The sequence below is a fragment of the Capra hircus genome, chromosome 5 (genome assembly GCF_001704415.2).
Source record: "Capra hircus breed San Clemente chromosome 5, ASM170441v1, whole genome shotgun sequence".
NCBI lineage: Eukaryota > Metazoa > Chordata > Mammalia > Artiodactyla > Bovidae > Capra > Capra hircus.
The window spans coordinates 114,467,917-114,589,812 of NC_030812.1; the positions used below are offsets into that span (position 1 = coordinate 114,467,917).

The 121,896-nt window shown below is 50.0% G+C and overlaps 2 protein-coding genes, 1 long non-coding RNA gene and 1 other non-coding gene across 7 annotated transcripts; 1 reads left to right on the forward strand and 3 right to left on the reverse strand.

The window, feature by feature from the left end:
- NUP50 (nucleoporin 50) lies at positions 43,966–63,527 on the forward strand. Its single transcript, XM_018048894.1, has 8 exons — positions 43,966–44,410; positions 48,108–48,186; positions 50,149–50,232; positions 53,029–53,215; positions 54,224–54,877; positions 57,606–57,687; positions 59,107–59,225; positions 60,076–63,527. Exons 2-8 carry the CDS (start codon positions 48,118–48,120, stop codon positions 60,276–60,278), a joined length of 1,398 nt encoding a protein of 465 aa, XP_017904383.1. The 5' UTR covers positions 43,966–44,410; positions 48,108–48,117; the 3' UTR covers positions 60,279–63,527.
- KIAA0930 (KIAA0930 ortholog) lies at positions 65,151–109,378 on the reverse strand. 3 transcript variants are annotated; one of them, XM_018048896.1, is made up of 10 exons: positions 109,250–109,378; positions 80,667–80,818; positions 77,979–78,104; positions 77,798–77,875; positions 77,467–77,568; positions 75,970–76,110; positions 75,316–75,510; positions 72,524–72,686; positions 71,353–71,511; positions 65,151–70,927 (listed from the first exon to the last, which is right to left on the reverse strand). In XM_018048896.1, exons 1-10 carry the CDS (start codon positions 109,311–109,313, stop codon positions 70,887–70,889), a joined length of 1,221 nt encoding a protein of 406 aa, XP_017904385.1. In that variant the 5' UTR covers positions 109,314–109,378; the 3' UTR covers positions 65,151–70,886. The 3 variants fall into 3 exon arrangements, with proteins under 3 accessions (XP_017904385.1, XP_017904386.1, XP_017904384.1); XM_018048897.1 differs by lacking the exon at positions 109,250–109,378 and adding an exon at positions 84,913–85,163; XM_018048895.1 differs by lacking the exon at positions 109,250–109,378 and adding an exon at positions 80,980–81,125.
- Positions 73,400–73,513, reverse strand: MIR1249 (microRNA 1249). The gene has a single exon (NR_129564.1). It is a non-coding gene; the product is annotated as a microRNA 1249 (primary transcript).
- Positions 100,609–109,238, reverse strand: LOC106502157. Of its 2 annotated transcripts, XR_001918136.1 has the most exons (4): positions 108,521–109,238; positions 106,443–108,298; positions 102,599–106,070; positions 100,609–101,870 (listed from the first exon to the last, which is right to left on the reverse strand). It is a non-coding gene; the product is annotated as an uncharacterized LOC106502157 (long non-coding RNA). The 2 variants fall into 2 exon arrangements; XR_001918135.1 differs by lacking the exon at positions 100,609–101,870 and having other exon boundaries at positions 102,351–106,070.

The following is a 121,896-nucleotide window of genomic DNA, read 5'->3' on the forward strand; positions in this document are numbered from 1 at the left end:
AGGTCTTCAGTCATTCTCAGGAACTGATTTTATGAGCCCAGTTCTTATATCCCTTCATATCTAGAAAAGCACTAACATCCTTCCTGGTGATGACTGTTTCTAGTGCCTCGCAGAAGCTTCATGACACTAGCAGAAACTTTCTGCAAAAAATGCGTGCTCGATTGCACGTACCCTCCTTCACCAAAATCACATATATACTGTCTTTCCTCCTGCCTCTTTGGAGCAGTCTCTTGGAGCTATCTGAGGTGTTGCCATCTGGGCTGCAATCCTCATTTTTCCCCAGATAAAACTTAACTCTCATGCAGTGCATTATTTTGAAGGCGACACATCCAAGGTCTTTAACCCTTAACTATCAACTTGAATGTTAACTGTGGCCACACGTACAGCGGGAAGTTCACAGACACTGACACAGTGAGGTCCTGGTACGGAAGCTGGTTCACCACGCGCCAAAGGCAGCGCCCTGCGAGGCTTTGCTGGCACGCGAGCTGTTTCTGCCACCCTGGTGGTAGTTTAGATGCTCAGTCATGTCTGGTTTTTGTGACCTTGTGTACTGTTGCCTGCTTTAATCCCTTCATTTCAGATTAAAAGAGTCCATGCCCTGAATCGGGAGCTGCAAAGTGAATACTCAGCCTGTTGCTGTTCAGTCATTCAGTCATGCCTGACTCTGTCACCCCGTGGACTGCAGCACACCAGTCTTCCCTGTCCTTCACTGTCTCCTGGAGTTTGCTCAAATTCATGTTCATCATGTCAGTGATGCCATCGAACAATCCACTCATCCTCTGTCATCCCCTTCTCCTCCTGCCTTCAGTCTTTCCCAGCATCAGGGTCTTTTCCAATGAGTCAGTTCTTCACATCAGGAGGCCAGAGTATTGGCATTTCAGCTTCAGCATCAGTCCTTCCAATGAACACTCAGGACTGATCTCCTTTAGGACTGACAGGTTTGATCTCCTTGCTGTCCAAAGGACTCTCAACAGTCTTCTCCAACACCATGGTTTGAAAGCATCAATTCTTTGGTGCCCAGCCTTCTTTCCGGTCTAGCTCTCACATCCATACATAAGTACTGGAAAAACTATTGCTTTGACTAGACAGATCGTTGTTGGCAAAGTGATGTCTCATCCCACCATCTCCCCTATTTTATCCTTTGTGCAAATGTGCAGTCAGTAAATGGCCTGGACACACCTCATTTCAAAGACTGCCAACCACTCTGCTAAAGAATCAAATCCTCCTCTTAGCCCTTACACGTACAAACCCCAAGGTGCTGGAGTTGTGATGTAACTTGCTCCCTTCAGAAGTGATTAGAGCAAACTTACTCACCAGGGGAAGGCAATAAAGGAGGAGAAAAGATCATCTAAATATCTTGGGCCTGTCCCTTGAGATGTAATTAGTGTCTCTTGGCAATCTTTCATTTTTAGCTCCGTCAGAATTTCTGGCAGCACGTTAAGCTGCTGAGAATGAAGTAACAGCTACTAATTAGCACACAGATTCATCAGGTAATGCTAAGAAATAGAAAGCAATTGGTCTGGGAAATCAAAAGTATAAATCACTCTGGACATTGATTCCCACCATAACCACATCAGTCCAGCTGTTAAGCTTAAGGGACCTCAGCCTCTGACCAGTGGCCTGATTGCTGTGCTGAGAGTCTGGCACGCTGCTACCGCTGGTGACAGGGCGGCACAGGGTCACATCCTCTTGGAACTTCCCTGGTGGTCCATTAGTTAAGATTCCACACCTGTGCCGGGGGCACAGGTTCGAACCATGGTCAGGAAACAAAGATCCAGCATGCTGAACGGTGTGACCAAAAGTTTTTTTAAAATTGTCCTCTTCTGGGTGAAGCTTCCCCAGACAAGCTCAGCCCAAAGTCACTTCCTTGTTCTCTGAACTGTGACCTGCCATTGATGAGTTCATCACGTGCTGTCCTGCGGCCCAGCTAGTGTTGTTACCTTCTATCGTTGTTCAGCGGAGATTGGTGTTTAACTTCCACTGTCGCTTTTACATATTCCCAGCCTTCTTGCCTGGAGAGTCCCCGGGACGGGGGAGCCTGATGGGCTGCCGTCTATGGGGTCTCACAGAGTCGGACACGACTGAAGCGCCTTAGCAGCAGCAGCAGTAGTGAGGATATAAACTTGAGGAGAGAAGCCACAGTCACTCCCTACAGATCCACAACTGAGTCTTGATTACCAATAGGGCTACCTGAGAAATCGTGACAGGGCCTCCCTGGTGGCTCGGTGGTAAAGAATCCACCTGCCAAGGCGGGAGACACGGGTTCAATCTCTGGCCCAGGAAGATCCCACATGCTGCAGGGCAACTATGCCCATATATCACAACCCCCGAGCCTGGGTTCTAGATCCCGGAAGCTGCAGCTTCTGAAGCCCCATGCACCCTAGAACCTGGGCTCCGCAACAAGAGAAGCCACCACAAGGAGAAGCCTGCGCACCACAACTAGAGAAACGTTCTCGCAGCAACAAAGGCCCGGCACAGCCAAACATAAATGAAACTCGACATTTAATAGTGGCTGGACCACTTTATCAAGGCAGAAATCATGACAACTCGGCAGAATGTACTACCTTTCTGCAGAAAAGACACTCGTCGAGTGGGAATTTGTGTATTCTGAGCTTCAGGTCATTCAGAACTGAGGCTCTGGGTCAGCAACCCCTGTCCCAAGGCTGGGACAACTGAAATGATGGAGAGGGCTCCACGGGGGCTCCTTGCCTCTCTTCTCTCTCTGTCCATCTGTCTGTCTCTCCTTCTATCCCTGTGTAGCCTCAGGGCTTCTCCCTCTCAGTGTGACCTCTTCATGGCTTCTCTCCAAGTAGCTGGACTTTTAACATGGCAACTCAGGGTTCCCCAAAGTGCAAAAACACCTTTAAGGAAGGCTTAGCCCCAGAATTGGGGCAGCATCCCTTGCGTGCTGCTGTATTGGTTGAAGTGAGTCACGTGGCCAGAGTGGGAGGGGCCCAGACAGAGGATGAATTCCAGGGGCGGGTCCATTGTGATCAGCCCCAACACTAGCCTCAATGTCAGGACCCCAATTCCAACCACACCTCTTTTTGCCACTTCTGAAAGTGAAACTGTTGGTCACTGTCATTTCCAACTCTGTGATCCCATGGACTATAGTCCGCCAGGCTCCTCTGTCCATGGGATTCTCCAGGCAAGGATACTGGAGTGGGTTGCCATTTCCTCCTCCAGGGGATCTTTCTGACCCAGGGATTGAACCCAAGTATCCTGCATTGCATGTGAATTCTTTACCATCTGAGCCACCAGAGAAGCCACTTAACCATCTTAATCAAAAGTGAACATCCCCCTATCAGGAAGCATGTTTCACCTTCAAACAAATGGCCATGAGCCTTGTGGTCAGTACAATAGCTACCAAGCTGAGACCCTTGAACCTGAGTTACTGTGGTTCCACTCCTGGGTCACTTTGGCCAGCATCACCATTCTTGGGACCTCAGTTCTGCAGCTGCGAGAAGAGAGAGAGATGACGTAGTTTGCACACCACATCCCCTCACAGTGTTGTTATAAGAATTTCAATAAAAGAACACAGATGAAGAATCTTTGGAAAAGCTTAAAGGACTGCACAGGTAGATATTATTTTAAAAGAAAGTATATGAATATTTACTGTGAAGAGCAGACTCATTAGAAAAGACCCTGATGCTGGGAAGGACTGAAGGAAGGAGGAGAAGGGGCGACCGAGGATGAGCTGGTTGGATGGCATCACCGACTCGATGGACAGGAGTTTGAGCAAGCTCTGGGAGACAGTGAAGGACAGGGAACCCTGGTGTGCTGCAGTCCATGGGGTCGCAAAGAGTCGGACAGGACTGAGCGACTGAGGAACAACAACAAATATGAATATTTAAGCTCTGCGTCTTCATTTTTTTAAAGTCTGTTTTTTGGAGGCTTTCTAGGAGGATCCTGAGTTATACACCATCGTGTTACAGTAAATGTGAAAAGCTACCAGCTCCCATCAGCTGATTTAATGAGGTTCTTCTGTGCTGATGGCTGTTTATTTTTCTCAGCTCTCTTTGCTGCTGTGAACTCACCCTGAGTAAATATTGAATAAGTATTCAACCTCACTCTTAGGTTTGGTCTCCATGACTTAGTGGGAAGCATGGACAGACTCTGTCTCACAAGGGAAATTTTTTGGATCAACCACAACCACCTGCAGTTACTGAGATAATTACTCAAGGAAGATGCTATTTACAAGGCAATCAGAACTGTACTTTAGGCTACACTCTGAGGCAAAACAAAGCAAAACAAAAACTTACTTGCTCACGGTACAGTCATTATAGGGCTTAACAGGGGAAAATCTCAGGTTATAGGAAATAGACTTTGGATGTATATCAATAACAGCAATCACCTGAGATGCTTGCATATAAATAAATGTAAAACCATGAATTCTTCTCATCAACCATCGAGCTGTCGTTCCATGACCACGGACTTTCTATCCTCTGGATAGAAAGGTTGACGTGACTTAGTTTTGGCATAACAGACCTGAGGGTCTGTTTCTAAGACTGTCTCCTGGGATTCAAGGCCCCCTGCCAAACCTTGACTAATCGGAAGACAGGTGTAGAAAGAGAAGTGTGCAGTGGACTGAAGTGTAGTGGCATTCTGAGAGTCCTCGAGACTCATCAGTAATTCTGGGAGAACGTTTCCCCAGGTGGTGGAATGAGGTGGCTCTCAAATGAAATGGCAGTCTGGGTGGTGGACGAGTGTGCACCCATGCAGGCCTCCGTCACCAGTCAGTGGACAGTACAGCAGCGTCCAAGCTCATTTCTCCTTGTCACTTGTCTTGGGCTGCTCTTCAAGGCTCTTCACAGTCTGGCCTTCTGCTGGTTCTTGTCGTTGCTTAGTCGCTAAGTCATGTCTAACTCTTTGCAACCCTATGGACTGTAGCCCACCAGGCTTCTCTGCCCATGGTATTTCCCAGGCAAGAATACTGCGAGGGGGTTGCCATTTCCTTCTCTAGTATTTGGGGCCAAAGTAAAATGTTCCCTTCTGGAATCTAGAGATAAGAGAAATGAGGCTGCTTTCAGAGACTGGAGAAGGAAATGGCAGCCCACTCCAGTATTCTTGCCTGGAAAACTCCATGGATGGAGGAGCCTGATACGCTATAGTCCATGGGATCGCAAACAGTCAGACACGACTGAGCAGCTTCACTGGTTCACTGGTTCAGAGATGTACTTGAACTCTTGGATGATGACAATGTGAATGATTTGCAGGAGTAATCAGAGAATTTCTAGAAATGTGAGACCCAAGGGTTTGGAATACCCCCCAGACTCGGATGAAGAGGTCTGGGCAGCGGTGTGCTGCTCCGTGTTTAGCAATGGGCTCTCTGGGAAGAAGTCCTGACGCGTAGGATTTATAGCTTCCACGGTGGAACTGCTCCACCACAGCCAGTTCGAGCTACTGACTCAACGTAACTGGCTACAGAGTTGGGAAAAGACATGCATAGTCAGTCCTTCCAAGCCAGTGGGAGCTGGCTCCAGCACACCCCAGGACTGGAATGTGAGTGTAAGCCAGTGAACAGAAACCAAATTAATCATATTCCACCCTGACTGAAGGAATTCTGTGCAAACTAAAAGAACGGTGATCACAGGGAAGAAAGAAAAAGGAAGACCAAAGAGTCAAATCGACGGAGCCTACATGGGGGCTTCCCTAGCGGCCCAGTGGCTAGGACTCAGAGCTCCCAGTGCAGGGGCCTGGCTTCAGTCTCTGCTCAGGAAGCATGCTGCAGTGAAGATCGAAGATCCCGTGTGCCACAGCTAAGACCAGTGCAGCCAAATACCGAACTAAAAATAAATATTAAAAATAAACTGTGTCTCCCTCTTGTTGCATGTTGTGTCTATAATAATAGACTTTGTACCTGCTCTTACGGTTAAAAAAAAAAAACACACAGTGCCTGTCTGGCACTGTCCAGGGACACGATGCCTAATCCAGAGTTTAAGGTGCTCATCACAAGTCGACCAGCCCTCATGTTAGGCTGACTGCCTCCGACCAGAAACATGCAACTCCATCCCCCTGAGAATGATTTCACGCTCACCAAGAACTTTCTGATGAAGAGCAGGTTTGTCTGTTGAAGGAGGGGAAGGCAGGATCTGCTGAGCAAGCACTTCATAAAACAGCTTCATTTCTCATTTATTGTGAATTAAGTGATAAACTGGGGCTTCCCTCGTAGCTCAGTTGGTAAAGAATCTGCCTACAATGCAGGAGACCTGGGTTCAATTCCTGAGTCGGGAAGATCCCCTGGAGAAGGAAATGGCAACCCACTCCAGTATACTTGCTGGAGAATCCCATGGACTATCCAAGGACTCACAAGAGTCAGACACGACTTACCGACCAAACCACCAGCAGGTGATAAACTGGGATTGTAAAGCGTGTCTCCACTCACAGTGTTTCATCAGTGTGCTCACTGCTTAATGGCAGTGGACTTCAGTGTGCCCCCAACACCTCGAGACTGCCAGGAGCCCTGGGCACTTCTACTCTGCTACTGGGCTCCACGCCTTGGAGCATCAGTGCCCCAAAAGCAGAAGTGGCCACATCCTGGTTGCCTTGGTTACTCACTAATGCCTTCAAACAGGTGTCTTTGGTAATTTATCTGGCTCTTAAATGATTGCTCATGATAGGAAAGTTGGTCTGTTTCAACAACTCTTCGTAGCCAGAAGTGAAACCCCCTGAAAATACCCCTTTCTGTATTTGATTATATTTACTCTTATTTCAGGATCCTGTTCAAATGATTCATCCTCTTATTTCTGCCCAGGAGGAACGGCTGCCTTGGGAGCTGCCGACAATAGCTGCTCTCACCCATTGTCCAGGGAAGTGAAAGGAAGCTGCCCTGGTGTGGGAAGACTTCTTCCAGCTGCGGGCTGTTTCCCTTCGACTCCGTGGGAGCCGGTGAAGGGGATAAGGAGCCTAGCAACGAGACCTGCCTTCAAAGTCCAGGTCCAAAAACGGGGTGGCCTCTGCTCTCCTGACATTTAGCGGCTCAAAATTAGACTGCGATCCATATGAATGTTACCACATGCCACGGGACACTGTGCTTCCTGACAGACATGGGCGCGTTAATTAAGACCGCAAGCACTGTGCAGTGAAAAGGCAGCTCCAGGGTGCTTTCACCATTCAGACGCACGGGGGTGGGGAGGGAGGAAGAAATGACAACTTGGGACCAGAGGCACACAAAGGAGCTGCTTGATGAAAGACCCTCGCTTGGACTAGTGGAAAGTAACAAACAGCCTAAGCGTGGTCTAACTACCGGCTCCACTGATGAACTTGTTATTGTAAAGACAGCCATGCTTGCAAGGAGGGCTAAGGGGTCTCGGATTTTATGAAATAACACAAAGATCATAATTCTGTTCAACATTTTTTTGAACTCAAAGCGTAGCCTCCAATTTTAGAAATTCTTAACACAACTGACAACTGGACATCTTTTCCTTGGAATCTTTGACGCTGACCAGGGCAATATACAGCCTTAAAGGATTCCAGAGATGAAAACGATTGTTCTCTCTGTGATTACTCCCCCTCAGTCTGATCTCAGCCTTCAGTATCTTATACTTTCTCATTCTGAAGCTCTCCAACGGTCTTTTGTAGGTATGGGAGAGAGATTTGCAAAGTTTTGGAAAACATTTACTTCATCACCAGTCCTTATTTCCTAAATAATTCTGGGTTCCGTTGTCCATGGGACCCCTTGGTTCCCCCATCTCTCCACGGCACAACGAAGGCAGGCATGGGGGGCGGGGCGGAACACGCCCTTGCTCACTTTAGATGAGTATCCCTGCTCTGGGTGATAGGAGCAAGCTAAATACTGGTAGTGCTTTCCAAAAAGATGATGCAGAGAAGTGTCCAAAGCTGCTGGATCACCTTCTGCTCTGGGAGCATTCCCTTACTGCTGAAAGGGACCAGGGGAGGTAACTATTCCCAGAAATAACAGGGGTGATGAGTAGCTGTTCTCCTAGGTACTGAAGCATGTCAACCACTCTGTCATCCTTCTGCTAGACCAGACTTCAGCAAAACCATCTTCCTGCCTGGCCAGTGAGCCTGACGTGCTTATCAGCCCATTTGAGCTGAAAGGCAGCAGGCAAAGGCAACTTCTCAGAGGCCAGGAAATATGGCTTTACCTGCCGCTTTGTTTGGGTGATGGACGTTTGCTGACTGTTAAATATATAAATTGGGGCTTCCCTGGTGGCTCAGACAGTAGAAATCTGCCTGCAATGTGGGAGATCTGGGTTGGGAAGATCTCCTGGAGAGGGTAACACCTACCCACTCCAGTATTCTGGCCTGGAGAAGTCCATGGACCATATAGTCCATGGGGTCACAAAGAGTTGGACAAGACTGAGTGACTTTCACACACGCAAATATATAATTGTAAAAGAGTCATTGCTTTGCCCACTAAGATAATACCAGAGGCTTCCCCTAGTTACCTTGTGCTGGTTAAATCTACACATAGCTGCACAATGCCAAAAGTATCCCACTTTAAGCAAAATTTCTTATGCCATTCAACCAAAGCATGTCTTTTAATATACAAAGAGTCAATCAGGGATGACTTTAAATAGCCAGCTCAGTTCCAAACCCATCATGTTGTTGTTCAGTTGCTAAGTCATGTCTGACTCTTTGCATCACCATGGACCGCAGCATAACAGGCTTCCCTGCCCTTCATTGTCTCCCAGAGTTTGCTGAAACTTATGTCCATTGAATTAATGATGCCATCCAACCATCTCATTCTCTGTCATCCCCTTCTCCTCCTGCCTTCAGTCTTTCTCAGCATCAGGGTCTTTTTCAATAAGTCTGCTTTTCACATCAGATGGCCAAAGTATTGGAGTTGCAGCTTCAGCATCAGTCCTTCCAATGAATATTCAGGACTGATTTCCTTTAGGATTGACTGGTTTGATCTTCTTGCAGTCCAAGGGACTCTCGAGAGTCTTCTCCAACACCACAGTTTGAAAGCATCAGTTCTTCAGCACTCAGCCATCTAAAGCCGATCTAAAGGTAGTAACTAGCCCGTTCATCATATAAATCTGTGGGAACACGTGCGAGGTCATGATTAAGAGCAATTACTCAGGGACTTTCCTGGTGGCCAGTGGCTAAACTCCACTCTCCCAATGCAGGAGGCCCAGGTTTGATTCCTGATCAAAGAACTAGATTCTGCGTGCTTTGAATTCCCAGCACAGCTAAAAAAATTTTTTTTTTTAAAGAGTAGCTACTTACCATACAAAGCATTTCTAAGGAAGTGTCCACTCTTGGCGTGTTTATATTCTAAGTTGGCCAAGGAGAAGACAGAACCTCATTCCTTTTTTTCCCCCTCTGCTTCCTCAATGTGAAGTTGTATGAAAGCGAACAGCTGTTGTTGGAGTGAGAGGTATGGTCGTAATGTGTCTGCCCAGTCGCTAAATCATGTCTGACTCTTTGTGACCCCAGGGACTGTAGCCCGCCAGGCTCCTCTGTCCATAGAATTTTCCAGACAATAATACTGGAGTGGGTTGCCATGCCCTCCTGCAGGGGAGCTTCCTGACCCAGGGATCAAACCTGTGTCCATTGCGTCTCCTGCACTGACAGGCAGATTCTTTACCGCTTGGGCCACCATGGTCATAAAAGAAGGCTCAAGTATGAGGAAAGGAAAGCGCGTGCCCCGATGCAGCCAAGAGGATGGAGGAGCTCTGCAAGAGGCTTCTAGTTCAGCAAAAAGTCATCCTGATGCTCCCCCACAAAAAATCCTAACGTTCTAGATTAAATGTAAACAATGTCCTCTTAAATGCATGACCGGGCTTGTGAAAAGGAAAAGGAAATTCTCAATGCCAAAAGCAGAGCAGGTGCAGGGATGCTGGAAGGAGAATCAGCCTTGAGGCACCCTCTGTCAACCATGGAGAACAAGAGCTTCAGTTGTAGAAGACAAGTCTCAGGGGCACGCAGGTGGGTGTTTGCATTGGAAACCACTGCAAGGGGGAGCTAGGACGAGCCTGCCCTGAAAGGGGGTCAGTGAGGAAATGAGTCTGTCTCCGTTTCAACTCTGGGTGCAGGGAGAAACGGGTGCCCTGGAAACTTATAGCTGCAAACTAGTCTTCACGCACGAACATGTCTTCAGTTAACACCACCTTCCCAGGTGGCACTAGGGGTAAAGAACCCACCTGCCAATGCAAGAATGTGGGTTGGGAAGATCCCCTGGAGGAGGAAATAGCAACCCACTCCAGTATTCTTGCCCGGAGAATCCCACAGACAGAGGAGCCCAGCGGGCTACGACTAAAGCGACTTGGCATGCACTCGGGTCCAGAAAAACCTGAAACTAAGAATTTGATCCAAAGCGGTCCCAGGAGCCTGACAGAATCAAACTAAAATCTTCACCCTCAAGCATGTCCTCAAATAATTCCCAGGGACAATGTTTCAGGGATCTTAACCTTTGGTCAGCGTGCGCGCACACGCACACTAAGACGTAAGTCTCCACGAGTGAGTGAGCAGGTGCAATGTAAAGCAGACTAGCAAAGGCTCCAGACCTTGAAAATCATCGGATACACAACAGAAGGTAAATCTATGCAACATATTTAAAGAGAAAATGGAGCATCGGAATACAAAATGAGAAACTCTACGGAGAAAGACCAGGCAGATTTGAAAAAGAGGCAATTAAAGCTCACAGAAACGAAAAGCATGAAACTCGGCATTAAAACCATCAGCATGCTGAACAGCTGGCTAGACATAGGCAGAGAAATGATTGATGAACTGGATGCTAGACCTAGAGAAATTACACGGGATACAGTATACACAGAAATAAAGATGGCAAATAGAGGAAGCTGAGAAGCAAGGAACAGGTTCCAGAGATGATGCAATAGGGAAGAGGTGGCAGCTAATTTCCCCAATTTAATTAAAAAAACTAATTTTCACACTCAGGATTCTCAGTGAATTCTAATCTGGATTTTGTTTGGAAGTCCATGCTTTGGAATATCAGTGCCGAACTGTGGAATACAAAAGACCAAAAGGCCTTAAAAGCACCAAGTGCTTTTGAAAATCGAAGTTAACAAACCTGAGCTAAAGGACATATATAGAACAGTATACTTCAGAATATACTTCCAGATACCCAAGCAGGAAACAGCTTCTGCTATTTAAATATTATATTTAAGATAAGGCAATAACAACACATATTAATATAAACAGATAATTCTCTTTTTTCGTAAGGTTGAAAGCCCATCAACACAATCCATGTGTTACTCTCCACTTTTTCATACTTAAACATTCAATACAATTCATTTTGATGCCCCATTTGTTCAAAACTATTAAGAAATTATTTTAAAGAACTATGCTAAGGTGTTTGTAAATTGTTACAATATGGAGATATGTTTGACTCTAGGGCTTGGGCAGAGAAAATACAAGGTAAGCCTGGAACATCTTGTAGTGTGAGAAAGAAAGGAGGTGCTAGGGGAAAAAATGGGACAAGTAGAACAGACCAAAGGTGTGGTGTTGGATTATTATTCATCGGAAGGACTGATGCTGAAGCTGAAGCTCCAATACTCTGGCCACCTGATGGGAAGAACCAACTCATTAGAAAAACCCTGATGCTGGGAAAGACTGAAGGCAGGAGGAGAAGGGGACGACAGAGGATGAGATGGTTGGATGGCATCGCCGACTCCATGGGGATGAGCAGACTCTGGGAGTTGGTGAAGGACAGAGAGGCCTGGCGTGCTCCAGTCCATGGGGTCGCAAAGAGTTGGACACAACTGAGTGACTGAACTGGATTATAACAAAAGAATAAAATCCACGAAAGCGCACACAGATGTGAATAAATGATTGAACACGCAAAGGGACAAGAGACAAATTTTCCTTTCAGAAGAATTCCAAACAACATATTAGATACTCTCCCCACAAAGAAGTGGCGCTTCATTGCCTGCCCTGCCCCCTGAGGATGAACTTGACTCTGTCCCAAAGAACAGCGTTGGAAGAGGGAAACAGTAAGTTCACAGTGGAAATGTGAAGCTACCACCTTAACCAAGTGATCAAAGTTAACATCCCAGGATTAAGTCATGTTGAAATCAGGTACCGGGAATTCCCTGGTGGTCCAGTGGATAAGACTCCATGCTCCCAATGCAGCGGGCACAGGTTCAATCCCTGGTCTGGGAACTAAGATCTCGCGTACCACACGGCATGATCAAAATATACGTATACATATAAATAAAAACTAAATACTCTGTAAAATAAAATCTATTTAAAAAGAAACAAATACCATACGATATCACTTATATATATGGGATCTAAAATACAACACGAAGGAACCTATCTATGAAAGAGAAACAGGCTCACAGACGTAGAGAACTGACCTGGTGTCACCAAAGGAGGAGGGGTGCAGGGGAGGGCAGAACAGGGAGTTTGGGATTAGCAGATGCAAAGTCCTGCATATAGGATGGATGAACAACCAGCTTCTCCTGCACGGCCCAGGGAACCGCGCTTAATAGCCTGTGAAAAGCCATAATGGAAGAGAATAGATGTATGTCTAACTGAGTCACCTTGCTGTACAGCAGAAACTGACGCAAGCTTGTAAGTCAACGATCCTTCAATACAACTTCTAAAAAGTAAAAAATACATTGAGGAGGAGAGCTCCCCCTCCCCCCGAGGACCTAGAGGTACGGAGACGGCATTAGCTGAGTGTTAATGATGGGGAGGCTGCAGGGGGCAGCAGATGAGGTCGCGGTGTCAGAGGAGGAGGTCAGACTTTGAAGGCTCAGGCTTTGAAAGGTGATATCCAGAGATGCTGGGCAAGCCACTGGGTACATGGAGCCAGAGTTCAGGGCAGAGGTTTGGGCTGCAGATTAGAGTCTCATATCGTCTCTGTGAGCCTTTTTTTTTTTAATGACTTTTTATTTAGTAATTTGAGCTGTGCTGGGTCTTTGTTGCTTTGCGCGTGCTTCTCACTGTGGTGGCCTCTCCTGTTGCAGAGCACAGTCTCTAGGGCACATGGACTTCAGTCGTTACAGCGCGTGGGCTCTGTATTCATGTCTAGAGCACGAGCTCAGAAGTTGTGGCACATGCGCTTAATTGCCCTGTGGCATGTGGGATCTTCCTGGACCCGGGATCGAACCCGTGTCTCCAGCATTGGCAGGTGGATTCTGTACCACTGAGCCACCAGAGAAGCCCTACCCGCCCCCCCACCCATGTGAGCCTTTTGTAAGATTCCCACACAGATTCCTAAATTAAAATAAGTCCTGTGTGCCCCAGTTTGGGATGTAGAAAAGAGCTATAATTTTTAGAAAACCAAGAAGGATTAATACTTAGAGAGACCAGCTTTGCAGAAGCAGCAGTGGGTTAACAGGCTGGATTATGATCGCTGAGTACGAACATGCCATCTGAAGAGATGCCAGAAGGAAAGTTAACGAATTGCCTTCGCGGAAAAGATGAGGATGACATTAAACCAGGATTGCCCTGGAAAACCAGAGATAGCTGGGCGCCCGGCATCTTGGCCAGTTGCTCTCCTGCGACGTGGTTTAGGGACTAGAGTGAGCATGTGATGTTGTCACGAGGAGGGTTTTCATTTCAGTCCCACAGTTTCTTTTAACTGAGAATGAGTCATTTAATTTCTCTGGGCTTCCGAGTCTTCATCTGTTAGGACAGAGTCACACCGCTGTTCGCTCCCTGAACTGTTGTGAGATCTCAGTGCTGTGATCTCAGTTAACAAACCTGGTACCTGCTCCCTGACGCCACCTCTGATCGTGATCACCTGTCTCCCCCTCTTCTCGCTGACTCCACGAGAGCCTTCGATTCACTCTCACATCACTGGCCAAGTCAGCCATCAGGGAGTATTTGTGGACTTGAACTGAACAGAAAAGGGGCACCTCCGTGGCCTTAGGGAGGGGACTGTGACCACTCGGACCCTCCCATGCCTGCGACCATCCTCCGCTCCCTCCCTCCTGCTCACCTTTTGCCCTGGGTTTGGCCTCTCCCACCTTCTCAAGAACCGCATTCTAACATTATCACTCTCTCCTCTTTTTCAGCCTCTTCTTAGATCCTTCCACTTTGTGTTTTAACATGCTGGGAGCCCCTCTACTTTTATAGATAACATTTGAAAACCCACCCCTCCGCCCCATTACCCGGTTCAGTTCTCTCCTGATCTCTGACTTCCTTTCTCAGCCCAGCCTCCGTCAAGTGGTCCACAGTGTGTCTGTCCCTCATTTCTCAGACCATCCAGGGCTTCTACTCAACCTCCCCTTCTCCAACACGGCTGACTGCAGGGTCACCAACGACCAGCAATTTTGCTAGATCCAATGGACGTTGTATTAGTACCGTCTTCCTCTTACTTAACCTTTCAGCACAGTCAGCACCCCTAACCATCGCCTTTCTCTTGAAACACTGACGTCTTCCCCTAGTTTCCTCCCTGTATTTCTGGCTGAGTGTCCTCAGTCTCCAGTCTCTAGCAGAGACTCCATACAATGGAACTCCTTAAGAACGTGCCTTCCCACTCTAAATTCCTCTGCCAGGCAATTTCATCCACTCACAAGGTTTTGATAATTCTTTGAACACCTGTGATTCCCAGTTCCAACCTCTTCTGTGAACTTCAGACCCACATGGGCTTATCACAGTCACCTCATACCAGTATGTTCAAAACCGAACTTACTGTCTCCGTCCTTCCCTGTCCTTCCCCAGACTCAGACCCATTCCAACATGCCCTCTCTTGTAAGCAGGAAACTGGGGGTCATCCTTGACTTTCCTATCATCTGACCCCTAAAATTTGATCAATGCTCACCTTTTGCCAGTTCTTATAGGGCTGCCCAGGTGGCGCTAGTGGTAAAGAATCCACCTGCCAACGTAGGAGCTTCAGGAGAAGCGGGTTAAGTCCCTGAACGGGAGGATCCCCTGGAGGAGGGCATGGCAACCCACTCCAGGATTCTCGCCTGGAGAATCCCCATGGACAGAGGAGCCTGGCGGGCTGTGGTCCATAGGGTCTCAAAGAGTCAGACACAACTAAAGCAACTTAACACGCACACATCCTCAAATCAGATTAAATATACATCAAATTCACCCTCTTCTCTCCATCTTCACTCCTGGGAGAACGGAGCTCTGTCCACACGACTCCACGGGAGAGGGCAGCTGGGAGCCCCACACCAGACTCTGCCCTCTAACCTCTTAACATCTGCTGATTCTGATCTGTGTCTTTTCATGGTAATTAATGTGACCATGAGGATAAAAGCTTTCTGAATTTGCAAATCCTTCTTGAGAATTTTGAACCTGAAAGTAGTCTCCTACAGGTCAACAAATCGTTAAATGCTAACAATCATTGTCGCCCTAGATATGAAAGAAATGAAGATGGGAGAAACGACTTGTGCCTTGTAAGACTAGATTCATCTCCCCAAACCCTGGGCTGTGCTGACAGCTGTCTTTGGGGTGGGGGATGGAAAGAGTTGTTGATGAAGCTATTAGGATGTGAATGTCACACATGTTGAAGACGAGAACTTTGGAGTTAAAGTCACCTTGAGGACAGCATCCAGTTCAAGGTCCCTATTTGGCAGAAAAGATGATGGAAGGAAGCCCAGGGATATAAAATAATGAGTTGACCCAGGTCATAGAGCTGGTTCAAATACATCCAATGCTCATCGAACATTAGGTTCCAGGCGCTCAGCAGTTGCTGAGGAAACGAACACCACTGGTTCAAGTTAATAGATGTAAGAGGCTTGGGTAGGGACAAGGAGACGCGTGCATGCTCAGTCACTCACTTGTCCCTGACCCTTTGTGACTCAGTGGACTGTAGCTCGCCAGGCTCCTTGGTCCACAAGATTTCCCAAGCAAGAATGCTGGAGTGGGTTGCTATTTCCTCCTCCAAGGGATCTTCTCAACCCAGGGATCAAACTCACATCTCCTGCATGTCCTGCATTGGCAGAGGGATTCTATACCACTAAGCCACCTGGGAAGCCCTCAGGGCAGGGAGTGGGAGATGCCTAAGTCAGCTCCAGAAGGAGCTGAATGAGCAAAAGCAGTCCCACACCGAGCCTTTCAGGCCTTTGCTGCTGCCAGTCTTCCGCATCCAGGTGGCAGCCACACTCAGGCCACTTGCAAAGCCCAAGAGGAGGGAGCCCCACTCCCCAGTGGGCGAGGGGCTGCAAGAAGGAGGCTTCAGGTGAGAAGCTGCCCCTGGGCCCCGCCTCCCCAAGCCAGGGCTAACCGTGCCCATGTTGGAGAAGCTCAGTGGACATTCCTGTAGCAGAGAGAACAATACAAGGTTAGCATGTGCAACGGCCTCATCACCTGAATGAATGGAACAGAGACTTCTAAAGAGAGAACCACTGAGCCTGCAAACCAGACAAAAACCAACTTCATTTAAAACCCAAGGGTGAGACTTCCCTGGTGGTCCAGTGTCTAGGACTCCGTGCTCCCAATTCAGGAGGCACAGGTTCGATCCCTGGCCAGGGAACTAGATCCCACATGTTGCAATTAAGAGTTCCCTGGCCCCAAAGAAGACAGAAGATCTCGTGGGCCGCACCTAAGACCCACTGCAGCCAAAGAAAAAACTTACAGTATTATAACTTCAGGAACTTTAAATGTGATTTTCATAAGATCTTTTTAAGATCTTTCTTCTTTGTAATAGAGATTTCTTTTCTAAGATTGCATTTGCTGTTTTTCTGAAGTTCTGGTATATTGTGGCTTCATTTTCATTCAGCTCATAAGTATTTTCCAATTTCATGTGCAATTATCTTTGTCTATTCATTATTTATGAGTATGATGTTTAAATTTCATATTTTTTAATTCCCCAAATTTCCATCTGTTATTGATTTTTTATTTCATTCCACTGTGGTTGGAGAACATACTTCGTGTGATTTCAGTCCTTTCAACTTTGTGTGGCTTATTTTATGGCCTAACATATGTGCTGGGAATGCTCCATGTGCGATTGAATAGAACGTGCCCTCTGTTTTGGTTGAGTGGAGTGATCTACAGATGTCTGTTAGCTTCAGTTGGTGTAAAGGGTTGTTTACGTCATCTATTTTCTTGGTGATCATCTGCCTACTTATCCACCATTGAAAGTGGGATATCTAAGTCTTCAAGCTGTATTGTTGAATTGTCTTTTTCTGCCTTCAATCCTGTTGTTTTTTGCTTCATGTCCTTTGGTCTAGCTGCTTTTATAAAAGAGCTGATTTCTGAGGATTTCCCTAGTGGTCCAGTGGTTAAGAGTCCACCTTGTAATACGGGAGACATGGGTTCGATCCCTGGTCGATGAACTAAGATCCCACATTCCACGGAGTAACTAAGCTCATGTACCCCAACTAGAGAGCCCGTGTGCCACAGCTAAGATGTGATGCAGCGAGATAACTATTTCTTTAAAATTTAAAAAATAGTTGATTTTTGGAGGCCCTCAGTCCGCCGTTCTAGAAGTGTGTCCACCTATGATATCTTATTTGGAGCTTAGAGAATAGGTGAGATTTTCCCCTGGGTATCAACACTGTTCTATAAGCGGCCTCTAGGGTGCAGTATAAGAGTTCATATTTTTAATGTACAATGAGTATATTCATTTTCTCCAGCCAGAATGACCCTTGAACAGACTTCATCACCCAGTACTGTATGGGAGGGCTAAGACAAAGTTGTAGATAAAAACTGTCCCATCGACCTCTGACCCCCCCGCTTCAGTTTTCTCTTGTGAAAATCGTATACACCGTGTCTCCAGTACACTTGCATTGTATTTCACCCAGATATTTGCGTGTGTGTGTGCTCAGTTGCACAGCTGTGTCCCACTGTTTGTGACATCATGGACTACAACCCACCAGGCTCCCCTGCCCATGGGATTTCCCAGGCAAGAGTACTGGAGTGGGTTGCCATTTCCTCCTCCAGGGCATCTTCCTGACCCAGGGATGCAGCCACCTGGGAAGCCATACCCGGATATATATTTCATCTGAAAATCATAATCATCAAACTATACAGCTGTCAGGACTTCATCTTCACGTGGAATTTGTGCAGAATCTGCGTAGACTGCAACCTAGTTTGTCTCACTATTAAGTTCTTGCAATTCTCAGTACAAGGCTTTATGTGTCGTATTTAGTTTCTTTAACTGCTCATCTCTCCATGATCCCTCTCTCGCAATGTTGCTTTTTTATTGTAAAAGAACTCAAAAGTGGGACTTGCCTGGTGGTCCACTGGTTAAGACTCCGCCTTACAATGCGGAGGTGCCGGTTTGATCCCTAGTTGGGGAGCTAAGATGCCACACGCCCACCACACAAAGTGATCAAAAAAATAAATAAAAGTATTCTGATTATTCTTCATTTAAAAAAAAAACTCAAAAGTGACTTGATAATCAGAATATCACCATTCTCTATAACATGGGACTTCACCTAGTACCTTATCCACTTTTGTGCCAAATCGCTTCAGTCATGTCCAACTCTTTGTGACCACATGGTCTGTAGCCTGCCAGGCTCCTCTGTCTATGGGATGCTCCAGGCAAGAATACTGGAGTGGGGTGCCATTTCCTCCTCCAGGGGATCTTCCCGACCCAGGGACTGAACCCGTATCTCTTACATCCGCTGCATCGGCAGGCGGGTTCTTTACCACTAGCGTCACCTGGGAAGCCCTATCCACCTTTAGGTTCTGTCTCCAGAACTTGCTCTGAGACGCTCTTTTCCTATGAAGTTTTTCCAATCATAAATGTTAAAAATTTATTTTGCATTTGGAAGTCTATGCCAAATGTAAGTTTTGATGGCAAGAAAAGAACCCAAAGTACAAAGCAATGATAGAAATAATTCAGCGAAATCATAGGTTGGGTGGCTTATTGCTATTACAGATATTTGAAACGCAACATGTTCTTCTGGGAAAGGTTCCAAGGACTGTGGTATCTTTGCCTAACACAGCACAGTGCAAGTATTCTGCACAACATAATGTAGACACACAACCTCAGATTATCTTGTTCCACTTATATTTGCTGTTCAGTAGCCTATATCCAGTTTTTATTCTAAATATATTCTTTTTATTAAAATAGAACTGTCTATAGTTCATATCTAGACAGAGACTTGTGTTCATGAACCATCTTCTGAGCCTTTTGTTCTCAAATTACTTTAAGCCTGGATGGGCCACAGGTTGTGGACTGAATTGTGCCCCCAAGTCCCAAATCCGCATGTCCTGTTGAAGCCCTAAATCCCAATGTGACTAGACTTAGAGACAGGGCTTATACAGAAGTGACAGTGAAGTTGCTCAGTCGTGTCCAACTCTTTTCGACCCCATGGACTGTAGCCTACCAGGCTCCTTCACCCATGGAATTTTCCAGACAAGAGTAAGGGAGTGGGTTGCCATTTCATTCTCCAGGGGATCTTTCTGACCCAGGGATTGAACCTGGGTCTCCCGCATTGCAGAGAACCAGAGATCAAATTGCCAACATCCGCTGGATCATTGAAAAAGCAAGAGAGTTCCAGAAAAACATCAATTTCTGCTTTATTGACTATGCCAAAGCCTTTGACTGTGTGGATCACAATAAACTGTGGAAAATTCTGAAAGAGATGGGAATACCAGTCCACCTGACCTGCCTCTTGAGAAACCTATATGCAGGTCAGGAAGCAAGTTAGAACTGGACATGGAACAACAGATTGGTTCCAAAAGGAGTACTTCAAGGCTGTATATTGTCACCCTGCTTATTTAACTTGTATGCAGAGTACATCATGAGAAACGCTGGGCTGGAGGAAGCACAAGCTGGAATCAAGATTGCCAGGAGAAATATCAATAACCTCAGATATGCAGATGACATCACCCTTATGGCAGAAAGTGAAGAGGAACTAAAAAGCCTCTTGATGAAAGTGAAAGAGGAGAGTGAAAAAGTTGGCTTAAAGCTCAACATTCAGAAAATGAAGATCATAGCATCCAGTCCCATCACTTCATGGCAAACAGATGGGGAAACAGAGTCAGACTTTATTTTGGGGGGCTCCAAAATCACTGAAGATGGTGATTGCAGCCATGAAATTAAAAGACACTTACTCCTTGGAAGGAAAGTTATAACAAACCTAGACAGCATATTAAAAAGCAGAGACATTACTTTGCCAACAGAGGTCTGTCTAGTCAAGGCTATGGTTTTTCCAGTGGTCATGTATAGATGTGAGTGTTGGACTATAAGGAAAGCTGAGTGCCAAAGAATTGATGCTTTTGAACTGTGGTGTTGGAGAAGACTGTTGAGAGTCCCTTGGACTGCAAGGAGCTCCAACCAGTCCATCCTAAAGGAGATCAGTCCTGAGTGTTCATTGGAAGGACTGATGTTGAAGCTGAAACTCCAATACTTTGGCCACCTCATGCGAAGAGCTGACTCATTTGAAAAGACCCTGACACTGGGAAAGATTGAGGGCAGGAGGAAAAGGGGACACCAGAGGATGAGATGGTTGGATGGCATCAGTGACTCAATGGACTTGAGTTTGGGTGGACTCCGGGAGTTGGTGATGGACAGGGAGGCCTGGCGTGCTGCGATTCATGGGGTCCCAAAGAGTCAGACACGACTGAACTGAACTGAACTCCCACATTGCAGGCAGACACTTTACTATCTGAGCCGCCTGAGAAGCCCTATACAGAAGTTAAGGTTAAATGAGATAAGGGTTGGACCTTGATCTGATAGGATTAGTGTCCTTTAAGGCAAGGATTCCCAACCCCCAGAACATGGGCCCATTAGGAACCGGCCACACAGAAGGAGCCCAGGTGAGGAAACAAGCAAACTTTATCTGTATTTACAGCCCCTCCTCACTGCTCACATCACTGTCTAGGCTCTGCCTCCTGTTAGGTCAGCGGTAGCATTAGACTCTCATAGGAGCGAAATCCTACTGTGAACGAAGCGTGCGAGGGATCCAGGTTGAGTGCTCCTTACAAGAATCTAATGCCTAATGATTTCAAGTGGAGTTGAGGAGGTGATGTTAGCGCTGGGGAGCAGCAGCCACCGTCTCCCCATCACCCCCAGATGGGACCATCTAGTTGCAGGAAAACAAGCTCAGGGCTCTCACTGATTCTGCACTATGGTGAGTTTGTCCTTACTTCCTTATGTATCACAATGTAATAATAATAAAGTGCACAATAAATGTAATGCACTCGAATCATCCCTTATGTCCATGGAAAAACTGTCTTCCAGAGTACAGTTCTTCCGTGTATTCTTGCCACCTCTTCTTAATATCTTCTGCTTCTGTTAGGTCCAGACTATTTCTGTCCTTTATCAAGCCCGTCTTTGCATGAAATGTTCCCTTGGTATCTCTAATTTTCTTGAAGAGATCTCTAGTCTTTCCCATTCTGTTGTTTTCCTCTATTTCTTTGCATTGATCGCTGAAGGCTTTCTTATCTCTTCCTGCTATTCTTTGGAACTCTGCATTCAGATGCTTACATCTTTCCTTTTCTCCTTTGCTTTTCACTTCTCTTCTTCTCACAGCTATTTGTAAGGCCTCCCCAGACAGCCATTTTGCTTTTTTGCATTTCTTTTCCTTGGGGATGGTCCTGATCCCTGTCTCCTATACAATTTCATGAACTTCTGTCCATAGTTCATCAGGCACTCTATCAGGTCTAGTCCCTTAAATCTATTTCTCACTTCCACTGTATAATCATAAGGGATTTGATTAAGGTCATACCTGAATGGTCTAGTGGTTTTCCCTACTTTCTTCAATTTGAGTCTGAATTTGGTAATAAGGAGTTCATGATCTGAGCCACAGTCAGCTCCCGGTCTTGTTTTTGTTGACTGTATAGAGCTTCTCCATATTTGGCTGCAAAGAATATAATCAATCTGATTTCGGTGTTGACCATTTGGTGATGTCCATGTGTAGAGTCTTCTCTTGTGTTGTTGGAAGAGAGTGTTTGCTATGACCAGTGCATTTTCTTGGCAAAACTCTATTAGTCTTTGCCCTGCTTCATTCCGCATTCTGAGGCCAAATTTGCCTGTTACTCCAGGTGTTTCTTGACTTCCTACTTTTGCATTCCAGTCCCCTATAATGAAAAGGACATCTTTTCTGGGTGTTAGTTCTAAAGATCCTGTAGGTCTTCATAAAGCCATTCCACTTCAGTTTCTTCAGCGTTACTGGTTGGGACATAGACTTGGATAACTGTGATATTGAATGGTTTGCCTTGGAGACGAACAGAGATCATTCTGTTATTTTTGAGATTGCATCCAAGTACTGCATTTCGGACTCTTTTTAAACATTTAAATACTGAAAACTAAATGTTTAAAAATACAACATTGTTCTCTGTGTATCTTTATATATTTAAATATTGATTCACTTGAAAATATAAGAATAAAAGAAAAACAAACAAAAATATAATGGGTGATACATTCTGCCTCCTGGGGCCAGCTGAATAATGACCACCCCTTTAACTTATATGCACAGCACATCATGAGAAATGCTGGGCTGGAGGACGCACAAGCTGGAATCAAGATTGCTGGGAGAATATCAATGACCTCACATATGCAGATGACACCACCCTTATGGCAGAAGGTGAAGAAGAACTAAAGAGCCTCTTGATGAAAGTGAAAGAGGAGAGTGAAAAAGTTGCCTTACAACTCAACATGCAGAAAATTAAGATCATGGCATCTGGTCCCATCACTTCATGGCAAATAGATGGGGAAACAGTGGAAACAGTGACAGACTTCATTTTGGGGGTCTCCAAAATGACTGCAGATGGTGATTGCAGCCATGAAATTAAAAGATGCTTGCTCCTTGGAAGGAAAGTTATGACCAACCTAGACAGCATATTAAAAAGCAGAGACATTACTTTGTGGACCAAGGCCTTTCTAGTCAAAGCTATGGTTTTTCATGTATGGATGTGAGAGTGGACTATAAAGAAAGCTGAGCACCAAAGAACTGATGCTTTTGAACTGTGATGTTGGAGAAGACTCTTGAGAGTCCCTTGGACTACAAGGAGATCCAACCAGTCCATTCTAAAGGTGATCAGTCCTGGTCTTCATTGGAAGGAGTGATGTTGAAGCTGAAACTCCAATACTTTGGCCACATGATGCAGAGAACTGCTGCTGCTGCTGCTAAGTCACTTCAGTCGTGTCCAACTCTGTGCAACCCCATAGACGGCAGCCCACCAGGCTTCCCCATCCCTGGGATTCTCCAGGCAAGAACACTGGAGTGGGCTGCCATTTCCTTCTCCAATGCATTAAAGTGAAAAGTGAAAGTGAGGTTGCTCAGTTGTGTCCGACACTAGTGACCCCATGGACTGCAGCCCACCAGGCTGCTCCGTCCATGGGATTTTCCAGGCAAAAGTACTGGAGTGAGGTGCCATTGCCTTCTCTAATGCAAAGAACTGACTCCTTTGAAAAGACCCTGATACTGGGAAAAATTGAAGGCAGGAAGAGAAAAGAACGACAGAGGATGAGGTGGTTTCATGGCATCACCAACACACTGGACATGAGTTTGAGTAAACTCCGGAGTTGGTGATGGACAGGGAGGCCGGGCGTGCTATAGTCCATGGGGTCACAAAGAGTCAGACATGACTGAGGGACTGAACTGAACTGAAAGATACTAAGTCTTTTCCTCCAGAATTTTTAAGTGCTACTTTTTCTAGAAACCTGATAGCCCAGTTGGGCCAGAATACTGGAGTGGGTAGCCTTTCCCTTTTCCAGGGGATCTTCCCAACCCAGAGATCGAACCCAAGTCTTCCGCACTGCAGGCGGATTCTTTACCATCTGAGCCACCAGGAGCACCCCTGCCCCTCAGAACAGCTCACTCCTGTAGGAACCAGGATGACTCCATCCTCCAGGGCCCTCACCTCTTCACCTGGATGGGGGTGAATTCACAGGGCAAAAGTTTCTTCTCCAAAGCCAGCTTATCTGGCTTTTGCCACTAACAATACTTCTTTCAATGAATTGTTTTCTTAAATTTATTTTTTACGTCGACTAGCTTTCTGTAATCAAGGAGACTTTATCCAGTGACTGTATTAGTTTCCTGAGACTGATGTAATAAATTATCACAAGAAGGGGGACTTACAACAAGAGAAATTTATTCTCTTGCAGCTGTGGAGGCCAGAAATCCAGACTGCAGCAAGGTCACGCTGCCTCCAAAGCCTCGAGGAGAGGGTCCTTCCTGCCTCTCCCAGCACCTGGTCGCTCTGGGCGTTCCTCAGCCTGTAACTACGTCACTCTATCCCCTTCCTCCATGTTCTCTTCCCCTCTCTAATAAAGACACCTGTTATGGCATTTCGAGCCCACCCTGAAAGTGCAGGAGTATATCTCAAAGTCTTTAATTACATCTGTAAAGACCCTTTTTCCAAGTAAGATCACATTCACAGGTTTCAGGCATTCAAACATGGACTTACCTTTTGGGGGCCCTGCTCAACCTACTATAACCCTGAAAGAGATATATTAGCGTCAATCTGTCACCAAAATCATCCTGGGCAAGTTAATATAAGAAGTTTAGATCCGTAAAGTTGAAGACCAGGTCTTGGACTATAAATTCACCTTCTGCCTTACTGTGAACCATCCGATCACCTCTTTCATTCAAAACATCAGTAGAAGGCATTGTTATTATTTCCATTTTACAGATATATAAAGTGAAGTTCAAAAAAGTTGAGGAAGCCTCCAAGGTCACACAGCTGGCAAGCGACAGACTCTGGTCTTTCTGATTACGAAACTACACTTTCTCAACTCTCTCTGCCTTCCTCATTTCCTTTAGAACTATTACGAGATGCTTTCTTAGGGGCCATTCAGAATATGCAGAATAAACATGCTACACAATTTCTGCAAATCTGTGAAAAGCTTTTACATCCTCTGAACTGTCTCTTTTCTAGTCTCAACATTCCTGATTCCTTCAGCCCTCACTTAGAGGACGTGGTTTGTTTGCTTGCCTTTACAGTCACACCCCCTAAACCTGCTGCATTTTGTCTATAGGTTTCCTTAAAGATTGATTCCCAGGGCTTACTAATTATAACCAATTTTCGTTGTGTACAGACATGCCAGGACCCGGTCCAAGCAACTCAACTCTATTACTTCAGTTGAATCTTCAAGCTCATGAGAGAGGTGAGTAGTATTATTGCCCATTTTGTAATTTTCTGAAGTGCTTTTATTTTATTTTTAGCTGTGCTGGGTTCTTCTTGCTGTGCACGCTTTTCTCCGGGTGCGGCTGGTGGGGGCTCCTCTCCGTCGCAGTGTGCGAGCTCCTCATGGCCGTGGCCTCTCTCGTTGCAGAGCCCGGGCTCTAGGCTCGCAGGCTTCAGTGGCAGCCTGCTCACACCCAGAGTCTGGACAGTTAGATAAGGGCCTGAGCTCAGGATGCCTGCCCCAAGTTCCCGCTTTGCTTTTCCTGGGGGGCACTTTTTAAAATAACCACTTAGAGTCGAGCCTGCAAAGTCATAAGCAGCCTTATAAATCCTGGGAAAGATTGAAGGCAGGAGGAGAAGGGGACGACAGAGGATGAGATGGCTGGATGGCATCACCGACTCGATGGACATGAGTTTGAGTAAACTCCGGGAGTTGGTGATGGACAGGGACACCTGGCACACTGCAGTCCGTGGGGTCACAGAATGTTGGACCCGACTGAGCAACTGGACTGACTTGACTGATAAATCCTGTTGTCTGCATGCTGTTCACTGTGACCTGGGATGGCGGGGGTGGGGTGGGGGAGTCAGGGGGAGGGGGGCTGCCGTTTACCCCACTTGCTCATCATGCTCCCCAACCCCATTTCTGGGACCTGGAAGTAATAAATCTTGTGACTTGGCTTCCTTTGTGTAAGTGAATTGAAACTGCCCCTTTAGTCAAAACAACCCCGGGTTTTCACCTTCCCAGAGTGGGAGCTGGGATGCTGAGGGAGCTCGCTGGTGACCCCCACGTGGGTGGCTTGTGTCTCCGCATTCAGTTGGTCCTCATCTGCACGTTCTTAATCTAACACGCCAGCTATGGCCCCCCCCACCCCGACACAACAGAGGAGTCATGTATCTGACTCAAGGTCACAGAGCCTGTCTCCAGAGCCCTCCATTAACTTCGGCCCTCTGTGCTGCCCCCCACCTTGGACTTACTCCAACTGTGGCCTCAATGTCTCAGAGCAGGACCACCTCCCTTGTTTTAAATATTATATGCAACTAATGCAACCTAAGACCATATGACAGTCATGCCGTGTTTGGGCACTTGGACATTGCTAAGTGCGTACCCGTGTCTACTTCCTCTTCCTTGCTGAAAGGGTTCGTTAAAGTCACAAACCTGGAGGAAAAGTATTCGGCAAGGGAGGTAGGGGAGGCAGGCAAGGGGTGGACAGGCAGGAAGAAGGCCAAGAATAAGAGAGGGCCAGACTCAACAGGAAGCAGGCGAGGGATCGACGTGTGAAGCAGCAAGAGGGGCAGCACGGAGCAGCAAGGACGGAGCCGCGTGCAGGAGGAGGGTGGGCCAGCTAAGGGCGCATCTTGTGCGGGCACGTGGGGCACATCCCACGGTGCTCCTGTTCAGTTAGTTCTACGCATCCTCGGGGGCGGTCCAGTCACTGTACTCTGTCATCCAGAACGGTACCCGCTCACAGCAGCCCTTGAAAACTGTTAACCACTTACAGGTACAAGCAACCGAGGAGACAAGGGTCGTGTTCCTTAGACATGGAGGGGAATAGAACAAGCCGGATCTCTTCAAAGACATCTGCTCTTGTCTTGTTTCCATTCTTTCTTCTCAGAGACCAGAAGCCTTAATCACTTTTTGACGTCTCTGTGTGCTCTGCTCCGGCTTCCCAGGTGGCTCAGTGGTAAAGAATTCGCTTGCAGTGTAGGAGCCATGATGTGACCCCTGGGTTGGCAAGATCCCCTGGAGGAGGAAATGGTGTTCTTTCCTGGGAAATCCCATGGACAGAGGAGCCTGGTGGGCTACAATCCATGGGGTCACAAAAGAGTTGAACAGGACTTAGGAACTGAACAAGTGCTCTGCTCACAGTCTCATCACCACCCCACTTCCTCTCCATTTAACAAGATCCACTCTTGCTTGGAGGGCATTTAGAACCAGTGCTGTGGATATTTTCTTTATCACTTCTGCTTGTGGTGTTTCTTGCTCCTTGGAACTTAGAACATTATAATCTGTATCTGTCATAATGGCCCCATGAGGTCTCTTGATGGGTTTATTATTTAATTTTCATCAGCTAATTTTTCTCCCAGAAAAAAACCCTAACAACATGCCACTTTATATAATTCATAGTAGCATAACAGTTTTTTCTTAACCTGCTACATATTGTTTCTGCTTTTTGAGACTGTAAAACCTCAAGAAAAAAATAACAGCTCTAGAAAATTTAACCATTAGGTTTTCTTTTGCACTGAAGCCTGAAATGTGAAAATACAAGTCAGTGGGCTGCAACCTCCAGGACAGAGTAAGTCGGGCATTGCTCAGTCTGGAGAGAATCCAGTTGAATCCAGCTTAACATTAATTTTTTGTGTTGAATCAACTGTGCTGAGACTGAGAAAGATCTAGTCTAGAACCTATGAAAAAGAACAGGGATTTCTGACGCTTAAGCAATGTTCCAAACAGCCCACTAGAAATCATAAATTTAACTCACCATAAAAGTGCTCCATCCATAACAGCACAGTTCTCTGCTTTTAGCTGAAATAACAAGGACCCAGTGAGATTATATTGTACTGAGGAGGCAGAAACCTCTGCATGTTGGTTACATTTTTGATTAGTAAAGGCAAACTGAATTAACATTTTACAAGTACAATCTTTGATAGTAAACAAAATCTTTTAAAACAAGAATCCTATCAGAAAAAAAAATTAAAGTTCTTTCATAGTGGTTGAGGAGGGAAAATGCCAGGAGCCAGTGTGAGGAACTCCGCCCGTGGCAAAGGTCATGAGGAAGGAGGCTCGGCATACGCAAAGGCGGGATCGAGCCTCAGGAGACCCCCTGTTCCCGAGCATCTACCCCCAAAACCAGAGTCTGCCTACTTTACTGTTTTATGCTCTCACCTACACCTCTGACTTTATGGGGGGCTGTCCCCCACCACCTCTCTCGAGAAGGAGTTAACTTACAGCTCCAGTTAATAAAAATTCCTGGGCGTGACAAGTGTTTCAACTTACAAACTCCTCTGAAGTTTCTCTAGCCTACCTGAACAGGTTTATCTGGCCACATGTGATTGTTCACAGCCTCCCAACCATGATAGGCACGAGATGTTTTAAATTTTCTAAAAACAGATTCTTTTGAGAAGTTAGAAATTATTAGTATAGTGGGTTGACTAGGAATTATATTGGTGAAGGGTTTTTCATTTATTGGGCCAATGTTTGCTGTTAAGTCTCCATATTCCCTGCCCTTATACACATCAATTAATATAACCAGCATATAGGAGAAATAAGTATTAATCTTTGATATTAATCATGTTAAACCTTAGGCTAAGTAAATTCCTTTCTTAATTGTAACCCACTGTACCTTCACCCTATAGGAATGCAAATTTATCTGGTGCCTTCGGAGGGTGGCGCCTGGTTTAAGAAAATTCACCCCTGGAAAAAATAGGTTTTATGGTTGATTGACCGTTATCAGAAAGAAAAGGTCATAAAATGTTAGCAGGCCTCATGGCCAGAAGATGATGTAAAGCCCCTAAGACCTTTGTATACATTTGTATAAAGCACCTGATTTTGATAAGGGTCAGGTCTGCTGACCCCGCGTGACTCTGTATTCATCTCTATGTACAACAAAACGTATATAAGCGGACCTGAAAAATAAAGAAACGGATCAGTTCCTGGAAAGACTGGTCTTCTCATGTCATTCTTTCTCTCATTTTCTGGCTGACTTCCCATCTGGAGCATGGATGCCTGCCAAGCCTGCTAATTATGCCTGGGCTTCTAAGATCTGACCGGAAAAGCTCCAGAAGACTTAAAAACAGAGGCTGTCTCAATAAGGATCCATTTACTGAGCCCTTGCTGTGTGCTTTACATCAAAACATTCTCCTTTAAAGCTCACAGCTCCATGAAGGTACTATTACCTTCAGGTTACTGATGAAGAAGTGTCCCTTGGACTGCAAGGTCTAATCAGTCCATCCTAAAGGAGATTAGTCCTGACTATTCATTGGAAGGACTGATGCTGAAGCTGAAACCAATACTTTGGCCAACTGATGCAAAGAACTGACTCATAGGAAAAGACTCTGATGCTGGGAAAGATTGAAGGCAGGAGGAGAAGGGGGCAACAGAGGAAGAGATGGTTGGATGGCATCACCGACTCGATGGACATGAGTTTGAACAAGCTTCGGAAGTTGGTGATGGACAGGGAAGCCAGTAATGCTGCAGTCCATGGGTCACCAAGAGCCGGACATGACTGAGCGACTAAACAGAACTGAACAGATGAGGAAATTGAGCTCAGAGTTCAACAGCTTGTTCAACTGGTAAACACCACATCTAACAATCAAACTCAGGACAATTAACTCCAAACTTGCCCTTAATCACCATATTTACTGTTTCATTCATCTACGTTCCCTCACTGGGTTGGATAACCTTTGCCTGCTCAACAACTACAGGAAGTGGACTTTCCATTAGGTTCAAATTTGGGAAAGAAGGATCTTGGGGAAAAACAAGATTCTTGGTGCCTATGTACACGCATCACCCACCAGACTTCTGGCTCTCAGATCAGGTCTGCGGAAAAGTGAATCTTCCAAGAACTCTGTGAATTCGGGGGGTACAACTGTTTAAGGACTCCACGCTCTGTGGTCTGGTGATCATAATCTCAAATTCTTCATTCTGCTGCATTTACTGCCTATCTTCTCTTGACCACCGAGATCATTTTATCAGTATTCAGCACCAAACTCATGAAGAACTGAAGGGCAGGATGAGGACAGTGGTACATGGCATTCTTTTCAGCATTGCACGCTCTCTACTTTGGCCACCTGATGAGAAGAGCTGACTCACTGGAAAAGACCCTGATGCTGGGAAAGATTGAAGGCAGGAGGAGAAGGGGACAACAGAGGATGAGATGGTTCAATGCCATCACCGACTCAATGGACATGAGTTTGAGTAAGCTCTGGGAGTTGGTGATGGACAGGGAGGCCTGGCGTGCTGCCGTCCATGGAGTTGCAAAGAGTCAGACACGATTGAGCGACTGAACTGACTGATGCTATCTGCCCATCTGTCTTTTTTTTTTATTCTTGACGTAAAAAGATAGTCCAGGACAGGGCATAGATATTGGTCAATGAATGACCCAAAACAAGGAGGAAGGTGCAAATGCATTTCTGGATTCAAAGAGGTCACTTCAGGCACAAAGGAGGGGCCCATTTCTATTAGTTGGGATCCTCAGCAATACCACGGCCCGACAACAGCCCCGTTGCTGGGCTGATGATCGTCCAACACTTCCTTTTACAATTCCTTACCATTAGGAGCACAGTGTGTTTGGGCCGGTAGGCTTTCTATTGAATGTTTTCAGGTGAGTCCAGAGTATGATTCTAAAATCAAGGTTTTCAACCTAAAACAGAGGCCAGAACACAGCCTGAAATCAACAGATATTATCTTGCAATTCTCTAGGCTTGAATTATCTGAGACATTCACGACTTGATCACAGTGGCAAAGCTGACTCAATGGCGCTTTCCGCTACAGAACTCAAGCAGCAGAAAAGAATGCATGTCGACACTGCCATGAACTCATTTTGAATTAGGTAGAGGTAAACCAATGTATCTGGTCACTTATCTACTTAACATAAAGATGAAAGTGATCTAACCTGGCAGCCATAACAATTCTCAGAGGTTAAGCAAATGCAGAGACTTTTGAGAGGTACATTTCAGAAAAAACTAGCTAATGCTTTTGGAAGACTGTTTATAAAGTGAGGGACAAATGGATGTATCCAGATTCAGCAAAGGTAGGGGTTGCATACAGACTGTCTCCAATCTCCTCCGGAATTATAGCTTATTTAAAGCTATCATTCTACTAAGCACTAAAATCCACCATGGTAATGTGCAAGTCAGCTAAAGCGCTGTTGTGCTATTATATGCATAAATCTTTGTTATTTGCATTAGAAAGGCATCAATTACCTCATACTACAATGTGTAATTAAGAAACAAATGCACCAGTTTGCTTAGCCTTACAAAATAAATACTGGGATTACAGCAAGAATAAAAATTGGGATTTTAACTAGCCACATTTCAGTGCTGACTGCAAGAAAGCCGAGTACTAAATCTCAAAAATGACAGAATGATCTCTGTTCGTCTCCAAGGCAAACCATTCAATATCACAGTTATCCAAGTCTATGTCCCAACCAGTAATGCTGAAGAAACTGAAGTGGAACAGTTCTATGAAGACCTACAAGACCTTTTAGAACTAACACCCAAAAAAGATGTCCTTTCATTATAGGGGACTGGAATGCAAAAGTAGGAAGTCAAGAAACACCTGGAGTAACAGGCAAATTTGGCCTCGGAATGTGAAATGAAGCAGGGAAAAGACTAATAGAGTTTTGCCAAGAAAATGCACTGGTCATAGCAAACACCCTCTCCCAACAACACAAGAGAAGACTCTACACATGGACATCACCAGATGGTCAACACCGAAATCAGACTGATTATATTCTTTGCAGTCAAAGATGGAGAAGCTCTACACAGTCAACAAAAACAAGACTGGGAGCTGACTGTGGCTCAGATCATGAACTCCTTATTACCAAATTCAGATTCAAATTGAAGAAAGTAGGGAAAACCACTAGACCATTCAGGTATGACCTCAATCAAATCCCTTATGATTATACAGTGGAAGTGAGAAATAGATTTAAGGGCCTAGATCTGATAGAGTGCCTGATGAACTATGGAATGAGGTTCGTGACATTGCACAAGAGACAAGGATCAAGACCACCCCCAAGGAAAAAAAATGCAAAAAAGCAAAATGGCTGTCTGGAGAGGCCTTACAAATAGCTGTGAAAAGAAGAGAGGCGAAAAGCAAAGGAGAAAAGGAAAGATATAAGCATCTGAATGCAGAGTTCCAAAGAATAGCAAGAAGAGATGAGAAAGCCTTCTTCAGTGATCAATGTGAAGAAATAGAGGAAAACAACAGAATGGGAAAGACTAGAGATCTCTTCAAGAAAATTAGAGACATCAAGGGAACATTTCATGCAAAGATGGGCTCAATAAAGGACAGAAATGATATGGACCTAACAGAAGCAGAAGATATTAAGAAGAGGTGGCAAGAATACACGGAAGAACTGTACAAAAAAGACCTTCACAACCCAGATAATCATGATGATGTGATCACTGATCTAGAGCCAGACATCTTGGAATGTGAAGTCAAGTGGGCCTTAGAAAACATCACTACGAACAAAGCTAGTGGAGGTGATGGAATTCCAGTTGAGCTCTTTCAAATCCTGAAAGATGATGCTGTGAAAGTGCTGCACTCAATATGCCAGCAAGTTTGGAAAACTCAGCAGTGGCCACAGGACTGGAAAAGGTCAGTTTTCATTCCAATCCCAAAGAAAGGCAATGCCAAAGAATGCTCAAACTACTGCACAATTGCACTCATCTCACACGCTAGTAAAGTAATGCTCAAAATTCTCCAAGCGAGGCTTCAGCAGTACGTGAACCGTGAACTCCCTGATGTTCAAGCTGGTTTTAGAAAAGGCAGAGGAACCAGAGATCAAAGTGCCAACATCTGCTGGATCATTGAAAAAGCAAGAGAGTTCCAGAAAAACATCTATTTCTGCTTTATTGACTATGCCAAAGCCTTTGACTGTGTGGATCACAATAAACTGTGGAAAATTCTGAAAGAGATGGGAATACCAGACCACCTAACCTGCCTCTTGAGAAATCTGTATGCAGGTCAGGAAGCAACAGTTAGGACTGGACATGGAACAACAGACTGGTTCCAAATAGGAAAAGGAGTCCATCAAGGCTGTATATTGTCACCCTGCTTATTTAACTTGTATGCAGAGTACATCATGAGAAACGCTGGGCTGGAAGAAGCACAAGCTGGAATCAAGATTGCTGGGAGAAATATCAATCACCTCAGATATGCAGATGACATCACCCTTATGGCAGAAAGTGAAGAGGAGCTAAAAAGCCTCGTGATGAAAGTGAAAGAGGAGAGTGAAAAGTTGGCTTAAAGCTCAACATTCAGAAAGCTAAGATCATGGCATCCGGTCCCATCACTTCATGGGGAAACAGTAGAAACAGTGTCAGACTTTATTTTTGGGGGCTCCAAAATCACTGCAGATGGTGATTGCAGCCATGAAATTAAAAGACGCTTACTCCTTGGAAGAAAAGTGATGACCAACCTAGATAGTATATTCAAAAGCAGAGACATTACTTTGCCGACTAAGGTCCATCTAGTCAAGGCTATGGTTTTTCCTGTGGTCATGTATGGATGTGAGAGTTGGACTGTGAAGAAGGCTGAGCGCCGAAGAATTGATGCTTTTGAACTGTGGTGTTGGAGAAGACTCTTGAGAGTCCCTTGGACTGCAAAGAGATCCAACCAGTCCATTCTGAAGGAGATCAACCCTGGGATTTCTTTGGAAGGAATGATGCTGGGGCTGAAACTCCAGTACTTTGGCCACCTCATGCTAAGAGTTGACTCATTGGAAAAGACTCTGATGCTGGGAGGGATTGGGGGCAGGAGGAGATGGGGACAACCCAGGATGAGATGGCTGGATGGCATCACGGACTCGATGGACGTGAGTCTGAGTGAACTCCAGGAGATGGTGATGGACAGGGAGGCCTGGCGTGCTGCGATTCATGGGATGGCAAAGAGTCGGACACGACTGAGCGACTGTACTTACTTATTTATCTAAGCTGGGTCCTTTATATGGTAAGGATGAAAATATTACATACAGCAAGTTGACTATTAATTATACTTTCACATGAAGAAAATTATCATTCAATTTCTAAGGCACTAGAAAGTTTGTAATGAATGAGCTTCACACAGAATCAAACAGGAAAATTCACAAGCTACTAGTCAGAAAGGACCAAGAAATCTCCAGTATAATGTTTCTCTCAATGAAGAAAAAGAAGGGCTCACTCATTTGGTAACTAGTGGTGTGCATATTATGTGCTTAGGATGGTTAGGCAGGAGGGGAGGCTGGAGATAGGAAGGCTGAATAGGAAAACATGTAGCTAGAGGTTTAAGTGATAAGGATTTAGAAGAGTCACTATGATGAGCCTGGAAAATCCCATGGATGGACGAGCCTGGTGGGCTGCAGTCCACGGAGTCGCTAAGAGTCAGACACGACTGAAAGATTTCACTCTCACTTTTCCTTTCATGCATTGGAGAAGGAAATGGCAACCCACTCCAGTGTTCTTGCCTGGAGAATCCCAGGGACGGGGGAGCCTGGTTGGCTGCCTTCTATAGGGTCACACAGAGTCAGACACCACTGAAGCGACTTAGCAGCAGCACCAGCACTATGATGAGCAGGAAAGCTGACCTGAGACAGCTGGAAGAGATAAAGAGCCACTTGCAGTATCTGCGGCATTCCCAGCAGTAGGCATGCAATGACTGCTGAAATTACAGGTGAAAAGGGACGCTGGGCTGGAAATGAGACCTGGGCTCTGCCCTAGCTCTGCCGCTAACCAACTGGATGGCTTTGCCTAGTTATGTAGCATCCTAAAGGGTCTGCATTATAAGTGCTCTTTTTGTTCATAAGTGAAAGTGAAAGTGAAGTCACTCAGTCGTGTCTGACTCTTTGCAACCCGTGGACTGTAGCCCACCAAGCTCCTCTGTCCATGGGATTCTCCAGGCAAGAATACTGGAGTGGGTTGCCATTTCCTTCTCCAGGGGATCTTCCCGACCCAGGGATCGAACCCAGGTCTCCCACATTGCAGGCAGATGGTTTAACCTCTGCATCACCGGGGAAGCCATTTTGTTCACAAAAACACTTAAAGAACATGCTTCTGGAGATCGAAACAGAACAGGGTTTGAGTGTCTCCTATGGAGGTATGAGTCAGCAGTGGACTGCTGCAGGGGCAGGGGCTCTGGGTGCAGCAGACCTGGGTGTGGCATAAGCCCTCTTGGAGGAGGTTGCCATTAACCCCACCATAGACCTGCTAGAACTTACACAGGACTGGGGAAACAGACTCTTGGAAGGCACAAACAAAACCTTGTGTGCACCAGGACCCAGGAGAAAGGAGCAGTGACCCCAAAAAGACTGACCCAGACTTGCCTGGGAGGGTTCAGGAGTCTCTGGTGGAGGCGTGGGTCAGTGGTGGCCTGCTGCAGGGCTGGGGGCACTGAGTGGCAGTGCCTGCAGGGGATCTTTTGAAGGAGGTCGCCATTATCTTCATTACCTCCTCCACAGTTTGGCTCCAAGTAAATAACAGGGAGGGAATACAGCCCCACCTACCAATAGAAAATTGGATTAAAGATTTACTGAGCATGGCCCCACCCATCAAAACAAGACCTTTCCCCCTCAGTCAGTCTCTCCCATCAGGAAGCTTCCATAAGCCTCTTATCCTTCTCCATCAGAGGGCAGACAGCCTGAAAATCACACAGAAAACTAACCAGTCTGATCACAGGGACCACCAGTCAGTTCAGTTCAGTCACTCAGTTGTTGTCCACCCAAACTCTTGCCCACTGAGTTGGTGATGCCATCCAGCCATCTTATCCTCTGTCATCCCCTTCTCCTGCTGCCCCCAATCCCTCCCGACATCAGAGTCTTTTCCAATGAGTCAACTCTTTGCATGAGGTGGCCAAAGTACTGGAGTTTCAGCTTCAGCATCGGTCCTTCCAATGAACACCCAGGGCTGATTTCCTTCAGAATGGACTGGTTGGATCTCCTTGCAGTCCAAGGAACTCTCAAGAGTCTTCTCCAACACCACAGTTCAAAAGCATCAATTCTTCGGCGCTCAGCCTTCTTCACAGTCCAACTCTCACATCCATACGTGACTACTGGAAAAACCATAGCCTTGACTAGACGGACCTCTGTTGGCAAAGTAATATCTCTGCTTTTCAAAATGCTATCTAGGTTGGTCATAATTTTCTTTCCAAGGAGTAAGTGCCTTTTAATTTCATGGCTGCAATTACCACCTGCAGTGATTCTGGAGCCCAGAAAAATAAAGTCTGACACTGTTTCTACTGTTTCCCCATCTATTTCCCATGAAGTGATGGGACCAGATGTCATGATCTTAGTTTCTGAATGTTGAGCTTTAAGCCAACTTTTTCACTCTCCTCTTTCACTGTCCTCAAGAGGCTTTCTAGTTCCTCTTCACTTTCTGCCATAAGGGTGGTGTCATCTGCATATCTGATGTTATTGATATTTCTCCCAGCAATCTTGATTCCAGCTTGTGCTTAGCCCAGTGTTTCTCATAATGTACTCTGCATATAAATTAAATAAGCAGGGTGACAAGATACAGCCTTGATGGACTCCTTTTCCTATTTGGAACAGTCTGTTGTTCCATGTCCAGTTCTAACTGTTGCTTCCTGACCTGCATATAGGTTTCTCAAGAGGCAGGTCAAGTGGTCTGGGATTCCCATCTCTTTCAGAATTTTCCACAGTTTATTGTGATCCACACAGTCAAAGGCTTTGGCATAGTCAATAAAGCAGAAATAGATGTTTTTCTGGAACTCTCTTGCTTTTTCCATGATCCAGCGGATGTTGGCAATTTGACCTCTGGTTCCTCTGCCTTTTCTAAAACCAGCTTGAACATCTGGAAGTTCATGGTTCACATACTGCTGAAGCCTGGCTTGGAGAATTTTGAGCATTACTTTACTAGTGTGTGAGATGAGTGCAATTGTGTGGTAGTTTGAGCATTCTTTGGCATTGCCTTTCTTTGGGATTGGAATGAAAACTGACCTTTTCCAGTCCTGTGGCCACTAAGTTTTCCAAATTTGCTGGCATATTGAGTGCAGCACTTTCACAGCATCATCTTTCAGGATTTGAAAGAGCTCAACTGGAATTCCATCACCTCCACTAGCTTTGTTCATAGTGATGTTTTCCAAGGCCCACTTGACTTCACATTCCAGGATGTCTAGCCTTGTCTAACTCAATGAAACTATGAGCCATGTCGTGTAGGGCTACCCAAGACGGACAGGTCATGGTGGAGCGTTCTGACAAAATGTGGTTTGCTGGAGAAGAGAATGGCAAACCACTTCAGTATTCTTGCCTTGAGAACACCATGAACAGTATGAAAAGACAAAAAGATAGGACACTGAAAGATGAATTCCGAAGTCGGTAGGTGCCCAATCTCTACTGGAGATCACGGGAAAAATAACTCTAGAAAGAATGAAGAGATGAAGCCAAATCAAAAACAGCATCAAGTCGTGGATATGACTGGTGATAGAAGTAAAGTCCGATGCTGTAAAGAGCAATATTGCATAGGAACCTGGAATGTTAGGTCCATGAATCAATGCAAATTGGAAGTGGCCAAACAGGAGATGGCAAGAGTGAACATCAACATTTTAGGAGTCGGCGAATGGACTGGAATGGGTGAATTTAACTCAGATGACCATTTTATCTACTACTTGCTGGGAGCCGCCATGGGAGATCCCACCCATGACAGGGTCATGTGGAAGAGAACTGCTAAGCAAGGCTTCAGAACTCAAGGGGCTCCCTAGGCTTTCTCAAGCATCTACCCCAGAACCAGAATCTGTCTGTTTTACTGTTTCATGATTTTCACTAACTCCTCTGACATTAACAGGGGGCTAGTCCTGACCATCTTTCTCTGGAGAAAATCAACTTAGGGCTATAGCTAATAAGTCTCCTGGACATGAGAGGAATATTTCTAATCAAACCCCCTCTGTTAGCATTCTAGCTTGCTCGGCAGGTATATCCAGACTCTTACAGCTACGCATATGATTATTTACAGCCTCCCAACTGTGAGAGGCATGGAAAGCCTTAAACATAGAGCCTTTGAAAGAGTTAAAAGTTATTAGAGTAGTGCTAGTGCTGGTGTAGGATTTCATTATTGGGCCAATGCTTGTTGCTAAGTTCCCATATCTCTTATCCACTGCGCACCTGGGAATGCATTAGTTAACATAGTGAGAATGCAAGAAAAACAAGTGTAGCCTTGAAATTAACCACATCAGACTTTTGAGCTAATTGGTTCTTTCTTATAACTCACTGCACCTTTGCTCTGTGAAAAACGTTAACTCTGTTTGGCATTTTCTGAGGCTAACACAGATTAGAAATATAAAGAAAAAACACTTTGAGGGAAAATAAGTTTTCTAGTTGAGCAGCCTTTATCAAAAGAGGGTCATAAAATGTTCACAGGCCTCTAAGGCCAGAAGATACTGTACACAACATCATTTGTAGAAAAGGTATGCAGAAAAATCCTGGTTTCGATAAGGGCAAAACTGCTGGAATGTTGGGCTGACTCTTTATGACCTTGCGTCTTTAATTTCCCTCTATGTATGAAAAAGTATATAAGTACCTTTTGAAAATAAAGCTATGGATCTCGCTGATCAAAGCAGCTTGGTCTCCTCATGTCAATCATTTTCCTCCTCTTACTCTCTCTTTCAGGCTAGTTTCCATCTGGAGTACAGAGGTCCGCCATATCTACTTATTTGCCTGGGTTTCTAAGACCTGAACGGGAAGGCGCCCTGCGCCTTCACTCCCTCGGGAGACCGGGAGGGCACCTGTGGCCTTACGTAGACGGTGCAAGCCTCTTGACTTGAGACTTTATTGATTTTCTGTATAAACCAAGGAACATCAGCCTCTTTTCTTCTCTCCTCTATTTTCTTATCTATAACATTCTTTCCTTATCTCTCTCTAAATCAATCGCCGATGCCGTTTCTCCTTCGGGTTTCCCTGGATCGTGCGGTCGCTGGACCCCAGCAACTACTGTGGGCAAGAATCCCTTAGAAGAAATGAGATAGCCATCAAAGTCAACAAGAGTCCAAAATGCAGTATTTGGAAGCAATCTCAAAAATGACAGAATGATCTCTGTTCGTTTCCAAGGCAAACCATTCAATATTACAGTAATCCAAGTCTATGCCTCAACCAGTAACGCTGAAGAAGCTGAACGGTTCTATGAAGACCTACAAGACCTTTTAGAATTAACCCAAAAAAGATGTCTTTTTCATTACAGGGGACTGGAATGCAAGAGTAGGAAGTCAAGAAATACCTGGAGTAACAGCAAATTTGGCCTTGGAGTACAGAATGAAGCAGGGCAAAGGCTAATAGTTTTGCCAAGAGAACACACTGGTCATAGCAAACACCCTTTTCCAACAACACAAGAGAAGACTCTACACATGGACATCACCAGATGGTCAATACCGAAATCAGATTGATTATATTCTTTGCAGCCGAAGATGGAGAAGCTCCATACAGTCAGCAAAAACAAGACCGGGAGCTGACTATGGCTCAGATCATGAACTTCTTATTGCCAAATTCAGACTTAAATTGAAGAAAGTAGGGAAAACCGCTAGACCATTCAGGTATGACCTAAATAAAATCTCTTACCATTATACAGTGGAAGTGACAAATAGATTCAAGGGATTAGATCTGATATACAGAGTGCCTGAAAAACTATGGATGGAGGTTCGTGACACTGTACAGGAGGCAGTGATCAAGACCATCCCCAAGAAAAAGAAATGCAAAAAGGCAAAATGGTTGTCTGAGGAGGCCTTACAAATAACTGAAGAGAAGAGAAGCTAAAGGCAAAGGAGAAAAGGAAAGATATAAGCATCTGAATGCAGAGTTCCAAAGAATAGCAAGGAGAGATAAGAAAGCCTTCCTCAGTGATCAATGCAAAGAAATAGAGGAAAACAACAGAATGGGAAAGACTAGAGATCTCTTCAAGAAAATTAGAGCTAGCAAGGCAACATGTCATGCAAAGATGGGCTCGACAAAGGACAGAAATGGTATGGACCTAGCAGAAGCAGAAGATATTAAGAAGAGGTGGCAAGAATACACGGAAGAACTGTACAAGAAAGATCTTCACGACCCAGATAATCACGATGGTATGATCACTCACCTAGAGACAGACATTCTGGAATGCAAAGTCAGGCGAGATTTAGGAAGCATCATTACGAACAAAGCTAATAGAGGTGATGAAACTCCAGTTGAGCTATTTCAAATCCTAAAAGATGATGCTGTGTAAATGCTACACTCAATATGCCAGCAAATTTGGAAAACTCAGCAGTGGCCACAGGACCCGAAAAGGTCAGTTTTCATGCCAATCCCAAAGACAGGCAATGCCAAAGAATGCTCAAACTACCACACAATTGCACTCATCTCACATGCTAGCAAAGTAATGCTCAAAATTCTCCAAGCCAGGCTTCAGCAGTACGTGAACCATGAACTTCCAGATGTTCAAGCTGGATTTAGAAAAGGCAGAGGAACCAGAGATCAAATTACCAACATCCGCTGGATCATTGAAAAAGCGAGTTCCATAAAAACACCTATTTCTGCTTTATTGACTATGCCAAAGCCTTTGACTGTGTGGATCACAATAAACTGTGGAAAATTCTGAAAGAGATGGGAATACCAAATCACCTGACCTGCCTCTTGAGAAATCTGTATGCAGGTAAGGAAGCAACAGTTAGAACTGGACATGGAACAACAGACTGGTTCCAAATAGGGAAAGGAGTACATCAAGGCTGTATATTGTTACCCTGCTTATTTAACATAAACACAGAGTACATATGAGAAATGCTGGACTGGATGAAGCACAAGCTGGAATTGAGATTGCCGGGAGAAATATCAATAACCTCAGATATGCAGATGACACCACCTTTATGGCAGAAAGTAAAGAACCAAAGAGCTCCTTGGTGATAGAGGAGAGTGAAAAAGTTGGCTTAAAACTCAACATTCAGAAAACTAAGATCATGACATGTGGTCATCACTTCATCGCAAATAGATGAGGAAACAGTGGAAACAGTGACAGACTTTGTTGTTTGGGGCTCCAAAATCACTGCAGGTGGTGACTGCAGCCATGAAAGTAAGATGCTGCTCCTTGCAAGAAAAGTTGACCAACCTAGACAGCATATTAAAAAGCAGAGATATTTCTTTGCCAACAAAGGTCCGTCTAGTCCAGGTGATGGTTTTTCCCGTAGTCATGTATGGATGTGAGACTTGGACTATAAAGAAAGCTGAGCACCAAGGAATTGATGTTTTTGAACTGTGGTGTTGAAGACTCTTGAGAGTCCCTTGGACAGCAAGGAGATCCAACCAGTCCATCATTGGAAGGACTGATGCTGAAGCCGAAACTCCATACTTTGGCCACCTCATGTGAAGAACTGACTCATTGGAAAAGATCCTGATGCTGGGAAAGACTGAAGGCAGGAGGAGAAGGGGATGACAGAGGATAAGATGGTTGGATGGCATCATCAACTCAATGGACGAGTTTGAGTAAAGTCTGGTAGCTGGTGATGGACAGGGAAGCCTGGTGTGCTGCAGTCCATGGGGTCACAGAGTCAGACACGACTGAGCAACTGAATTGAACTGAACGTGTAATCCTTGTATCTAGATAAGCAGTCTTTACACACCAGTCCATGAATAGGCTTTTAGGAATGGTTCATAAACATCCTGAAATTATATGCAGATTGGTTCCCTACATGATGATGTTCTTGCGTGCTCAATGTGTAACTCTTTGCAACCTTTTGGACCGTAGCCTGCCAGGCTCCTCTGTTCATCGGACTTTTCCAGACAAGTATACTGGAGTGGGTTGCCATTTCCTTCTCTAAGGGACCTTTCCAACCCAGGGACAGAGTCCACATCTCCAGCATTGCAGGTGAATTCTTTACTGCTGAGCCACTAGGGATGACATGGATCAAGATGTGGTCCACACACACACACCATGGAATATTACTCAGCCATAAAAAGGAACGGATGCCATGTGCAGCAACATGGATGGACCTAGAAATTATCCTACTGAGGTAAGCCAGCTAAAGACAAATATGATATTGCTTATATATGGAATCTAAAAAAAATGATACAAATTAACTTCTTACAAAACAGAAATAGACTCACAGACATAGGAAACAAACAAGGGTCAGGAAGGGGAAATGTGGGGGTGGGGCGTAAATTAGGAGTTTGTGATTAACATATACACAGCACTACTATATACAAAATAACCAACTAAGGACTTACTGTATAGCACAGGGAGCTATACATACATTTAAAAAGCATTCCTGATAAGATTACATAAAAGGACAAGTTTTTTTAAAGCATTTATTGATCTGATTGCTCCCAGAGGTGGAAATACTCTACAACTCAGAAATCATATTAGTGTTTAGTACCAGAACCTGTAAGAAAACACTTCAATTTAAACCCAACATTTCTACAGCTTTGCTTTCTTCATGGCTCTATTCTTCAAGACTTCCTCACTGGCCACCAAGAATGTTCCCACCTCTTGATTCTGCCTGAATGTATGCAAACTTTCTTTGCACTTTTAAGTGTGGACTAAAATATATAGCCACACCCTGAAAGCAGACAGTTATTTTATTTGGTGGGAATGTTTCGGACTCCCAGCCCAGGAGACAGCATCTCAATAGCTCTCAGACAACTGCTCCCAAGAGGCAGGAGGGAAAGTCAGGCTATACACAAGTTTGCAACAAAAGGAGCATGCAAGTCTGAACATCAAAGACCAGGTATTACTGAATTCACTCCTTTCATAAGCACCTCAGCCATCTGGAACCAATCCTGTTTCCTCATTCACTTTGTTTCTTATACTTCTTGTTTATTAATAACGCAGGATCATTTCACACATTTCGTGTCCAACTCTCTGCGATTCCCCTAGAATTCTCCAGGCCAGAATACTGGAGTGGGTAGCCTTTCCCTTCTCCAGAGGATGTTCCCAACCCAGGGACGGAAGCCTGGTCTCCAGCATTGCAGGCAGATTCTTTAAAAGCTGAGTCACCAGGAAAGGCCAAGAATAGTGGAGTGGATAGCCTATCCCTTCTCTAGGGGATCTTCCCAACTCGCGAATCCAACTGGGGTCTCCCTCATTGCAGGCAGATTCTTTACCAGCTGAGCTACCAAGGAAGCCGGTATTTCACACAAGTAAATCATAAACCCTGCCTGGAGGAAAAAAAAAAGGTTAAGAACCATGGTTCTAAGAACGTTCCTTTTCTGAAGCAATTTTTGCTGATTAGTAACGGATCTAATTCCCATAGCGACCTATTAACTGTAAGGCAAGGAGCGTTTAAATTGCTTTGTACAGATTTATTCATTCTCTCACAGCTCTGTTTGAAGAAGGTAATGGCAACCCACTCCACTATTCTCGCTTGGAGAATCCCAGGGACAGAGGAGCTTGGTGCCCTGTCGTCTCTGGGGTCTGTTGGTAAAGTATCCGCCTGCAATGCAGGAGACCCATTTCGATTTCTGGGTCGGGAAGATCCGCTGGAGAAGGGATAGGCTACCCACTCCAGTATTCTTGGGCTTCCCTTGTGGCTCAGCTGGTAAAGAATCCGCCTGCAATGCAGGAGACCTGGGTTCGATCCCTGGCTTGGGAAGATCTACTGGAGACGGGAAAGGCTACCCACTCCAGTATTCTGGCCTGGAGAATTCCATGGACTCTATCGTCCATGGGGTCGCAAAGAGCTGGATAAGACTGAGCGACTTTCTCTTCATTACTGTACATGGTACCGCACTACCCAGGCAAAAGCATACGAATACACCTCTTGACCCTGGACAGTCGTATGTGTCCCACAGTTTAAAAAAACGCGTTTGCAGACGTCATCTTCGTTGATACCGACTAGCGGTGCAAAACGGAAGTCCCTTCGCCTCTACGGCACCCACCGCGGGAAGGAAATACAAGCTGGCCGCGGAACAGAGGACGTCCGCTTCTCTCGTCCACGCCCGCGACCTTCCCTCCCGGGCTCCGCGAGTCCCAGACCTTCCGAGCATCCGCGGCCGGCGCGACGCAGGCACGTGGGGCAGCTCTCGTCCACGGCTGAGGCACCGAGCTCCTGAAGTGACGCTACGCGAGTTCACTCAAGCCTCCGGGGGACACGACCGCTCCCTTCTCCGAGCTCCAGCATCCCACCCGGACACCTCGAACGCCCGCCACGCTCCCCTACACATTCCGCTCTCCCACGCGCCTCCGGAACCCCGGCCGCGCCCACAGCCAGCAGCCAACCGCGCGCGACCGCCTCCAACGCGGACGGCGCCCACACGCGGCCGACGCGCACAAGCCCCGCCCCCCGGCGCGGACTTCCTGCCGGAGCCAGAGCGTGGGTTGTGCGCTTGCGCGCGCGCATGCGAAAGACGGGGAACGCGCCTTCGGCGACGGTTTTTTCCAAAGCAGTTGGGCGCATGCGCTGCGAGAGGCCCGGCCGCTGCCGTGGGTAGTGCTGCCAACCGAGGCTCCGGCGCGCTTGCGCAGTAGCTGGACGCGGGCGTTTCTTTCCTCCTTTTTTTTCGAATTGATCGTGAGGGCTCGATTCGAGTTACAAAATGGCGGCCTGAGGTGTGTGGGGCCCTGTTCTCTCAGCCGTCTCCTGCTGAACGGACGGCTTACCTCCCCTCACTGCTCAACGCAGAGAAACGAGAGCCCCCCAACCCCGAAGGACATGCTGTTTGAGACTCAGGGGTTGCCGATCACCGAATCCTTCGAGGCTCTCAGCACACCAGAAACGACCGCGCGCCGCTTCAGACCCGAGTGCCGCGGCCGCGACCTCGCACCTGCTCGCCGCTGCGCACCCCGGCTTCGCCGCGCCCGCAACCCAGCGAGGGCCGCCGCAGCCACCGGAGAGGTGAGGGGCGGGCCGACTGGGCGGCACGGAAGGGGCGGGCGCCGGGTCTAAGAGAAGGAAGCCGGGCTCCGGGTGCCGGACCCCGGCCTGAAACGAGGAGCCCGAGGAGGGTGGAGCGCGGTGCGGGGCGCCGGCTGGGGACGCGGCGCTTGAGGGAGCGGAGGAGGGTGGGGCGCGGTGTCGGCCGCGACGCAACCCGGCGGGGTGTTTGTGAGGCCGGGCTCGGGGCCGGCCTGTCGGGGCGGCGGTGTCCGACTTGGGGACGGCCGGGCCCGGGCGCGGGGCCCCTGCGGCCCCGGCGGAGGCGGGAGCCGGAGAGGCGAGGGGCCGTCCTGGCTCGGTGTGTTTCCTCGCGCTTCTTTCCGGTGCTCGTCTCGCTCCGCTCCTTCCGCCACCCTCCTCCTGTACTGCAGCCGCAGGCCACTGATCACTTGACTCCGTTCGATTAAGAAGCAATGTTCGAGGATTCCGTTTTCCCCGAGCGTTTCAGTCTCCGGGGGCCGGCCCCAGGTTCCATTTTTCCTCCGGGGATCACGCTGTCAAGTATGTTCCAGTCTGTTCCCGTCTTAGAGTAGACCGACGTGGACCGAAGTCACCCCAAGGTGGGGGCAGCCCGCGGTGGCAGGGATCACAGAATTCCCTGTAGCAGGCACGCATAAAGTTTCCCCAATTACCGAAAGTTTTCGACTTTCCTGTCCCGAGGTATGCCTCATACCCAGTAATCATTTCATGATTTGGTGCCTCCTAAACCACAAGCCCACATTTTTTTTTTTTTTTTACGTTCTTAGATCTTAACACTGAAAGACTGGAGGTGCCAGGCTTTGTTCTAAGTACGTTACCGGCACTTTTTCCCTTTTTCAAAGAAATGTGATTGTCTGAAGTACCATGCTTTGAAATAAAACATGGATTTGGTAAAGTCTTGTTTAGAGCCTGGTTCATAATTCAAGTTAATTTTGTTTTTCCACACTACAACCTTTAAGTTAGGGAGGGAAGGTATTTTAGAGCCTTTGTTTCTGACAGAGCTTTTCTCTTTGATAAGATATATTGAGTCCTACCTCGGTTCCAGCCACTCCTCTAAGCTAAGCTTTTTGTTTATAAATTTCACAGCACCTCCCTGTTGTGAAGTAAAGAAATGGAGGCACAAAAATGAAATAATTTGCCCAAGGTCTTCAACACAACATGGCAAAACTGGATGCTAACATTTTGTAGTATTTTTCTCAATTTTGCAGTGTCCCAGATCTCTGATTCTAGATCGTCTATTGTGGAGGGGGGCGGGTTTTGAGGTACCTGAGTGAGTGAAACAAAGATACCTGCCCTCTGGTTATTCTTTGATTTGATAAAAATGGAGATTGGATAAATATGGAATAGGAAATGAATTGGCTGTATTAATTTAGGTTGTTTGACTATGCCAGTTGTCTTCAGTTGTGGCTGTGGGTTAGGTGTTACAATTTTAACACTTAGAAGTTTTTGCACTTTCAGCTCCACTCCTTTTTGCCTGTTAATAACTAGTTAGGTTATCAAGTTAATAGCAAAAATAGACTGTTTAAGTTTCTCCCCTCTTCTGCCCTCTGGTGGAGGTGTTAGTTACTGAATGGGAAAATGGCCCAAAAGAACCCACACAGAGGCCTGGCCTCTGAACAGTTAAAGTTTACTAAGAATTTATGCGGAAGGGTACCTTGTTTGTTTTGTGGATGACAAGATTAATATCAAAACTTGACCGAGTGTTTGGAATGGAGGCATTAAAAAAGATTTGCAAGTAATGACAAAATTATGTTAATTCTCACTTACGGTTTAGAATCTGGGACTTTAAAGCCATTTATTCTGTAATCAGAAAAAAGCACTTGGTAAAAGAAAAATCCAGAGATTATTAGGAGATTATTAAAAGCTGAAAATTGCTATGTGATTATCCTACCAGGGGATAGGATTTTGGAGGACTTTGGAATGCTGGCATTTGAATTTTATTTTACAGATCATACTGTGCCCCATGGGTGATGTGTCAGTTTGTATCTTAATGACCAGGAGCTTCTAGAAACTTCTCTGGTGGGTTGTGGTCTTGAGGGCAAATAAGAGTGGGGAAGGACTAGGAAGGAAGCTAGGCTGGTTTTCAAGAACCCTGGCTAGTGTTCCAGGCTAATCAGTAAATCTCTGGGCAAGGTAAGGAGTTTTTTGGCCCATTTAATTGACGTTAGGGAAGAGCCAAGCACAACACTCACAGTGGAGCTCTCCATTGATTGTTTCAGATTTTAATAGCAACAGGTACACGTCTTAGGATCAGAAAATAAACTGGAAATTTTAACGTGTGAATACATGGAGTCGGACATAGCTTAGCGACTAAACAACAACAAGCCTTGAATAGAAGTTGAGCTGATGGCTTCTTATTCTTTTGGGGGGATTTTTTTTGTTTGTTTTAAATTTATTTTTTAATTGGATGCCAATTGCTTTACAATGTTATGTTGGTTTCTGCTGCTGGTGGCTTGTTATTGAAGAATTAAGAATTCTAAGAATGTTAACACAGTCATGTTAATCATATTTTGAACTGTCTTCAACATATGTTGGGATTATGTCACAATAAACCCATGGTAAGTTGAAAGTACTATAAGTCGAAAATGCATTTAGTACATCAAACCTACTGAAGATCATAGCCCAGCCTACCTTAAAAGTGCTCAGACATTAGCCTACTGTTGGGCAGAATCAACTGACACAAAGACTGTTCTATAGTAATGTTGAGTATCTCATAATTTTTTGAATACTATACTGAAAATGAAAATCAGAATAGTTATATGGGTACAGAATGGTTGTAAGTGTATCCGTGGTGTGGTGGCTTGGCTAGCTGGCTGGGAGCTGTGGCTTGTTGCCACTGCCCAGGATCACAGGAAAATATCATACCTTATGTTGCTGGCCTGAGAAAAAGTCAAAATCTAAAGGAAGGTTTCTACCTAACGAGTGTTGCTTTTCCACCATTATAAACTTGAAAACTTGCAAGATGAACTCTTGAAGTCAGGGACCATCTATACTCTTGTAGTGAAAATCATAGCTCGTTCACATTCTTGACTAAGGTCAAACTTTACTAAATATCCTTAAGAGAATTTTAAATATTAAAAATATCTTGCCTATAGCCAGGCTATGTATAAATGTAATTTGCATGGAGTTAAGTTAATTGAGCATTTGTTGTTTATTATGCAGTTCTGTAGATTTCTGATTTTTAAAAATCAGTGTATGATCAGCATTTTTTCAGATGGAGTTGTTTTATTGTTTTTCACTGTGCCTTAGAAGACCTCGCTGCCTTCTCCTGTAATTTTTGTTGGATTTGTGACACTGAGAGCCTAACAATGTTATACTGTTCTCGTTAAAGAAGTGCCTACTGGTATCAGGAATATCTCATTTCATGCTAAAGCAAATTTTAAAAATTTGTTGTAAGAGTTAAATCACGTTTTAGAAAAGCAGACTTACTACTGGGTGCGTTGGTGGCTCATTGGTAAAGAACCCGCTTGCCAGTGCAGGAGACGTGGGTTTAATCCCTAGACTGGGGAGATCCCCTAGAGAAGGAAATGGCAACCCTCTCCTGCATTCTTGCCTGGGAAATCCTAAGGACAGAGGAGCCTGGCGGGCTATTGTCCAAAAGGTTGCAAAGAGTTGGACATGACTGAGCGACTTAACAACAACAAAAGCTTACTACTTCTAATCTTTTTACCTTTAGGTTCAAAAAAATGGCCAAAAGAATCGCCGAGAAGGAATTGACAGATAGGAATTGGGATCAAGAAGATGAAGCAGAAGAGGTAAAAAGTGCTTTCCCTAAGAATGATTTCCTGCTACTTCCAAATTTAAATTTGTTTTGTGATTCCTCGTGAAGACTTTGTCGTAAAAATAAAAGGCCTTTTCAAGAGCATCCTGATGTTGAAGCTGAAACTCCAGTACTTAGGCCACCTGATGCGAAGAGCTGACTCATTGGAAAAGACCCTGATGCTGGGAAAGATTGGGGGCAGGAGGAGAAGGGGACGACAGAGGATGAGATGGTTGGATGGCAACACTGACTCAATGGACATGGGTTTGGGTGGACTCCGGGAGTTGGTGACGAACAGGGAGGCCTGGTGTGCTACGATTCATGGGGTCGCTGAGTCAGACATGCCTGAGCGACTGAACGGAACTGAACTGGAAATAATATGGTTTCTTATGATCTGTGCTTAGTATAGAAATTGATGGGTGTGCTTTTTGATTAGCAACTATTCCTTCAGTACTCTACTCCTTTGTAGAATCACCTTCCTCCTGAATTTCATATAGCATTTCGTTGCACACACTCAGCCCAAGGTTTTAGTCCAGATTGAAGGCTGAGTAAATAATCTAGTTATAAAGTAAATTTGAAAAGTGTTTTACCACCAGTGTCTTAGTTTGCCATACTCACAGTTTTAGATTTTAGAAAATTGAGGTTGCCTCCCTTACTGTACTGCTTCTGGGAGTCCTGTTTTATTTCATATTAAAGATCTGAGACACTCTCCACCCCCAACTGGGTTAACAGGAATAGAATTTAGATGGCCTAGTTTCTTTCCTAACAAAAATGGTCTTCCCTGAGGAAACCTTTTAATTTTTCTCTTAAAAAGAATAAAACACAGCTGCATTTCTGAAATGCCTCATCAGCAGTTTGATTTTCCCAGGCCAGTTCACTGACCAAGCCTGAACCAAGTTAGCCTTTCAAGTTAAAAGAAGTGTGCTAAGTTAAAAAATATATATTTTAAATAGTTTGCCAAAGCGTTTCCAAGATAATTCTTAGACTGCTGTTTTCTTTCTTTCTTAATCGGTTTTCTAATACTAATATTTTTCCTTTACAAATATGTGTACTAATATTTTTAGGGAAACCAAAATCACAAGTATGGGCTTATAAAGAAGTATTTTTAACAATTCTGACTGACTTGGTACTTTTTAAGCACGTCTTTGGTAACTAAGTTTTTTCCATGTTTTAGGCTATAGTCACGTTCCAGGCCTACCACATAATGATTTGTTTTGACATTAAAATATTTTAGAAATGAAAGAACTTCCATTTGGATAGATTCTAATGAAATGTGGGTAGAAGGACATTACATTTGAGTCAAGTGTAGTCAGATGATCCCTTCTGTGGGTTCAGAGATTCCAAAGTTTATCTGAAATAAGTATAGAAGAGAACTTTTTACAGCAAGTATTTTATGCCATTCCTCTAAGGTAAAAGAAGGGGTGAAATAAAGCCAAAGATTTTCAGCAAATTTCCAACAGGTCACTTAGAGTCCCAGGTCCCTCAGAGGTCTTCTGGATCATGGGCAAATGGGCAGAGCTGTTCTTTAAAATAATGTGTATTATGAACTTAATTTTTGAAAACTATAGTAGTAAGATGCTAGCTCTGACATCTGGGTAATGTCTTTGAATATATTTGAAGAATTGATCATGAACAGTTTTGTGCCAAGGTTTTGATGGTCTTAGTCTTCTTAGAAAGTTGATGTATGCGCTCTTCTCTCTGAATTGTGATTCGAAGTCTGGATTTGTAGTTTCTGAAACATTTCTGATTCACCTGACTAGCAATGAAATTCATAAGACAGATAAGAGACATAAACTTGAGTTTAATATATGCTCTCCATAATTCGTGTTACCAGTATTAACAGTACTTAAAACCCAGATGATATATCAGTTTGTCTTGGTCTAGCTTTTTAAAAGTTCAGCATTTTACCTTCTTTTTGCCCTTTTCTTATTGCTGTTTAATTTGTGCGCTCCTGCAGGTGGGAACGTTTTCGGTGGCCAGTGAGGAAGTCTTGAAGAATAGAGCCATAAAGAAAGCAAAGCGTAGAAATGTTGGATTCGAAGTGAGTGTTTCCTTCTGGTTCTAAACACTAATTTTATTTCTGAGTTTGTAGAGTATTTCCACCTCTGAGAGCAATCAGATCAATAAATGCTTTTCTAAAAAAAATTAACATTTATGTAATCTATTAAGAATGCCTTTTAAAAATGTATAATGGTTTATCATTGGAGAAGGAAATGGCAACCCATTCCAGTATTCTTGCCTGGAGATTCCCATGGACAGGGGAGCCTGATGGGCTACAGTCCACGGGGTCGCAGAGAGTCAGTGAGACAGCACACAGCACACCATTGCCATCGCTGTCCACTCGTTTATCAGGGGGCATTTAGGGCGCTTCCCCGTGTTGACTATTGTAAATAGTGCTGCGGTGAATTTTGCGGTGCGTGTATCTTTGAATTATAGTTTTGTTTGGATAAATGCCCAGGAGTGGGATTGCTAAATTGTATGGTAGTTCTATTTTTTTTTTTTTAATGAACATTCATACTTTCCTCCTTTAGTGGCTGTACCCGTTTACATTCCTGCCGGCAGTGTGGGAAGGCACGTTTTTGTCCATGTCTTCTCCAGCATTTATTAATTGTAGACTTTTCGATGGTAGCCATTCTGACTTGTGTGAAGTGATACCTCATTGTAGTTTTGATTTGTGTTTCTGTAATAATTAGTGATGTTGGACATCTTTTTTACACGCCTGTTGATCATCTGTATATCTTCTTTGGGGCAATGTCTATTTAGACCTTTTGTCCATTTTTTGATTGAGTTAATAAATGCTTTTTAAAATGCTTGGTTCACTTGTGCACAGGCTTGGTGAAGACCATGGGAGATATAACAGAGAATAAATGACATCTGTGCCTTACAGGGAGCTTATCCAGTTGGGGAATTAGAGATGGATGTAGACAAATTCAAGCTGTGCTCTAGTATGAGGCGGAAAAATGAATATAGTAATTGGAAAGCAAGGGAAGTGGGTGTCGGGAAGAAGACAGGAAAATGTAAGATATTCTAAGTCTTCTCTGCTTCCTAGGATTGGGGTGTGGGTGGGTACTACCTTTTAGACCAGCAGAAGCATTTCCCATTTGGTGTTCCTGCTAGTGTGTGTTGGTGTTCAGTTGCTCAGTTGTGTCCGACTCTGCGACCCATGGACTGCAGCCCACCAGGCTCCCCTCTCCTTCCCCATCCTTCTGAGCTTGCTCAACTCATGTCCATTGGGTCGGGGATGCCATCCAGTCGTCTCGTGTCGTCCCCTTCTCCTCCTGCCTTCAATCTTGCCCAGCATCAGGGTCTTCGCATCAGGTGGACAGAGTATTGGAGCTTCAACGTCAGCATCAGTCCTTCTAATGAATATTCAGGATGGATTTCCTTTACAGTTGACTGGTTTGATCTTGCAGTTCAAGGGACTGTCAAGAGTCTTCTCTAACACCACAGTTCAGAAGCATCAATTCTTTGGCTTTCAGCCTTCTTTATGGTCCAACTCTCACATCCTTACATGATTACTGGAAAAACCATACCTTTGACTAGATGGACCTTTGTTGGCAAAGTAATGTCTCTGCTTTTTAATATGCTGTCTAGGTTTGCCATAGCTGTTTCCTGGCAAAATATTTCATTCTTGTGTTCAAAAAGATAAAATGTGAGTTATAATTCATGAACTGAAATCGTGGCTCCGTATTCAGCAATCACTGCATGTTTAACAGCTCTTCATCCCAGACCCGTGAGTGCTGTCTTGGTGACCTGGACGTCTCTTGTCAGTCAAGAGAGGCTTGTTTGAACAGCCTGGGTGGCATCCTTGGAATAAACCTACTCAGCTGCATTTCTGTGGTGGCTTTGTTCAATTTTTCTTTATTCTGAGTTATTTTCTGGCCTAATGTCATTCTTAAGACTGGTGACTGGTTGGATGTTGGTCTTGAGCCAAGTAATATTTGATAGCTCTTTCATGAAGAAGATACAGAGGGGAAGGGACTTCATGAGGAAATTACTGATTTTGTTTTAGAAAAGTATTTCAGGGCCTGTGGTGTATCCACATGGAGTTCTCTAGGAAACCATTAGGTATACTGGCTGGGCACTCAACAGGAGTTGGGAGATGGCTGCAGCTCTGGTAAGTCTCCCGTCCAGGAGTTCGAAGCCATGGGGGCTGCTGGGAAGAGGCCTGAGAGCAGGAACTTGTGGCCAGGACCTGATGCCTGGGAAGATAGGCTTGAGGAGGGCCCGGCCAGCCATTGCGTGCGAGTGACAGTGACGAGGTAGAGACAGTGCAGAGCACGCTGCCGAGAGCAGCTTTCGAATGTCAGGAAGTGTGCCGGACACCCCCAAAGCACCAGAGTTCTGTACAGTGAACACAGGCTGAAAGCGCCAGAAGTTCATAGGAAATTGTAAGTAGTGGGTAAAATGCTTTTAGTGAACCTAACTTGATGTTTCTATAACTTCCTTAGGCACTTGGTCTTTGAATAGTGTATGGAAAGTCTTTCATTTGGGGTTTCGTTATGTTGAGCATGTGTTTTATTTATAGTTCTGTAGCTGGTGGTGAGTCCGTAAATTTATTTGAGTTAGTCTTTTCGATCTTCTATATCATAAATAGGTTTTTAAGAATTATTTCACTCTAGATTCCATCTATCCTTCCTGTTATATGAAGGCAGTTTCAGCTTGCAAAGCTGTCGTTATGAGTAAAATCCGTGTTCTGTCTCTGCTTGCACTGGCAGTTTCCTTTAATGCTGCACAAGGGTTGTGGGTACTGTTTAGCCAAGAGAATACTGCCATTTGCTTGCTTATTTGGAAACAGAAAGAGTTACCTAATGTGTGTTCTTTCTTTATTTTTTAGTCTGATGGTGGAGGGGCCTTTAAAGGTTTTAAAGGTTTGGTTGCATCTTCTGGAGGAGGAGGGTTTTCTGGATTTGGTAATGGTGCTGGAGGGAAGCCTCTGGAAGGACTGTCAAACGGAAACAGCATAACTAGTGCCCCTCCCTTCTCCAGCATGAGGACAGCAACTGAGACCAAGGCCTCCTTCGGTAAGTGGGTTCTTCTTCCCCTGTCTTAACCTGTGTAAGGATAATCGGTAAAAAGTAGTTTTGAAAGTTTTTTTTTTTTTTGACTCGTCTCTGGGTTCTGCAGCTGTAGGAGCAAGAACACAGTAATGATGAAAGGGACAAAAATCAGGGAGCTTTTGGCTAATTACAGAGTGAGTGGAGTGCAGGCCAAAATAGCCTGGGTTCTGTTCTGCCAGTTACCAGCTCTGTGTGACCTTGGTAAAGTTCCTTAACCTTTGAGCTTCCAAATCTTCCGTCAACTATGAAATTAATATGACCTCAGAATTGACCTAAGGATCAGAAGAGAAACAGAAGCTCTTAGTGGCCCCTAGGTGAAGGCCTCCCATCCCTCCACCTCATTATAATGTACCAAGGATTTCCTTTGTGCCACACACCTGCATTCCCAGGCTTGGTTTCTTTTGCCCCGGACATGTTGATTGCCTCATCCTGTTTTGAGGAAATTGCTCAAGAATCTTGGAATTAGTGACAGAGAATGGGCTTGTGGGTTAAAATCTCTGATTCTTGGAAGTGATCCTGACTCATTGGATCATACTTAGCGAATTATTCTAAGAGTGTATACTGTTTCATTTAAATTTGGCAAAGTGTTTAGTATGATTAAAATAAGCACTTCTGTTAAGATTTTAACTGCATTAATATATGTTCCTACAACCTTGGGGGTTAAGTTTTATACTATTTTGACAGTTTTAGGTGAAGTGGGCATCCTTTTGAAGGAAAAGATTATTTTAAAATGACAGGTTTAATGCAAGCATGTGAAAATATATATATATATATACACATTCACATATATATGTAAAATGTTTGATTTGATTTTTGTAATAACTAGTTTTTGAATACTATATATACGTATATTGAACTGGAACAAAAATGGGATACGATAAAAGAAAATGTGAAGGCAGAGCAGTATGAAAATCTGAATGGCTTAATTAAATCAGCTTCTGAATAAATTCTTAAACATGTAATTTCCTATAGGATCTACTGCTATAAATGGCCCTACCTCCTTGGTCGATAAAAAGATTTCAACTCCTAAAACTAACGGTGACAGTCAGCAGCCTTCCTCCTCTGGTGCTGCTCGCCACGGGAACGCCTATCACAAACAGCTGGCAGCTTTAAACTGCTCCGTTCGGGATTGGATCGTGAAGCACGTGAACACAAACCCGCTCTGCGACCTCACACCTATCTTTAAAGACTATGAGAAATACTTAGCAAGCATTGAACAGCAACACGGGAACAGTGGCAGCAGTAGTTCTGAAAGTGAAGCCAACAAAATATCAGTTGAAGCACAGCCTCCTTCTCTATTTGGTTCAACAAAATTACAACCAGAGTCACCATTTTTGTTTCATGTCAGCAAAACGGAGGATGTGTCTGAAAAGAAGGTGGAAGCTGTGTCTGAAAAGAGCAAGGACCCATCACTAGGAGCCACAAGTGCCTCGTTTAATTTTGGCAAGAAAATTGAGAGTTCTGTTATGGGCTCCTTAAATTCGGGCCCCTTGACTGGATTTTCATTTTCTTCTGGAAACTCCAGTTTATTTGGCAAAGATACTACCCAGAGTAAACCGGTTTCTTCACCATTTTCCACTAAAACATTGGAGAGCCAAGCAGAAAGTGGCGGCAGCGAATGCAGAGGTAAGTGCAGCTCAGTGCCTGAGGCCTGCTTCAGGGTCCTGTGAGCTCTGTGTTTAGTGGGAAAAGCACAGTCTTGTGAGTGAGGTGGGTCTGGATTCACGTCCAGACTCCATCAGTGCCTAGACGTGTGTGATCCTGGGCAGGGCTGGTTAACTTCTCTGATTCCTTATTCGTAAAATAGAGTAAGACCTATTTTATAGGATTATTTTAAGGATTACGAATATAAAAATAATATAAAAACATCTGGCACGGGAACTTTGAAAACCCATCAAACACATGCCTTTCCATTAAGAAAAAAAACTAAACTAACATTTTTTGAAAATTTTTATTTTATTGAAAAAAACTCATCATAGATGTTCACTGAAATGTTTTAAGAGATTTGCTTATAAATTCACATAGGAAAACAGTACTATAAATTAAATAGGTAGACTCCATAGACATGAACTTAGACTAGCTCCAGGAGAAGGTGAGGGACGGGAAGGCCTGTGTGCTTCAGTCTGTGAGGTGGCAAAGAGCTGGCTATGATTTGGGGACTGAAGGACAGCAGCAACAAGACTTCATAACCTTGGGGGACAAATGTCTGGGTTGTAGCCGCCTTTCTAGAAGTGTTCGTGGTGTGTCTTCTTGGTGCCCCAAACCAGGCGGTAATCCCAGCCCCTCCGCTCTCTCCGTTGTTCTTCAGTCAGTGCAGTTGCGTCCGAGCCTTCTCCAACACCACAGTTCAAAAGCATCAATTCTTCAGCCCTCAGCTTTCTTTATAGTCCAACTCTCACATCCGTCCTTGACCACTGGAAAAACCATAGCTTTGACTACACGGACCTTTGCTGGCAAAGTAATGTCTTCACTTTTTAATATGCTATCTAAGTTAGTCATAACTTTTCCCAAGGAGCAAGCATCCTTTAATTTAATGACTGCAGTCATCGTCTACAGTGATTTTGGAGCCCAAGAAAATAAAGTCTGTCACTATTTCCACTGTTTGCCCATCTGTTTGCCATGAAGTGTTGAGACCGGATGCCATGATCTTCGTTTTCTGAATGTTGAGCTTTAAGCCAACTTTTTCACTCTCCTCTTTCACTTTCAAGAGGTTCTTTAGTTCTTCTTTGCTTTCTGCCGTAAGGGTGGTGTCATCTGCATAGCTGAGGTTATTGATATTTCTCCCGGCAATCCTGATTCCAGCTTGTGCATCTTCCAGTCCAGCATTTCTCATGATGTACTCTGCATAAAAGTTAAATAAGCAGGGTGACAATATACAGCTTTGACATACTCCTTGCCCAGTTTGGAACCAGTCTGTTGTTCCATGTCCAGTTCTAACTCTCGCTTCTTGACCTGCATGCAGATTTTTCAGGAGGTAAGGTCAGGTGGTCTGGTATCCCCATCTCTTTAAGAATTTTCCACAGTTTGTTGTGATCCACACAGTCAAAGGATTTGGCATAGTCAGTGGAGCAGAAGTAGATGTTTTTCTGGAACTCTTGCTTTTTCTGTGATCCAACTGAATTTGGCAATTTGATCTCTGGTTCCTCTGCCTTTTCTAAATCCAGCTTGAACATCTCCAAATAGGGGTTGTGTCATTATCCCTCTTCACCCCATGGTGGTCATGAACAAGCATTGTCTGTATAGAGACTTAAAACTAGTTAAAAGTGCGTTCCCCAAGTATTAGCATATTGAGCTTTGAAAAGAAAACTGCAGTTGCCAGTGGGCCATAAATACTATGTTTTTCTTCCTGGAGGTAAACTTCCTTCTGTTACTTTGCCCTGCCTTCAGCTATCCTCAGGGAAGAGCCCTCCAGGGCAAAGCAGAGAATAAAGAGCTTCCCTTTGTCCATCTTAAATAAGATGAACAGAGAGAGTGTCACAGTCACTGGGATTCTGCTGTTTGTAGAAAGGATGCTGAATTGGAATAGAGTCTCCATCTCAGCAGGGCACCACTCCATAAAGCACTTATTTCTCACCCTGTGGTTATCACATGTTATGCGTGGAAAGACTTGGAGAACTTGATAAAATAACAAAATGCCCTAACTCCAGGAGTACCTTCTTAAAATTTAAATCTTGTGACCTGAATTGTTTGAGCAGCAGAATTCTTTTTCTAGTTACTCATCACTGAGTTTTATGCAGTTGCTTTCTCTTTAAGGGGATCGTAATTTGTGTCCACCAGTGACTTACTCTCCCCTATGATTGGGGCACTGGGGTCAAGGTTAGTGCTTTGGGCTCAGACCGGGAGGGCGCCCATCATACCAGCATGTCCACAGGCGTGGCAATGCAGACACAGCTTCAGTTACTTAGACTTGGCTTGGGACTCGTTTCTCTGACAAACATGCCCTGTAAAATGCTTGTTTTCTCCATCTTTGGCCATTGTGCTCTTTGGTTCTTTGGCGTGATGCAGAAATGATCACAGGAATATTTGGGGATGAAATTTCATGTGCTAGAAGCCTGTCTGAGATTTTTCCTTTTGTGGCTAACCTGAGTATAAGTGAGTGTTGACTTTTTCTGTGTAACTTTGCCTGCACTCTGCATACAAGCACGGACACTTTTGTTCTAAGACTTTCTACAAAAATCCAGCAAGTACCTCCTCACCTTGACCTCCCCACACACAGTTAGATTGTGCTTTCAGTTTCTGTATCCACTTACAGGTAATTTTTAGGTTCAGGTGAGGGGCGGGGAGGGGGGCAAACTTCTTTTATCACATTTTCAGGCTCTTGATCGGAATCTTATTGGTGGTGTTTTTACAAAAGGTGGAGATGAAGAAGAGAATGACGAGCCACCAAAAGTAGTAGTTACTGAAGTAAAAGAAGACGATGCTTTTTACTCCAAAAAGTAAGTAATAGTCACGGCAACCCGCTTGATGAATTTATTTTCAGAGATGTGGAAACAGGCTTCTGGCTGGAGCGCATGGGCAACATCATTCCTGCAGAGTTTACCAGGCACCCCTCCTGGGGTCAGGCTGCCTGCTCCCAGAATTGGGACAAGGAAGAATTCTGGGCCTGTTTATTTAAAAATAATATGATCTTTAAATTTCCTGCTGGGCGAAGCCTGCTCTTTTATGCTAGTTTAGCTCTTTCAGCTTTTCAGGTGCTTTAGAAACTCTTTTCTTGTCCTCATCTCTTACCTCGTCGTTCTCTCCGTTTTTCTCCTTCCCTTCTTCCCTTCCTTTCCCTGCAGAGATAGTCATCTAAGTCAGTGATTCTAGATTTGGCTTTACTTTACTCTGTCTTCCCCCAGGGATTTAAGCTGGTTTGTCGTTTGGGGGGATTTTGTTTAATGCGAGTTGCTGCTTTCAGAAAAAGGCTGAAGGGAAATTTTTGGTTATCTCTCAGTGAAATGAAATTAGTGCTTTTTAACAAAGATTTTACTGAAAAACATTTGTGCCCTTAAAGCTTCCCTTGGATATGTTTTTCTAATACAAAAATTTCAGACTTAGTAAGTCAGCAGTTTTCATAGTATAAATCACCAAATCCCGTTGGATTTCAAATGTTTATTTTTGAGAACTTTTAAAAAGAGACCAATTCCTTTTGCCGGTTTTAAAATAATTACACTGATGGTATAAGGGAATGACACTGACTAAGGGCACTTTTGCTTGTTTTGAATGAGGTTTTTTTGGTTTTTGTTTTGCCACTCCTCGAGGCTTGTGGGATCTTAATTTCCTGACCAGGGATTGAACTCTGGCCCCAGCAGTGGAAGTGCCGAGTCCTAACCACTGGACCACAGAGACTCTAACCCAAGGTTTTTTTCTAATCATAGTGAATCAAAGGAACAGGCAGTGGTTTTGACTTGTTTAATAATGACCAATGGAGATGGAAGAGTCCTGAAGAAAATTCAAAAATAAGAAATAGGGAAAAGGTGAGGGGGAGGGGCAGAGTGTTTGTCCTGTATGTTCCTGTTCTTTAAGCACCAGGGGCAGCTCTTGAGCTCAGGACCAATACATCCGGGAGCTGTAAGGTGCTTGGCAGTGATTTTTGCCTGACCTGAGAAAGGATAGTTTCAGAAACCATTGTGAAGAATTGTATCAGGCCTGCTGTGTAATAGTGAGAAAAAAGGAGGGACTGTAGGCTGTCTCATCAGACTCTTACCTGCCTTGTGTGCAGACCTGATTTGGGTCAACAGAAGACTCTTGCAAGCTCCCTCTGCTGTATTTGCTAACTGGCTTCCACACAAGCATGAGCGGGGGCTGTTGGAAAATCGTGTGGCTTTCGTAACATGTCACTGAGTGGTCATATCGATTATTTTTCTCCTTAGGTGTAAACTATTTTACAAGAAAGAAAATGAATTTAAAGAGAAGGGTGTGGGCACTCTGCATTTAAAACCTACAGCGAATCAGAAGACACAGCTGTTAGTGCGGGCAGACACCAATTTAGGTGAGTACCTTTTTCTTCAGGTGGCACAAAATAATCATAATTACACGGTACATAGAAGCTCTCTTCCTTGCTGATTTTAGTCTTCAAGATTTTCAAGTATGTTGATGTGTTTTGGAATAGAATAGAGATTGTTCAGGACAAATTCATCCTGTACTGACACATTACTTACAGATTTATTTGAATGCTGGGGTGATAGTGCAGAAGGAAAACTCGATGTATTAGAAAGCTACTGCCAAGGAAGTAACAAAATGTTTTCATTTTCCTTTGTGCTAGAACTGTGACTAAGAAACTGTAGGTAAATTGGACGGTTTAGTTAACTCTCCAGGAGAATGAACCTTGTAAAGAGATCCTTTTTATGTGGCAAAAACTCATTAACTCGTTGCTGTCCACCCTCCAGCTTTGCCATTAACAGTCCTCTGAAAGGAGGGGGTAGTGCCGGGTGGGGGTTCTGAGGGGAAGTGGTCAGGGTTGCCAGGCGGCACCAGACTGTGTTCCTGAAACAGACTCCTGTGAAGCTCCTTTCTTTCATGTGGGCTCAGCTGACCTGTGGTGCAGTCACAGTGCGCCCACTCTTGCCTGTGAGCGTGCTGCCCCCTGTGACAGAGCCATTTCCCAGCTGACCACTCTTTGGGGAGAAGGCCTCGGTGGGGCCGAGTCCACGTCCTGCCAGAGGCCCCGTGCTCCTCTCTCGGGGACCCCATACTGTCAGGGAACCAGGCCCTTTTTGTGACGTTCCTGTGGCTCCGTGTTAAGTATGCATTGCATGATTGTTTAATGTTTAGCCTATTAAAGGTGTAGTCTCATGGAAAGTAGTTTATTTTGATGCATTTTCCCCTTTGTTTCAATGCAGGCAACATACTGCTCAACATCCTGATTGCACCCAGCATGCCATGCACCCGCACAGGGAAGAACAACGTGCTCGTCGTCTGCGTTCCAAACCCACCCGTCGATGAGAAGAACGCCGCCACCCCCGTCCCCATGTTGATCCGGGTGAAGACAAGCGAGGACGCGGATGAGCTGCACAGAATCCTGCTGGAGAAGAAGGGTGCCTGAGCATGCCCGCTGAGGAGTGGCTGCCAAGCTGCTGCTTCCCCTAGAGCCCCTGAGCTTAGTCAGTTTTCTTCTCTTCTTACTTTGACGTTCTAGGACTTAGAGATAACTTAAAACTTTTGTGGGGAACATTAATATTAAAAGGCCAATAAAACCTTCTATGTTAAGTGTTAAGAAACTGCATTCTCCCTTCTTAAGAACTGTCTAATGTGTAAAATACATTTGAAAGAAAAATTTTGGAAGATTTTTAACATTCATTTATTAAACTAACCACAAGTGATTTCTTAATGGACTGAAATCAGGGTATCGATTAGATTTCCCAAAGGCTTTTCTGATCCAGGGCTTGGGGTCTGCTGCCAGCATCTGCGCAGCCTCCTGGCCGCGCGTCCTCCAGTGAGCGTGGCTGGTGTGGGGTGGACCTGCTGCCGCGCTGTGGCCGAGGTGCTCCCCTCAGCTTTGTCATGTTACTTTACAGCTGGAACGTTTGCCTTCAGCAGTGGAGTCCTCAGCCGTTTTCGTGTGGACGCTGGCCTCTAACCCCACAGGCTGCTTTACTAGGATTCCAGAGCTGCTTTTTCATTTTAAGAGGAAATGAGTAGCTTGTTTGGTTCTGTAGGTTCCTTCATGAGGTGCTCTTACTTCTGTATCCCCCTAGAGACGAAAGGGATGGGGGGCTTGCCAGGAAAGAGGTTTAAAAGCACAAATTTGGCAGTTTGTAGACCACAGACAGTGGTCACAACCCTTATAGAAAAAAGGGTTAAACCGCACAGCAGAAGGGGAAGGAGACGCTCTTAGTTGATTGTGCCGTGATGAACCCTGTGGATCCAAACCCTAGACTTCAGTCATAGGAGCTTTTATTGCACACGAGCCATGTGAACTAAGCAGGAAACACGCAATAAGGTGATGGAAGAGGAAGTTGTGTGTGTAAACGTTGCCTTTAACTTTTAGACACCAGTGTATTCTACATTTGATACTGACATTTCCATTTGCTTTTTAATGGTGAGGTGGTCCGTATGTTCATGTGGAATGGAGCCATGGCTGCCCCCGGGGCGGCCACGTTGCTTCTCCATAGCTTTTGGGTAACTAGCACTAGCGCTCTCTGAAGACTCTGGTCACGCGAACTAGATGTCAGGTTCGATGCTCTCAGTGTCCACTTTGATTCCTCACGAGTCATTTAATGCTGGTACCAGACTGGCTCAGGGTCTGTGCCTGAGGGCTCACACTTGTATATTCTGCTCTTCAGAACATAATGTCTTCTGACTTCAAAAAAAGATAAGTCAAAATTACTGTAGCTAGTACAGTTGCTTTCATTAAAAAAAATACAATTTTTAGATGTAAAGGGAGCAGGGAAACCATTTTATGATACGTCACTGTTTAATACTTGAGGTAAAGTAGTTGGGCCAACACTGATCATGAAATTCTTATACTACTGCATTCTCACCTCTGGTTCCGTGGGAGACATTGGCCCATGTGTGACTTTGGGTAGATAACATGCACTATTAGGGAATAATTTGGCTCTATCATGAGGCCTGGGGAGGAAGTGGCAATTGTTGTTTCTTTTACTTTTTAGAAATGAGAAGTTCATGAGTGTTCGTTGTAGAGGAGTTTTAGTTAACAAGTGGTTGATTACTTAGTACTGGCCCTTCCCTTTTCACACTAGGTTTACCCAGCTGTTACAGGGATGGGGAAATTTGGGGAACAAACCTCATCAGCACGTCCTAGCTTTCACATGCTCCTTGTCCCATCAGAAAGTCAGGCTCACAGACTTCTTTATCTGTAGGAACTCTGGTGCATTATTTTGTTTGCCTTTGCATGTGATGTGGAATGTTCACCAAAAATGGCATGAAAGTCATGATTGGATTAACTCTTCCCCACCAGCATCCTAAAAAGTTTGTCTTTTTTAATTACTGGGTGTGTGTGGCTTTCTTTTTTTCTAACATTCCCAGCAAATTCTTGCTAAGACTGTACTGTTAAAGTGGAAATTACAGGGGGGACATGTGGTATGTATACCATAAGTCAAAATGTGGTATTGTCTTAAAATCACTCTTGTCCTTTAGGAACTTGCTGGTCTACACTTTAATTATGTCTGAGTGTAAAGGAGCCTAGTAAGTGTGTGTGGATTTCTCTGTAAAATCTTAAGTCCATGTATGTTACTGGGGGAGGGGCGCCTTGGCCCCTGGAGGGCTGGCCTTTTTGTCCCCACTGTTTAACAGCTCAATTCTACCCCTTGGGTTTAGATTTATTTTTTAAGAAGTTATTAGAAATTAGGCTTTAAAATGTTGAATGTGGATGTTTTTATCTTTGGTTTGAGAATCTACTAAGAGAGTGTCGTAAATGTGGCCTAAAGGGTGTGTATATCTTTAAATCAGATTGTGTTGTATCTTTACAAATACCGAATATCCCAGTGGCCTTTTTTTAACTGCTGTGTGTTCATCTCTTCCTTTTGAGCATTCCCATTAAGCAAAAAATAGAGTACTATGCTGTTTTCATTATTAGAATTATAGGCTGAGAATGTGTGTCCAGTTTTTAAACTTCAGATTGTGTTTTTCATGAAAGCACAGGTCTGCTTATGGACTGGTTTTCTTTTAAAAGGATTATTTTATGGTTTGAATTCTAAATCATATTTTTGATATGCTGCATGCCAAAAAATACCTACCTGTTCTGGGGCAGAGGGAAAAAACTAATATTCTACCTTACTGTTAGAGTTTAGGGAAGGCTTTTCTGGTTTAGTTTTAAAGGTCAGTGAATTGCCTGTTTCTGAGCATTTGTCAGTTATTCTGTTTGAGAACAGTTCAGAACAATCCAAATGAAAGTGCAGTGCATTTTTACAAACTAAGTGACTCGCTCCCAAACCCCTGGTAGTCATCCTCATTCTGGAAGTGAGGTCTCTGAGCGCAGGTCGCTTTGTCCTGGAGCACCAGTAGGCGACAGGGAGGGGCCTGCCACAACTTCCTTCCCGTGTGGTGCTCTGAGCACAAGGCCTGTGTGTGTGTGTCGCTGGTGTGACAGACACAGGGGTGTGTGTGTGTGCGTGTGTTGCTGGTGTGGCAGACCCAGTTGTAGCAGAGACGGGAAACTTGGTCGCATATCAAATGGATCAATTGTTTGCTTTCTATTTTATATAGGAAACTGTTTTCTAAAGCTAAAATACTTGAATTGCCAGACAATGTAATCGGCGTGTATCTGTTTTTGAATGATCCCGTTGAGCAAGTGTATCAGTCCATGAAATGTGAATAAATGGAAAGTAAACAGAATCAGCGTTTGACACTCTATGTTCCTCTGCTGCACCTGGTGTTGGTGCAAGTCAAGCCCGCCGGAGGGGGAGGAGCCGTGTGGGAGTGTGCCCGGAAGCCCCTAGCAGCAGGAGGGTCGGCTGGGAGGCGAGACCCAGACCCACCGGTAACTGGATCCCGAGGTGCCTTGGAACCCTTGTGCCGGATGAGACCCATTCCAGGCCATTCAAGACTTTCTGTTGGGTCCCTGTTTTTACAGGTTAGACTGGGAATAGCAGGCCCTTCATTGGCTATTGTGAGGAGCGTGCTAGGAGCTTTTAATGTATTCTTGCTTAGTGCTTGCAGCAGACCTTCCAGACGTGGACTCCTGAGGGCACTTTCCAAAGAAACGAGTTTGGGCAGGCAAGGTTTCTTCCAGCAAGTAAGTGGAGTTGGGAATCTGTGTCCAGGAGGACATTGTGAAACTTAAGGATCAAAATGATCGAGGAAAAAAAATGTATTTTGCGTCTATGTAACCTTGTTTTTGGTGATTTAGGAAATCACTACTAAGGCATTAACACAGTAATTTAGAGTAAGGTTCATATTTTTAAAACATTTCTGAGTTACTCAGCTTATTTAATAAGAGGTGTCTCTGTTCAAGAAAACTATTACAAAGACTAAGTTACCCATCAAAATGGTTTTCTTGCGCTGGCAACGTGTTGTGGAAACTACTGAAGACGCTGAGTGCAGGTACTGTCTAGAGAGGAAGAGTGCGCTGCAGCCACGCTGGCCCTGCTTCAGGCGCTCAGCTGATGGCCAGGCTGGGGCGGTGGTCCTGCAGGGTGGTCCTGAGGGCAGCGGCAGCAGCACCCAGGGCCCTGACAGAATCACGCTTGGGGGCCCACCCTGCACCTGCCGAAGCAGAGGCAGATGTCGTTCGCACACTATAGAATTCTCCTCTTTAATGTATACGGCCCAGCTGTTTCTAGTCTATGCACCGAGCTGCACACCCATCACCACTGTTAGCAAGAATTCCAGAACATTTTATCACCAGCCATCTGGATTTTAACAGCTGTTTCGGACTCAGGTCAAATTTGAGGACCCGTGGGCTACATCTGTGTTCCTTTATGACTGTTGTTTCAAGATAACCTATAAAATGCCCTTTTGGTACAATGATCATCATAGCTTCCTGGAACTACACCAGCCTTTGCACATGTCTCAGTCCAGCTTCACTGCACCTGGGAAGGTAGGTGGCGGTTCTTCACAGTTCAGAAAACCCCAAGGAGATGGAGCCTGTTGGCGGAACAGCCACCTGGGGCTCCCTGCAGTGTGTCTTGAAGGTATGTGTGTGCCCATTAAAGGACCAAGCTTCACTGGTTTCTGAAACTGTCTAAAATCTCTTTAACAAAGTGGTTTATTGAAAATATAATCAACGTATAAAATAGGGAACTAAGAGAACCTACTGTTTAGCACAGGGAACCCTACAATGATGGGTGGTGACCTAAATGGGAAAGAAAATCTATAAAGAGTGGAAATGTGTACATGTGTTAACTGATTCTCTTTACAGCAGAAATACAACATTGTAAAGCAAGTATACTCCAATAAAAATTAATTTTAAAAATATATAATCACTAGTTTACTAAAAACCATGATGTTTCAAATGGAGCAGTCTCATTGTTTTATTAAAGTAAGTCAGGTTCCTTAACCCACAAACGAAAAAAGTGTCTTGTTAAGCCTTTCGGCTTACGTGGAGGCCAAGTCAGGAGAGAACTGAATAAAGCTGTAAGCAAAGGAAAAGACATCTTTTGTCTGATCATCCCCAAAACAAATATTTTCCTTCCTCATAGAAGTTTTCCAACTGTCCTGTCATTTTAACAGTTGATCGCAGAGTACAGGGTGCTTACACATCCAACATGTATATATACAATGAACCGTGGTGCTGTATGGATGGTTATACATCTACCCCTCCTCCCGGTAGAAAGCTCCCCAAGGTTTTCCCTTCCAGTCAACTTTTTTTTTTCCAAGCTAGGGCACGACAGTGGTTCCTAAAGCGCATCTATGCCAGAGTGAGAGAATGGGGACAGAGGTAGCCTTCGAGAGCAGGCAGTTAGTAGGGCACAGCTACCGCAGGCAGCTTCCAAGTTAGAGACTCAAGAAAGTCAGCAAGAAAGCAGGCTGCCTGGATGAAGAGGAAGTCCTCTCTTCCCTACTAAACTGCCTCCTCTTTAAGCACCATCTGCACATCTTCCTAGGTACAGGCTGCCCTTGGTGACGCCAGTTCTGAGGATCCTGCCTTGTGTTTCTAATGCAGTGACTTTCTAGGAGATGTCATTTGAAGTGATGACCCTATTTCCTGATTGTCTGTGTTCCTCCCAACTGCCCCCCGCCCCCACCTTTTGTTTTAACTTTTTGTGGTGTCTAGGCCTTTTGCCCATGACCTCATGACATCAGAGATCACCTAACCATGGAAAGAAAGAGCCCGCTGCCTGAGCAGTTTTCTTCCACAGAACCTGCAGGTGGCGGCACTGGTGGAGTTGGCCTGTGGGGGCTGTGAACATTCTCAGTGTCTACCTGACAGCTAGGAGGCAACAGAGAGCCACAGTCCAAACCCACCTTCCAGAAGACCAGTCACTTGTTGGGAGCCTGCCGGCACTTGAACCTGGGACTCCTGACTTTTATTCTAGTCTTTTTCCCACGTCTCTGAGGGCCTTTTAAGAGGTTCTCTAGCAAAAGCTTGGGAAATTTTATAGCTGAAAGGGTATATACTGCTTTATAGGGGCCAAAAGCCGAACCTAAAGCATATCTGTGATTTCATTCTGCAAATACAGCATCTGAGCACATTCCAGCTGCTGGCCTCCAGACCTCCCTGCCAACTCCCAGGCCCGCCAGAGCTGGGGCGTGCCTTCTTGTTATTCAGTAGAGTAACTTGTATCAAAGCTCCAAAGGTTAAGACATCTCCGGGGGAAAAAATTAAGATTCAATCAGCAAGTTAACACATTGAAGTAGTATCCGTATTTAATCTGAAACACCCATTAGAGAAAAAAATAATGGTACAGATTCAATAGAGAAGAAATAAATAATACCCAACATGCAAATCAACTTTCAAAAGAAATGCAAAGTCATAAAGCACAGCTAACAGCCAACCACAATTACTGCTTAGAAATTACTCCTATTGAATGTGGAAGATGGTTAATCCCGAAGCCGTTGACAGTGCTTATGGAAATACCACCAACAGATCCTAACACAGTCAAAGTATGCCGTCGTGTTTCTGCTAAAATAGACTTTGTAGAAATCATTTTAATTGAGCCTCAAAGTCATGAAAAACCTCCACAGGTTTTCTTTGCAGGTTTACGTATCGTCACACATAGAATCCGTTTGGAGACCATAAAAGATTACTATTTACACCTAAATCGCCCAACCTTCAGGAAGTGGGGGAATGAGAGACTGGATGCCCGCAGCGGAGCTGGAGCATCACTGTGGGTTTTGACCTGCTGAGCTCAGGGCTGGAGCCGCAGCCGCAAAGATGCCCGCCTGCCTCGGGCAGGGTAGCAAACTGTAAACACAAACGCCTGCACAAGGCCGGCCGCCTCCGCTCCCGAAGCTCTGCCAGCCATGGACTCTGAACCCAACCCCGGGCCACTCGGTGTTCAAGGGACCTGGCTTCCGTGAGGTGCCCCGGGGCTCAGACGAAGGAAGGGCTGCAGGGCTCCTTTCTACCCATGGCCATGTCAGCGCCCAGTCAGTCCGTGAGCAGGGACAAGGGAAGGAAGCCACAGTGCCCCCAGCACCCAGCTCCTGGGAGGATGGGACGGGACTCTGGCCGGAGAGGAGCCCTGTCCAAAGAACAGCTGATGCCCCCAGACGCTGCTTCACCCCGGCTCTGGGGCCCAACCTGGGCCAGCATCGCATCCCTGCTGGAGTCTGTCCCACTAGGGCGGACACCTTTCAAAGAGAAACAGCTCTGCTTTCTGATACTCAGGAGAGAAAAGGACTGAACAGGAATAATCCATGAACTGTCAAGACACTTGGCTTTTGAAACTAAATTCCAGCTACACTGGAAAACTGAACAGAATTATCAGAGTGGAATCTATTACCATGGTGTAAGTTGACAGTTTTATCTGCAAATCTTAAAAATTTGGCCAGCAATTTAAAATGCCTGTGTTATGACAATGTCAAATACGTTTTTCAAATGTCGGTCATTAGACAATAGTAACTGCATAGGGACTTCCTCTGGAATGTCTTTTAACAGAAAAAAAAATGATGTTTTCACATCATTCTTCAAAAATGTTTACTGACTAGTTTATGTGATTAAAATAGCAAAAAGAGATCCTGGTTTGATTCTAGTTAGAATCTTTGAAAAAAAAAAAAAATCACATCAGGAACATGCCTTTCTGTCATTAGCATCTTTGGTAGAAACCTAGTTGATTTCTTACGCTTTGCTCACAGTCCTTGAAAAGCCCAAATATTAGCAAGGCTCTGACTCACCAGAAAACCCAGGCTATCTCCAAGTTGACTGGCTATAGGATACTTTGCTTGTCTTTGACAACTTCTCTGTTACCTAATGTTTTAAATGATATTTGTTTTAAATAATATTCTTTTGAAGTAACAAGGCTCAGTTGTTTTCACAGACAACTGAAAATTCCTTCTATCAGACATTGGGATGGAGACTGAACGTGGCCTGAACCCTCAGGCGCTGGGAGATGCAAACAGGGACCACAGGGCCTGGCCAGACTATAGAACCAAGACGTTTCACTGGAAAGAAGGGAACTTCCTTACTAATGTCCTTAAAAAGCTTAAAGGTTACAGGCTTCTTCAAAGGAACCCCGGACTTGAATTCCAGTTCCCACACGCTCTGGCCGCCTCCATGTTACATAAGCCAGGCATGTTCCTGGAAAATGAAAGATGGCCTTACAGGAAGTGAGGTGTGGCCACACCGAGATGCCCCGGGACGTTGGAGGCCCGGTTCCAGCTGTCACGTGCCTCTCTGTGACTCTGTTACTGAAGTCATTTGCGACTGAAAAAAGCAAAACTCAGAAGAACGGCTTACTGCCTAGTGACCAAACGCCTCTACGCTTGTTTAGAACAAGTGTCAGAAGTACCCCGGGGAGGGTTTAAGACTGAGAAAGCTCAGCTCCTGTGTCCGTCCTGGGGCGGCAGGGGGCCGCAGCTCCGTGTCCACTGGGGCCAGACGCCTGGGCTGTGCTCCTGCCGTCTGGCTCACTGTCCAGTCTCGGGCAGCTCACCTGACCTCCCTGTGGCCACTTCCTCGTCTCCAAGATGGGGGTGATGATGGCACCTAAATGTCTAGCATAGTGCCTGCATATGCCAGGGACTCCTCAACGTTGGGTATGAAACAGCCAAACCATGCTGTGGGTCTGTTCATGTGCTTTACGAGTGAGGTGTGATCGCTAACCCCTGGCCCTCATTTCCAAGATCTGCAAAGCACGAATACAAGCTTCCTGCAGTTGGCCCTCAGTTACCCTACGAGGTGTCTTAACAGGGGAGCCTATTCCTGGCCCCAGTGGGAGGCCCCTCCTCCGGCTCCTCACCGCGGATGATGAGGAGGGCCCTGCACTTGTACGTGTGCTGAACGACCTCACCCCGGGGAGATGAGTCAGGACTGCATTTTTCCCAAGGTCGGGCCCAGAGCCTTCAGATCCCAGAAAACCAGGAAGGAAAGGAGCCCAGGGAACACTCAACCCCCATCTCAGGACCCTGGCTGGACTCCCGGCTCCCTGAAGCTCTGCTCCAGCGCTCTGGGGCTGGAAGACGCAGCTTTGGGACGTCAGATGGTCAAACCATGCGAGGAGCTGAGATGCAGCTGAACATGGGTGAGCCGGGCGCTGTCAGAGGAGGCGAGACTGTTCGCCCTGACCTCACTGCTCGCCTTCTTGGCCTGGGTGACAGGGTTGGGGTGGGCACGGAGGGGGAGGAAAGCATTCCTATGCCCCATCACCTGAGCTGAGCTATGCGGAATGACTGGCCATCTCATCCTGACCTGGTCGTGCGCTGGAACCCTGGAGACTTCAGTGAGGTAGGTGGTATCAGCCCCATTCACAGGTGGGCAAACTGAGGCAGAATGAAATGCAGTAGCTCGCTTTTAATAACAGCATACAAAATCTGGAGAAGCCCCAAAGGAGTCGCCCTGTTACCCGGAGCTCGAAGCAAACCCTTGGAGCGCAAAGGACAGAAACGGACGGGAACGCGAGCCCCTCCTCCTTCCCCTCTCCTCCTTCAGGGGTTCACTAAGCGCACACCAGGGACCCTCTGGATACCCCTGAGGGCGCGCACAGAGCAGCGGAGACCCAGCTAACGGCTTATCCCGCGGGAAACAGCAAGAGCGACGTTTCTGCTCCCAGGGAGACTCCTGGTTCTGAGAGGAGCACGGTGTGTCCCCGCAGATGGAAACCTTCCATCCAAGCTGGAAGGAAGCCTGACCAGCCCTGGGCCACGGGGAAGCCAATGCCTCTTTGCCTCAGTGACTGGCCTGAGACGTGGGACCGGTGCACCCAGTCAAAGAAAATGAGCTCCAGGAAAGCAGGGAAGACGAGACGCTCCAGCTCCTGCCCCGGCCCCAGAGGATGGAGGCTCGGCCTGGAACCTTTCTGGGAGGACATCACCCCACGGCGCATCATCCACCCTTCCGGCGGGAGACCCCACCCTTCTCCTGTCCGGGTACGACCCCTCCCTCCTGCCCTCAGGACCCCAATCCCGCGGGTCACGCCAGCCGACGTGCAGACAGGTCGTCTCCGGGTTGGAGGTGTGTGTATGTGGGTGATGCTCTTTGGCTGGAAGCAAAGGCCATTCTGGCGGGACGAGGGCCGGTCTTGAGCCGGGCGCGGGGTGAGGTATTCCCAGCCCAGGGCAGAGCCAGCAGACGGCCGTGCTCCCTGTGGAAACCCATCTAAAGACGACTGCGGGGAAGCCGGGAGGACAGACGATCGCGACTGACTCATTGGATCAGCGTCACCACATCTTAAACCAGTTTTCCTTGAGCGCTGGACACGTGGCGCGGCTCCAGCCAGGTGGTCTCCCTGCTGTCTGCTGGGAGGTGAGCGTCGGGTCCGCAGGCTGGCTGCTGGCCGCTCCCTCGCTCTCTTGCGGCCTACTGGTGGGTCTGCTCCTTGGGGTGCAGAGGACCCCCCCAGAGACAGGCTGAGGGTGGTGGGTGGGTGGGCGCAGGGGCCGGAGCAGGGCCAGCAGGGATGAGGAGGAGGCACTTCAGTTTGGGCTGGTGTTCGTGGGGTCGGCCCTGGCCCCGGGAGGCGAGCGGCCCCGCCTGGCTCCGGCTCCGGTGCTGGGCAGTCCCAGAAGACCCCAGTGGCGGTGGGCAAGTAGGCACTTGGCAGTACCCCAGGACTGGGCAGGGCTGGGGGCTCCGCGCGGGCTCCACACACGGCTAGGTCATCAGGATGGGCTTCTGCCGAACTTCCAGGATGTCTAGGGTGGCAGGGGGGTCATAGAGGAGACAGGGAAGGGTGGCCCTCCCGTGCTCGCAGAGGGGCACAGGGACCGTCCCGGTGCTCCATCTGTGAGGGAAGCCCCCAAGGCGCTCTTCCCGCCCTCGGGGACCCACGGGGCTGGGCTCACCCTCCTTCTGGACAGGAACGGGCAACGAGCACGCCTGGGGCGGCTGCGCCACGGGGCAAGGGCTCGGGGCTCGAGGCTCACACAGGCAGCCTGACTCCGGAGCCACGGCCCCGCAGGCCCTCCAGCACGAGCTCCGCCTGCCCCTTGAGTAGCATGCACGTGCTGAGGGTCTGAAGGCCCTCTGGGGGCAGGTGTGGGCACCTGAGCACTGCCCACAGGAGTACCTTTTAGGGCCCGTGGTTCCCCCAGAGGTCCCACCCCAAAGTCAGAGTTACCTGTTAAAATCCGATGCAGCGGCAAAGTGACGTAGGTTAAGTGTGCATAGAGAAGGAAGTTCCCGTCTGCCCTGTTCAGCTTCAGCCAGGACCCGACCAGGGAGCGCCCCGTGCCCGACAGGGAGCGAGACCGCAGGTTGGTGGCGTTGTGCAGGTCAGCTGCAGCAGAGACGGCGCATCAGGCCCAGGCCGCGGGAGCGGAGCGTGACTCCCACCCAGGTGACCCCTCCCCAGCCCAGCTCGACCTCTGACCCGACCGACCCTCCTCTTGACTGCCCTCCTGCGGTGCCCAGCCCCCTCTGCCTTCCAGCCTGGTCCCCCCCTCAGGGCTCTCCCTGATGCCCCCGCTCCGGTCCTGGAGCGCCTCCCCTGTGGGCCCGGGCCTGTCACTGTGCCGGACCCCGTGGCTGCCCCGCTCCGGTCCTCTCCCCAGAGGGGTGCGGGGGTACAGCTGGGATGACCTGGCACCATCACCCGGCTGGTGGGCCGCCCAGGGAGGCAGGTGGGTGCTATGGACGCTTTCCCACTGGTCTGGAAGGAGCCCAGGAGGGCGGCGCTGCCCAAGCCCACTCGAGAGCAGCTCAAGACCCGGGCTGGGGTCTGCGGCCCCAGCCAAGGTCTCGTCCAACAGGCCCTCTGCCTCAGTCCTGCCGATCAGGACCCTCTAAGCTCTTCCAACAGCCTCCTGCCGCCCCTCTGATAAACACGGCCCTGCCCTTACCGCTCCCACAGCGGGACCCATGCAGGGCAGAGAGGAGAGCAGGGAGGCCTGAGGACCGAGCGATAGGGGTGCGATCGAGGACCGCAGAGACACCCGGGCGGAGATGCCCAGGAGGCCGCTGGACAGACGGGCCCGGGCTCAGGGAGGAGGCCAGGTGAGCCCCGAGGGACACCGCGCTGGAGGCGGCAGGGCCGCAGGGCACCTCGCAGAGGGAGGGAACAGCATGCGCGCGTGCCCAGAGCCCTCCCCTCGCAGCCCCTGAAATCAGGTGCCAACTGCCGGCCACGCTGAGCTGGGGCTGGGGACTCCCCTTGGTGGCCGTCTGCTGTCTGTCCACAGCTCCACCCCCACACAGGATGGGCTGGCACACAGCCCCCTGGCTCTCTGAATGTGCAGAAGGGAGTGAGGAGGCCCCGCGGGCCGGGGGGCAGCGGGGAGCAGCAGGGTCACCTCCCCCGTCGTCCTCCCGGAAGAATTCCTCGCTGTCGTTGGCCGAGTGAGACTTCTTCATCTCTGCAATCCGGTTCCGGGGCCCCTTCCTCTTGAGGGATGGGGAGAAGAAGGCAGGCCGGTTGTTCCGCTCAGGGGTGGGGGGTGTGCTGAAGGAGGTCACCTGGGAACAAGGAGCATGTCACCAGGGCGGCCCGCCAACCTGGGGGCGCCCGGCGCCCACCCATCTCCCGCCCGCAGAGCGCAGCCAGCCTGGGGCTTGGCAGGCGCTGGCCACCAGCTCCACCCCGGGAAGAACCCAGCTGCCCTCCTGGGGCCTCAACCACTGGCCAGGGGTCATCCGAGCACAGAGCAAGCCTGGCTGCTGAATCCGCCAAACCTTCCCGACCACCCTTGACGTGAGAACCGGCTGAGGCAGGACAGCCACCCTGGCGGGGCCAAGGTCACTCAGCAGACAGTGGCCACGCTGGGGCTGCACCCCAGGGCTTCTGCCCCTAAGGCTATGCTCTAATTTCTTCTCCTGGTTTTTATCTCCTGTCCCCTCTCTCCCCCAGCATCCTTCCACAGAAGCGCAGTGGTCAAATAGTCCACCCCTCCATCTCCCGCTCTCCTCTCTTCTAACCACGCTGCCCATCACCAACCATTCTCCACACCCACTCAGGGGAGCACATGACTGGGGTCCCTGCCCTCAAGGAGCTCACAGTCTTCCGGGGGGGGGGGCGAGAGACCCAAAAGTTGACAACCACACATTGAATGTTGGTTGTTAAAGACAGAAAAAAAAAGGAAGCACAAGATACAGGTGAGCACAGAGGCAAAAGGAATCAACAGCCTGGGGAATCACGAAAGGCTTCCCGGAAGAGACGCTGCTTGAGCTGGGTCTTGAAGGACGAGTAGGAGTTCGCTAGGTGAAGAAGGGGGGGAAGGGCGTTCCAGGCAGAGGGAACGTGGCCCATCTCCTCCCTCCTCCCCATGCAAACAAGAATCTGAGGAACAAGGTGAGCTGGGACTGAAACTTCAGGAGCCCCGTCAGCCTCCTCGTCACGGCTCCGACATCCACCAGAGTCCCGGCGGCCGCTGGGCTCCAGACGGTCCTCCCACAAGCCGGGGAAGGTTTTTAGAAGATAGAAAAACAAACACCAGAAACCACAATACACAGAGTCTCCATTTGTCATGTGCTGGTTACAAACGACCCCTCTGGGAAAGGGGGGCGCAAGCGGCAGCGAGCACAGAGGCGGGGGGCCCGAGCAGCACAGGGAGGACCCTGCCAGGCCCCTCCCCTTGACCCTAGGTTCCCCCTGCTGCTGCGGGCCTGGGGCTTTCCCAGGCACTGTCTCCTCCACCCCCCACGGCCACCCTGGGAGAGAAAGAGCAGCACCCCCATTTGACAGATGGGAAGATGAAGGCCCGGACGGGTCCAGTAGCCTCTCTGTCAGCAAGCACAAGGCCAGAACTGGCACCCAGGTTTGTCCGGCCCGAGCCCAGCCCACTTCTTCACAAGGGCTGTTATGCACACATTTGTTAGCCTCAGTGGGCACCTGAGGACCAAGGGGGATTAGGCTCCTTATTGCAGAGACAAACGGTCTCTGTTCCCAAGACAACAGAGGCTTCTGCCCAGAATTCTCACCCATCATCACAGAAAGAGAGCGTTTGTTGTTTCTGCTCTGCTTACAAAACACATTCACTGCAGGAAACTCAAAGCAGAAAAAAAAGAGATAACAAGAGAAAGAAAAGTGCCACCTGACTGCCTGGAGGGCGTGTGCTGGTGCGCTTACAGAGTGAGAGGCAGAGTGCGCGTGGCTCCCTGACCGCAGGCGTGCCAGCGGGGACGCAGGACCCTCACGCTCGGGGGCCATTTCTCCAGGCAGATGCCCCAGCCGGCCCCACCCCCGGCGGGGCCCCTGATGCCCTGGCTCCTGAGTCCCCAACACCTCGGGAGGCGGGTGTGTGCTCACCCCATTTCCGGGTGAGCAAACTGAGGCTCAGAGAGGAGAGACCTGTCCCAGCTCACGCGAGCAACAGTGCCTGGACTGCGGCCCACCCCGCAGCCCCTCCTGGAGACGCCTGGGGGGGTGCGCTCCTCCTTCAAGACCCCCGGTCTCCTCTGGAGCCCCCAACGCGGGCAACGCGGCCAACGCGGCCAACGGGCTGGGTATTTTCTTTTGCCTGAGCCCTGCCCCCGCCTACCACCCCAGAGGCTCTGGGAATAAGGCTGCCATTGAGCTCAGCTTCCCGGCCCCAGGGAGGGACAGCGGCCTAGAAAGGGCTCAGAGGCTCAGTGCTGTTGCGTGAGCCACATGGCAGGGGGCAGTGCAAGGAACCCCGGCAGGCCTGGGACTGCCCAGCTCTGCAGACAGGAAGGCTCGGACCAGCCCACAGCTGCGGCGGCCACCAGCAGTTCCAGCGCCCAGCATCTGGTTGGCAAGCAGCCCAGGCAGAGACCAGCCGGGGGGCCCCAGGGTCTTGAGGCTCCGGCCAACCCTCCTGGAGCTCATCCATCATTGTCCCCATCTCACCCCCTGGAAAGGCCGCTCGGGTGCCCACCCTCGCCCAGGCGAGGCGCTGGGACCCCGCTGGCTGAGCCCCGCCGCCGTGGCAGCTCGGGGCCCAGGCACTAACCTGCTGCGTGAACCTGGGCCAGTCACCTGCCCTCTCTGAACCTTGGCCTCCTCCCCAGAAGGCTGGGGACCATGACACCTACCTCACCGGGGGTAGGGGGCGGGAAGGACCAGGGAGGCGGTGGGAGGCGGGCCTCAGGGAGGGGCAGAGGCCCTCCCCGAGCTGCGCAGCCTTACCCGCTCATGCATGGGTGAAGCCGGGCTAGAGTCCTCTTCGGTCCCACAGGGGGATGTGTCACCTGTGGACACACGGCTGACCGCCATCTCGGCATGGCCCTTGCCCTGGGGCCCCTTCATGCGCACAAACTCCATGTTGCTGTACTTGTAGAAGCCGAATGACATCTTCTGGGCCATGCGGGCCGCCACGCTCACCTGCGGGAGGGCAGGCGGGGATGCCCGGTCCCTGGGGGCTCCAGCAGCCAGGGGGACCCTCCCTCAAGAAGCCCCTGAGGGCCTCCAGCCCCACTCTGGGGAGACCCAGCCCTGGCTGACCCGGGCTTGCCCACAAGGCGGGGGTGGTGCCAGGACCCTCGCATCCCTGTCTGACACCCTAGATGGTGGGACCAAGGCCGCCTCCCCATCCCTTGCCCTGGGATCCAGAGAGGACACCCCGGGGCAGTGTTCAGCAGCAGGAGGGCACTTGTCCACCTGAACTCTGTCCAGGACCAAGAGTCCCAGGAGGGTATTCCCGGGAAAAGCACCACGTGACCCAGGCCCCAGCTGCCTAGGAGGGGCACTGGGGGCGCTGCAGGAGCTCTGGCAAGGGGCAGGTACAGCAGAGCTGGGCAAGGGCAGAGGGGTGCTCCTGGGCCCGGCCCACCCTGCACTCACGCGGTTGTCATACACCTTCTTGAGCGCCTCGTAGCGGATGGAGCCCTGAAAGATGACCCCCTGGAACGTGTCGGTCTTGTCGCTGGCCACCAGCTCCACGCAGACCATCTCCCCTTCCCCCACGGTCATGTCGCTGAACACCTGGGGAGGCGGGGCGTGAAGCGGACGCGGGGATGGCACCAGTCAGCTGCCCCCCGCCCCCGGCACGGCTCCCAGCCGCCCGCCCCAACCCCCCCCCGCCCCCCCCTCGCCCCCGCCCCGCTCCTTGACCCAGGGAGGGCTGCTTGGAAACTCCCCCTTTACAGGTGAGAACACTGGGCCACAGATGTGAAGGCTTTTGCCCAAGGCCCCCAGGCCTGCCTCCACTCCACAGGGACCTGCACAGCAAGGACAGCCCACCCGTGGGCAGGGGCAGCGTCTACAAGGGGCTGAGGTCATAAGCGACTCTGGGACTGGAAGAGGATGCGCCCCCCCCACCCGGTGTCCACTGGAGGGACACCAGGAAGTAGAACAGTTCACAGGGACTGTCTGGCCCGCTTTCGAGTGTCTTCTATGCCCTCAGATATGGGTGCGCAGCCCACCCACCCCAGCCCTGCCCCGGCAGTCAGGGCCTGTGCGTGGGCACCAGCTCAGAAGCCGCACAGCCTGCCTGCCTGCGGGGGGTGGGGGTGGGGGTGGGGGTGGGGGTGGGGGCCGCCTGCAAGGGACTGGACAGCCCGCCCCCGCCAGAGTCACTGCCCATGGCGTGGGGCAGGGGGCCGTGTGCAGGCTGAGCTCTGAGATCATCCAGACTCCAGCTTCAATCTCAGCTCTGCTGTGGATGAGCTGTGTGAGTCTGGAGAGGGCGCTCAGCTCCCTGACCTGAGATGCTCAAGACGCCAACCAAATCGAGAATCGACCTGCAGCCCACACCCCACCCTTCATGAGTGCTCCAGGGGCCCCCATCCCCCCAACTCACCCCCTCTCCCACCGCCCGGCCCTCACTGCGGGTGGTGGGGGGAACAGCTCCACTGCCCAGACCGCGACAGGAGGATGGCTGGACAGGAGCCGGCAGGGTCGCCAGGGGGCGCAGCTGGCTTCCCAGCACCCTGCGTTTCCCAGTCGAGTGAGCTGCCTCCGGCCCCAGTTGTAACTTCCGGAGCCCCGCCCATCGCAGCATCCTAGGATCCCAAGGTGTGGAGGCCTCATTTAGGATTCAAGGGTGGTAATAACCATCCCTCCTGCCCGGGCAGCGATCTGCAGGACTTGATGACACCTCCTCCCACGCGTGAGCTCTCTGATCTTTCAACCCTGACGCCCATTTTACAGATGAGAACACTGAGGTTCGGAGCCCGGTGAACTCATTTGCCCTGAGTCAAGGAAGCAGCAGGGAGAGCAGGAGGCCAGCCCTGCCCCTACCTCCTTCCTGAAGGCGTGTGAGGCCTGAGGGGTGACTGGGGGGGGGGGGGAGGGTCACATCCCCTGACACACGGAGCCAGACCAAGACAGAGCCCCCACCTCCTCGAAGCTGTCGATCATGAAGAAGATGTTGGGGTAGCTGATCTTGGACTCCTCCCCTTTGCTGTCCATGGGGTGCTTACTGGGGGACGCGAACACTTGCTGGAAGAAAAAAAGATTGGAGGGGGCTGAGTGAAACCCCCACCGTGTCCTGCACCCGGGCCGGAGCCACGCGCTGGGGTGGGGTAGGCACAGATCGCCGGGGTCCCAGGGTCCCAGGGCCCCAGGAGCCGCTGGGACCCAGGCCCCCAGGGCTGCAGGGAAATTCTGGGATCAGCCTCCCCGCGGGGCAGGGCAGCGGGAGGGGGACCCCGGGCGCCCGCGGGCTCACCTGGGACCTCTTCCTGTGGATGTGGATGTCCCCGCCGTCGGCTCGCGTGCACACAGCACAGGTCACCATGTAATCCAGCTATAAGGGACGCAGGACAGGGGAGTGCAGGGCTCCGCTGTGCCCCGGGGCCTTCGAGCACCCCGCCCCCGCCGCCAGGAGCCCTGCGCACGGCGCCCGGTACCTTCTGCAGGATGAGGTTCAGGCAGACGCTCTCCTCCCAGTCGATGTCCGGGTCTCCGAGGCCCGGCAGCTTCTTGGAGTCCCGCCGGTACACCTCCACCTCCACCTCAGGCTCGGCCTCCGCCAGCTGCGAGGCCCAGGTCAGAGGTGAGTCCCGGCACCGGCCCCCCACACCGCATCCCCCGCCCCGGGGGCATCCTCTCCTCACTGGCCCCTCGCACGCGGGGCGCGGACTCCAATCTCCCTCCTGGGTCCTCTGGCTTCACGACGCCGGGGGTTCATCAAGAAGCTAGCCTCCCACCTAGGTCGTCCCTAGGGCCTCCCAGCAGGGCGGGGGGATCCCAGCATCCTGGCCCAGCCCACAGGCAGCCCGTCCAGCCAGCCACCCTGTACACCAGCTGAGCAAGCGGGAGGCCCTCGGGTTGCTACGGCAACTGGGTACCGGCTCGGCGGGGCGGCCGGATGAGGAGGGGGCGGGAGGCGGCCGGGCTTGCCGCAGAGAGCCCGCAGAGAGCCCGCAGTGCGCAGGCCCTGCAGCAGCGCCCACGGCGTGCCGGCCAGGGGCTTTCCTTTCTGCTCTTCGCAGCAAAAGCAGGCTGGGAGGCTGCGCGGGAGCAGCTGTGTGATCTCCCTCCTCCCCCGCCCCGTCCACCTCGCACCTCCAGACCCGTGGGTTCTCCCCCGCCTGCTGCCTTCCAGACACCGCAGACCCACCCCGGCGGGGCCTGTCATGCGTGTGCTGGCTCACCCCTCCCTTCAAATGTCCTCTATCCACCGTCATCCCCTCGCTCTGACCTACAACATTCCGGCCAGACGCCACCTCCTCCTCTCTGTGGGTCCCCAGCCACCCCATTCTTCCCACCATCACAGCACCAACCATTCCACGTGCCACTGGCCACCTTGTGGGTCCCAGCAGACCAGGCCGGGGGCAGGGGGGCGGGGGAGTGCTCCCTGAGGCCCCGGCCAAGGCTGAGTCATCTTGTGCTCCCAGTGCTGGGAGAGAAGGGCCTGCAGAGGGCTCAGGGCAGAGGTGCGATGGAATGTTCCAGCACACGCACAGCTAGACTGCCACACGCTCCCAAACTCGGGCTCCCCTCACTGACCTTGTCAACACCGCCCCACCCCAACCTTCAGGGGACCTCACACACAGCCTCAGGCCTCCGGCTCCGAAACCGCTCAGGCCTGAGTCCAGGGTTCTCTCCCCAAGAGAAAAGCCAGCACTTGCCACTTCCTTTCACCTCCCCACCCCGCCGCTCTGGGAACCCACAGAGCTGACCCCTCCTGAGCCCCACCTGCCCACTGGAGCAGTCAAGGCCAGATCGGCTAAGAAAACCCTCCCTGACCAGAGCCAGGGCCTCTCCAGGCACCAACATTCAAGGCACGACCACGTCTCAGGTGCACACAGTCCTTACTGTTGCCTCTGGCCTCAACACACTGCCTTTAAACAACCACCAAGATTTTGCAAAAAAAAAAAAAAAAAATCTGCAACTTAAAACTTCAGCAGACGGTCAGGCCCACCGCTCGGCCACCTGCCCTTCCACCTGCCCCTCCGCCGGGACCATCTCTCCCCTTCCTTCAAGACCCGCCTCACTCAGGTGGCCTCTGCTGGCCACTCCCCTCCCTTCCGGTCACTATAGTGACCCACACTGTGTTGGCTCCGCATGATGCACTCAGGGTCCCAGCATCCACTGGCCCCAGTGACAACCCGGTCACACAGCCAGCCGCTGCAGACTTCAGATGGTCATCAGAGCACCCTGCCCCCCCACCCAGGTCTTCCCGCCTGTCATGCACCCCGCCCGGACCAGCCATTTGGCCGCAGGCTTGCAGGCCACCATGTCTCCTTTGCAGCAGGCACCAGGCCTGTCCGTTTGCAGAAAACCCGTCCTGCACGATCAGGCTCAAAGAGCAGGCACAGGGGAGGGAAGGCATGAGCCCCAGCCACCTAGCCCCAGCCACTGAGCCCAAGCCCGGGGTCACAAGCGCTGGTGCAGGCACGCTGCAAAGACCTGTCTCCACTGCCCGAGGCGTTTTTGTATTTAAATGAAAACATTGTCTTTGTATGTTTGGCATACAGGTTGCTTCAACATTTTACAAAACACTAAATAAAGCTTCTGAAAGACATGCAAAGCTTGTTCTATTAACTTGTGGACACACTGAAACAGTGGATTAAACACCGGAGGTGACTCATGTCACCTGCAAGCCTTTGGTCTCTTCGGTAAAAAGGGGATAACAGCCCTTGTCCTGTCCAGTTGTGGGAAGACATGGGAGATGGGAGAGGCAGAGAGCTGAGTCCCCTGTTGGGGGTGAGGTGAGGGCTCAGGGGCTGGCAGGCATCACCACCATCACCACCATCACCAAGCCAGGTCACCTGCCCACAGCCAGGCTGGACCCAGCCTTCGGGGTCAACGTCTTCGCTCTCCTGTTTACTTACTAAGGATGAGATGCCGGCCAGACCACCCAGCCTCTGGATGTGTCTCCTCCAAGGCACTGTAGCGATACTCATCGCTGCCTGCTGGGCTCATGGGGAACCTCAGTAATAATACCCACCTGTGTGGCCATCCCCGCCCAGCTCCTGGCACCTGGCAGGCGCTGAATGAACACCGCGTTCCCCTCCTAACGCGCGGAGGACTGCAGGCCCGCGGCCCACAAGCCTGCGGATCCCGCTGGGGGGGCCCCCCGGGGCGCTCACCTTCCGCCCGTCCAGGGCGCCCTCGCTGCCCGCGAACGCCAGCTTCCGGCGCACGTAAAAGAGCATGTCGTCCTGGCGCGGGGCCCACTTCTCCATGAAGTAGGTGGAGAACATCCACGTCCAGAAGACGATGCGGTCGTCCTTGAAGCACCCTGTGCAAGGAGGCCAGAGGGGATTGGGGGGGGGGGCACCTGTGAGGGACCTGGGCCGAGCCCTGGCCCCTCCCTGCCCCCTGCAGACCTCCGCGATGTGAGGAGCCCCCTTCCCCTTACGCCCCAGCCCCCACGGGGCACCCGCAGAGGCCCAAGGGTACCTCCCCAGAAGGCCCCGAGCCCTCCACCCAGAGGCGCGGCCCCGAGCCCCGCAGCACCGCGGACTCCAGCCCCAGGATGAATCAGCAGCATCGCGCGGGGAAGGGAAGCCTGGATCGGAGGGAAGGCGCCGCAGGCTGTCTGGCGGGGAGCCCCGAGGGCTCAGGAGGGGAGATCCACCCAGCCGGCACCTCCCTCCCCACCCCCACCCCGGGAATCTGACTTAAAGGGACAGCTGCCCCTCTGCCTGCTGGGCTCAGCTGCAGGCAGGAGACAGGCAGCCTTCCAGCACTCCAGGCTGACTCTGCTTCTTATTATCGACAGTATTTCTTCCTGATACCTAGATCGTTATGGTCCTCTTTCCCATGCACGGAGGGAAAAAGCCCACAGGCTCCGGTAGGAAGGCTGAGAGTTTCCGCTCCAGCTCTGCACTAGCTGTGTGACCACGGGCCAACCCAGGGACCTCTCTGATCCCCAGGTTCCTGGGGGTGAAGGCAGACACCACAGATGTGGCTGGCCCACGGGACCTAAAGAAGGTGGGCGTCTGAACAGACCTGATGAAAGGGCAAGATGTGCTGCAGAGCTACTGCTTAGAAACCCAAGATACTGAATTGCTGCTGGTTTGTTCCCCTCTGCTCCCAGAGCATCTGTCTTCTGGAACCCCTGGAGGCGGGACCCTCGGGGCGGATATGGGGCTGCCCATGTCCTCACAGGTGGTCAGAACAGGGGCCCGGGGTGGAGGGGGGCGGGGCGGGGGCAGGCTCAGCCCTCAGGCCCTGGAGTTCTAAACACCCTGGCCCTGTTTACATCAGGCTCCCGCCCGCTGCGTCCAGAGGGTCCGCAGCCCACCCACACCCACACCCTGGCTGGCTCCCACGTAAGGAAAACAGAAGGGGGTCTCATCAGTCAGGGGCCCAGGCCGGCGAGCCTGATCAAGACAAAGGTCACCCATCAGCTTCGGGGGCAAAGGCCGGGAGAGACCCCCGGACTGACCACTGTGACAACAGGCAGCGCCCAACTCACACCCCTAAAGCCCCTGCACAAAATCAAGCGGGGTGGGCCGCGTTCTTCCTAACAGAAGAAGAACTCTCCCAGGACAGTTTACTGTCAGCTCCTTCTGAGCCCCCAGCCCAGCAGAAGGCCTTCTAGACTCAACGCTCCAAGACTGCCCACACCCACTGCTTCCTGGTCCCTTGGGGGTGGGGGCTACGGCAGCCGCTGTGGTCTCCACAAGCAGTGGGTCAGGGCTCCGAACCCCATCACCTGCCACAGTGAGTCAAGTTCACCATCCGCGTCACTCTGGCTCAAGCGCATACCCCCTCGGGCGATCTCCTTATTCTGCAAGCAGAAGGAGCCTGGTGGTACCCACGGCACCAGGTGGGCGGCCACAGTGCTTCCTGCAGTTGCCAGGCAGAGTCATGCGGGCTGTCTCACTGAACTTTGCCCACAGCCTGTTACTGCGGCTGCCTGGTTTCACAAGAGAAGAGACTGACTCTCAGGAGTCAGAAAAAGGGGCCCAAGATCCCAGAGCTAGAAACTGCTGAGTCCTCAGACCTGTCAGACCACACACACACGCACACACTCAGGCTCTCGGAAAATGCAATGCAATGGACCCAGATAATGGATGCAAAGCAATCGGCCGGCAGCTGGCAGCCCCAGGTTCTGACAAGGGAAGGTCCTTGGGTCTAAGGGTGGGAGTGGGGATCCTGCGTGCAGCACTGGAGTGCTGGAGACGGCACAAAATACATGCCAACGTGCTCTCCAGGGTTCCGCGTGCCGCCGGGCCTGGCCCAGCAGGTCCACACAAGGGGTCCCATTTCCCTGCTGTAAACTCTGAGCGATCGCTTTCTTCACAGCCCATCTGGCCCAGTTAGCAAGGGCGGCTGCGGCACACTGCCTGCCCGTGTCCCCCCCGACACAGGGGCTCCTGGGGCCCAGCCCGAAGGTCACCCTGCGCTGGTGCCCCCATCCTCGACAGGCCGCTCCCGAACCACCGGCCCACCGCCTCACTGCTTCTCCCGGGAAGTGCCGGAGCCCCGTGGCCATCAGAGAGCCTGGTGGGCGCCACCCCCAGGCCCTTCCCCTCCTGGGGTGGCGGGGGCAGCTTCCCTGGACTGCATCCATGGCCGCGTCCACTCCCACCCCCACTCCGCCCCCCACATCACAGCTACGGGGTCTGTATTTAAAGTCGGCTCCTGTCCCCCTTCAAACCTTCCCGTGGAATTCAGAATGAAAGCCAAAGTTCTGAGAAAACTCCCCGTGACAGCCCCTCTCCTCGCCACTCACCAGCCCTGCTGGCCTCCTGGGGATGCCCGCGCCTCTGCCCCGGGGCCTCTGCACAGGCGGCTCCTTCCTGTCATGCCCGCTGCCGCTCAGATGGCTCTCCTGGCTTCAGGGGCCACTTCAGGCCCCACAGTAAACGTGCTGGAGGCGCTCCCCTCCCGGCTCACCTTGTTTCACCACCATCACTACATCTGGGGTTTCACGACAGGCCCTGGGCTGCACAAGGAGGTCCCAGGAGTAGGGACCTGCCTGGATGACCATCTGAGTATAGTGCCCAGAACAGAGCCAGGCACACAGCAGGCACTCAATAAATGCTGCGTGAATAAACGGATTGGCCCAACTTAACAGGAGACAAACTCAGGGAGGTGGGTGCCTTGCCCAGGGTGCCACAGCACAGATGCAGCCCAGCCACCGTCCACCCGAGGCCTGGGTGCCCCACACAGGACACGGTGCAAACATGCCCTTTTCTTTCAGTCACAAGGGCCTGACCCAAGAAAAACCTTCAATGAAGCCCCAAGACCACACACAACACAAGGGCTGAAGCGCCCCTGACTCAGATCGCCCAGAGCTCAAAGCGGTGACTCCACAGGCAGGTGGGCCAGCCACCCGCTGAGAAGGCACCTGGGCACCCAGACAGGGCCCTCCCCACCCGTCTTCCCGAGCATCTGCAGCCCCTGCCTGCCCCGCAGGTGCAGGTGGGGAGACCCAGCGCTAACCTCTGAAAGGAACAAGGCTCGCTGTGGACATCACACAGATGTTATCACTAGCGCATCACTGTTTCAGTACCAATGACAAACTCAGGAGGAAGAAAACTACTCTGTCGGGGAGCCCCCTCGTACACCGCCTGTCCCCGGTGAGACGCCAGAACCACTGCCAAGAGCGGCTGTGGGCGCCACACCCAGAGACGCAGGCAGGACAGACAGGTGGGACAGTCAGGCAGAGGCCAGACCAGGGACACTCAGGTAAAGCGAGAAGAGAGGTCGCGAAAGTCAAGACCCGCCTGCCACCCTGAACACTCAAAGTTCCCCTTACGCCCAAGAGAGGCACAGCTGAACTCAAAGGAAACATGAAAACCAGGGGAGCACAAGTCACAATAAATAACTGTCTGCATATAAAGAATTCACAGCGTAGCAAGTTACGAAGAGAAATGCGCAAGAACGCAATAGGTGAATGAGCGAAATACCCAAACAGGTAACTACCGAGAAGGAAACAGACCCGCTTGGCAAAATGTGGGAAAATATTAATCTCACTAGCAATTAAAAAAAATCACGCCGAAAGAACAAGTTGTCATTTTTAAGAAGGCAAATTTGCCTTTTATAAAAATACCAGGGGACTTCCCTGGTGGTCCAGTGGTTAAAAACCCACCTGTGAACGCAGGGGCCATGGGGTCAGTCCCCGGTCCGGGAACTAAGACCCCCACCTGCTGCGAGGCAACCAAGCCCGCCTGCCGCAACTACTGAGGCTCGGGGGCCACAGCCCGTGTCTGCAACAGGAGAAACCTGTGCCCTGCAACTGCGGAGTAACCCCCGCCCGCCGCAACAGGAACAGCTCTGCACAGCAACGAAGAGCCACGCAGCCAAAAAAATTGAAAGAAAAGAAAAAACAATCACTTAGGAAAATGGCAGGTTTTGTAAAGCTAAAGGTGTATTTACCGGCGATTCAGCCGTCTCCAGGTACTTGCCCAAGAGATGTGAAGCCCGTGTCTGCACAGACACTGGTACACAAACGTTCACAGATGCTGTGCTCCTAAATAAACCCAAACTGGGAACCAGGAGGAGACGCATACGGAACGTGGCGTAGCCACTCGGTGGCCTGTTACTGGTGATGAGAACAGACTACTGATCAACACAGCACCGAGGATAAATCTCAGAAGCATCACGCTGAGTGAGGAAGTCAGGCGTGGGAAAACAGCGGCACACTGAAAGGCCCCATTCACAGGATGCTTCAGCAAAGGCGAAACTGGAGGCACAGACAGCAGACTGGCCGCCCCGAGCGCGCTGCGCCATCAAAACTCGCCCACTTACTTACTCGACATGGAGTTTACTTGACATAAACCATACTCCGGTAAAGTTGAGAAAAAGCCACAATGACCAAAGCTGGCAAGAACACTTTGAACTCGGAGCTGTTGTGAGAGAACAAAAATTACTGTGTCCTTTGTGGAAGGCAAACGAGCATCTTCCCGCTTATGAGACTCTATCTTATGGCAAAGAAAAAAATGGGAATAAAGAAGTGCCTTATGCACAAAGACATTCCATAGGTATTAATGACAGCAAATAACATAGCAGTAGTCATAACAGGAAGGAGAACAAGAAAATAATATTCAGTAATCACTCGCGCTTAAATCTCGGTAGAGTCTGCTGTGTGTACTAAAGCGAATCGCCATCACGCTTTTAGGGATGCTGTGAAGACGCGCAGACAAGACAGGCATGACATGAAAGGCATGTGCCACGGCGCCTGGTCACAGAGCAGACGCTCACACCCTGACCACAGCTGCTACACCACACACCCAGAGCCCCGGGCACACACCGGACGGAGACACGTACGCCTGACGGAGACAGGTATGCATGACGGAGGCACGCACGCATGACGGAGACAGGCACCCCCGACGGAGACAGGCACCCCCGACGGAGACACGTACCCCCAACGGAGACAGGCACCCCCGACGGAGACAGGCACCCCCGACGGAGACACGCACCCCCGACGGAGACAGGCACCCCCGACGGAGACAGGCACCCCCGACGGAGACACGCACCCCCGACGGAGACAGGCACCCCCGACGGAGACACGCACCCCCGATGGAGACACGCACCCCCGACGGAGACAGGCACTCCTGATGGAGACACGCACCCCCGACGGAGACAGGCACCCCCGATGGAGACACGCACCCCCGATGGAGACACGAACACGAAACATGTACACTTGACGGAACATGTACCCCTGACGGAGACAGGTACGCATGAAGGAGACATGTACACCTGATGGAGACACGAACACGAAACACGTACACTTGATGGAAACATGTACCCCTGACGGAGACATGTACCCCTGACGGAGACATGCACACCTGACGGAGACACAAACATGAAACACGTACGCTTGATCAAAACATGTACCCCTGATGGAACATGTACCCCTGATGGAGATAGGTACTCATGACGGAGACACGTACACCTGATGGAGACACGAATATGAAACACGTACACTTGATGGAAACATGTACCCCTGACGGAGACACATACATCTGATAGAAACAGGTACGCAGGACGGAGGCACGTACGTACCCCTGACAGAGACATGTACCCCTGACGGAGACACGAACACGAAACATGTACACTTGATGGAAACACGTACACCTGAATGGCAGGAGCTGCTGAACCTCACAGGACATATGCTTGCTTTTTTTTTTTTTTTTTCACTTTTAACGCTTTTAATAGTAAGATGATACCACTTTTGCCCGTGAATGTATCACTTCTGATGAGTGTCATAAAACTCATTAAAGAGAGAGAGGGAGACAAGGGTGGAGAAGGGGCTGCCTGTTTTCAGAGGGAGCAGAAGAGGGAGGGAGAGGAGACAGTCCAAGTCCAGAACTAGGAAGGGTCAAGGTCAGGGTGAGGGCTCAGACTGGCAGAGGCGCAGCACAGTGTTAGGCTTTGCAGCCAGACGACCTGAGCTCAGGTCCTGGCTCTCTGCTCCTCCCCATCTGGGTGATCGGTTCACTGAACCCCTGGGGACCCCAGAGAGTCCCTCTGTCAGAGGGGTCTAACCTGCCACTCTCCCAGAACCAGCGGTGAGGTCGGGGGTGGGGAGAGGGGCCATTATGGAAAGTCCTCTGCACGCTGTAAAGCTCTGTCCACGTGTGTATTTGTGTGTGGGGGGGGCGGGGGGGGGGGCTCTGCACTGCTGCCCTGCACAGCTGGTTTGCTCCGATGAGGTGATGACTCCCCAACCGGCCAGTGTCCCTGAACCACGCGATGTGCTAATTGTATGAACAGACACAGGGTGGCTGGCCTCCATGTGGCCAGTGCTGTGGAATCAGTGCCGGCTCTTTCTCTCACAGGTGAGCCCCTTTCTCGCTTCATCCTGTCCCAAGGCCTGTCCACCAAGACATACCTTGGGTCAGAAGCCCTGGGAGCCGCCAGGCCAGCAGAGCTCCCTCAACTCCAGGGCTCTGTCCAGCCCAAGGTCAGCAGGTTTCCGGCCCCAGAATCCACTCAGCCCCAGACGCGGAGCAGCACCACGGACAGCTCCGCACCCACCGCCGCCTTCCCTGTGGGGCCGGGGTCCTGCCGCCTGTTCTAATCCACGGTGACTGTGGTGGTAGCTCTTGTCTATCAAGTGGCCACAGATGCTGTTGGCAAATTCGGAGCCACTGCTCCTACAGAAATACAGGGCTGGGCTCCTGCAAGCCTCTGGTTGCGTTTTCATCGAATGACCTACACACTATCTTGTGTTATGTGTGTATACACAGTTGGGCCATTAACACTGAGCTCCAGGCCACCAGCATCTAACTTGTACCTGGGTGAAGCTTATCTAACATGTACATTCTCCATAAGGCCCATCTCAGCCTTCTTTCACTCAGGACTAGACACGTCAGTGTTATGCTCCAGGGCCACTTCAAATAGCAAAATCACCACCAAAAAGCACAACATGCAAATATGTGGCACTAAATAGACCCCGAGGATGAGACGATTGGATGGCATCACCAATTCAGTGGACATGAGCAAACTCCGGGAGATAATGAAGGACAGGAAGGCCTGGTGTGCTGCAGTCCATGGGGTCACAAAGAATCAGCCCCGACTGAGCGACTGAACAACCAAAATGACCACAGAAAGGATGAGCTGAGACAAGGAGGCAGGCGCCACCTTGTGAACCTCAGCTGGGACCATGCACCCCGGGTGACTCAAAGTTTCCCACCACTTTGCACACACCTGCAATTAACCACAGAAGCACCCAAGGTACTGCCTGTGTGGTGATGGATACATTTCAGTGAGTAGCTAAATCTGTAAATACAGAATCCGTGAATAAGGAGCAAGGGCCATATCATAGAGTCTGGGATCTGCCAACTCCAAATGGGACTATGGGATCCAGCCTCCCCCCTGCCTGCAGCGAGTGACCTGTTTCATAAGTCACCGTCTTTGAAGACGTCTCCGTCTGGAGAGTCCTTTATAGACTAGTGGCTTTGGGGAAGCATGGAAGAGGGCATGCCACTGTGCAAAGACTGAACCTGAGCCACCCGTGCCCAGCTCCATGCTCTCCTGCCACCTGGCCACAGACTGTCCACGTCACTCTGCAGGACACGTAATGGGGCACGTAACCATGCCAACAGCTCAACAGTACTGACAGTAGCGACGGCTCACGCTTGCCCTGCACTCTACAGCTTATGGGGGTTCCCAGCTGGCACTAGAGGTAAAGAACCCGCCTGCCAACGCGGGAGACCTAACAGGTGAGGGTTCGATCCCTGGGTCAGGAAGATCCCCTGGAGAAGGGCACGGCAACTCACTTCAGTACTCTTGCCTGGAGAGTCCCATGGACAGAGGAGCCTGGTGGGCTATAGCCCATGGGGTCGCAAGGAGTCAGACACAACTGAAGCGACTTAGCACGCACTACGGTTTAAAGTCCTTTCCCCTGTGACCTCTCCAGATCGCCATGGCAACTTGATAAGGTGGGATCAGTTCAATTCAGTCACTCAGTCGTGTCTGACACTTTGCACCCCCACGGACCGCAGCATGCCAGGCCTCCCTGTCCATCACCAACTCCCGGAGTTTACTCAAACTCATGTCCATTGAGTCAGTGATGCCGTCCAACCATCTCATCCTCTGTCATCCCCTTCTTCTCCTGCCTTCAATATTTCCCAGCATCAGAGTCTTTTCAAATGAGTCAGCTCTTCACATCAGGTGGCCAAAGTATTGGAGTTTCAGCTTCAGCATCAGTCCTTCCAATGAATATTCAGGACTGATTTCCTTTAGGATGGACTGGTTGGATCTCCTTGCAGACCAAGGGACTCTCGAGAGTCTTCTCCAACACCACAGTTCAAAAGCATCAATTCTTTGGTGCTCAGCTTTCTTTATAGTCACACTCTCACATCCATACATGACTACTGGAACAACCATACCCTTGACTAGATGGACCTTTGTTGGCAATGTAATATCTCTGCTTTTTAATATGCTGTCTAGATCGGTCGTAACTTTCCGTCCAAGGAGTAAGCGTCTTTTAATTTCATGGACGCAGTCACCATCTGCAGTGATTTTGGAGCCTCCCCAAATAAAGTCTGTCACTGTTTCCACTGTTTCCCCATCTATTTCCCATGAAGTGATGGGACCGGATGCCATGATCTTCGTTTTCTGAATGTTGAGCTTTAAGCCAACTTTTTCACTCTCCACTTTCACTTTCATCAAGAAGCTTTTGAGTTCCTCTTCACTTTCTGCCATAAGGGTAGTGTCATCTGCATATCTGAGGTTATTGATATTTCTCCCAGCAATCTTGATTCCAGCTTGTGCTTCATCCAGCATTTCTCATGATGTACTCTGCATAGAAGTTAAATAAGCAGGGTGACAATATACAGCCTTGATGTACTCCTTTTCCTATTTGGAACCAGTCTGTTGTTCCATGTCCAGTTCTAACTGTTGCTTCTAACTGATAAGGTGGGATAACCTGAGCTTAAAAAATCCTCAGGCTTCAGTTTTAAAGATAAGGCCACAGAAGCTTGGGAATCCAGTAGCTCAAGAGCTTCTGAGGCTCAAACCCAGCCCCTCCTACTCTTTCCAAGACCCCGGGCCTGGGGTCTTCCAGCCACTGTATAATGAGGACACTGAAGGGTCTCTGGTGAGCAACCAAGAAATCAACTCAGGCTTCCAAACCTTCCCACTGCACATCTGAGCCCCCAGGAGCTCTGTCCTACAGCCTCCCTGGAGAGTAGAGCTAACCCCAGGTGCTCAGAATGGTAACAGGTGCCTCCTCAACACTCGATGGATGAACATGCTGTTGCTACTATTAATATCTTGGAATTATCTCTCACTAACCAGAGCTTTGGAATAGTTGTGAACTGGATTTCAGGAGGCACTCCTTGACAACCACCCCAGTCCTTCTGCAGACCAGTAAACCACACAGGTGGAACAAGCTATGGTAACTCAGTACTTAAAACAGTTTACAGCCGTTAAAATGATGGTCATGGCGGTCCAGTGGTTAGAACTCTTCGCTTCCACTGCAGGGAAGCACAGGTTCAGTCCCTGGTCAGGGAACTAAGAGCCTGCGGGCTGCACGGCAAGGCCAAGAAAGAAAGGGATCATGGGCACGTATTGCGACAAAGAGAGCTGCTGCAGAGCTGCTCCCTGAACAAGTGCGCTGGAGCCAAGAGACGTTTTTGAGAGGACGTTACCAGATCTTCTCCTTCTGTCTTGGGTTTCCCTTTGGAAAAGGTGTATGGATTCATGACATATTCCAATGTATTGTCTATAGATTATAAGATAAAGTCAAGCATGTGTCTGCCGATACTTTTTAAGCTGACCTGTCTTCATACCTAGAAATGTCTCTTAATAGTAGGCTTCCCTGGTGGCTCAGGTGGCAAAGACTCTCCTGCAATGAAGGATCCCTGGGTCGGGAAGATCCCCTGGAGAAGGAAATGGCAACCCACTCCAGTAATCTTCCCTGGAGAATTCCATGGACAGAGGAACCTGGCAGGCTACAGTCCATGGGGTCGCAAAGAGTCAGGCATGACTGAGCAGCTATCATGCACTCACTACCAGATCTTCAAGAAACAGACAGCTCAAATGCTATGCACAGGTTTTTAAGAGCCTTGCAAATTCTTTTTAACAAGGAGGTGCAGTCTTGACCCCACAAAACAACACAGAGAAAATTATGGGCCAACTGCACTCATCATATAACATAAAAATCTTAAATAACATATTTAATAGAATCCCGCCATCTGTTAAAAGTATGCCAAGTAGAATTTAACTCAAAAATAGAAGAATGGTCCAATATTAGGAAATCTAGTTATACAGTCATGATAAAGTTATAGTTCAAATGAGAATTAACACATGATAGTATTCACAGGTACTGGGAGAACATTTAAGATTAAATACTCATCCTTGATTTTTTAAAAATTCCCTATAAAATAGGAATAAACAGATACTTCCTTAAACACGATATATATCTCAACTAGAAAAAACTAGAGATGGGGACATCGCTGGTGGTCCCGTGGCTAAGACTCCGAGCTCCCAGTGCAGGAGGCCCAGGTTGAATCCTTGGTCAGGGAGTACTAACAGACCCCACACGCTGCGACTAAAGACGCCACGGGCCGAAGGGAAAAGCAGATATCCCACGTGCTGCAGCCAAGACCCTACACAGCCAAATGAATAAATATTTAAAAAAGAAAAAGAGACGATAAGCATCATCACAACCCACCGTTACAGGCGGACCTTGGGGACATTGGGAGTTTGGTTCCAGACCAGGGCAATGAAAGCAAATATCACAATATAGTGAATCACACATTCTGGTTTCCCAGCGAATTGAAAGTTCAGTTCAGTTCAGTTCAGTCACTCAGTCGTGTCCGACTCTTTGCGACCCCATGAGCTGCAGCACGCCAGGCCTCCCTGTCCATTACCAACTCCCGGAGTTTACCCAAACTCTTGTCCATTGAGTCGGTGATGCCATCCAACCATCTCATCCTCTGTCGTCCCCTTCTCCTCCTGCCCTCAATCCCTCCCAACATCAGGGTCTTTTCCAATGAGTCAACTCTTCGCATCAGGTGGCCAAAGTATTGGAGTTTCAGCTTCAGCATCAGTCCTTCCAATGAACACCCAGGACTGATCTCCTTTAGGATGGACTGGTTGGATCTCCTTGCAGTCCAAGGGACTCTCAAGAGTCTTCTCCAACACCACAGTTCAAAAGCATCAGTTCTTCGGCGCTCAGCTTTCTGCACAGTCCAACTCTCACACCATACATGACCACTGGGAAAACCATAGCCTTGACTAGACCTGCATACAGGTTTCTCAAGAGGCAGGTCAGGTGGTCTGGTATTCTCATCTCTTTCAGAATTTTCCACAGTTTGTTGTGATCCACACAAAGGCTTTGGCATAGTCAATAGAGCAGAAATAGATGTTTCTTTAAAACTCTCTTGCTTTTTCAATGATCCAGCAGATGTTGGCAATTTGATCTCTGGTTCCTCTGCCTTTTCTAAAACCAGCTTGAACATCAGGAAGTTCACGGTTCACGTATTGCTGAAGCCTGGCTTGCTGAATTAAAAGTTACGCATATACAATTCTGTAGTCTAGCAAGTGCACGACTGAGCGACTTCCCTTTCACTTTTCACTTTCATGCATTGGAGAAGGAAATGGCAACCCACTCCAGTGTTCTTGCCTGGAGAATCCCAGGGACGGGGGAGCCTGGTGGGAGGCCATCTATGGGGTCACACAGAGTCGGACACGACTGAAGTGACTTAGCAGCAGCAGCAGCAGCAAGTGCACGAGAGCATTATGTCTGAGAAAGCGAAAACATCCCTCCATTTAAAAATCCTTTATTTCTGAAAAATTCTGTCATCTGAGTCTGCAGGAAGTCACAATCTTTTTGCAGTGTTGACATCGAAGCTCACTGATCACAGACCACCACAACAAACATAATCATAATAGAATATTCAGATCACGGAGGCAGCAATTCTACCTAATTGCTAATTGGATCTATTAATTGCTAACTTGATCTATTAATTTAACATGACCCAAGAGAAAATGCCAAGAATGTTTCAAAATAAGAACAGCCAGGAAAATGCAGAAAGAGTGACGTGGGGCCATGAATCCTCTCAGATATGGAAACATCCTCGGACACAGACAGACAGAGAGGAGATCCACTCCAGGTCTTAGTGTTGGGCTTCCGCGGTCTTCCGGAGGCTTAGATGTCAATCTTCTAGGTTGTTAGCCAATAAATCTCTCCTTTTACTTTTTTAAATTGAAGTATAGTGTTGTTGGTTTTTTTAATATTCATTTGGCTGCGTGCATGAGTGCTAAGTCCCTTGAGTCATGTCCAACTCTTTGGACTATGGACTGTAGCCCGCTTGGCTTCTCTGTCAGTGGGATTCTCTAGGCAACAATACTGGAGCGGGCTGCCATGCCCTCCTCCAGGGGACCTTCCTGATCCAGGGATGCACCTCTAATCTCCTGCACTGGCAGACAGGGTCTTTACCACTAGCGCCAGCCCTTATTTGGCTGCATGGCATCTCACCTGCAGCATGTGGACTTTTAGTTGCGACACCTGGGATCTAGTTCTCTGACCAGGAATGGAACCCAGGGCCCCCTGCATCGGAGGGGCAGAGCCTCAGTCACTGGACCACCAGGGACGTCCCTACTGGAGACAGCTGATTTACAACACAGCGTTTCAGGCCCACAGCAAAGTGATTCAGTCATATAAATACATGTAATTCAGACACCTATGTATAATATATTCTTTTCCAGATTTATTTTCCCTTTCTAAGCTGCCATGGATAAGTTTCTTCACTTCTAACCAAAAGACTCCCCCGCCCCGCAAAAAAAGTACTCAAGAATTACCCAAGTTAAAGAAAACCCACAAACCCTCTCTTCACCCCACAACACCTCTAGCTATTGTCTTACCAGATGCTGATTCCAACAGAAACTTCCCAGTCCTCTCTTACTTGGACAGACATGTTAACTGACAGATGTGTCACTTCTACCATTGTTTGGTGGGTGTGTCTTTTGTCTTCCTGCAGAACTCTCTGACTTCACGTCTGCATCATTTCATTGATTCTGTCTTTAAATGTATCTGGAATCCAACTGCTTCCCACAAACCACTCTTCCAGCTGGGGCCAAGCACCACCATTTCCTGCCTGTGTGGACTGTCCCGGCTTCCTAAACGGCCCCCAGACTTGAAACAGTTTTTGTCACTTTTCTGCTCCAAATCCTCCATGAGGCTTCCTTCCTCGCCTCCCCGGTTCTTACTTGCAGCAGGATCTTCGAGGCTCATCAGTTCAGTTCAGTCGCTCAGTCATGTCCTACTCTTTGCGACCCCATGGACTGCAGCACGCCAGGCCTCCCTGTCCATCACCAACTGCCAGAGTCCACCCAAACTCATGTCCATTGAGTCGGTGATGCCATCCAGCCATCTCATCCTCTGTTGTCCCCTTCTCCTCCCGCCTTCAATCTTCCCCAGCAACAGGGTCTTTTCAAATGACCTTTTAATCACAGCAGGCAAACTCAGTTGTGGCACGCGGGATCCAGTTCCCTGACCAGGGAGGGCACTGGGAGCATGGACTCTTAGCCACTGGACTACCAGGGAAGTCGCTCCCTTAGCTCTTTACTCAAACGCCTACCTTCTCAGGGAGGCCTTCCCAAACCACGTGCACTACTACTACCGCCGTATAGCATCGCATCTATTTAATGTTTTCCTTGCTTTCAGTCTTTCCCAAGTACAGCAGCCAGAAACCTTTTTCTATTAAGGTCCAGACAGAAAATACTCTGCAGACCATATGGTCCTGTCTCAACTACAAGATCACCCACAGCACTACATAAAGAAATAGGCGTGGCGGTGTGCCAAGAAGTTCATTTACAACAGCGGGCAGCGGGCTGGACCTGGCCTGGAGCCCTCGAGTGCCAGCGCCTGCCTTACTAGAACCCATCTGTCCTAACAGAGCACCTTTCCTGCTTGTGTTGTTCCCTGCTGTGCACTCAGCCCCTAGAACGGTGTCTGACTTGTAGGAAACAATGAATATTGGCTAATTAAGTGAGGGCGATGAACTGGGTGATCAAGGAGAGCGAGGCGGTGCTGGCACACAATCACACTGATCAACAGAACAGAAGAGCAGGCACCAAACCAGAACGAAAGCACACGGTGATTTAGCTCACACACAGATTCGTCCTTTCAGTCAGGAGGATAAAGCCGCTTCTTCAACAGATGGTCTCGGAAAGACTGGTCAGCAGAGGAAAGAGAATGAGGCTGGGCCCCTGCTCAGACCAAAACCAATTTTGGAAAGAGAAAAACTTCTGATGCTAAAAGTAAAACTATAAGAAAATGAAATAAACCATGTGTGAGTTTTTTTTTTTTTATTCTCTCGGAAAGAGGAGGCTGTCAAAGAAAAGAATGATAGTAAAAAAAAAAAAAAGAATGATAGATAAATCAAACTACATAAAAAATTAATATAGAAAACAAAAAGCCCTACACACCATAAATAAAGGTAAAAACAAACACCATGCTGGAAAAATTACCGTAGCTCTTAAATGAGGGTGAATTTTCTTAACAAGGAAGTTTCATGCGAGAGCAGAATAAACTGAAACAGAATGGAAAGGAAAGGGAGATATAAATGGCTTTTTAAAATATATTTATTTATGTGGCTGTGCCGGGTCTCAGCTGCAGCGCGCGGGATCTTCAGTCCTCGTAGGGCGTGGGATCTGCGGTCCTCGCTGTGGCACGTGAGATCTTTAGTTGCGGCACAGGGGATCTCGTTTCCTGACCAGGGATCGACAGGGCATTGACAGAGGGAGTGCCTCAGGCGCCAGCGAGTGAGGGGGCCCCTCGGTCATTGACAGTTTCACAATCAGGAGACTGCTGCTGCTGCTGCTAAGTCGCTTCAGTCGTGTCCGACTCTGTGCGACCCCAGAGACGGCAGCCCACCAGGCTCCTCCGTCCGTCCCTGGGATTCTCCAGGCAAGAACACTGGAGTGGGTTGCCATTTCCTTCTCCAATGCATGAAAGTGAAAAGTGAAAGTGAAGTCGTGTCCGATTCTTTGCAATCCCATGGACTCCAGCCTACCCGGCTCCCCCGTCCATGGGATTTTCCAGGCAAGACGACTGGAGTGGGTTGCCATTGCCTTCTCCGAATCAGAAGACTGACGGGGCCCAAAGCCAGAAGTGGCTCCGCCTAGAGGCGGCGTCTGTGTAACTGAGGCTGAGCCTCAGTGGTCACTGAAATGGGGGCCACTTGACGGAATTTCTCATATACACTGGCGCAGCCTCCTTGGTTTCAACCCGAATGGCTGAAAATCTTGACGACTGCAGGGAATGTGTAACGGGGGAGGCAGGAAAGAGACGGGCACACTTTCCTGGGACCCCTTTTCTGTGACATCAACACCCGTTGCTTCTACACTGCTTTCTGTTTGTGCCTGATGGTCCTATTTCTTTAACAAAAGGAACTTACTCGTTAACTAAATTAGGGGCCACCCTCTCTCTCAAGGGACAGGAAAGCTACCCTCATCACCAAATGTTATTAACAGAAAAAAAACAAAAGGTACAGATTAAACCTATAACTGAAATAAAAGACTCAACAGACCCTGAAATAGAAAACACTGAGATTCTGGGCCTAACTAAAAACAAATTGAAGCCTTAAGGGACCCCTTTCAGGATTTGGAAATTATCGGGGTTAAAAAATGGTTTGGATCTTCAAAATCTTGACTATAATCTCTTTGAATGACATTTTGATGTTTTCTACTGTATTTCTTTTCATATACATCTTTCTGTAGACTCATTCTCCAACGCTTAACTTCTAAGAGAGGGAAAAGGGTGATGTTGACCAGAATGGCACTGACTGGCAGTTCTCCCAGCAGAGCCGGGCAATAAGCCAGCTGTTTGCTCCTTCCCCAGGCAGGCCTCTGCCCATCTCAGCTGGAAGGAGCTCATGACGGAAGGGCCATCATCCTCACCCTCTTTTAAGCATAAAAGGATAAAACACCTGGAGAGGGGAATCATAGGGACAGAATGAAGGGACAAAATAGGTGATTAAACAGCCACTCCCACCACGGGACTGTGAGTAGAAAAAATATGGGAGGCCTCTGGAAGTTAATCATTGCTCGAGAAAGCATGCTCGCTCAACCACACAACCAAGCAGGCTTGCCTAGCAACCAAACCATGCGACAGAAGCCTGAGGAGTGACCCAGAGCAATAAAGCAGAGGCAGCCTGAGGCCTACAGCCCGTCCAGCGAGCTCAGCGAGCTAACGATCCCAAGGCATGCTCTCTGCACATGTGAAAAACAACCACCTGTGGACCTAGCTTGACCATGTAGGCACAAGGAAGCTCCCCTGCCCAGCCTGGAGGAGAAGCTGATAACGGAAGCATGATGTCTACGCAAGAAAGACAAAGAAGGTCTTCTCCCCCTCCCCACTCTAAAACTGTGGGGCTTTCCCAGTGGTTCAGATGGTAAAGAATCCACCTGGAATGCAGGAGACCTGGGTTCCATCCCTGGGTGGGGAAGATCCCCTGTAGGAGGGAATGGCAACCCACTCCAGTATTCCTGCCTGGAGGATTCCATGGACAGAGGAGCCTGGCAGCTACAGTCCACGGGGTCACAGAGAGTCACACACGACTGAGAGACCAACACTTTCACAGGAAACTGCAGCCCACTGAGTTCTCAGGGTGTGGCTTTCTCACCCGCCTGCTCGCAAGCCTCACAAGTGTCCTAGTCGAGTAAACCAGTTCTTATCAGCCACTCCGCTCTCGCTGAATTCTCTTCTCCGCTGAGACACAAAGGACCATGGTCCTGAGTTCTTCGGAGCGCCCATGAAGGGAGCTATTGGTCTCAGGACAGCTGCGTTGGGAGGGTGGGGAGGGCAGGTGGAGCCCCTGAGCCTGCACCACAGCGCTGCAGCGGCCAGGGTGTCAGGGAGCCGCCCCAAAGAGGGGAGGGTCAGGGGGCTGGGGACCAGCACGCCAGGCCCTCCTGGAGAGCAGGCGGGACAGGGGAAGGGGCACGGCCAGGAGGCCGGGACCGCACGTGGCCTCTGGCAGGGGCTTTGTGTGGACCCTCAGAGGACTGGGGCCCTGAAGGGGCTGAGATGGAGCCTCTCTGTTGCGGAGATGAGGAATGGGCGGAGGCGTGACCCACGCCTGTGGATGCCGGGTGTCCGGCCTGCCAAGGGCCCCACGGGAGGCCTCCTGAGAGCTGCCTGGCTCGGGGGCGCCCAGCTCAGCCCGGCCCCTCCCGAAGGCTGGGGGGTCAGCTGGCCTCTCTGGGGAGAGTCCAGGGCAGCCCTCGGCCACTTCCGCCCCTGCAGCAGCCAGGGCAGCATGAATAGGCTTCTGTGGCCGGTCAATAGGCCTTTCATCAACTCGGGGCTCTCCGTGCTCCCTCCCCCAGGGCACAGAAGACAAAGAAGCTGCCCGGGGAGGCCCAGGGCTGCCCCAGGGAAGCACTTGGATGGAGAGCTGGTCAGACGGGCCCCACGTGAGCCACCCCACGGGCCAGGCCGGTCCCCTGCTGCAGCCCCAGGGATTTCAGAGATGCTCAGGGGCCTGACCAGGAGAGCCATCACCTGCCTGCTCCTTTCTTCTTCAGGGAAAGTCCAGTCTTCCTCCCCAGAGGAGCCAGGCCCTCCAGAGAATCCCTTCCAGAGGGCAGTGTGGTCTCCCACGCTCCAGCCGCCCCCACCACCTTCTTCCCTGACTGAACACCCTACGCATCCCCAGCCACCCCTCCCCTCACCGTGGAGTCTCTTCCGGGGCCCAGCCCAACCTAGCTTATGCAGGTCAGCTCGCCATCACCTCCGGGGGGCCCGTCCCTACCATCCGCATCCCCCACAACACACCTCCCATGACCCAACTGAGCCACTTGACCGCACGTGATCTTCAAAAGGTCAAAAAATGTTTTCACTGTTACAAGTGTTTATTAAAAAGTGCAATTCAAGGGTTAGCTGCGTAAGCGCATCATTGCAAATCACATACAAAAGAAAGGGATAACAAATGCCCCCGCACCAACGGAAAAACAAAATGCCAACAAAACAAGGCGGAAAACAGCATGCTGAGGAATGGACCCCAGAAGATGGGAGTGGAAGTCGCCAGATTTCCGCCCACATGTTGTGCAAAAGGAGGCGGTGAGGAGAGACGGGCAGCCGCCACCACCAAGTGCTGGCTCTGGGTTCAGCTGCGGCTTCAGCATTAGGTTTTCACCAGGGAGGTGACGGGAGCATCCTATATGCGCCTGTACACTGGAGGCGTAAAGTCATCAGAAGCTTGAAGCGGATGCATCTTGGCGGGTTCAGCTGCTAACACTCAATTAAAGCACCTGTTAGTGCCTTCACCCCACTGAGGAGGAGGTGGAGGCTGCAGGTGTGACTCACCTGTCTGAGGTCACCCTGCTGGCAGGGGGCAGGGCCAACCACAGCCCAGCGCTCAGCCGCGCTCTCTGCCCTGGGTAGGGCCTCATCACACTAACCACCCGTATGTGTCTCCCTCACCGTGAGCAGGCAGCTCGCTGGCAGAGTGGCCGAGCACCCAGCACAGGGCAGGGCCCAAACAGGGCGTCAGCCACGCTGAACCAACCACCATGTGACTATGACACGCTCCGGTTTCCGGTTCACTCGGAGAACACAGTGTCGGCTTTGAAACCCAGCCCGAAGCCACCGTCCCTCCTCACAATATGCGCAGTGTTGCGAAATCCTTCAAAGGCTTCTATACCCTTGGGTTCCCTCGCAGAGCGGCCTGGATCCCCACTGGCCAGCTCCAGGTCGGGCTCAGCCCCCACCCTGACCTGCCCCATGCTGGGCATCACCTGAGGCCCGGGTTCAGTGAGGAAGAAACCCGGACCTGACCTCAAAGTCACTTTCACGGGTGGGACTCGAGTTCCCACGGCCCCCACAGTTCCCAAAAGCGATCCTCTGGATTCTCCGAAGCAGCAGTGCGTGCAAACCCCACAGTCCTGCGGCCACCGTCACGGGACTGCGGCCAGCCCACTCCCTACAAACCGCTCCCAGACGGCTTTGAGCCTGCCTGCACGCTCATCAGGCAAAAACAGTAGCTCCCCGTCCAAACCCACGTCGCCAGCACCTATGTGGCCTTAAGCCAACTCCCGACTCACTGCTTTGTCCAGCATATCAACCAGCCTCCAGGACAAGGAGGGGCCGTTCTCCTGAGTGACCTTCCGTGGACACCCATGCAAGGTGCCCAGCCCAGACAGGGGCCGTGGCCCGACCGCCCCAGCTCCCGCTCACCTGCCCCGGCTGGAGGTCACCTGGTCCCTGCCCCGGTTACTATCCCGCCTCCTCCCACCGTGTCACACAGCACGAGGCACATGGTGAGAGCCCAGAAGCCCAGGCCAGCCCCGCAAGAGGCTCACAGCTGTGCCTGAGCAGCGGAGCCACCCAGCAACCCCAGGCCGTGCGGGTGCCCAGCCCCACCCACAAACCAGGCTCAGGGCTGGGGACCCGGCTCAGCTGGGCCAGCCGACCCAGGGAGCCCAGGCTGAAGGACTGCCCTGCTCATGGCCGCGCCCCAGCAGGGTGCAGGCTGAGGTTGCTTCCCTGGTGGCTCAGAGGTTAAAACGTCTGCCTGCAATGTGGGAGACCCGGGTTCGATTCCTGGGTCAGGAAGATCCCCTGGAGAAGGAAATGGCAATCCACTCCAGCACTCTTGCCTGGAAAATCCCATGGAGGGAGGAGCCTGATAGGCTACAGTCCACGGGGTCGCAAAGAGTCGGACACAACTGAGCGACTTCTCGCTGCAGGAAGCTAGGAGAGCTAGGGCTCGAGGCCTGCCCACCTCCCTGACCAGGCCGGGGGCAGAGCCAACAGACAGGGCGCTTCAGGGGCCCTACCTTCAGTGTCGCCCACAGAGCTCCCCAAACACGCCTCCCCCTCCCCCAAGGGCGGCCCCTCTCATTTCTCCTCCTTCCCAGGGTCTGAGGCCTGCGGCGGGGGGGTGGGGGCGGCCTTGTGCAGTTCCAGCGCTCAGCCCCATGGCTTCCTCCCCAAGAATGCCCCCTCCCAGGCAGTCCTCCTCTTTCATTTCCCTCCTTCACTCTCGCTTCTTCTAAGAGGTCCTTCGCTGTGAAAAGCAGCGGCCGGGCTTCTTCTTAAAACACTAGACCCGGGCGAGGCCACAGGGAAGAAAAGGCACAAATGCCTTTGGAGAAATGGATATCCGCGTGGGACAGGCACAGACAGCCTCGAGCCCAGGAGGCCTGGGTGCAGAACCCGCACGGATTACTTGGGACCCTGACCAGGGGCCTCCGTCTCGCTGAGCCCCATCACCTTCGTCTGCCAGCAGGGGTGACATCCCCTTCGCCACGGGCTGCTATGGGGATGATCCAGGGCTGGGCTCGCAGTGACGGAGCGGTGGCTGCTCTGGGGAGGGAAGCGGCCTCCCCAGACTTGGAGAGGGGCTCCTGACACAGACTGGGATGACCTCATCCCCACTCCGCTCCCTGCACAGCCTCTCAGGTCTAGGCTGACCCCTTGACTCCTCGCGGTCTGCTGCAGGGAGGCAGGGTGGGACAAGGACTCCCAGGAGCTGAGCAGCCCTGCTCAGGGGGCAGCTCCCTCCTCCACAGGTCAGGGGGAAGCCTGAAACCCAGGGCCCCACCTCCTGGAAGTGGGGGCACAGCCTTGGGGACCACCTGAGGCGGCACCAGCCTCCACATGCTAGGGATCAGAAGGACGGACCTGTAGACAGAGCTGGGGGGCTCGCCGGGTGTGAAGCCTACCGCCCCAAGCGTGACACGGCAGCTCTGGGTGGTGGGGTGGCCTGGTTCTTACGTCCGCCTTGAGGAGGGCTTCATGGTTCCTCCTGCGTCTGCTTCTCCGTTTCATTTCCCTCGTCTTGAACCACAGCAGCACGGTCCTCCTCGAAGCTCGGTGGCTTAGTGTCAGAGGCGTGTGCACTGGTGACTGAGTGTCCCAGGACCATGGGCTGTGAACAGTGGGCCAATCAACCTCCCCTCCCCGTTTTACCCAAGAGGAAACTGAGGGCTGGGTGGGGGAAGGGCCCTGCCTGCAGCAACTCCCGCGGGGTCCCCTGGACTTGATCCAGGGCTGAAACCTGTTCTGGGCAGCCTCGGTGACCCTCCCTGGGCTCCAGGTCTGCAGGCCGACTTCTGCCTGAGGTGGACGCAGGGCAGTAAGGCGTCCCCCTCCTCCAGGGGATCCAAGAACAGCAGTAACCTCCCTAAAGTGACGTGGCATTCAACCTTTGTCCTTCTCTGCCCTGCCTCTGCCAGGCAGGACCCTCCACACCTTGACTGCCCTATACAAAGGCTGCCTCCTAAGAATGACCGCTGTCTTCACTCAACAGACACCAAGCCCTCCCCCCACCTCCCCCTCCCCCACCCCGACCCCACCTCTCCCCCACACTGACCCCTGCCCCTCACTGCCCCCAGCCCCCTGCCCTGGGCCTGCTCTGCCATGAGCTGGCATAGGGGACCCGGAGCCAGCCCAGTGGCCCTGCAGGGGAGGGGAGGGAGAGGAGGTCGTACACAGGAGACTGTGCCTCAAAGGCCTGTGGGCGGACATCCCTACAGGTGCCAAGAATAGGGTGGGGAGAGGGGCAGCAGGGCCCCTCCAGAGGTCAGGAAAGGGCGGGATTGAGGGGTGAGGAGTCAGCACCCCCCATGGAGGAGCGCCCCCCACCAGAAGACTCACACGGACGGGGGCGCAGCTGCGAGCGGGCCCAGGTCACAAAGGGTCTTGCACTCTGACTTGGCTGCCTCGAGGAGTCTTGCAGGGCGTGAGCGGCAGAGAATGACACGGTCGAGAAGGACACGGTCGGGGGTGGCAGCCACGGGGATGCAGTGCAGCCCAAGGGGGACCCGAGGTCGGGGTGAGGGATGGTCCGGGGCGGGCAGAACTCGGCCACGGGAAGCGGGGGTGCCAGGAAGGGCTGACCCCCACCCAGGCCTGGCCAGGCTGAGGGGCAGGTACCTGCAACACACCCCTGGAGGGGAGATGGTGTCCGATGGCCGAGGGCAGTCGGTACTAGGGGCTGGGGACCCAGCAAGGGTCTGGGCTGGTCTGGGAAGGGGCTGGGTGGAACGCGGCGGCAGCATGAACCATCACCCTCTCCGCCCACCTGCCACTACCATCTGCCCTGGAAGCGTTCTGCCCCGGCAATTCAGAAAGTCCTCTGTGAGTTTGGTAAACATCTGTCTGCCACCTGCCATATCCATGCATGGTCTCAGTCCGGCCCTCGGGGGTCAGACAGCAACCTCTAAGAAACAGCCCCCTGGGCTGGGGGCCCAAAGAAATCCTCCGCTTGCAGAAAGCTCTGCACAGATGAAGAGGCTTGTGGCAAGCTGTTTATAGAAGAGAAAAACTGGATCCAAACTAAGTTTCCCACAAGACAAGACCAATTAAGTAAATTATGGCACATCCACTCAACTGCCCTGCAGTCATTTAAATAATGCTTCGAGTCTGAACAGCATGGAAAATGTTTTAGGAATTTTAAGTGAGAAAGCATGATGAAGAAACTTTATGTGTAGAATGTCAAGTATCTGTTAAGGGGCTTCAAAAAGCTTGGAAATGGAGACTTTGCAAAGTTAATAGTGTCAGTTAAGTTCAGTTCAGCCCTGTCCATCAACAGCTCCCGGAGTTTGCTCAAACTCATGTCTATTGAGTCGGTGATGCCATGTGTCTCTGCATAACTGGAACTATGAGTAATTTTTTTTCCATTCTCTTATATTTTCCAGTTTCTATATTGTGCATGTAACATTTTTTAATTGGAAAAAAAATTTTGTTTGGGGGTTTTTGAGGCTGTTTTTGTTTTTTTTTTAAACAAGTGTCCCACCCTGGGCTTCTCTTCAGGGGCCTGGTGGCTTGGCTGGTATTTGAGGCAGATGTAAATGAGGAGCCACTGCCTCAAGGAGGGGGTGCACCTTGAGCAAGGCCTCAGGGCAGGGGCACAGCAGTCACTCCAGCCCAGGGCAGAGGAGGGCGGTGGGTGCCAACACAGCTGACCACCCTCTGGCTCTGCCAAGAATCTCTGCAGCCCCGAGCCTCAGTCTCCTTAGAGAGTGAAGGCCCGTGTCCTCAGTGCTCTCTGAAAGGACGCAGCGCCCCGACCTTGAGAGAGGACCCACCAGCAGCCCCAGAAACGGTGGAGGCCGGAACCCACAGGCCTTAAAAATAGGCGCAGGAACTGAGAGGCCCCCCTGCCATTCCAACAGCCATACTTCCTCCCCGCGCACTGGCCCACGGCCAACTCAGCCAGCCCCAGCGCTGGGGGGGCCCCAGGGATCCCCGGAAAACCAGCCACAGCTACGGCGAAGCCATCATCTGCGGAGCTCGGGTCCCTCCCCAACTCCACAGCCAGAGGTCTGTGCCCATTATAACGACGGCGGCACCGAGGGCCAGCCTGTGCTGGGGCGGCGCGGGGCCTGGTCCTGCCGCGGCTTCTGTGGCCCTACGCCGCCCCGTGAGGCTGTGCCTGTCCTTTCCCTGACGATTCCCTCGACCCTCCGGACCCTGACATCCCCACTTCATGGATGAGGACATGGAGGCCCCCAGGGGTGGCAGGCACAGGCCCCAGGTCTTCCACTCCAGCCACACCTCCCAAGGACATCCCCTGCCCGACATGACGCCCCAGCTACACAGCGCAGAGCCAGACAGAGGCTCAGCGGAGCGTGCAAGGACCTTCCCGACGCACGGGGCGGTGGCGGGTGCAGGTGCTCGGCGCAGAGGCGAGGCCCGCGGGAAGGCAACTGCCCCCTTAGCCCTCTGTCGGCCTCATTCCATCAACCCTCTGCAGGATGGCTCCTGGCGCCTGACCGGCCTTGGCTGGAACCCCGAGAACCCCAGCCCTGCTAGCTCCCAGCTGCGTGACCCTGGGGGAATCACTTTCCTCTCTGAAGCCTGGTTCCCTCCTCTGGGGTAACAGCAGAAGCTGCCTCCACAGGTACAGAAGCGAAGGCCCAGCGAAGCCGGCACATGGCAGACGGGCTGAGCCCCCACCCCCAGGACCAACAGCTTCTCTAAGTGCCAGCTGGTCCTCAAGTCAAACACCCACACAGCGGCCTGAGGGCAGGCCCCGGGAGCACCCAAGTCCCAGCCGGGCACCCGGAGCCCCAAACGCCGCTCCAGCCTCAACTCCCGAGGCCGCCCTTCAAGCCTCCCCGCTCCGGCCTGGCAAGTTCTGCCCGCCTCAGGACCCCCTCTCAGAGGCATGACCCCGCCCCGTCCTGGTCAGCGGACAGGGGTCCCCTCTTTGTGCCCCTCACCACCTCTCCCACCTCGACCTGGGCCCGCCCCCAGGCCACCTGGCGGCAGGCAGCTACGCAGGCCTACATCGGGTCACGTGCACCTGAGGACAGGTGTGGGCCTTCACCTCTGCTAAGAGCTGGGGTTCAGGCAGATTCTTTTGCCACTTCCTAGCCACGGGACTGGGGTACGTCACTTCACCGCCGAACCTGTGTTTCTCCACCAGGACAAAGAGAAGAGTTTAATAATCCCCACCTTAAGAGAAGCAATTTGAGAATAAAAGGACATGGTGAAAGGGAAGTACTCCGTTTGGTACCGCAGCACTCCAGAGAAAGAGAAAGCTCCTAGGCCACCTAAACAGGGGTGAGAGCCCAGGAACCAGCAGCTTCAAAATGCTCAGCCCTGGGGACTTCCTGGTGGTCCAGGGGTTAGGACTCTGCACTCTCACGCTGAGGGTGTGGGTTCAATTCCTGGTTGGGGAATTAAGATTTCACAGGCTGCCTTTGGCCATAAAAAATTGAAAAAAAAAAAAAAAAGCCAATAAAATAAAATTTAAAAAATATATAACGCTCAGCCTAGGCAGGGCACCATAAAAGGCAGCATGAGGAGGCCCCTCCCCTCACAGCGCCCCTCCACAGTTCACACCCAGGTTGTGTCCATATGACTTGACCACAGGCCAGCGGCATGACGCCCGTGTTAAAGGGAGCCTGTCCACACAGGCTGGACGTCCACGGCCCATCAGAAGGCCCAGTCCCAAGAGGAAGCATCAGGCTATTTCCACCTTTGGTCCAGATGTCGGCATCACACAAAATCTGGGCATTGGACCACCTCACTCTTCCCAGCTCAGAGATTCTTGGTGCTTGCACAAGCTACCCCAGCCGCCAGCTTGGCCCACAAGTTCCCTGGAAGCACAGGCAGTTTCCTGTGGATAAAACACCAAAACCCCGCTCAGAGTGACCAGAGGCCTGGCTGATTCCACAGAGTTCACCTGAGTACCTGGCTCTCTCTCCCCACTCACTTGTCCCCCGCCCCATGTGGTAAGGATCCAAGCTGATCCCCACATCTGGCATGGAGCAAGTGTTCAGACAAATGCTTTCACTGCAGAAAATACAGTGGACGAGAGTCAGAAATCAGGTTTGGGTCTCCAAGGTGGCTTTCATCATAGCAGTCAAGCAATGATGTGGGGAGTGGCCAGGGTGGGGGTTAGGTGTTGGGGAATGGTAGTCAGTTTCTCCCATCTCATAGACACTGACTCATCCAGGTTCAAGGGTCTCCCCCAGAGGCTCCTGCATACCTTCAAAACAACCTCAGAGGGCACGGCATGGTTCTGAACAGCCTAAGGGTTGAGTCAACAACAATCTGGGAGATTTAAGTTATTTCGTAACTGCAACAGGTTGTCCCAGCTGCAAAGTGGAGAAGAGAGGATGACACGAGCAACTGGATGTTCACAGTGCTCTGGGGAAGCGATCTGGCTCATGCCCAGGCGCTCAGGCTAGTCGTCCCTAACTCTGCCTGGGCATGAAGTCACTGTTTAGCTTGCCCCTCTCTGAACATCACGTCTCTCGTCCGAAAACTGAAAGAGACGGGCAACATGAGCCCTTCTACGAGTTGAAGACCCTAACCTCCTTGCCATCCACGCCCTTCACTCCCCAGTCCAGAGAGTAATCCTTTCCTTCTTTTGCTGAACGAGCACCGGACACCTGCTCTGCATGTGCTGCGTGCTGGGCACTGGGGGTGGGGGGTCCCAGATGTGGGCAAGGCCTTGGAGGGGTCGCCTGCTAACTGAGGAGACAGCATCACAGGGCCACGGCAGTCCAATGACCCACTGGACATGAGCACCCAGACAGCAGGACGGGGGCCGGAGGAAGCGTCCCCGGGTGGCAGCATCAGCGCTGAGGCCCGAACACAGACCTGCAGCTGTCTGCAGGGCCGGTGAGTGTGCTGGGCAGGTGGCCTCCCAGGAGAAGCAAACAGCAGGGATAAAAGCTCAGAGCACCAGAGCACGACAGGGACTGAGTTCTGAGGGGCCAGGGGTGGTAGGATGGGGAGGCCTTATGTGTGAAGGGCAACTAGAGGTGAGGAGGAGGCACGCAGCAACAGCGTGACCATCGGCCTGCGTCCCTGGCCTAGCAGGCGCAGCTCTCCTCCCCAGATGCAGCACAACAGCAGGCGCAACGCGGCCTGGCTGGGATTATCCGGGTCAGGGATTATCTGGCGGCCAGGCCCCGGGGTCGCCCTGACCATGGTCAGCCCCAGTGGTACGGCTTCCTCGCAGGCTGTCCCTGGGCCTCTCTGGACATCAGGCTCCTCGTCAGTCAAACAGATCACACTCCTCTCGGGCAAAGTCAGTATCAGATGGAGGGCGCCTGCACAGAGCACCTGGCACACACTGAGTGCTCAGGGAACGCCAGGTGCCAGGGCAAATGATTACTGTTCTTATGGGGCGCTGCAGGCCCTTCGGGGCAGGGACTGTCTAACAGGGCAGAGGATGCTCAGAGGACACAGGAATGGGCTGACAGGGGAGTGGGGAGGGGTGCCAGGAGAGGCTGAGCAAACAGGGCAGAGGGGCCTGGAGCAGATGGTCGCTCAGACCCCTCCCATTTCAGACACTCTGTGCCAGGTGACAAGCAGCCTGCCTGGCAGGCATGCAGCCGGGCACAGAGTAGGTGCTCAACCAACGTTTGCTAAATGGAGGAATGAGGATCCTTCCATTTCTGCTCAAAACTCCTTAGTGACACCTTTTCAGAAGAGACCAGAGAAACCTATGTCCCCGTCCAGCTCTGTGTTGTAGACACCTCACCTTCATGCCCACCACCCTCACCCCAACTTGTGAGCACTTGTGAGCAAAGCTTCGTTCCAGGGCAGCCTGCCCCCCACAAAAAAGAGGATGCAAATTGATCCCCGCCCTCAACCCGGCCTCCAGGGTGTGGCCTGCTGAGAGGGTCTGGAAGCCTTGCGACCTCAGGTAGGTTGGGGGTGGGGGATATATCGGCTCTTTGGGACCCAGTTTCCCCAACGGTGAATGAAGGCGGGGCCGTAGAATCTCCAAGGTGGATATTCCCTTCTCCAAAAGCTGCCGTCGCCCCCTCAGAAATCCCCAGCCCAGACTGGGGAGGGGGAGTGGGTGACAACGTGGTAATGAAGTCATTCCTGCAGGAGGAAGGGAGGGGTCTTTGCAGAGAGAAAACCGCAAAACCCACCCTACGGGGTGGGGTAGGGTGAGGGTGGGGGGCTCCTAGCGCTTCAGTCCGAATGCGATCCACCAGGAGCCATTACCTCACATCCAGCCGCGCCAGGAGATCCCACCCCCGCCTGTAGACCCCCACCCCCGGTTCCCTGTAGACAATACGGGACACCCCTGCCCCCACTCACCGGCAGATCTAAGACTCGGGGCCTCCGTAGAGCGGAGTCACAGCACGAGGGGCGGCCGCCCCGCTCCCTCTGCCCAGCGGGTGGGTTCGGGGCCCACGGTCCAACAGGTCCCCAGTCAGAGCGAAAGCGCAGAGCCGCGCGAGGAGACAAAGGCTTCTGGCGCCGGGGACCTGACATGTCCACACTGCCGGCAGCGGCACGGAGGCCCCAGGGAGGGGCGCCGGGGACCTGACATGTCCACACTGCCGGCCGCCGCACGGAGGCCCCGAGGAGGGCTTCGGGGGCCGGAGACCTACTCTGTCCACACTGCCGGCCGCCGCACGGAGGCCCTGGGGAGGCCTTCGGGCGCCGGGGACCTGCCCTGTCTACACTGCCGGCCGCGGCACCGAGGCCCCGGGGAGGGCTTCCCGGAGACGGAAGAGAACCGGCGGAGCCACGGAGGGGAGAGGAAGGGAGAAGACGGACAGACCCCGGGATGGGCGGACAGGGGGACAGACATTCAGGGACGCGAGCGTGCCGGACCCCTCCAGGGACCAGGATCAGAGACGAAGACGCGGGGGCGCGGGAACGACCAGGACGCGAGGATCTGGGGCGAACGCGGGGGTTCCCCCCGAGGCGCACGCGGGGACAGACGTGCGGAGACTCAGAGACACGCTCAGAGACGGAGACACGCGCGGACACTCCGGCGCCGCCGCGGCTCCGGCCTCGCCCCCGCCCGGCCCCACTCACCGAGGCCGCAGACCTCGCGGCGCAGGCTGACGCGGCCGCGCTCCTCGGCTATGGCGCGCAGCATGTGCTGCAGCGAGCGCTCCTCGGCCTCCGCGCCGCCCGCAGGCTCGGGGGAGACGGCGGCGGCGGCCGGGAGGGCGGGCGGCCCGGCCCGGAGCCCCGCGGGCGCGGGCACAGCGGCGCAGGCCCGGCCCGGCGGCCGCGCGGAGGCCATGCCGGGCCCCGACTCATCGCCCGCGCCGCGGTGCCCGCGGGGGCCCCGGGCGCGCCCCGCCGACCCCGCCCCGGCGCCGCCCGCCGCCAGCACCAGAGAAGCCACAATCCGCCTTTGTGCGCGTCGCCGCCGCCGTCGCCTCCCGCCGAGCCCGGCGAAACCAGCGCACCTCCGCGTCGCTGACACACCGCCTGCGCGCCTCCAGGCCGCCGCCGGCCCCGCCCGGCCCCGCCCTGCCCCGCCCCCAAGCCTTCCGGGTCCCGCCCCAGCCCCGCCTCTACCCGCCCTTAGACCACACCCCAACCATCCAGATCCCGCCACCGTCCCTCAGGCCCCGCCCCCTACCGTCGAGGTCCCTCCCCTTCCCACCCTCAGGCCACACCCACCCACCCAGATCCTGCCACCATCCTCCAGGCCCCGCCCCCTGATCACAGAGGCCCCGCCCCTGGCTCCCAGGCCTCACCCCAGACACGCCCAGATCACGCCCCCGTCTCAGGCCACGCCCCGGGTCACCCGCCTGTGACCTGCCGCGGGGGACCAACCCGGCCGGCTCCACACCCTACGCGCTGCCCCGTGAGAGACTGAATTTGTCACTTGCCCTCCCTGTTGTCACCCTTCTCTCCTCAATCAAGTTGTCAGTACCGGTTTCCGCTGCCAACTTCCTCTTCATAACCCAGAAAGGGGTCACCCCTCCCCCAGAAACAGGTCTCACGTGATGGGGTGGGGGACAGTGGAAAAGCCCTTCCTGCCGCTGCAGCCTCCTTCGCCTGCCACAGTGCAGGGTACTGAGAAAGCCTGCTTCCTCAGCCGTGCGATGGGGTGTCTCTGAGTATTAACTAGGTACAAGGGGGTTGGAGAAGACTCTTGAGAGTCCCTTGGACTGCAAGGAGATCCATTCAGTCCATCCTAAAGGAGATCAGTCCTGAGTGTTCATTGGAAGGACTGATGCTGAAGCTGAGGCTCCAATATTTTGGCCACCTGATGCGAAGAGCTGACTCATTTGAAAAGACCTTGATGCTGGGAAAGATTGAAGGCAGGAAGAGAACGGGAGGACAGAGGATGAGATGGTTGTATAGTGTCACCTACTCAATGGACATGAGTTTGGGTAAACTCCAGGAGTTGGTGATGGACAGAGAGGCCTGGCATGCTGCGGTCCATGAGGTCACAAAGAGTCGGACATGACTGAGCTATCGAACTGAACTGAACCGAGGGGGTTGGGGGCAGGGAGTTGAGATCAGCTGGACTTGTGATCCTGATAAAGACCAAGGTCCAGTGGGCATCGGTCCCTGTGCTGGCTTCCACTGAGAGGAAGATCTGGGAGGGAAGCAGCTAGAGGGCCTTCCCTGATCTCACCCCTGGTGACCCATTTCTGCAGACTAGGGAGACGGACATGGAGAGGGAGAAACTGGCATTTCCCCACTCGCTAAATCTCCAAGGACGTCCCCCTGCGGTCACGCCAATCTCTGTCCACAGACCATCCTTGTAACTGTCCCCCAGCCTTGTAACTCAAGCTTCTTCGTCTTATTTGGGTCCCAGTGTCACCTCCTCAAAGAGCTTCCCCAACCACCTAACTTCAAAGACCACCTTCCCTCCCCTCAACCCCTTCATCCTGTTTGTTTGTTTCTCATTTATTTATTTGGCTTCCTTGGATCTCAGTTGCAGCACGTGGGATCTTCAGTCTTTGTTGCAGCATGCAGTATCTTTAGTTGGGGCATTTAAACTCTTAGTTGCGGCATGTGGGATCTAGTTCCCTGACCAGAGATCCATCCCAGGTCCCCTGCATTGGGAGCTGAGAGTCTCAGCCACTAGACGACCACGGAAGTCCCCATCCTGCTTCATTTTTCTTCACACACATCTCTTACCTCTGCTGACACTACATTATAGAGCTCTGTGTTCTGTTTATTATTGTCTGACGTCCCCACTGAGGGAGGGGCCTGTCTTCTGCACCGCTGTACTCCCTGTGCCTGGAACATGGCCCACCACGGAGTAGGTGCCCGTGAATTGAGCACATGAAGAATGACTGAGAGGCCTGGCAGGGAACAGGGGGTGGAGGAGGCAGTGAGGGACCGCGGGGTGCGGGAGAAGCAGGTGCTCTGGGTCCTGCTTCAGGCCTCGCGGCTACTTTGGCAGGGCGGGGGTCTGACCCCTGTGTGCCCGCACCAGGCATAGCGAGGGTGGGGTTTGGGAGGCTCTGTAGAGGCATGTGGAGGGAAAGAACTGATGAAGCCAATGATCGGCCGTGTGCGTGTGCGTGTGCGTGTGCGTGTGCTTGTGTCTGTGTGTGTGTGTGTGTGTGTGTGTGTGTGTGTGTATCCCCATCTTTGAAAGGAAGACACTGGCCTGAGCACTACGGTTCTGATGCTGAGTCCAGACTGCCAGGACTTGGGGCTGGTAAAATGGGAAGTGGGGGGACTTCCCTGTTCAGGGAGCTAGGATCTCACATGCCACGGAGCAACGATGCCCATGGGTCACAAATACTGATCCCATGTTCTAGGGCTCGTGTTCTGCAACAGGAGAAGCCCCCCGAGCACCACGACCAAGACCCAGCGCAGCCAAAATAAATAAAATGTTCGTGAGAAAGTCTTTAAAAAATGAAATAGGACACGGGAATGACTGAGCAAGGGCTCATAGGCTGGCAAGTCCAATGGTCATCTCTTTCTTTGTTTCCCCTGACTCCACCCGACTCCACCCGACCCCGCTGACACTCCTTCGTTTGTGCCCCCGCCTTGCTGGAAATCCTTTCTTCTCCTCTGTGTGTTCACCTTCAGGGCCTACATTCTACGGGAAGCCTTCTGATTAGGCCTGGCCAATGCACTTGTATTTTCATCTCTTTCTCAAACTTCCTTCCCACCCCCTCACCCCCCACCACACACACACACACACACACACACACACACACACACACACACACACACACACACACACACACACAGTTGCCTCTATTGCTTCTGTGCCATAGGACCCTCGTCCAATCAGCTCATCCCATTTTCCCTGGCATCCAGCCCAGGAGAGGTGCCAGAAAATACTCATCGAATGAAGAAATGAACAGCCCTTGGGTTCTTTCCTTTTCATTCAATCATACTCCAAGTATTGCCCACATAGGAAATTTTTTAATGTCAACAAATGTTGACTAATACCTTGGACTTGAAGCGGCCGTGAGCCGGGTTTCTGGGCGCCCAGGGCGTGCTCTGCTTCTTGATGTGCATGCTGCTTACATCGGTGCGGCCGGTTTATAAAACTCATACTGTAACTTGATGAGTTACACACTTTTCTGTACATATGCAGAATGTTAAATAGAATTAAAGATAAAAAGATTTAAAGTCTTTGAAAGAATTTTGGTGTAGCCGTATTTTCCATGACAATGAAAATGTTCTTTTCTGCAAAGAATTGGGTGTATTTTTAGAGACACCACTGAGGGGGAAAAAGAACATGTAGGCAGAACAATGGTCCCCAGAAATGCCCAACCCTAATCCCTGGAATTTGTAAATATATATTACCTTACATGGTAAAAAAAAAAAAAAAAAAAAAAAGAGCCTTCCCAAATGTGATTAGGTTAAGGATCTTGAGATGGAGAAAGTTTCCCAAATTACCCATGTTTACCCAATGCAATCACACACATTCTTCTATTATTATTATTATTAATTTATTCGACTGTCCTGGGTCTTAGTTGCGGCACATGGGACCTTTCAGTCGTGGCAGTTGAACTCTCAGTTGCAGCGTGAGAGATCTAGTTCCCTGACCAGGGATTGAGCCCAGGTCTCCTGCATTAAGAGTCTTAGCCACTGGACCACCAGAGAAATCCCCACGTATGTTCTTAAAATTGGAGGTTTCCCGGCTGTAGTCAGAGAGGTGATGACAGAAAAGTGATCAGATAAGTGCAGTGCTGCTGGTCTTGAAGGTGAAGGAAGGGACCACGAGTCAAGGGATGCAGGCAGCTTCCAGAAGCTGGAAAAGGCCAGGAAACAGATTCTCTGCCAGAGATTCCAGAAAAGAGCACAGCCTTCCCTGCACCTTACTTTTAACCCATCTCCTCCCCACCTCCCCCAGTCTTACTTCTAACCTGTAGTTTGTTGTTAGCCACAGAAAACCAATGCAGTGGGCAAACCTGAGATGAAGGGAATCATATAAACTTTCTACTCAAGCACTTCTTTCCCCAAGGTTTATTTTGCAAACATCATTAGAGCAGCAATCAAGCAAAGTGCAGAGGAAAATCAACCACAAGCGGTCTGCTTTCTTAGGTCAGTTGCTTCGTTCCCTGACATCTGTGCCCATAGACCCGAACGCCATGCTGTGTATACAAGGGACGATGGCATTGGTGGTTCATGTTTTTCTCTCTCAATATTTGGGGCTGATCTGATTCAAAGAGCCTGTCAGTGTCAGGAACAAATGCGCCCAGAGAACTCTTCTCGCAGGGACTGGTCATCAGAGAAGCCAGCAGTCCTGATGCTGGCCCCTGGCCGCCAACATTCTATTCTCTGAGCATCATTTATTTTCCATATAATGGCCCATGGGACCGGGTGATCTCTAAGCACCTTCCTGGATTTCCAATGTTCTGTGAGTCTATCAGTTCAGTTCAGTTCAGTCACTCAGTCGTGTCCAACTCTTTGCGACCCCATGAACCCCAGGGGCCTCCCTGTCCATGACCAACTCCCAGAGTCCACCCAAACCCGTGTCCATCGAGTCGGTGATACCATCCAACCATCTCATCCTCTGTCCTCCCCTTCTCCTCCTGCCCTCAGTCTTTCCCAGCATCAGGATCTTTTCCAATGAGTCAGCTCTTTGCATCAGGTGGCCAAAGTACTGGAGTTTCAGCTTCGACATCAGTCCTTCCAATGAATATTCAGGACTGATTTCCTTTAGGATGGACCGGTTGGATCTCCTTGCAGTCCAAGGGACTCTCAAGAGTCTTCTCCAACACCACAGTTCAAAAGCATCAATTCTTCAGCACTCAGCTTTCTTTATAGTCACACTCTCACATCCATACATGACTACTGGAAAAACCATAGCCTTGACTAGATGGACCTTTGTTGACAAAGTAATGTCTGCTTTTTAATATGCTGTCTAGGTTGGTCATTCCTTCCAAGGAGTGAGCGTCTTTTAATTTCATGGTTGCAATCACTATCTGCAGTGATTTTGGAGCCCAGAAAAATAAAGTCAGCCACTGTTTCCACTGTTTCCTCATCTATTTGCAAGGAAGTGATGGGATTGGATGCCATGATCTTCGTTTTCTGAATGTTGAGCTCTAAGTCAACTTTTTCACTCTCCTCTTTCACTTTCATCAAGAGGCTCTTTAGTTCCTCTTCACTTTCTGCCATAAGGGTAGTGTCATTACATATCTGAGGTTATTGATATTTCTCCTGGCAATCCTGATTCCAGCTTGTGCTTCTTCCAGCCCAGCATTTCTCATGATGTACTCTGCATATAAGTTAAATAAGCGGGGTGACAATATACAGCCTTGACGTGCTCCTTTTCCTACTTGGAACCAGTCTGTTGCTCCATGTCCAGTTTTAACTGTTGCTTCATAGTTGGAACCAATTGTTCATCTTTTCTGCTTAGTCCCCAAGAAGAAAAGACAATATTTCTGGAGGTAGATCAGGAATAAATAACCTCTTCTTGGGTGGATGAACAGAAGGCCCAAGGGGCAGGTTCAAAGGCTCTCTTAGTCTCCCTTGAGAATCTGTTAAAAGTTTTTTTCGGTCATGTGAGTGTGTTGTCAGCAGCTTCCTAGCCTGACTTCTCCCTTCTTGTGACTCAGGTTCTTGGAACTCCGGTTCTTCCGCCTTTTTTTTTTTCATCAGGAAATTTAAACCCAACCGTCCCCAGATCAAGACTGCAACAGCTCCTCCAACGCTGGGTGCTTCTCACCTGCTACCGAGACAGAGAGGCGACCTGGAAGGGTCCAACCACCTCCTCTCTTATCCTCTGGCCCCCTTTCCGCCATCCACCTAGCACAAGAAATAGTCTCTCATCCTCATCTGTTGGCAGAAACTCCAACTTAAGCACTCCACTTTTTAAAAATAGATCTCTGTTAAAATTCCCCCAGAAGGGATAACCTTAAAATTATTATTAGGCACCGACACGTTGGGGAAAAGAAAGGAATTCAGCGATTTTGAAAGAGGAAGTGCTGGAGACGGTTGGGGGTTGGGAAGATACCTAACTAACATTACTTGAGAAGCCGCCTGATGTCCAAAGCTTCATGAATGTGGACAAGGATTATCCTCAGCCCCGAGAGGCAACTGGTGTTCTCTTCCATGTTAAGTAAGACACATGAAACCCAGAGAGGCTGAGTCACGCTTAAAGTCGCAAAGCAAGTTGGACCTGGAGTCTGGACTGGAACCCTGGAGCCAGGAAGGGAGAGACAGCAACTCACACACCGTCTGGCATTAGTGAGTCCATTTTTTGTGGTTTGGGGCGGGAAGGCCTCTTCGAGAATGCATGTTTGATGACAAGTTTGGAAAGGAGAAGCCTTTCTTCAACTGCCAGGCAGTGGGTTGTTCCTGGGAAGAACAATTGTACCTGGGATAGGGATGCGGGAGGTGTCGTGGGCTGTGCTGGATGTGGAAGGGGTTGAAATAGGGAAAGAAATGTGTTCATCCGGCGGGAGACCTGGGACCACACACTTTGTACCTGCGCAAGTCCCTTTTGCTCCAGAGCCCCAGGCTCCCGTCCGTCAATGGAAGCTGAACTATATGTCCCCTGGGGCCTGTCCAGCCCGGACATGATCGGAGGACAGCTTGGGTGAGCCCGGCAGAGAGCTAGAGAGCCTGCCCTCCTTTCCCCCACTCTTCCAGACTCTCAGAGCTCCTGCCTGGAGGTCACTTCCCTTGGCTATGAATGCAGCCTTTGTCCCTTGGGGTGATAGAACTTGTATTAACAACCAACATTGTGTACTACTGCAAATAGGGGAAAAAAAAGGTGAACTTTAGAAGATGCTTTACTGGGACTTCCCTGGTGGTCCACTGGTTAAGAATCTGCCTTACAATGCAGGGAACACAGATGTGATGCCTGGTCAGGGAACTAAGATCCCCCATGCCTGAGGGCAACTAAGCCCAGGCGCTGCAACGAAGACCCAACACAGCCAAATGAATAAATAATGCTTCATTAAATACCTACAGGCAAAGAGCCGACTCATTGGAAAAGACCCTGATGCTGGGAAAGATTGAGGGAAGGAGGAGAAGGGAGTGACAGAGGCTGAGATAGCGGATGGCGTCACTGACTCAATGGACACGAGTTTGAGCAAGCTCTGGGAGTTGGTGGTGGACAGTGAGGCCTGGCGTGCTGCTGTCCATGGGGCCGCAAAGAGTTGGACACGACTGAGCAACTGAACAACAGCAACAACAAATCCCTCTAGGATGTGGCATTACGTCATCATTATTTTTGATTTGGTAATTATGAAAGTTTCACTAGTTTCACTACATCGAGGACGCTCAAGTAACAAGAATCCTGAGCATTCAGATCATTGATGAGAAATCAGAAATGAAACATTGCCGGTAATTTATCTTGTGTAGCCGACATGCCTGCACATGTCTGCTATGTGCGGGGCACTGTTTCATGACTTTACAAATGCTGACATTGGACCCTGCGACTCAGGAACACCATTATTGCTCTTTCATGGAGGAGCCAGGAGGCCCAGAGAGGTCACACATCTGCTCCAAGGTCATCAAAGGCAGGGTCAAGGAACCAAGTCAATTCAAGTGAAAAATTATTTTAAAATCTTTTCAGAATCTGTTTTTGAAAAAAGACTACATTTTATAAGGCTACCTTAATGTTTGGGACTGTGTGGACAGAGCCTCCAAAAGCAAGAACTACACGGAGGCCAACAAATGCCTGCAAACGGTCCTGTCATCCCCGGTGACCCACAGCATGGGTCGCAGTCCACCGGGGGTGGAGCTGGGTGGAGGAAGGAGAGGGGACACTGCACGGTCAACATCCAAATCAGATTGATTATATTCTTTGCAGCCAAAGATGGAGAAGCTCTAAACAGTTAGCAAAAACAATACTGGGAGCTGACTGTGGCTCAGATCATGAATTCCTTATTGCCAAATTCAGGCTTAAATGGAAGAAAATAGGGGAAACCACTAGACCATTCAGGCATGACCTAAATCAAATCTCTTACGATTATACAATGGAAGTGACCAATACATTCAAGGCATTAGATCTCATAGAGTGCCTGAAGAACTATGGACGGAGATTCGTGACATGTACAGGAGGCAGTGATTAAGACCATCCCCAAGAAAAAGAAATGCAAAAACGCAAAATGGCTGTCTGAGGAGGCCTTACAAATAGCTGAGAAAAGAAGAGAAGCCAAAGGCAAAGGAGAAAAGATATGCCCATTTGAATGCAGAGTTCCAAAGAATAGCAAGGAGAGATAAGAAAGCGTTCCTCAGTGACCAATGCAAAGAAATAGAGGAAAACAACAGAATGGGAAAGACTAGAGATCTCTTCAAGAAAATTAGAGATACCAAGGGAACATTTCATGCAAAGATGGGCTCGATAAAGGACAGAGGGGTATGGTCCTAACAGAAGCAGAAGATATTAAGAAGAGATGGCAAGAACACACAGAAGAACAATACAAAAATATCTTCATGACCCAGATAACCACAATGGTGTGATCACTCACCTAGAGCCAGATATCCTGGAATGTGAAGTCAAGTGGGCCTTAAGCATCACTATGAACAAAGCTAGTGGAGGTGATGGCATTCCAGTTGAGCTATTTCAAATCCTAAAAGATGATGCTGTGAAAGTGCTGCACTCAATATGCCAGCAAATTTGGAAAACTCAGCAGTGGCCTCAGGACTGGAAAAGGTCAGCTTTCATTCCAATCCCAAAGAAAGGCAATGCCAAAGAATGTTCAAACGACCACACAATTGCACTCATCTCACACTCTTGCAAAATAATGCTCAAAATTCTCCAAGCCAGGCTTCAACAATATGTGAACCGTGAACTTCCAGATGTTCAAGCTGGTCTTAGAAAAGGCAGAGGAACCAGAGATCAAATTGCCAACATCCACTGGATCATCGAAAAAGCAAGAGAGTTCCAGAAAAACATCTACTTCTGCTTTAGTAACTTCGCCAAAGCCTTTGACTGTGTGGATCACAATAAACTGTGGAAAATTCTGAAAGAGATGGGTATACCAGACCACCTAATCTGCCTCTTGAGAAATCTGTATTCAGGTCAAGAAGCAACAGTTAAAATGGGACATGGAACAACACACTGGTTCCAAATAGGAAAAGGAGTATGTCAAAGCTGTATATTGTCACCCTGCTTATTTAACTTATATGCAGAGTACATCATGAGAAACGCTGGGCTGGAAGAAGCACAAGCTGGAATCAAGATTACCGGGAGAAATATCAATAACCTCAGATATGCAGATGACACCACCCTTATGGCCGAAAGTGAAGAAGAGCTAAAGAGCCTCTTGATGCAAGTGAAAGAAGAGAGTAAAAAAAGTTGGCTTAAAGCTCAACATTCAGAAAGCTAAGATCATGATATCCAGTCTCATCACTTCATGGCAAATAGATGGGGAAACAGTGAGAGACTTTATATTCTTGGGCTCCAAAATCACTGCAGATGGTGACTGCAGCCATGAAATTAAAAGACACTTGCTCCTGGAAAGAAAATCTTTGACCATCCTAGACAGCATATTAAAAAGCAGAGACATCACTTTGCCAACAAAGGTCCATCTTGTGAAAGCTATGGTTTTTCCAGTGGTCATGTATGGGGATGTGAAACTTGGACTATAAAGAAAGCTGAGCGCCAAAGAACTGATGCTTTTGAAGTGTGGTGTTGGAGAAGACTCTTGAGAGTCCCTTGGACTGCAAGGAGATCCAACCAGTCCATCCTAAAGGAAATCATTCCTGAATACATTGGAAGGACTGATGCTAAAGCTGAAGCTCCAATACTTTGGCCACCTGATACAAAGGACTGACTCATTTGAAAAGACCCTGATGCTGGGAAAGACTGAAGGTGGGAGGAGAAGGGGACGACAGAGGATGACATGGTTGGATGGCATCACCAACTCGACGGACATGAGTTTGACTAAGCTTCAGGAGTTAGTAATGGACACGGAAGCCTGGCATGCTGCTGTCCTTGGGGTCACAAAGAGTTGGACACGACTGAGCGACTGAACTGAACTGAACCGTTTATGTGGGATCCTGGTTCCCTGACAGGGATGGAACCCTTGCCCCTTGAAGCATGGAGTCTTAACCGCTGGATGGCCAGGGAAGTCCCAAAACAGCTCTTCTTAAACACCTAGCACTGTGCCGAGTTCATTGTATCCAGCTCATTTAACCCTCAATCTAACTGCAGGACTGCAATTGCATCATCCCCATTTTACAGGTGAGAAAACTGAGGCTCAAAGATATTAAGTGGCTTATTCACAGGGCCAGAGCACAGCACACACTGGGATCTATTTCCCTGAGCCTTGCAAAGAGGCAGTGAGTGTGTGTCTGGGTCTCCCTTCAGTTGTATCGATGTACTTATCTAACACCTACTTTACAAGCCTCATTGCAGAGTGTCTAGAGCCCAACAGCTATTCACACCCACCTTTGTCCTTTTCTGACGGGAATGTTGGGGGCAGTGGTCCATCCTAGGAGTGGCAGGTGAGGGGCTGGATCAGAGACAAAGTTTGGGCATGTTGGAGGCCCACCTCCATGTAGACTCAACCCTTGGGGATTGCAAGGGGCATCACAAGAGACTGGGGTGGATGTGTTAATTTCCTGTGCCTGCCATCACAAATGACCACAAATTGGCTGGCTTGCAACAGAAATGGATTCCCTCATGGTTCCAGAGGCCAGAAATCGGAACCCAAGCACCAGCAGGGCTGCGTTCCCTCTTAACGGAGGACTTCCTCCTGCCTCTTCCAGCACCCGGGGCTCCAGGCCCGGCTTGGGGCTGGGTCCCTCTAGCTGTGGTGTGGCGGCTTTTGCTTGCGGTGGCTTCTCTTGTCGCGGAGCGCAGGCTCTAGAGCACGGGCTCAGTAACTGGTGCGCCAGCCACGTGGGCTCTTCTGGGGATCCAACCTGTGTCCTCTGCACTGGCAGGTGGATTTCTAACCACAAGACCAGCAGAGAAGTCCTGCCTCCCTGTTATAAGAGCATTTGACATTGGATTCAGGCTCCACCCTAAACCCAGGTTGCTCTCGTGTCAGGAGCCTTGATTTCATTATATCCACAAAGACTTTGCCCCATAAAGTCACGCACGTTCACAGGTTCTGAGAGGTGGACATATCCGTGGGGGGCACTGAGGGGCCACAGTTCAACCTCTTGGAGTGGTTTCTGCTACTTTTGTGGACGAAACATCCTTCTGATGGAGTCCACCATCTTCTTACCTTGGTCCTTGAATCTGCCTGGGACCCACCAGCCCCTGTTTTGGTCCATGTCAAGTGAGCACTTGAGCTGGCCTGCCCATCAGAACATAGTATCTCCCCGGCGGCAGTGATTGGTCCATGGCTGGTCCAGCTGAGCTGACCCCAGGGCTCGGGTTGTCTGTGCAGTGATGAGAGTAGAGAACGGAACCCACACAGAGGAGAGCAGGGCTGCAGGACACTAAGGGAAGCCCAGCCTGCCGGGCACAGGAGCCAGAACCCGCCCCTTCCCCCCAGAGCCAGTTGAGAGGCATTTCTGTCTTTGCTCATCTGAGAGTCTGAGGGCAGGTTCACCACAAGCGTCACTAACCAAGGGGGACACTTCAATGGCACGTTGACTGCCAGAGTCTTCTTACCAGGGATGAACCACGGGCCCTGAGAGGCCTGGGGATCAGCCTGCCACCACACAGAGCAGGGACGGAGGTCCAGAGAGGTGGGACCTGCCCCGGGGTCACCCATGGGGTGCTGTCTGCCTAGAATGCCCTCTGACCCTCGAACTCAGCTGAGGTGCTAGCACGTGACTGCAGCCATGAAATTCAAAGACACTTGCTCCTTGGAAGAAAAGCTATGACCAACCTAGACAGCATATTAAAAAGCAGAGACATCACTTTGCCAACAAAAGGTCCGTCTAGTCAAGGCTGTGGTTTTTCCAGTGGTCATGTATGGATGTGAGAGTTGGACTGTGAAGAAAGCTGAACGCCGAAGAATGGATGCTTTTGAACTGTGGTGTTGGAGAAGACTCTTGAGAGTCCCTTGGACTGCAAGGAGATCCAACCAGTCCATTCTGAAGGAGACCAGTCCCGGGTGTTCACTGGAAGGACGGATGCTGAAGCTGAAGCTCCAGTCCTTTGGCTCTTCTAGGCTGGCTGGCAGTGAACTGTCTTCCTGGCCCAGTCTGTCCTCCCGCCCTGCAGGTGGCCCTGCTGAATGTGTGGCTACAGCTCCCTTTTCTCCTTTCTTGGTGAGGCTGCCCTGCTCCAAGTGCACTGAATTACGCCTCGTTACGGACAGAGCTCCAGCCCTTCACCCTGGGGTCGGTAGATAGAATTCAGGAGATTGGTGGACTTG

What these genes read in the sequence shown, in the direction of transcription:
- NUP50 (XM_018048894.1), top strand. Translation starts at nt 48,118, where the DNA reads ATGGCCAAAAGAATCGCCGAGAAGGAATTGACAGATAGGAATTGGGAT. An exon ending in GTAGAAATGTTGGATTCGAA is followed by an intron (nt 50,233 to 53,028) that starts GTGAGTGTTTCC and finishes TTTATTTTTTAG; the next exon opens with TCTGATGGTGGAGGGGCCTT. An exon ending in TGGCGGCAGCGAATGCAGAG is followed by an intron (nt 54,878 to 57,605) that starts GTAAGTGCAGCT and finishes TTTTTACAAAAG; the next exon opens with GTGGAGATGAAGAAGAGAAT.
- KIAA0930 (XM_018048895.1), bottom strand. Translation starts at nt 81,070, where the DNA reads ATGCTGCTGATTCATCCTGGGGCTGGAGTCCGCGGTGCTGCGGGGCTC. An exon ending in TGAACCTCATCCTGCAGAAG is followed by an intron (nt 77,876 to 77,978) that starts GTACCGGGCGCC and finishes CGTCCCTTATAG; the next exon opens with CTGGATTACATGGTGACCTG. An exon ending in TCCACAGGAAGAGGTCCCAG is followed by an intron (nt 77,569 to 77,797) that starts GTGAGCCCGCGG and finishes TTTTTCTTCCAG; the next exon opens with CAAGTGTTCGCGTCCCCCAG.